Source organism: Ceratotherium simum, chromosome 4 (assembly GCF_057802395.1).
Source record: "Ceratotherium simum simum isolate JZ-2026a chromosome 4, ASM5780239v1, whole genome shotgun sequence".
Taxonomy (NCBI): domain Eukaryota; kingdom Metazoa; phylum Chordata; class Mammalia; order Perissodactyla; family Rhinocerotidae; genus Ceratotherium; species Ceratotherium simum.
The window spans coordinates 27,904,323-28,048,501 of NC_141903.1; the positions used below are offsets into that span (position 1 = coordinate 27,904,323).

The window sequence follows — 144,179 nt, forward strand, 5'->3', positions numbered from 1 at the left end:
TACCCCTTTAGCTCTCCCCTCACCCACTTCCCCTCTGGTAACCACCAGTCTGTTCTCTGTATCTGCATGTTTATCTTCCACATATGAGTGAAATCAAATGGTAATTGTCTCTCTCTGTCTGACTTACTTCGTTTTGCATAATACCCTCAAGGGCCATCCGTGTTGTCACAAATGGCAAGATTTCATCTATTTTTATGGCTGAGTAGTTAGTTCCATGGTGTATATATACCACATCTTCTTTATCCATTCATCCATTGATGGCCACTTAGGTTGTTTCCAAGTCTTGGCTATTGTGAATAATGCTTCAGTGAACATAGAGGTACATATATCTTTTTGAATTAGCGTTTTTGTGTTCTTTGGAATAAATACCCAGAAGTGGAATAGCTGGATCATATGGTATTTCTATTTTTAAATTTTTGAGGAATCTCCATCCTGTTTTCCATAGTGGCTGCACCAATTTACATTTCCACCAGCAGTATACGAGGGTTCCCTTTTCTCTACATCCTCTCCAACACTTGTTATTTCTTGCCTTTTTAGTAATAGCCATTCTGACGGGTGTGAGGTGATATCTCATTGTAGTCTTGGTTTACATTTCCCTAACAAGGTCACCGTGGCTTCTTCAATGAGGCTCACAGACCGAAGTGCCCACACGGCCAGGTAGATGAGGTGTGTGTGTGTCAGCTGACTGCGGGAGCAGTGGGACCCAAGGCAAAGCAGGTTGCTTGTGTCTCATCTAAAAGGCCCGTAGCCAGCAACTCAGACCAGTGTGGCCAGTGGGAACATAGTCCTGGAGTGGCCAGATCTTTAGAATTTTCAGGAAACCCCGGGAATCCAGATTTTAGTGAAAATCTCTTGATTTAAAAATGTTGGTAATAAATTCCAGTTGTTTTAAAACATTGCAAGAGCCAACTAAAACACCCCTGTGGGCTTAATCTGGCCCATAGGCTCCCTGTGTGGGAGCTGGAGGGAAGTTATGAACCCATGAAGACTTCTGCAGAGTCTGTCCAGCTGGGTGCTTCCACCCCGAGGGCCCGAGGAGAAGCCTGATCCCTAACGCTGCAGGGTGTACTCACTGTCTTCTGATAGGTTGTGCCGCACGCCTACCTTCACCTGTAGGCTGCAGGCTGACACCAGGCTGCAGAGACCCAAAGTGAATTTCTTAAGCCTGGAGCTAGAAAAACCTTATTGCTGAGAGGAGCCTGAGAGATTAGCCAGTCTGGTCCCTTGGTTTGTCAGATGAGGAAACTGAGGCCAAGAGAGGGGAAGAAATCTTGCCTGAAATCACCCCAGACCTTAGTGGCAGAACCAGGGTGGCATCCAGGGCTCCAGCCTTGATGTCACCTGAGTTCAAGTTCTGGCTCTGCCACACACGGTTGTGAAACCTTGAATGAATTACCCATCATGGGCTCGATTTCCTCATCTGTAAAATGAAGATAAAAGTAGTGCGCAGAGGATTAAATGAGACGTATCAAGTCCAGCCCAGGGCCTGACCCAGGGTCAGAAGTGTGAGTTATGATTGTAATCCATGTGAGCTTCCTCTGGAGAAGTTGTCAGATGCTTATGGAAACTTTGAGAGAGACTGAACTCAGCGACACAGCCAGGCTGCCCCCTGCAGGGCATTTTATGTAAATCAAACCATTGGACGTGTGATACATTCTGCCAGGTTCCTTCCTCCCGGCAGGAACACCTGACACTCTCGGATATGAGGACCATCCAGCTTCCAGCTCCTCTTACCCACAGCGTCTGTTAAGAGGTGGCGTTTTGTTTGTACATTTAAAAAATTAAATAGTGCTGTTATTTTGTCAGAAGGACAAATTGCTTGGGATAATTTCTTCTGATTCAGGTGGACAAGACCCTGTGTGTTACCAAGGCAGTCACATTTCTTTTGTAGAACAATAAATTCTTTATCCACAAGAGGGCTGTGGAAACAAGAAGGCCCTTGGTCCAGGCCCTACAAGCACTTTTCTGTGACTGCCCGAGGCAAGCTTTGACCCTTTCATGTGTGTTCACTCTGCTTCCCTAGTGAGTCCCACGTCCCATTGCATGCTCCTTCGGGAGCAGACGCTTGCACTATTAAACTGTGATCACTCTCCCTCACACAGACAGCAAAGGTACACATTCGAGACTCCACCGTCAATATCAATTCACTCTGGGAGCCAGTGTCTTTGTCACAACTCTTTTGGTGGCAAGTGACAGAAAAACAACTCAAACCAGCTTAAACCAAAAAGAGAATTTCTTCACTCAGAGGGTAACCGGGGAGCTGAAGAGGTGAAGCTGTCTTCAAGGCAAGCTCAGATCCAGGAATGCAAACAGAGCAGTCGCTACATTCTCTCCACCTCCCGACTCTGCCTTCCTCTGTTTAGTCTTCATCGTCACATGGTCTCTTCCAGTCTGCAGCAAAGACCGCTCAGCTCCAGGCCTGCACGCCGTGACAGGTGGAGATTCCAGGTGAAAAAGTCATGCCTCCCTCCCTGCAGTTCCAGCCCGGCCCAGCGGGGGCACTCACAGTCTGGGTAAACCACCTGATCTAAGAACCAGGGAGATGCTGAGCCGTCACATGCACACTTGCCCTGCAGCCGGGACTGTCGCTGGAGCACATCATTCAGTCCTCACCACCCTATGAAGTAAGTGCTCTTAGTCCTATCTCGCAAGTGTAATTTCACGTGGTGTATTTATTTGTTAGGGCTGCCTGACAAAATACCACAGACTGGGTGGCTTCAACGACAGATATTTATTTTCTTAGGTCAGGAGGCTGGAAGTCCAAGATCAAGGTGCCAGCAGGGCTGGTTTCCTCTGAGGCTCCTCCTCTTGGCTTGCAGATGGCCACTCTCTTGCTACCCCTTCACATGATTTGTCCTCTGTGCACCTGCATCTCTGGGGTCTCTCTGTATGTCCTCATCTCCTCTTATAAGGACACCAGTCAGATTGGATAAGGATCCATCCTAATGGTCTCATTTTAACTTAATCACCGCTTTCAAGGCCCTGTCTCTACATACAGCCACATTCCGAGGTACTGGGGTTAAGGCTTCAACACGTTAAGTCTTGGGGGACACAATTCAGCTCATAACCCACGCCGGGTAAATGGTGAGGCTGAGATTTGTACTGAGGCTGGGAGGCTGAGTTGGCCATGGTGCTATAAGGTCCCTGCTGCAGCTCATGGCGGTGCCCATGAAGGCAAAGTCTTCAAAACCAGAGCAGCTGGGGAAGACACTATCCAATGAAAACCTTGGCGAGGACTCCCCGCTGGCACCATGCTCTGGGAACCAGTGGCGGGAGATGAGAGTCTTGGCTCTGAGGAGGGTGGGGCTTAATCAGGTCCTGCTTGATTGTCAAAGTAGCTTGTGTTCTCTTCTCTCTGCAGCATATTCAGATCATTTTCCCTTTGGCTCCCCAAAGACCAGTCATCGTGAAGAAACCAAGGGAATACACGTCGCTTTCTCTCCTCCCACTTCCGTCAAAGAGAACAGTGTTTCTCAAAGTGTGGAACTCAGAGTATTGGTGAAAATGTGAGATACGTTTAGATGTTACACAGACCAACATATTTGCAGAGTGATGAATTTATTTGAATTTGTATTAACAGCATATAATCGGTCCTTATGAACTCATAATTTCACTAATATTGCTTAAGATAGAAATGTCGGGTATGAGTCAATTGAAAGAAAAATATCATGTAAATAGCATTAAGTAAATAATCATCTGAGGAAAATTGTGAGGGTGGTGTTGGAGTGACTGAAATTTGGGAAACACTGGGATAGTTCCCCTCCCCAGAAGGTCACGGGCATAGATGTCACCTCACTACTTGACCTGATTCATCTGCACACTTGGATCTAATTTGCCCTGAGGATTAAGCCTGGGGATGACTGCAGGCCTCTGGTTTCTCCTGCCTGGGCCCCTGTGCCGACTGGACCCCGCCAGGTGAAGAGCCAAGTGGGCTCTTGGGTGGTAACGAGAGGCTGGCCCTGTCATCATGGTTCTGGATTTTATTTATTCACAGTCTCGCTGCAGGGCTTCCGAATGACTTGGCAGCAGCTTGTGGCTGTGTATGTAAGCAGGTGTTTATCACTCTGTGGTCGAGATTTTTAGCAACTCGAAGTCTGATGTGGAATGAAGCATTTAAAACTTAATTCCACGTGGGGCATTAACGGAGTTGGCATAATTCTGCGATGTTAATTGCTATGAATTTCAGCAGTGCTTTTGTTTCCCTTGAATTTAAGCCCTTCTACTCCACACTGGGCTCTGTTCAGTGGCCAGCTGTAGCCACTGACACCATCCACAGCCAGTCCCCATGCTTCCACACCAGCCTGGTGAGCACGAGTGGCTCCCGGGGAGCTGGCTGCTTGTCCTGATCTTCTCAAACCCTCCGTGGGCCTCTTTCCGTGGCTGTGAAATATGGTCATTGTATTGGCTTTAAGCTCTAACCTTTTGTGATTTCTGTTGCCCCCAAGTTGTGTTCTGCCTTATTAATGTAAGGTTGCCCTCCAGTGTCCAAAGAGGTTACATGCATGAGGAAAAGGCTCCCTTCTAGAACTTCAGAAAGTCTGACACAAATGTTGTTGTGTCTCTCCGTAAAAGGAAGACGGTTTAGAGCAGTGCTTCTCAAACTTCACTGTGTGTGAATCACATGGGGGTCTTATTAAAATACAGATGCGAATTGAGTAGGTTGGGAGTTGGGCCTGAGATTTTGCATTCCTCACAAGCTCGCTGGTGACTCCAATGCTGCTGGTTAGGGACCACATTTCGAGCAGCAAGCCTTGGAACAATTCTCCCTGCTTCCAGTAGGTTAACAAGCAAGTGCAAGCCAATCTCCGCAAAGCCTGAATGAATGAGAGGTGTCCTTCTAGACGCTCTGCATGTTCTGGCCCCTGACTGCCTCCCCACCTCTTATAATCTCATTCTCCCCTTCATTTGCTCCACTCTGTCCCCACAGGCACTTTTAGTTCCTCAAATATACCAAGCTCTTACCCATCCCAGTGCCTTTGCATATGCTGTTCTCTGTGCCCAGAATGCTCCCACCCCCCCCCCCCACTTTTCCTGTGGGGGCTTTGTTTTCATCTTTCAGTAAATGTATGAAGTAACTTCCTTTCTGCTCCTCTCTCTGGTACCTGTTTGTTGTCTCTGAGCAGTTATCTTCGTGTGCCATCTCTTTTCCTGTTTACTTATTTACAATCTGTTTCCTCCTCTAGACCAGAGCTACATGAGAGCTCATACCTGCCTTGCACACTCTTGTATCCTCAGTGCTCCTGCCTGGCAGCAGATGCTCAATAAGTAAATATTTGTTGGGTGCTTGTGGAGGGAGGGAGCAAAGGAACATCTGGAGTATCCTTTTGCACACTTGAGCCACCTGTCTGGAGGGGCTGTGGTGGGGATGATAGAATTGGTTATTTTTAAAGAATCATAGAATGAGAGGTCAGGAAAGGAGCTACTTTTAAGCCACATCTCATCTTTAGAGATGTCAAAATGTGAAAAAAAGTGTCTAAGAATAGATGAAATACAGTAAGTCTAACATTTCTCAAACAGAGTTATGTCAAGTTAGTTTATGAGACATTGGATTAAATGCAGGTCCTGTAGGACTCTGCAGGACTTTTGGCGAGGTGCCTTGAGTCTCTAAGGGGAGGGACATAATATGCTTTTTATTGGCACAGTGGCTGTAGCAGAGACGCTGTGATTCACTCACCCAGAGGCCATTCCTTATCTGCCCCATCTCTCTTTTTTGTCACCAGAGTGCCAGCCTCTCACTAGCGAGGCTGAAAGTGCCAAATACTCGATTTCCCAGCATTCTTTGCAGCCTGGGCCTATTCCCTACTTTTGCCAGTAGAACCTGAGAAGTCTACTGAGGGCTTCTGGGAAAGTTTCTCTGATTAAAAGAGACACACAGAAGGAAATTTCTTTCCTGTTTTTTCCACGTGGTTGTGTGAAGACATGATGCCTGGAGCCACAGCAGCTTCTTGTAAACATGAGGGGACGCGTCTGAGGACAAAAGCCAACGTGCTGAGGGTGGCAGAGTGAAGAGATGCAGAACCTGGGCTCCTGATGGCATCCCTGAGCTACTGAATTGACTACACTGCACTTGGACTTCTGATTGTGCAAGACAATCTGTGCTCTCATTGCTGAAGCCTCTTTTAAGAAGGTGCTCTATACTTGCAGCTGAAAGTCAGACAGGCTGGAATTGGCTCCTGGCTCCACCGTGGTAATTATGTGTCTTCTTCAAAGCTGTCTCCTCCTCTGTGAGAAGGAGATAAGAATAATGGCTACCTCTCGGGTTGTTACAGAGGCTTCAATAAGATGGTGGGTGTAAAGCCCTCAGCATAGAACTTGACACACTATTGGTACTTAATAACGAGAAACTATTATCATTATTGTTGTTATTTTTTGATCACAGAATCTTATTTGTTGCTGGAACACCCTCTGCCATCTTGCAGGCCCCTGCATTCTGCAGGAAACAATCTGGGTAATGCTTACCTCATCAAACTTTCTTATTTTACAGAATGAGAAACTGAGGCCAAGAGAGAGCTGCTCTCTAGTCTCTTTTATTTTGAAAAATGTGCATGGTTCAGCCTCCTCCCATGTCACTCATTTCCACTCACACTAGACACAACAGAAGAACACAGGTCTGGGTTGAAATTATGTGCTTTTATGGGAAACAAAAATATCCAACAACAATAACAAAAGCCCTTCAATCTCGCCAAGTTCTCAACCAGTGATAATGAGGCAGTTTCTATGATTGCATCTGGCTGGGGACACTTCTAAAGGGTTAGGACAGTTGAAAGACATTGGCCAAAAAGAGAAGTGGCAGAGAGGTTTGACATTTTAAATGAGAGCATCCTAGACCTCCCTTCCGGCCCCTCATCCTATTACCCTTTCAAGTTACAGTCTTCTCCCAGTTTACAAAGATCTGTCCTGAATTTTGCTCAAATGCAATCTCTTCCAGAAAGCTTTCCTTGGTCTGCACCGACTGCATATGCCTTTTCAGTAATGTCACAAACACTTTCTCACGCCATCTCCTATCACTTTCTGCCTTACATCCATCCTGTTTGGGGACATGCCTTCTGATACCCATTATTAGCAGGCATGCCCCCTAGACCGGCTCATGTTGATCGTCCCTGTGTTCCCATCTCCCTCCCCCATTCAGTGCTCAGTATACAGCAGGTGCTCAGCGTCAGCAGGTGCTTAGTGAGGGTTCGTTGAAGTCAGTTCTACATTTGCCACGTCACATCCCCAGCCTCTTGAGAGACATAACTGTCATTTCCACTTCTTCGTCGTTCCTCCATGACCTCAAAATGGTCTGACTCAAGGCATCTCCAAGAAGAAACAGACCCCACCAGACAACAGCAACTCAGGGCCAAAGGTTAGAGAGGGGAGGAGAAAAGGTTGCGCTTTAACCTCTGTTCCAGAAGGCAAGGAGGCAGGACAGGCAGCCTCTGGGGAGATCCAGGATGATCATGAACAGTGTTGGCCAATGCTTCATTTTGGAATCTCATAAGCAGCCATTCTTCCGAAGTTTCCCCCATGAAACATGGCCAACTTTGCAGTGGGAGTCGGACTGGTGGGGGTCTGGTTGGAAGGCCCTGACAGCCCAGGGACCAGCAGGTATAGACTGAGAACCTTTCTCTGGGACGTGGTCGATATCAGCTTTAGAAGAGTGTTAGAGGTCACCTGTCCAGTTGTTCAGGTGAGCTGTGATGGGAACGCTAGCCCTGTGGTGTGTTGAGTTGTCAGGCACATAGATTGTAGTAAGGCTGAAGAATACCGGTGCAATCATGGGCCTCTCCTACAAAGGGGAAGGGTCAGGAGGTGCTGGGAGCAGTGAGGGTGAGTGGAGAGTCCTCAGAGGTCCCACAGCTCCAATTCTAACAGATGCCCTGCTCTGTCTCCTGCTCCCAGCTTCAACTCCTTCCCTCCGGTTCTCCAGTCAGGGCTAGGGGGCGGTTGAAGTGGTAGAGGGAAGGGAAGTGCCTTTTCTTTTCCTACCATGAGTCGCAGATTTGGACCAGAGAGAGGTTCGGATCAAGGGCAGAAGGAGGAGGGTTGAAGAGCTGAGGAGAGGCCAAGGTCCTATCCACTTCTGTTTACTGCTATAACCAGTAGATCTGAGGCCCACACTTCCAACCGCGTTGCCCGCAGAGAGCACCGAGCTCCTAAATGCGGGTGATGAGAAAACTCTTCAGGGTTCTCAAGGGTGCTCTGTGACTTTGGGGGACCACTGTGGATCCTCCCATGGGGGGCCCCTCTGGGGCCAGTAAGGTGTGAAAGCTGCATGGTCAGCTGGGGAAAAGAGCCAAGGAGCAGAGAGAAGAGAGACTTCTGCAGGCACCTCCTCTAGGAAGGAGAGTTGGAACTTGGGGGACTCAAGTTAGGACAGATGTTTCAGTATAAAAAGGGTCCACCAGTAAAAGGATGGGAGTCCCCTCAAATCCCTTCCCAAACCCCATTGCACTTAGAAAAGAGAAAGTAAGGAGCATAAAAATATCTCAATGACGTGGGCTTGCCTGACAGTACAGAAAAGGACGTTTCATGGCAGGCAGTGTGCCCCATTCCACAAGAGAGGATTATACGGAGCTTCAGTATAGAGATTTTACATATATCTTTATATAAATGCATATATATTTATAGAGCCTCTGCCTAGAACAGCCGGGCTTGCTTCTTCAGTTCATTCCTCTTCCAGAGGGCCAGCCGGTCAAACTCGGAGATGGTCATGCCGAAGACTTGGTAGAATTCTTCCTGGGACAGGTGGCGCTGAAAGGAGATGGGAGGGGACAGAGAGGGAACAGCTTGAGGACGTGAGGTGTAGGCTGGGGGCAGGTGGAGGCAGGAGCGGTCCCTGTATGTTTCCTCTGGGCACCCTGTGCCTGGAACAGAATCTGACCCACGGAAGGTGTGTGATGAATATTTGTTGAACGGATGAATGTGTGAATGAGTGTTTTCTCGGACGGGCCTCTGTAGCTGTTCTGGTTGGAGAGGCCGCCTCTGCCCAAGATTCAGGTGGGACTTCTGCTTCACCTAAGTGCCCCTTGATGCATCCTGGTTGACCGCACCCTTCTGCATCCCTGCTCCATGAATTCTCTGTCCAGGGGTGTCTATGGATTAAGCTAGCCCTCTATCCTTTGGAAGAAAAAGGAGGCATGTCCAAGATTTTAGGGTGTACTTTCTCTTATTAATATTCTTACAAATGATCTGGAAGGCTGTTCCTCAGGCCAGTCAATGAAAAAAAATTACTGTTTATATTTCTCCATCCACTGAAATGTCCTTTCATCTCTTTCTTATAGGAAAACAAATATGTTATAGAATAAAACATTGTTCTGAATTCCATGGCAGGTTTTTTAAACCCCCATCTGCCTGCCCTCCCTCCTGCCTCCCCTCCCTCCCTTCCAAGCAGCCTTGAAAGTTGATACATTGTCAAAAGCTTTTAGAGTTAGAAATATATGGGACTTAAAATGTGCCAAAATGTTAACAATTGGTGTGTTTAGGTGAAGGGTAGATGGATGTTCATTTTACTATTCTTGCAACTTTTCTGGAGGTCTGAAAAATTTTCAAAAGGAAATTTAAAATTATGTTTAAAGAGAGAAATATATGGCATATATCCTGCCTGAAAACTTACTGGAATCATTGAGATGACCTGTTGGTAGCAATTATATGAGCTAGCTGGGTATTGAAGGAGATTCAGTGAGAATTATGTATACAGCCACACAATAATTAACCAATTCTCTGGCCCACTATTACCAGGAACTAATATTTTAGCCACATTTCCTGAACTTCAAGCAAAGATAACTTTGATACTTTTGATAGATATCACTGGCTGCTGGTGACTTTGAGTTGATTTTTCAATACTGAACAGTATTTAATAACATCAACAGTTCCTTACATTGCATTTGTGTTATGCTCAATAGCATATAACTGTGCTATTCATCCTTATTTTTCTCATTTAATTCTTCCAGTCACCCTGAAAACTGGGAATTATTTCTATCCAATTGAAAGAGGAGAAAACCTCAAGTCAGAGAATTAAAATGACTTACTTGACCAAGAGGGAGGACAGGAGGGAGGGAAGGAGGTGGGGTAAGTAGCAGAGCTGAGGCCAAAGTCCAGGCCTTCTGATTCCAAACGCAGTGCACTCCCACTGCCCCTCTTGGTCAACTCCATTAGAAATTCATAAATAAATCTTACTAATATGAAAAATTTCAAAAACACACAAAAGAGAGAAAATAGTACAATGCACACCCATGCCCATTACCCAGGTTCAATAATTATCAAGAGTTTGCCACATTTGCTTCACCTATTTCCTTTGCTGAAGTGTTTTAAGGCAAACCTAGACATTGTGTCAATTCATTCCTATGTCCTTCAGTATGCATCTCAAAATACACTGGATATTTTCTCACATAACCACCACGCCAGGAGAAAACCTAAGAAAAAATGACAGTAATTCCTCAGAATTACCTAATATCCATCCACAATAAAATTCCTCCGTCTCAAAAATGTCTTTTTACAGGTGGGTTGTTTCAATAAGGATTCACACAGCATCCACACATCACATTTGATTGCCAGACCCTGTAAGTCTCCGCCAGTCCAGACAGATCATGCTATTGACTCATCCATATTTGTTTTATTTTAAGTGAATGCTGAAAAATAATTTGGATAATTTTTTTTTGTTGTTGGAGGGTGGTAGTTACTATGGATTCTCTAGGTGGTTTTCTCTATTGTGTTTAAAAATCTTTTTTACGAGGCTCAATGTAAAGGAATGGCAGACTCGACTCAGTAAAGTGTCCACAGTAGACCACTAAAGGAGACTGAAGCTTTTCTTCTCTCCCTCCGTGAAGGGCCAGCTGGAGCTCCCCTTCTTCTGCGAGTTCTCAGAGCATCTAATGCCAGCCCTGTCCACTTGACATTCACCACAGACTTGAAAGCATAAAAGTTAAGTGCACAGGCTTTAGAGCCAGGCAGATATGGTTGTGTGACCTTGAGCAAGTTACTTCACCTCACTGAGCCTCAATTTCCTCTTCTGGAAAGAGGGAGCATCCCAGTACCTACCTCGTGGATACTGTGAGGGTGAATGAGATGATACAGGTCATGTGCTCGTACAGCGGCTGGCACATGAGAAGCCCTCAGTCGTGGGTCGCTCTCACTATTGCAATGATTTCTTCGTGTATCTATCACATAGCGTGACATAGTGTCTGTGATTGGTCTCTGTTTCCTTTGACTTCCTCTCCTCCTCATCTTCTCCTGTGCTCGTCTGACCCCAGCCACACTCACCCTGCCATCCTCAAGCATACCAGGCTCATTCCTGCGTCCTTGGCAGTGGCTGTTCCCTCTTCCCGGTGCTCTTCCTCCTTCTATAAGTACGGCTAACTCCTCACCTACTTCAAGTCTTTGCTCACATGTCACGTTTTCAATGAGGTCTACTCTGACCACCCCATTTAAAACTGCAACTCACCCCCCACTCCCACTTCCTCTCACTCTGCTCTCCTTTCAGTTTTTCCCTTAGCCCTCTTACCTTCCAGTGTACTGTATCATTTATTTATCATGTGTGTTGTTTACTGTCTCGTTCCTCACACAAGAATGCCAGCTCCAAGAGGGTGGGGGTCCTTGTTTTGTTCGCTGATATACTGAAAGCCCCTAGAACAGTACCTGGTATATATAACAGGCTTTCAATACATATTTATTGGATGAATGCATATCTACACTATGAGCTCCTTGAGGACAGAGTCAGGGTCTTCCTTCTTCAGTCCCTCCTTGAACTGGTGCAGGGGGCTAGGGCAGTGTCTCTAGCCCTGTGGTCTCAGCTCAGGCTGCACGTCAGACATCCTAGGAGCCTCTGAAAAATACTGATGCCTGAGCTCCTTCCCCAGATTGTGATTTAATTGGTCTAGGGTGAAACCCTGTATTGATATTTCTAAAAAGCTCCCTGGGTGATTCTGATGCTTAGGGAAGGTTGAGCTTCCCAGGTCTGAATGTCCTAGAGGATGTAGGGGAGCAATTTGTCCTCCAGGACGAACCACATTCCTGAACATTTCTGTCTCTCAATGCTGGCTCCACTGAGCTGCCGTGGGAGCTGTCCTTCAGCACCGGCAGACACTCACTGCCAGACAGTAAATGAGGCCCTTGTTATAAACGTGCGGAGAATCATCTGCTTGCTTGGCTGCTAACCCAGCATGCTAGAGCTGGAAAGACTTGCAGAGCTTCCCGGCCTGCTTGCATTTTCCTCCTAATGCCCCAACCTTTTACTCTGGGTGAATTCTTCAGCAGTCAGGTCAAGGGTGGGTGATATGCTCTTCCCAAAGAGTGCTGAGCCTCCTCTTTTAGAAGCCAAACATTTCCTGACACCTTTCCTAGTCTAGGCCCTGTGGCAGATGACAGACAGTCTTTGTCAGGCAGAGGTGATGGATAGCTCAATGATCTGATACAAAGGAGAGGGAGAGGTGCTTGATCTGCACTCTGGACACAGGGCTGGGGGAGGTTGGAAGAAGAGGTGAGCAACACCTTCCTGGGAGGGGTTAGGGGGCTTTGGGGTACAGCCATCACTAGAATGGGGCTCTGAGGAGTAGGTGGCTGGAGAGATGGGAAGGGAGAGGTAGGGAGATGCACTGGGGTGGAAAGGGCAGAGGGTTCTCCTAGATCAGAGGTGACCAGGGACTGGGACTCTACACCCAGTGGACTGGACTGCTCGAGAGCCCAGTGCCATACTCAGGCCACCTCTGTGCCTTTGTTGATGCTGTTCCCACTGCTCAGGATGCTTTCCTCCCTCTCTCCATCCATCCAGACCTGCCCACCTTCAAAGTCCATCCCAATCCTTCCTCTTGCTGGAAGCCTATGTCAACCAACCCAGCCTTAGTGGTCTTCTCTGAATAACAGCAATCGAACATCTGTGGAGTACTTACTACTCAGTTCACTGCCAGAATTCGTGCCACAGGCTCTTTGTGTATTGTCTCATTTATGTCACTTGGCAACTTGAGGGAAGCACAACAATCACCCCCAGTTTACCAAGGAGAAAACTAAGATTTAGAGAGGTTGTCATGTGGCCAAGCTGCCCACCTAGGCCTGGCGGGATCAGGGCTGGAGGCTGGGGAGTCTGACTCGAGACTTCCTTATGTGTTTACCCTCTGCACAGTGCTGTCCCCCAACCTCCCGTCACAAGCACTGGTTTTCTATATAGTCCTGCGTAAAACCAGTGCTGCATTTCTTCTTATCAACCAGACTGCACACCCCTTGAGGGCAGGGACCAAGTCTAGCTTTCCTGCAGAAGCACCAGCCCCCGGTGGGGCCATGCTGTGTGGCTGTGCACCACAGATGCTAACTGAATTGAGGAGGCAGCACAGACCATCATGGAACAGTCTTGGGCTAAGGAAACTGGGTTGGAGTCTCTGCTTTTTCAAAAGCTGTGTGACCTTAAAGCCATTCATTCCGCCCACCCCTCCTGAGCTGGACTAGAGCAGCAACTTCTGGAATCCCTTCAAACGTGAAGGCTGATGCTCAGTTTTCTATACTTACCTCTAAACGCGTCCGGTCCACATCCTTGGGCAGTCGGTTTCTTCCTCTTGTGGTCACCAGCAGCAGTTCATAAGGGTAGATCTAAGGAGAAAGGATGAGGGGGTTTCCATGTTGGGTGAGGTGGTAGCCCTGTCTCTTTAGCCACATTTTGTGTCTGGGCCCCTTTCTCTACCCAGAAAGGGCCAGAGATTAAAGTCTGGAGGAAGGACTGAGTCTGCTCTCCCTGGGGTTTCCCGGCACCCTCAAGCCACCGTCTTCCAAAAGGCAAGACCTCAGAGTTCCCTAATACTGCTAGGGATAAACTTGGTGGCACCTGGCATTAATGAGGGCACGATGCCTCCTGAAGGAAAATGTCTAACATCTTGTGATTGGCAAGCCTCCAGAAAGTCTCTGAGGCCCCTGGGGCACTGTCTGATTTCAGGAGGCAAGAGAGGTAGGGCAGGATTCAGAAAAAGTGGGCCATGAAGGGACTGGAAATGCTTGTCTTGAGAGCACCCTTGGGGTTATTTATCAGTGTTCCCTTCCCTGTACAGACAGTGCTGTCATCCTCCTGCTGGTCCCCATTGTAGCAGCTCCCAGGGTCCTGGAGACCCACAAGGTCTACAGATCTTCTTTACCTTGTACTCTGTAGAAAGAAAAGAGACATACACAAATGGAAACCCATTGGTCTTTGCTTTGCATCACTACACTGGCCTCTGTCTTAGACACCTGTCCTTGTTGAATTCACCCCAAATTAAGGCTGGTATGAGCACAAAGGATGGCTGGAGATAGGGGTCAGGCTGATCCAGAGATATGGTTTTAGGGGAAAAAATGACCTTGGAGATATTTAGAATAGAAATAAGAAGAATCTGAGATCGTGAAGCACATGGGTGAGACCCTCCATCTTCTGGGGGAGTCCTCCGGGTTTCTGATGTGGGCTGCCCTCCTGCCTGCGCCTGCTTGTAGGAGTTGGAGGAGGCTGGCGGGAGAGCATCATTTGGCAGAGAGTTCGAAGCTCATGGAATTTTTGCTGGGAACAATGTGCATTTGGCTCTGAGTGTTTCCCTCCACTCAGGGCTGGCAGGCAGTTCTAACTCAGCAGTACCGGGACAACAGCACTCTGTGATGGCTCTGGGAACCCAGATGGGACAGATGGCCTGGAGATCACCCAAGGCCAGGGATTTGAGAGGATGAGAGAAGAGGAGGGGAAAAGGGAGGGAATGGGAAGTGAAAGGGAGTGGGAACTCGGGGCTTGGACAGAGCCCAGCGCTGGGCCAAGTGGAAGGTCAGGCCGCAGTTATGAGCAGTGCATCCGAAGTCCCTGTGAGTCCCAAGAGAGGCCAGCACTCACCTCGCATGCCCCAGTTGACGGCGTTCATGCTGTCATAGTGGAAGAGGTCCGCGCTGGGTGTCTGCAGAGGAGACAGAGCCAGGGTTGGCCGGAGCAAGCTCACCGCTGCCTCCCTGAAGCACTCACCCATCTCCAGAACATGGACTGGGGCCGGTGGGACATGAGGCCCCCTCAGAAGCCGCTGTCTCAAGTTGGGGTGACTTAACTCACTGCCATATCCCTCGTGCCCAGGCCCGGCACACAGTAGGCCCTCAGTAAGCGTTCATGTCTTTGTGAATTACATCTCATGCTTTCTTTCATTGCTCAAATGCACTTTTTCTATGAGATCTGCCCTGGCAACTGTATTTAAAATTGCAAGTCTCCCCCTCTCCAAACTCTCAATCCCCCTTATCCTGCTCAATTTTTCCCTTTCTTTCCATAGCACTTATTTCCTTCTACATTCTATATAAGTTGACTCGTTTATTCTTTAATACCTGCTTTCTCCCTGCAAGAATAGAAGCTCCAAGGGGCAGGGGTCTTTGTCTCGTGTGGTCCCTGATGTATTCCAAGCACCCGGAGTAGTGCCCAGCATATGCAAAAGGCCTTCAATGAACATCTGTCCATGAACGAATGTCGAGGCTCTGAGAGTCCACAGCACAGGGTCTGTGTGTTCCTCAGCAGGAGGGGGCTTATTAACACCAGCGGTAGCGCTCCAGTGGACCATGATCCCTTCTGTGTGCTCGACCCTAAAATAGTTTCCTAACGGGTCTATAGCTTCCACTTCTGTCTCTCTGCAGCTTCTTCTCTACACGACAGCCAGAGGGATCCCATTAAAAATCCAAGTGGGATCACGCAGCACACCTACCAGAAACCCTCCAAAGTCCTGCAGGGCCCTACTGACATCCCTGTCTGGTTTCATCTCCATGCTTCACCTCCTCCCTGCCCAGGGCCATTGACACTGGCCTTCCCTCCGTCTGGTTGGCTCTTGCTGGTCCCAGAGCTGTGAGGTCCCTCCATGCACTCAGGCCTTTATTTAAGTCCACCCTCTCTGACCTCCTCTCTCTATTCCCTTGCTTTGTCTTCCATCCCAGCACTCAGAACTACCTGACTTCAGATCACATATTCACCTGTTGGCTGTCCGTCTCCCCAGCTAGAGGCCGAGCTCCGTGGGGGCAGCGACTCTGTCCTCTGCGGGAGCCCAGCACCCAGAACACGGCCTGGCCCTTAGAGGTGCTCCATGAACAAACATCTGTCTCTATGTCCCTGCTTCCCCCATCACTTGTCCAGTCGCACAGCCTCTCCTCTTGCTAACAAGGCACGTTTTTCCTTCCCTTTCACTCTGTAAAGCACCACCCTGCTTCTGTGAAGGTTTCACGTCACATTCAGTAAAGAGCAGCAGGCGACAAACCATGTCAGGGGAGTGGAACATGGCACTCGGGTGTGGGCCGTGGGGCAGTGGCCTGGGCTCGAATCCAGGCTCTACACTCACGAGCTATGAGAGCTTGAGTGAGTCACCACACCTCCCAGGGCCTCCAGTTCTTCATCCACAAAATGGGGTGAGTAATAGTAACTATGTCACAGGGTTGTGAAGGGTAAATGGCGCGGTGCTTGTAAAGTGCTCAGCACAGCGCTCTGCACGGAGCAATTGCCACCGGTGTCCCCAGCCCCTCCCGTGGGGCCCTTTTCACACAGGGCTCATGGGGGAAGAGACCAATCATTGCCTTGGGGTCCTTCAGTTAACCTCCCTCTGGCCCCAAGGCATTTGTCCAGGATTCACCCCTAAGGAACCACTATAATCACCACAACAGTGAGCTGATGTTGGCATTGTTACCATCTTGGGGACAATGTCCCCAGCACTGCCTCTCTTACCCTGTGCAGCCCGTTTCTTCTGTAGGCAGGCAGGGAGGCAGATTTGGAGATGAGGGGATCTGAGAAGAAAGAGCCAAAACAATTACCAGGAGCCACAGGCCAGGGGTTCCTCTCCCTGAGGTCATCTGGCTGCAAATGGCCAATATTACTCCCCAACCCTGGGGGAAGGGGTGGCAGCCAGAGGCCACCAGCTCCCCCCACTGCTCTCCAGACATGCAACTGTCCATCTTAGGGGTGCCTCGCCCTGGCCCACTTAGAATTCTATGCCCACCTGAAGCACCCACTCACACAGTCTTCTGGCCTTACTCTGCACACGTCTATCCTCCTATGATGACCCCTGTGTCCTGGCCACAGGGTGGCTCTGGACAAAGGCCCTGGAATTGGAGTCGAGCTCAGAACCCAGATAGGCAGTTTCCCTCGTGGGTGGGAGAGGTGCGTGCTCTTTCTTTCTCTCTGGGAGCTACTGGGCATGGCAACCCTAGCTCCAGAACCAAAAATTGAGGCCTACTATCTAACAAACACAATGGGGTGGACTATTTGAGATCAGGACTGTGCTGGGACATCCACATTGTATGGTCATCACAGCTACGGGGGACCTGCAGCTGACTCAGCTTGGGCCCTCACAGGACATGATAGGTTGAAGGTAGGGTGAGCAGAACATACCGCTGTCAGCCAGGTAGTGGGACCGAGGGGCTGCACGAGAGAAAAGCCAGAGATCAGTTCACGGGGACAGAAAGACATGGTGGACAGTTCATGGGGACAAAGACATGGCTCCCATACCCGGGCTACCCTGGCTGGCTGGAGGAGGGGTCTCCTTCACCACCTCCTTTCCCACTAGTCAGTTTCCAGTTGTTGTACCTGTGCCCCATCTTCCCTCCCCCGCCCAGCTCCTAGCCCAGTCCCTGGTGCATAGCTGGTGCTCTATGATATTTGCTGCCCAGATGCCACTGGATGAAGCTGTTTTGAGCAGCTGTGGTGCACTCAGAGAGCTCAGAGCCGGGGCAGAAGACAGCACCTCTCAGTGGTCAAACAGGGGAACAGGCTCAGCAGTCACCTAACTCTGGAAATTACTTAATCATGCTTTGGTTTTCTCATCTGTAAAATGGGGAGGGACCGTGTCTCCATTATAGGCTTATTGTGCAGAATACATGACAGAACACAGTAAGATGTTAGCACAGGGCCTGACACCTACAAAACACTGAGTAAAACTGGCTTCATCATTCTCACCACCATCACTTTCAATCTCACCCAGGGTCAAGGTGCAGTATGGTAAAGATGGAACAGCTATTGGCCTTGGAGTCACTCTGACTTGGGTCTGATCCTGGCTCTGTCACTTACTGGCTTTCTGACCTTGGGCAAGTGGCTTAAGCTTGGGTCTCTAATCTACAAAGTGGGTGATAATAATCCCTCTACATTGCAGCTCTTTGTGAGGACCAAGAGTGATAATATCTCTACAAATGCCTGGCACATGGGGTTATAATAAATGGTACTTTTTATTATCTGTCAAGTTTTGACTTGAGATAGGATCTCCTGGCAGGACTAACTTCCACAGGGGTAAGAAAGAGAGGAGGCAGACAGAGCATGTATGTGTCCAGGAACAGAGAGGAGCTTCCAATGAGAGATTCTCAGGGCAAAGCGCTTGAACCAAGCCTCTGCTTGTATACCTCCAGTGATGGGAGGCTCACTACCTCAGAGGCAGCCCCTTATATCTCTGAACCATTTAGACTACGAGAAGATGTTTTTCTTTACAGTGAACCTGACTGGAAGTCACAGCTTCAGATGCCCCAAAGAAGCAGAAGTGACGGCTCAGGGCAGAGCATAGTCTTTAGTGCACCATACAGCCTCTTGCCAAGTCTGTATTCTAAACCCAGGTGAGGCCGTAGGAATTCAGATCCATAGGAGTGGGGAGGAAAGTGCCCCCAAGCCAGTAGGCCTCCAGGGCAGTGCTTACAGCCATTGAGGGACATCTCATAGCCAGCTGTGTGCAGGGCCTCCCGGCTGCTGGTGGAGCTCCGGGGTGGGGTCCAGGGATCGGCATAGGAGCTGGACCGGGCCTTCATCTCCTCCTTTAGAATCAGCCGGCCAATTCCGCTCTGGAGCTGGGGGTAGGGAAGAGCAAGACGAAGTTAGAAGGAAGCAAAGAACCCTGAGATGGAACAGGCTGGGGAAAGACTCTCCACAGTGATCCTCTGTCATTTTTGTCTTCCGTGTCCCTCCCTCCTTACGGCACCCATATTTTCCTTTGGGACTTCATGTCTCTGTCACAAGTAGTCCTGTGGTCTGGGTGGGGCTCTGGTGGTGGGCACAAAAAGCAGGCCTGGCCAACGGCAGAATCGCATTGTCCTGGCCACAGTGATGGGCTCAACAAAGGGCAGATGGCTCCAGCCTGGACAGTGAGAGCCTTCCCAGGACTCTTGTTGGAGTCGCTGGCACCCATCTTAAATTTTATTTTTTACTGAGGTGAAATTCACATAACATAAAATTAACCATTTTAAAGTGAACAATTTAGTGGCATTTAGTACAACCACTGTCTTTACCTAGTTCCAAAACATTTTTTTCCACCCCCCAAAAAGACCGTGTATGCATTAAGCAGTCACTCCCTATTTCCCTCCCCTCCCAGCCCCTGGTCATCACCAATCTGTGTTCTGTCTCTACAGATTTACCTATTCTGGATATTTCATATAAGTGGAATTATACAATATGCGGGCTTTTGTGTCTGGCTTCTTTCACTGAGCATAATGTTTCTGAGGTTCAGTCACACTGTAGCATATATCAGCTACATGGAGTTACATTTTATGACTGAATAGTATTCCATTGTATGATATACCATATTTTGCTTATCCATTTGTGAGCTGATGGACATTTGGGCTGCTTCCACTATTAGGAATAGTGCTGGTATGACCATGCATGTACATGTATTTGTTTGAGTACCAGTTTTCAATTCTTTCCATTTCAATTCTGGAATTTCTGAGTCATATGGTAATTTTACATTTAACTTTTTGAGGAACAGCCAAACTGTCTTCCCCAGCGGCTGTACCACTTTTCATTCCCACCAGCAATGCATGGGAGTTTCTAGCTCCCACTTGCCACTACATGAGAAGAAACTGCCTGCACATGAGGCCAGTGCAGAGACAAGCCAGCACAAGAGGAGAGAAAGACAATTTCCCTATGGCAATTTTTTGAGCAGCTGGATCAAGTCATACCTGAAGCTAATCCTATCATTTGACTTTTCAGTTATGCCAAGCTATACATTTATTTTTTCTATCATAAATGGGTTTGAATTTGGTCACTTGCAAATTAAAAAATCCTCAGTCCATACCATCTAAGCAGCTCATTCAGTGTGTGGCCTGCTCACCTTGTGCATACTGCGGTCAAAATCATCCTCCTCTCCTCCAGATGAGAACCTTCTGGCTCGGGGCACTGCCAAAAGACAGCTAGGATCAGCTCCCAGATATGCTCCCCACTCGGCCTGCCCTGGGGAGAGGGCACAGAGGGGCAGTAGAGCCCAGACAGGCGAAGGTTTCCTCTTAGCTCCACCATTTTCTAGCTGAGTGACCCTGCCCAAGAGCACTTTGGTAAACTGCCTCCACCATGGGCCTCCCTGGATGGAGACGCCCAGCATCCCTTTCCATTCTGGGGCCGTGAGGGGCAGGGGAAGCTGACTGGCCAAACAGAGTTAAGAGCCTCAGTGTTGGGACTTTTTCTGCTGCAGGAGGGAGAGAGAAGTCTTCTTTCTGCCAAGGGGAGTATGTAAGCCTGGACCTGCTGCAGCTCATCCTGCCGTGATGAGGGCAGAGCCAGCCTGAGACTAGCTGAGCCACCCCAGGGGATAGGACAAGTCCCAATGACGTTCATTCACCTCTAGATCCAGCTATATCTCAAACACTTTCAGTCACATCACCCAGAAAATCTGTTTTGGCTTAACCATTTGGAGTTGGTTTTTTTGGTTTGTTATTTTGTGATTGGCACGAGCTTCTCTAAGATCCCCCTCTCCCCCATGCCTACTGGGTGTGGTCTCTCCTGCTTGTGCCACCTCTGAACACTTCTCTCTTGTGGGCACTGAGCACTGTCCACTTTGGGTTAGAGCTGTGCTTGTGTCTCAGCTCCTTTACTAAACGGAGAATTCTGTGAGGGAAAAGAAGGGGTCATCTTTGAGATCCCGTGAAGCTTTGCTCAGAGTGGACATTCAGTTAGTAAAGGTGTGTGTGAATCAAAGTGGCACTTGATGAAAATTCCTCCCCATAGTTGAAAGAAACAGCTTGGGATGTCTGACTGGGTGGGATGGTGCCTTGAGGAGCACCCAGACCCCTTATCAGGGTGCCTACGAGAGCCTTCCATCTCCCCACATCCTCTTTTTTCCATCCTCCAAAACCATTTTCTACCCTACAGCTGAAGTGGTCTCTTAAAAACACAAATCTGATCATGTCACCACCTTGAATGGCTTCCTAGTGTTTAGGATAAAGACCCAAATCCTCACCTCAACCCAAGGCGCTGTGGGATCTGGCCCCTCACCCCACCTGCTTCTCTCCCTCTGTGAGCTCAAGGCTAAGCTGACAGACTTTCCTTCTCTCCAGCGGAACCCGCGCTCCCATCTTGGGTCTTTGCATGTGCATTTCTACACTCTGGTGGCTTAACTCCTCCTCACCCTTCCTATGGTGGCTGAGTCTCTGTGTCTGAGAAGATTCTGTCATCTTTCAGGCTGGATAGCATGCCCCCACCATTGGCTCTCCTACCTCCTGTGTGCCACCTCCTGTATATCACCTCCCTCTCCAGTTGGGACTTATGTCTCTTCCATAAGGCAAGGACCTGGCCTCTTTTGCTCCCTAGGGTCCACGGCTGGCCCTCAGTACATGTTTGTTGAATGAACAAATGAATGATCATGTGAAGGAGGGGGTGACTGTCTGTTCCTGGCACAGGTGACAGGGATCTGGTCCTGGCTCCTGTGTGGGGTGTGCTACCTTTGGGGGACCCATGATAGGTCCAGTAGTCAGACTCTGCAGCGTAGTAGGGGTCTGGCGAGTAGACTGGACTGTACTTGGAGGCCTGGCTGATGTCTTCACTTGTTTTGCTCTTGGTTGCTGTTGACAAATCACCTGTAAAGGACCCAAGGAGAGAGCTTCAGGGGGGCAGGGTGTCCTTGAAGAGTGTCCTGTACACTCTTTCCCCTGTCTCAGCCGGGCTCCAGCCCTGGGGAGTGAGATCACTTCGAGGCCAGGTCTGGGACATGGAGCATCGAAGCTGGAAAGGCACTGGGGTCAAGCCCCTCATTTGACAAATGGGAATATGAACGCCAGAGAGGGAAAGGAGCTTGCTCAAGACCACACAGCAAGTCAGGCGAGAACTGGACCAGTACCCAGCTCAGGGCTCCTTCCACCACATTCCATGGACTCTCAGGTGGGCTCCTAAGTGAACACAAAGGCCACAGCTCCTCCAAGTAGATCAGACGGGTCCCAGGTGAGCTCCTGTCCTTATCCTCACCCTCTAGAAGCTGGCCTTGCTGTGGATTCAAGCCACATCTAGGGTGGGAATTGCCAAGCAAGGCTGTGATGCATGTTGAGTCAGGTCAACCTTCTGCTCACACTGAAATGACAAATTCTGCTTGGGGAGACTGTATGGCCCAAAGGAAGGAGCACTGGACAGGGAGTCAGCAATGCTGGGTTCCAGCTCTGCCACTTAACTCAGTTGTAACACTGGGCAAATCCTGCCCCTCTCTGCCTCAGTTTCCTCATCTGTGAGTACTAGAATTGGTCTGCTGGCTCGGGTGCCATCCAGCTACAACCTTCCACCTGAAGTCCACAACACGGACCATCAAACCCATCGCAGGCACACAAACTTCCCAGGCAGTGACTTTAGCATGGCCCAGAGACTGACAAGAGGCTGACTAGGGCAGAGGAGGGCTGAGGAAATGAGCAGGGCCTTGCCATCACTTCTCAGGAGAGAAGCTATAGGGACAACCCCTCTGCTCCACACAGCGGGAGCAGCAGAGGGTCCTGGGATGGGCCCCAGCCAGCCCACGCCTGTGCACCCTCCCCCAGCAGCACTTACTTCCAAAGCTTGCGAATCCTCTTTGACGTGGGTCCTGGGCAGCCATTCCCACCCCAGCCAAGGTCATTCAGCCCTTTCATCGGCCCTCTTATCCATGCAATCCACCTCCACCCCACACTCGCCCCGAGCCTGGTGCTGCCCCTCAGAGCCGACCTGGAAAATCTCACGCAGTCCTGAGGCACTTGGGACTTTGGGGCCTTTTCTGGACAAACTACCTTTGTCAGGGTTGGTGTCTTTCTGTGGCCACTCGGGGCACATGGCCTGTCCTCCACAGCCACACACAGATGTGTACGTGCTCAGAGACTCACCTGGACCCCAGCCCAGCCCCCTTCAAAATCGAAGACTTTTGTCTAAATTGTCAGGTCTTAAGCAGCCAGAGCCACTATTTATACTTGTACTGCCCCTTCCATCAGCTCAGCAAGTTCAGATCCCGGGACAGGGCTGCTTCCGCCATCTCCATGCTCATCCAGTCTGTGCTCCCCTGTTATCCAACTAGACCCGTAGGCACGTGCGGGTGATACGGGGTGGCAGCTGGGCCCCTGCAGCCCCAATAGAAGGGATGTGCTTGGTCAACTGAGACTCAGTAAGTGCTTTTGTGAGAACGAACTGGAGGTCTCAGTGATGGATGAATGAATGGTGGTTCTTGTACAGAGTGCAGGCAGGAATCATGAATGAAGCCGGTTACAGCGCAGATTTGTGGGCCACACTCTCCATATTTCTAATTAAGGAAGTCTAGGGCAAGGGAAGGGCCAGGGCCTCTGTTTTTTTAATAAGTCTTTCAGGTGCAGGCGGTCCATAGACCATTCTTTAATGAATGAATAAATAAATGAATGAATGAAGGCACTCTCATTGACGTCCTCCTCCTTTCTCATCCACACTCCCTCTCCAGGCCTCCATCTACTCTCAGGACCCTATGACTGAGAATAGCTTAGAGCAGTGGTTCCCAAGCTGGGCTGGGCATTGGAATCATCTGGAGAAACTGTTGCAAATACAAATTTTTGATATAGTAAGTCTGGGATGGGGCCCAGGAATCCGTATGCATCCCAGGTGACTCTAATGAATGTCAATGTTTGAGTATCAATGCCAGGAGTGCGACTCTCCCAGGGGTACGTGCATTTGACCAGGGTTGCTCTGACCATGGGATTTAGGACACCAGACAGCAGGGAAGGGGGGCTGGGGAGGAGGTGGGAAAGCATTTAGAGGACACGAGGTCTTCCTTGCTCTTTTGAAATGACACCAAACTCCTTCCCAATGTCACCTTGAGTGATTGGGGGGCAGCCAAGAAGAAGGACCAAGTTGCAGCCTTGTGCGTGTCCCTCCTGGTGGCCCGTGCAGAGCCATCTGCACAGACTGTTAACTGCCCCCTCCCCTTGCCTGGCCAAGCCCTCTCTGCCCCCGACCGTACCATGCCGTTTGTAGATCGGGGGTTTCCGGTAGATGTTACTTTCTCCAGCTGCCAGACAGACCAGGGAGGGACAGTGGGGAGGAGAGAGAGAGAGAGACCAGAGAAAACGAGACAGCAGTCGGTCACTTGATCTCAGAAGAGAAGACAGTCAGCAACGTTTCCCAAGGGTCCCCCTCTTTCCCCCGGTGGACTTCCTCTTCCAAAACTGAACTTCCAACCTCATCCCATCAGGTTCCAAGAAAGGTGAGGGGAGAGGAATGGATTCAAATGGCGCTGAGGAAGGGACCTGGGGCTTGAATGGCGGGCGTGCAGGCACAAGGCGGGCGCGTGCTCAGCAGGATCCCATGCGGGAAGGTGTCCCCTGCCTCCACCCAGCGGCCACGCCTCATTCCACGTGCAAGTCCCCAGAATGCTGTGGCCACAGTTCAGCATTATTGCCCTCCCCTTCCCTCAAAAACAGACAGGATGGGACCTTTCTGGGTGGGTGAGAAAGGTACAGATGCAACAGCAGCAGGAGCTCCGGGGACGCGTGAGTGAAGGTTGACACCCTGAGCTCAGAGCGGGGAGACTGGGTTCTGGGCCTGGCCCTGCTGGAACTCAGGGGGAGACCTTGTCCAATCCCCACCTACAAGGCCACCTAGTCCCTGCCTTCCTCTCATCTCCTATCACTCTCCCTCATGCTCACCTCCTCCAGCCATGCTGGCCTGCCTGGCTAGTTTAGTGTTTCAGGGCCTTTGCACTTGCTGTTCTCTCTGCCCAGGATGTTTTTCCCTGGGATCTTCCCATGGTGGGCTCCTTCTCATCTTTTGGCTTCAGTGTCACCTCCTCCAAGAAGCCCTTCCTGACCACTCCACCTAGCCCAGCCTCCCCCACCCCAGTCACTCTACCATGAGACTCTGTTTTATTATGTTTAAAGCCCCTATCATTACCTGAATTATCCCTTTACTTATTTGTGTACTCATTTATTCTCTCTCTCCTCACATTAAAACATAAACACCATGAAGGCAGGATTTGGGCTGGTCTGAGCACATCTGCAACCTCGGGGCCCAGAACAGTGCCTGGCTGTACAGAGGGAACAACAGAGGCTCAGGGAAGCAAAATAACTGGCCCGAGGTCACGAGCTTATAAGCGGTGGAATCGAGATTCAATCCCGAGAGTTTTGATGAAAAGCCCGTGGCCCTCAGCATGGTTACTGCCGCGTCCCATCATGGCCCTCAGACATTTGAGGCACTTTCCTGGGCTGCTTCCTGGTGGTCGTGATCAGCACTGGGTCTGTAAATGGGTGGACTATAGCCCACGGGCGTGTCGGGACTGGAGGGTAGGTTAGTGTGGGTGACTGGTTAGGGAGGGTCCCCAGGAACTGGCTTCTCCTTGATGCCGGTGCAGGGTGCCCGGTGACCCCACGGAGCATGCACCCACGCTGGGAATTCCAGGCTGGCAGCCTACCTGGGATGTGAAAGTGCTTGGGAGCCTGGTAAGAGGTCGGAGTGGAGGACCTCACATCTAACTGGCTATGGTATGGAGAGCTCCGGCCACTCTCGGGCCCTGGAGCACGCAGGCAGTGGTCCCCAGAGAGAACAGAGGCACAGAGAAAACAGGCATTAACGCGGTGGCGGTCAAGGCAGCAGTGAGGTGATGACAGCAGGGATGGTGGGGAGGGGCTGTGCTCGCATGCGCCGCATCTGCAGAAACAGGCTTGACCCTGTTTTCTTGCTCCACCCCAAAGTCAGATGTTGTGGGTTGTAAGAATCAACTCCACCAAGCCTCAGAAAGGCGTCTTGCCCTTCTTAGCTCCCCGCCCCTTCCCACTGGGGCCCCTCCCTTAATTGCTCTGCCTGCTTCACCCCAACCTCAGCTCAGCTGTGGACAACCCGACTGGACTGGGTCGGGCTGGGCCCTAGGGTGAAGGCCAGGCCACAGCCCCGTTCCTGGTCCTCTGGATGGGGCAGGCCAAAGGATGCGGACAGAGGGGTCTTCCAGCCAGGGCCACAGGGCTGCCTGCCACTCCCCTCTCCTGTGCTCACCACCCACCTTCCTGATGCTTCTCAGGACCACATACCCTCCTCTTCCCCTGCCAGGGGCATCTTCAGGGACTCAGTGAGGCACAGCTGGTCACCTGGGTGGCCATAGGCTTCCACAGGGCCATACTGTGACGGAGATCCCGGGGAAGCCCTGTGCTGCCTCTGCAGCCAGGGACATCAAGCCACTGCCTTGTCCCCTGGTTTTTCCTGTCCCTTTGGGGGCTTCCCCTTTCCTTACCAGAGCGGTAGTAGTGGTGAGGCGAGCGGGAGAAGGTGGGGGACATGCCCTGCCGGCTGTAGGTGGGGGAGTCGATGTATCCCGGGCTGGAGGCCCGTCTCTGCCGGAGGTCCAGGTTTTCGTAGATGTCCTGGGGGAGGAAGCGGGGCTGTGAACAAGGCCAGCAACTGGGCGGGCCTGTGGCCCAAGGGTCTAGCAGGCATGAGGGGGAGTGACAGGGGATCCAGGATTCTAGGGGCTGAGGCATGGTGCTGCCCTTCTGAATACAGAGACCCTTCCTGGGTTACAGGCACAGCCTGAGGAAGGCTTCAGAGAATTTTCAGGGACTTAGCCATCACTCACAGGCCCTTGAATGGAACCAGTGGATCAGGTCCCTGGAATCCTGGCCAAGGATCACAGAGGCATTAGGGAGGCCATTTCTGGGTAGAAAGGTACACCAGCTTCTCCCCCAACCATTTCTAGCCTTTATGCCACCGCCACGTCCTCCAGGTCATGCTCCTAAGTTTCCCCGTCTCTCCCTGGTTGGGCAAGGGCTTGGCCCCTTGGTGGGTGAGGGAGGGTAAAATCAGGGGTCTGTTTGGTCAACATAAAGGGCCGCAATTATATAAAAGGTCTCCCCAAACCAGCTTCATTACCTGGGAGTAAGGAGATAATGTTCCCAGCGACTTAAAGGTGAAGAGTTTGAAGACAGTCGTGGAAGGAGCAGAAGGAGAGAGAGGAGGGCGAGAGGGAGGGGTGGAGAGTGGTTAAATGATTCAGAAAGAGAGCCCTGCAGGTGCCCCTTGGCCTCCCTCTCCAGGTAACAGCTTCGCTCAGAGTTCCAGAATATCAGCAGTGCTGATAGGCAGCTGGAAACCTGAGATTATGTCCTCCTTTTACAGATGGGAAAACCAGGACCCAGAGAGGGAACAGGATGGCTCGGGGCCTCTCCGGGAGGAGGTGGTGGGGTCCTCACTTGGACCCAGGCTTCTCCACCGCAAGCTCAGGGCTTTCACGACCTTTCCCTGTCCCTCTCCCTGTTGATGACCTCTGCGGTTCATGAGGACAGTGCCCAGAACAGGGGACCAAAGGTAGGGCCAACCAAGGGCCAGGCCGCTGCCATCCCCGAGGGAGTTGGGCCGGTGGGTGGTGCAGCGGAGATGGAATGTGCCGTCTACAGAGGGCAGTGGCTGCTCGGCCCCAGCAGGTCAAGGCCAGGCTGGAACGGCCCAACGTTAACACAGCTTCTTGAGTGTCCAAGACAAGTCAGAAATGCAGATTCTTATGTGAAATCTCCCAATGTTTAAATGTTGACAACTCATTTACATTTTTACAAGATACTCTGTGAGTGAAACAAAACACATCTGGGGGCTGGCTGTGGTCTGTGGGCCCCTAATGGACCCTGCTGGTCCATTTCAGAGGCCAGAACCCAGAGAATCTCCACATTGGGCTCTCAAAGCAAATGGAACCCCATTAGAGAGGAGGGGGACAGTGATGGGGCAGGGACAAGAACCTGGGTCCCTGCCCCCCAGGCCAGGGCTCCTTTTGCTCCAAATGATCTCAGTTCAAGGGGCCTGGGATGGAGTGAGAAATCTTCTGGGATACAGACTGCCAGGACCTCCAGTGTAGTGGCCACCCTGCCCTCACTGGAGAACACTTTCTTTTGTGCAGCAACCTCTTACTGATTTCAAATGGCATCTGATGCTGCAATTTTATAAAAGTATCTCTTGCTCTGAGCAGAGGAGCTTAAGGCCAGGTGCAGAAACCAGAGACCCTACCTAACCAGGGATTATAAACCACATGGTCATCGAGCCCGGCAGGGGAGGAGGGCCGTGGGCTATGTACAAAATTTCTCCACTTGCAGAAAAACAGCAGCTCCAGGGATAAGTGGTCACAGGTTCTTGGCTTCGATGTTGGGGTCCTCATGGAGTGGTGGGGACTGGGAGAAGTGGAGAGCCCATGTCCTGCCTGTAGGAGGCCCTGCTCCCCATCTCCAGATGGTGGAAATACCGGTATAGGGTCGCCAGCTCTGATTTTTCAAGAAAAGTCAGATTTTCAGAGGGAGTCTCTTGATCTTTAAAAGTTGACTATAAATTCCAGTTTAAAAGAGTGTTGAGGCCAACACTGTGGAGGCTAAAGTGTCTGAGATGGAGAGGGCTGGAGACCCCACGGGCCCCCCTCTCCTCCAGCAGCCCCAGAGAGAGGCGAGATGCCATACCTCTCCGTAGCCACATCTCTCCAGCAGCTCGTCGGACGTGTATCTGGAATGAGGCTCGTAGGAAATGAGGTCGGGGCGTTGTACCTCGTAGATGGATTTGACCTTGGGGAGAGCTGCCAGGTCTTTGTAATTAAGGATCTCATTATCCACTTTAGCCTGGGGAAGAGGGCAATGGACAGGAAAGAAGCAGAAAGATAAGAGGGAAGGAGAGAGGAAACAAAAAGCAGGCAAAGGGGGAACGAGTTTCTCCAGTTTCCACTAAAAACAAACTCTCAGGACAGAAGACTCACAAGTGTTAGAATAAGACAGGTCTTAGAGGCCATCCGTTCCAACAGGGCTAACGTTGACTGAGCACCTATCAGGTGTGAGGCCCTGTGCTTACAGGAACTATCCCCTGTAAATGTCATGAGGCCTCTGTGAAGTGTCAGTGTTATTCCTAGTTTTCAGACGAGGAAAATGAGGCTCAAAAGGTTCTGCAACTTGCATCACTTAGCTAGCAGGTTTGAATCCAGTCTGTACTACACAGCCTGGGTGCTGACTGCCTTCCAACCCCACAGAATGAGGACACCCCATTCACAGCATCATTGAAGAAGATGATGAACATGGGAAAGACAGAATTAATCGTGATAGTAAAACACTAGCTAACATCTGGTGGGCACTTAGTATGAGCCAGACTCCATCCTAAGTCCCTTATATGGATTAACTCCATTAACCTATACAACTCACGACTCTAACAGTAGGTACTAATATTATCCTCATTTTTGAATAAGGAAACAGGCACAGAGAAATCAATTAAATCACTCAAAGTCACACAGCTAATAAGTAGCAAAACTAGAATTCAAACCCAGCCAGTCTAACCTGGGAGCCTGCCCTCACCAGTGGCCTCTCCTGGCATCCCAAGACGGGGAGTTCACTGTCTGACATTGTCAGAGGGCTGAACGCAGAAAGCTGCTCCTTATATCAAACTGAAACAAGCCTCTTACTACTACCTGACTTTGCCTGAGTTCAGCCCTCTAGAACTGCAAGGATGAGAAGACAGCTTCCCCTTGCACGGGACAGCCCACGTCTCGTGGCTCCTGAAGCCATGTCCTCTCCGTGTCTGCATCCTCCAGCTGATCCCTCTGTTTCTGTTCACCTGGTGTCTGCTATGGTCAGCCAGGATCTGCGGCCCCTGTAACTACTGTGGCTTACAAGGTCCTGAGGTGAGGTAAATTAAGAGAGAGGCCACTGGATAGAGAATCCAGGGAGACTGTATTTTCCTCCTAATATTGTCCCAGTGCCTCAGGGGCCAGGTAAGTCTCAGGGCCAAGACTACTGTAGAGAGAGCAACTTTCATAAAGACCTCATAAGTGTTGATATTTGAAACACTTCCCAAGGTCTTTCCACTCTTCCATCCCTGTCCCATCCCACTGCTGTTTGGGCACCGTGCTGTTCATTCTCCATTGCCCCTCGACCCACTGTCCACTCTTCTTTGCCCTGATCTGGGCTCTGAGGCCCCATGGACTGTGTCACAGGCTCCCTGGCTTACAGATGGGTTTGGCCAATGGGGGCACCTGCAGACTGGGGGTGAGTGAAGAGAGAGGCTGTGTACTTGTGCCCCCTGCACCTGCCCTGCCCGGCCGTCGTGGGCACGGCACCCATCCATCTGGGGCTGCTCTTTCACAGCTCCAGCTCTTGCCAGCTGTTCCCTTTAGGCCTAGGGTGGTGACAACTTCCTGCTGTTGTAGTCCCTGGATGCCACATTATGTCTTGTGGGCCCCCTAACCCTGCCCACACCTCTATAAATGGTCCCTTCCCCAAACCCTCCTCAGTTAAACCCTTTGAGGTGTGCCATCTCATTTCTGCCAGAGCCTGTCCAGGTCAGATGCCCACATCTGTATCAATTTTGGGGTGTGTGGGTAAAGCAGACCTTATTAGGACAGTCCACCTGCTGAAGTCACTGCTGACTTTTGTCCTGGGTTGTTAGATCTTGACCTTGAGAGCTCTTGGGATCTTTAGAACTTGTCTCGACCCATCAGTATTCATCTTGGCACTTGATTCTAAACCTCAAAAATACTAAATTTATATTTCTTCCCATAGCTGCCTTGTTTACAGGGTTATAAACAAACCTTAGGTCTGGAGGCGCAGTGATTGAACAGAGGCATCCTACCATAATCAGCCAGGAAGGAAGGAAGAGAACATGTGGGGCTGGTCGAAGTCAAGATGATTCAGTAGGGGATGGAGCCAAGTTTGAAAGAACCTGCCCCTTCCAGGTTCACTGATAATTCTATTTTCATACCAAACCTCAGTATTTATGAAAATTAAACCAATACTGTATGTTTCTGTCTGTTATTGCGTGTCCCAAAAGTGGTTGGGTGGATTCTTTCCTGAATTTGGAAGCCACATTTGGAATGGTGTGACTTAAAATATGGCTCACGTGACAGGTGCAGTCATACGCCAGAGCAGCCGGAGGTGGGGCGCCACTGAGGGGAGAGCAGGGCGGAAGAGAAGAGGAGACACAAGCCTATGCTGGGTTGCGAGGGGTAACTGATCTCAGGGGATAAGCCCCAGCTGGAGGGAACGATGGCAGGTGTCCCCGACTGCTCTTGTTCATCTGTATTCGAGCTGCTCCTTCATTTTTCTCCAGCACTCCAGGGTGAACATCAGGGCCTCACTTATTTCACAAAGGTTAGCGAGGCTCCTCAGTAGCAGGGGAGACCAGCTAGGCATTAAAGGCATACAGGGCAGCTGTATATATCCTGAGCTTGCATATCCTGGTAACTCCCTTCTGGAGACATGCTCACGGTTGTCAATAACCTTCTCACGGTGTAGGCCTTGAAACTAAGCTCATTAATCCTGCTGTGGTCTGGCTCTGTTCGTAGCATCAGGGGGACTATCTATCTTGTTCTGGAATGGAATCTTCAATGAGTACAGCCTGTGATCAAAGTTGCTTGTCTTTTGTGGGAGCCACATGGCAGTATTGACCCATATTGAAGTTGCAGTCAACAGTAACTCTTATGTCTTTTTTTCATTTGAACAGAGGAAGAAAGGAAAGGAAACTGTTCCATCAATGGGCATTACCCAGGGATTAAGGAGGAAACTGGATGCGGATTTGGAGTAAAATAATTATCTAGCAATGGTGGTCAGGGCCACCCAGGGCTGGCTGGTTTGGAGACTACATCTAGAGCTTTTTATTAGGAATGGATTTCCTGCTCTAGACCATTTCCCCCACATTTCTGGTCTTCTTGGCTCCTTTGACTTGAGGAAGGCTGGAACAGTCCAGAGTCAGTCAGATTGAGGTTTGCTTACTGTCAGTTCCTCCTCTGCTCATCTCAGTCCTCCCTGGCTCTGCCTCCCCCACCTTCTTCAGCTTACTTCTGTTTATGTCTCAGGTTTGAGCTTAAATGTTTCTTCCTCAGGATTCTTCTCCCAACTGGTCCTAGACTGTCAAGTCCCTCTGTTCATCCGTAGCATCATCAGAGCACCCTGCACTTTTTCTTCTTAGCACTTATCAGAACTGCAGCTGATTTTCCATGGAGTTATGTATTCAATGTTAGGAGGACAAGCAGCAGGTCGGTGCAGTTTACCTCCTGTTCCCCAGCACAGAGCCCAGCACTTAGCACAGAGTAGACACACAGCATGCATTTGTTGAATGAATGAATGAATGAATCACATATCCAAGGGACCTCTGAGGTCATCTAACTTAACTCTTGTCCCTTCTGCCACATCCCTGCAAATGATGAGTGTCTCTGTGTTTGAATGCCCTGGGGATGGGAGCTCAGACACATGCACATGGTCTACTCCATCCCCGGACTTCTCACCTGATTAGGAAGCTCTTCTTTATGCTTGCAAATCCTTTATGGCCATGTTTCCACAGTCATATGGCTTCCTCCTCATTTCTGCCTCTTTATCACACACCACTATCTCCACAGCGACGTCCTACCCAATACCCACTCTGAATACCACTCTGATCCCAAATTTTTATCCTGCCCTTGTCTCAGTTAAATAATGGGGAAGGAGGCACACTGCATGGTTTCAGAGCTTGTCAAGGACTCTTGCTGTCACTGCACTTTTCTTCTCCTGCTCCCATTGAATGATATTATCCCTGTGACTCTGTTTACTAGGCTGTGTGCTCCATAAGGGCAGGGTCCACGTCCTCCCTGTACCCTACTGCATCCTCAGGACCTAGCACAGACCTAGCACATGACAGGCACACACCAGACACCATTTGGATGAAAACTTGACAGATCTCTTTGACTGTCCTTAGAAACTCTTTAGATACCAGGCTAGGGGATAAGAAAGGCCTTTTGGTGACTAAAAGTAATACATACGCAGATGACTCGGTTGGGTGACCCAATGCTGGATCCAGGGGGTGAGATGGAAGTTTCGGACGTCCGCCTATGCTGTGGGAGAGATGGAGACGGAGGGGTGAGAAGCTGCACTCCAACTTCGTGGGGAGGAGGAGATGGGAGTATAAGAACCAGCTCTTCAGGGAACATTAGCAATACTGTTAAAAGCACTCTCTGGTTATTTCTGTACTTTCTCTTTATTTTCTGCCTTTTTAATTAATATCTAGTGTGAATGAAATCCAAAATGCACAGGACTTTGGGTTGTTGGATAGAACATGGATTTGTGTTTTACATATTTGTAATTGGCCTTTTAGATACGAAGTTACTCATAAAACTCTTCATTTTGGGTTATCTCAGTTAATGATGTATTTACTTTAAATGAATAAAATTGGTTAATACTCATTCCTTAGCAGTTTGTTTACAAAAAATGTAAAAGTAGGTTAAACTTCATGTAATTGCATTCTTTAGAGTGTATCCATTGCAAATTGACTTCAACCTAAGTGACAAACTTAAAAAATCTTTTTCTGAACAATGGCAATGATGGAAATGGCTCCCTTAGCAGACACTACGTCAATCTTCGAGCATCTAAGAGAGTGGCAGGATGTCGTGGTTAAAAAGTAAACAGATTGGGAACCAAGGACCACTAGTGAACTACGATTTTAGGGATCTTGGCTTCCTGATCTGTAAAATGAAGGGACTGGTCTTAAAGACTGCTAAATTCCCTTCCAGACCTCTCATCCTATAATTTAAGGCATTCTAAGTGGGGCTGTATAGCAGTATTTTCCAAACTGTGGATCGTGATCTAGTGTGGCTCTGGGAAGATGAATTTAGGTGGAACGTTTGATAATACTGAGCGGGAGAATGAGAGAGTAAAATGTAAAATTCTATTTCAATCCTCTTGGTTAGATCAAGGAGGAAGTCTTAATTTGGTGCTAATACATTTCAGCAACTTTCTCACCATTTGCTAATTTCCCTTTTTTTAACAGAGTGCAGGCAACATGATCTAGCTAGAATTTCTAAGATTTATTCTTAAGAATTATTCTATTTTCATTGAATATATTTTATGGTTACTTTCTATTTATAGCAAGTAATACTGATTTTCCACTTGGTGATATAAAGTTTTATTTTAAAATTAGTTTAGTTAAGTAAAAAGTCATGAGTTCATTTAAAGAAAAATAGTAAGTATGTAACGATACAGGTGGCACACAGAAATAGCCAAAACAATCAGGGTTGTAGAAGGATAACTGAAACTTGAGAAATGCCACCAAAAAGGAGAAAATTGAGGAAGAAAAGGACAATAGGTCTCCTTACACCTTAAATAGGAGAGGCCTTGGAAGAAACAGAAAAAAACTCACAGCTCAAAAAAATTATACATTAATAAACCAGCTCTTTGGCAAAACTTCCATTAGGTGGATGAGATGGCAAAGGAGACAACGTTTAACCAGCTGGTCAGAAATGGCACAGGTGTGTTTTTAGTTGAGACTCTGGCAGGTAACTTTTAATACAGTCCTAAGGGGCCAAGTTGATATCCCGGGCCAGAGTATAGAGGCACTTTGGAAATCAGCGAGTGGCCCCCAGCGCACACCCCAGGTCTCCCCTCCACAGCATCAAGGACCTAGGAGCTGTGCCCCTCCCTGCCATCCTTGGATTGAGAACCCAGCTTCACAGGGCTTCCTGGTACTTGTCAGAGTATAGTAATTCAGAGGGACGAAGGACCGCAGCTGGTCCAGTGCTTCCGCCCGCTTCATGACCGTGGGCAAATCACCACCCTCTTTAGACCTTGGTTTTCTCACAAGCAAAGAGAAGATAAAATTCCTTGCCCTATCTGCCCCGTGGGGTTAAAGAAATCAAATCAGACAGTGGCTGTGAAGTTGCTTTGCAAACTGTCAATTCCTGTGACAATGTTAACTATTATTATTAATAAACAACCTTAGGCTGGGGAAAAACCATGGCATGAACACCTCAGAGAGGCCGCCATCTGGGTAAGCAATGGTGAGAGCATAGCCTCACCCCAGAAACACTAAAAACTCACATGAATATAGTGCTTTACAGTTTTCAAAGTGCTCTCACATCCAATGTCTTTATCCCCTCAAAAGCCCCAGGAGGCAAGTGTTCCCTTCAAGGAAATTGAAGGATACAGGCTCACATTTGGAAGTGCGCACACTAAGGAATGACTCTCCACTAAAGCACAGTGCCCCTGATCTGTGGCAAAAAGTAGCTGGTCTGGTACCGCTACCAGCTTGCTTACCTTTAACTTCTTCTCTGCCCGGGCTGCCTGTTTGCAGATGGGGTGCCAAACCTCAGAACCTAAGGGGCCAGGAAAATAGCAAAGGCTCAGACCTTTCACACCTACCAGCTTTCGGAGTCTCTCCCTATCCTCCACCTCCACTTACTCCCTCTGCAGCATACGTGCCGACACAGCAGCCAGGAGGACCCACTGGTTTTCCCGGCTCTCTGCTGCTACATCAATTCAACTACCCAAGCACTCTTTCTGCCTGTCCAAATCCTACCCATTCCTGAAGGTCCAGGTCTCACACGGCATCATCTTGCAAACTTTCTTACCTGCCAGCTGGGAGTGACTTCTCTCTCCTCTGCGATCCATAGTTTTTTGCATCTCTCTCAACACATATGATCGTAAATCACAGTAGCTTGTGGATTTATCATCACGACTAAAGTAGGAGTTCCTCTGGGCAGGGGTTGAGTTTTATTCATTCCTGGATCTCCCACAGCATCCAGTATGGGCCCTTGCTCTCAGCAGAGGCCTCGTACATGTTTGTGGGGTGAATAGATGAGTGGACGATTGGCAGTGAGTGACACATGGCAGGTGGTCAATAAATATTTGTTGAATGAATGAATGGCAGTGGAGGTGAAATAAAGTGACAGACCATGCTGACCTCCAGCCTTCTTTCTCTTCAAAGACTCATGACAGTCTACCAGAGCTATCACATTTAAGGGGAGGCAGTGTCATGGTGTATATTCTGCTTGAGAGCACTGTCTTGACCTGCTAATTCCTAAGAGACTCCAGACTCTTCAAATTTAGGATATTGCAAATGCCCACATTTACTGTGGCAGGGGGGTGGGGGTGGGGGTCCAGTTGGCTGGCCCCAAACCCGAGAGGCCAATTTGGAAAGGCATGAGCATGAGCAACAGGTGGCTGGTCACATGTTGAGAAGAAGCCCCAAATATTACACATTCCCCAAAGAAGGGACAGGTGTCCTGGATTAGAAGGAAAAATAGGAACATATTATCCCTCTGGTGCCATTTCTCTTGTAACCAGCCCTAAAAGGAAAGGAGCCAGCAAATGGCTAGATTCCTGAGCACCCCAGATGGCATTTGTTTGTCTGACTTTGTTTTTGGGATATATTTTCCATTATGGTTTGTTGCCTGGAACCCCTAGGACTGGAATACTGGCTAAGCGACAGGGGGAGTGGTATAAGGTTGAACAATTAGAGCAAAAGCATGGTGGGGAGAGGGTGGGTCCGAAGTAAGGAGCGCTGGGTTCTTCTCCCTGCTTGGCCCCTAACATATCCTCTGTATGGGTCCCAGTTTCTTCATCTGAATAACAACGAGGTGTGATTTGGATGGTCTTGGAGATTATTCTTGTCTCCAAAATTCTAATTCTTGGCCAGTTTTGTCATTTGTGAGATAGGGATCTTTGAATCTTGTTTGCTGACATTCTTGGGTGTTCCTAATAATTCAACACGAGTGTAATTCCTTCTAATGTAAAGTGCAGTGGCTCTCAGAGCCCAGTAGAGGGACTCCAGGTCTGCGGCTTGATCCCAGCAATGTAGGGTGTGTCCACCATCAAGTGGTGGGTGGGGATCCTTGCTTTGGGGAGTTATTAGAGAGGGCATTTCCGGCTCCTCTCTGAGTTGCTGACTGAATCGACCAGGAGTTGTTTACCACTGCGGCTCTGGCAGGAAGCACATGTTACAGGTCACTGGAGGAAATGGACGAGGTGGACACAGATGTCTAAGAAGGTCATGAGACTAAGTTCAAGAGGCATAAGAAAGGTAAAGGGTCAGGCAGAAGTTCTCATGGAAGGAAATGATGTGTAAAGCGAAGGGTCAGATGAGATGGTCTCTCCAAGCCATTGACAGATCTGTTCTGAAATAAAGCTGAGCTACAAATAGCTTCAGCACTCTGCATACAGGAAAGCAGGTTTATATAAGTGAGGGGGGAGAATCAAATATGAGAAAGAAAATATAATTAGAAATGAAAAAAATTCAGAAGTTTGGGAGTTGGCAGTATATCATTTAAATTAAAGAAGAAAGGAATTCATTGGTAGTTAGCAATAAACTTAGGTAAATGAAGGTAAGAAAAGGTGATTTGTTCATGAAGACCCCTATGAAATATGGTCTGCTGAGCTTCTGCCATCAGTCAGTAACTCAACACGGTGACATTGACAGAAAGGCAACATCCAGAGTGAAGAAGGTTATTCTCTTCTGTGGGCTTTATCCTCAGAGCCTAGAACAGTACCTGGCTCACATGTGTTTAATAAAGAAATGAATGATTGACTGATTGGATCCCACCTTTGTATTTGAAAAAAAAGGACTCAGGCTGATATGCACCTGGAGGATGATGGTAACCAGGATGGAGAGGAGACCCCAAACTAGGCCATAAGGCAGGGTCTTCACCATGGAGAAGGGACAACTTAACAGAATGATGAAAACGGTTTTTGAATATTTGCATGCCTCTCTGTGGGAAGAGGGGTTAACGTGTTCTGCATATCTTGTAAAGTAGAACAAGGATTAAAGGGCAGAAGTTTCAGGAAAGGAAAATTAATGTTTGAGGATTGGATGGGTTTATTCTGAGAGTGAGCTCCCTGTCCCTGGAAGTATTTAAGTACACATTGGGTGGATAAATGCTGAGCAGGGATATTGTAGAGGAGATGTATCATATGGTAGTTACACTAAAGGACATTTGCTATCCCCCCCAACCCTTAGAGAGTCTATGTTTCTATCCTAACAGACTTCTCTGTACAGAAAAAATAATTATTTGCTCCATCCAATGATCTTGACTGGAATGTAAGTTCTTTTTTTTTTTTTTTTTTAATAATTTTATTTATTTATTTTTCCCCCAAAGCTCCAGTAGATAGTTGTATGTCATAGTTGCACATCCTTCCAGTTGCTGTATGTGGGCCTCAGCATGGCCGGAGAAGCGGTGCATTGGTGCGCTCCCGGGCCGCCAGCAGCGGAGTGCGCGCACCTAACCACTAAGCCACGGGGCCGACCCTGGAATGTAAGTTCTATAAGGAGTGGGATTCAAATCTGTCTTATCTACAGATATAGCTGTAGGGACTGCAGAGTCTTAATAAATGCTCATTGAGTGAATGAATAAACAAAAGAAACACGATATTCTCTTTTAGGCCAGTTGAATTCTCTAAGCTGGGCTCAGAGATTTGGATAAGTGATATAATTCAGACTCTGATTTGACAGCTACAATTCTAGATTGAGTGTCTATAACAATATCCACTAGACTAGAGTTTATCAAAGTGTGACCTGTGGACCACCTGTCCAGTAGCCTGGTAAATGCAGATTACTGGGCCCCCCACAGAGCCCTTGAAGTCAACTTCCTGGGGGTGGGGCCCGGGATTCTGTGGTTTTAACAAGCTCTCCTGGTGATTTATGACTCAATTGGAGAACCACATGGCTAAATACCAGTTAACAGGCCCAATGTGTTCCCTTGGAACGTCATGGGATAAAGAATCCAACTTTACAAGACAGAACTCTATAATTCCCAGCAAGAATTCAACATTTTTTGCTTGTTAGACTCCTGGTTCCATGAGTCACGCTCTCATCGTCTGAGAGTGTCACCACAATTCCAGGTTCTCCTGTAAAGCTATGGAAGCGAAGGATTAGCTATTTCTGTATCGGCTGACTCAGAGACAGAGATCTAAATCTCCAAAACTGTCCCCCAGCCTGGTATTAAGGCTGTTTTTAATCCTTAGCTGAGTCAGCATTCAGTCTTATCTCTCTGACTGGTCACAGCACACCCCACACCTGTAACATTTGGGGCTTATTGAATGTTTTGGAACCCACTCACCTCTCTGCTGGACCTTGAAATTCAACTTGCCAACACTCTTTTTTTTTTTTTGCATGAGTAGAGACTTTAATGCCAAAGCTGGAGTTGGTGCCATAGTCTTCCAGAATGCCCAGCCAGGGTTACAAACACAATAGTGACTGAAACTGGCCCACCCGAATATATTCTATTTGGCCAGCACAGTGTTTTTCAAGTATTTTTGAATATGAATGCTTTTAGACCCTACAGGTGGCCAGTGACCCTCGCTGTTGTCTGCCTCTGGTCCTTCTCCCTCATTTAAGCAGGCATTTGAGTTTCAACCCCTGATCCGGGCCAGGGTGTTCTCTTATAGCAGGTTTCTTCTCTGGATTTCTGTTGACCATAGCAGGTAAGGTTTTTCAGAGTTCTGCCTTTAGGTCAGCAGCACTACTTTTGTGACACAGACTTGCTAGGACCTTGGAATGGCTCCTTTAAAATCCCTGCCTGAAGAACTCATACATCTCAACAATAAAAAAACTAACAACCCAATTAAAAAATGGGCAAAAGACCTGAACAGACATTTCTCTAAAGAAGATATACAGATGGCCAACAGGCATATGAAAAGATGATCAACATCATTAACTATCAGGGAAATGCAAATCAAAACTACAGTGAGATATCACCTCATGCCCGTCAGAATAGCTATAATTAACAACACAGGAAACAACAAGTTTTGGAGAGGATGTGGAGAGAAGGGAACTCTCATACACTGCTGATGGGAGTGCAAACTGGTGCAGCCACTATGGAAAACAGTGTGGAGATTCCTCAAAAAGTTAAGAATAGAACTACCGTATGATCCGGCTATTCCACTGCTGGATATTTATCCAAAAAACATGAAAACACCAAGGCATAAAGATACATGCACCCTTGTGTTCACTGCAGCATTATTCACAATAGCCAAGGCTTGGAAGCAACCTAAATGCCCATCAAGGGACGAATGGATAAAGAAGATGTGGTATATATACACAATGGAATACTACTCAGCCATAAGAAATGACAAAATCCAGCTATTTGTGACAACATGGATGAACCCTGAGGGTATTATATTAAGTGAAGTAAGTCAGAGGGAGAAAGTCAAATACCGTATGATCTCACTCATAAGTAGAAGATGAAAACAACAATAAACAAACACAGAGACAGAGATTGTATTGGTGGTTACCAGAGGGGAAAAGGGGAGGGAGGAGGGCAAAAGGGATGATTAGGCACATTAGTGTGGTGATGGACTGTAATTCGTCTTTGGGTGGGGAACGTGATGTAATGCATGCATAAATAGAAGTATAATGATGTACATCTGAAATTTATATAATGTTATAAACCAATGTAACCACAATAAAAAAAAAAAGAAAAAAAAATTCCCTGCCTGGATAAACAAATCTGGTATATCCATACAATGGAATATTATTCAGCCATAAAAAGGAATGAAACACTGATACATGTTACAACACAGATGAATCTAGAAAACATTACATTAAGTGAAAGAAACCAGATACAAAAGCCCACATATTGTATGATTCCATCTATACGAAATACCCAAAATAGGTAAATTTATAGAGATAGCAGATTGGTGGTGGCCAGGAGCTGGGGGAGGGAGAATGGGGAACAACCACTTAATGGGTATGGGTTTTCTTTTGGGGTGATGAAAATGTTTTGGAACTAGATAGAGGTGATGGTTGCCCAGCATTGTGAATGTACTAAAAGCTACTGAATTGTACACTTTAAAATGGTTAATTTTATGTTATGTGAATTTTATCTCAATTAAAACTAGCCCCCTCCCCCTCAGCGGGTGGACTGCTTCTGTAGACCCCAGGATACTCTGCTCTTCGCTTGTTACTAAGGGTTCCAAACTCAGCAGGAGGGGGCAGAAGGAGATCTTCTGTTGCATCTGACGGGTTATAACAACAATATCATCATCATTATAATCTCGGGCATTAGTAAATCTTCACCACTTATCAGACACTCTGTGCATTATTATTATTATTATTTTTGTGTGTGTGAGGATGATTGACTCTGAGCTAACCTCTGTCCTCAGCAAAAAGAGGAAGATGAGCAGTGAGCTAACATCTGTGCCCATCTTCCTCTATTTTGTCTATGGGATGCCATCACAGCAGGGCTTGATGAGTGGTGTGTTGGTCCGTGCCCAGGATTCGGACCTGAGAACCCGGTGCCACCAAGGTGGAGCACATGAACTTAACCACTACGCCACTGGGCCGGCCCCTCTATGCATTATTTAATGTAATATTCTTAAGGGGTTCGGATCCTGGTTACATCAGTTACTAGCTGCATGGTCTAGAGCAAATCAGTTACTTCTCTGTGCCTTAGTTTCCCCTCCTATAAAATGGGGATGATAATAGTACCTGCCTTATGTGTTTGTGGTGAGGATTAATGAGTTAATATGTGTAGAGCACTTAGAACAGTGTCTGCCTAGAGTAGGCACTATGGAACTGTTTATCATCGTTGTTGTTATTATTATCTCCCCTCCTTCTCCAAACCCCCTGTTTTCCAGGATCTATTTTGGGGAAGGGGAAAGGAGGAACAGAGAGACTTGAAGTGGGAGGTAGTGTTTACTCTCTTCCTCCAGAGCCGGGGTCTGGGTGAGCCGGGGCACACAGCAGGCAGGCGGCTGGCTGTGCAGGTGGAGTCACTAAACAGAAGCCTGGTTTGGCTGCCAGTACACCCCTCTGGGAGGCTGTGCCTGTGCCCAGGGATGAGGGCACATGGGAGAAATGGAAAAGACCAGTTTGTCTGGAGCTGACATGATCAAGTGGGCTTGAAACTTAATAAAGAGGTTGAGGGAGTAAAGTGCTTAGTTACCACGAAGCTGGTTACCATGGAGGCTATCAGGCAGGACGAGGAGAGGAGGTCGGCAGCACCGAGGTGCCTGGTAATTCACAGGAAATAATAACTGCTGATGATAACCGTTAGGACAGTAATTAAAATGCATGGAGTGCTTAGTATATGTCAGGCACTAAGTATTCTTATTATCTTATTGTATTATTATCACTAATATTTACAGAGTGCCAGGCCTTACGCTACATACTTTATAACAATAGTACTTAAATAAAAAATAATAATGATAACTAACATATGCCAAGTCCTGTGCTAAGTGTTATTAATAATGATGATGATATTGACAGTAGCCAGCATGTATTAGTGTGTGGCATCACAGGGAATGGCCACTTCTACATTGCTGGGTGTTTATCCCAAGCTCATACTGGCAGAGCTGCTGGTGCCAGGCTCTGTGCTAAGCCTTACCCGTGTTTTCACTCATTTAATCCTCATAACAGCCAGGTGAGGTGGGGCCTATCGTTATCCCTGTTTTCAAATGGGGAAATTGGGGTTTAGGGAGCTTAGATGTCTTGCCCGCCTGTCCATTTCTATCTCCCAGCCCTGGCCTGGGTGTGGGCACGCTCCTCTGAGTCTCTCCTAGACTTCTCTGCTGAACTATGCAGGGAATGCTGCCCCTCTGTGCCTATGTGGGCAGGAGCTGGCTGTGCCCTCCTTCCCTCAACACAGAGGCAGACAGTTTGGGGCAGGGAGAGTGTGAGGTCACACACAGAGAGCAGCAGGGAGAGGAACCACCTGCTGACCCCGTGGGCCCCTCAACCCAGTTGTGCTGCTCCTCGAAACTTCTAAGTTCTGTGAGCTGATCAACTCCTTTTGCCTAATGTCATCTGCGTTGGGTTTCTGCCACCTAAAAAGTCCAGACTAATAGAACATCTCACTGAGCTAAAACCCAAGTATCTGACAAGTTCTTGACTTGCCCGGCAGGCAATTTTGTTTCCCAGAAAACAGAGGAAGCAACCAGGGAAATTGCTGCTTTGGACCTAATTCTGACCAACATGGACAAATTGGCTGGTGAAGTAGATGTGACATGTAACTGGCGAGAAAATGACCTCATCGTCTTGAGTTTGTGGCAACCTGAGTGGAGCAAGTTGGAAACAGACTTTAAAATACAAACTTCAAACTACTACGTTGTAATATTTTCTATAGGATTCAAGATGTTTGATAACCCTAAAAATCTAAAAAAACCCTGCAGCTCATCAAAAATTAAAATGTACTCTATTTAAAATGAAATATGCTTAGAAGAGTCAGACTTTAGGCAGTATCAATTTAGCACAGTAGCAGGATATGTTTGAAGAGTCTAAAATTACGTAGCAGGATTGGGGAAACACAGGATTTAAAGTTTTTAAGCATGACTCCTACAACCTAAGCTGTCAGTAGAGAGATCCAATTTAAAATAACAATGCTAAACTGCTAAATTATAGCAACCAATATTACGTTAGTGCCTTTTAAAATGTGGTTTGATGAGATGCGTAGATTACGACATCCATAACTAAGGGAGGCACCTCCTTGAACATCTATTAGCTCAGTGCACCTCTGATAAGGGACTTTTCAGAGGAAAGTGAGGCCTCAGCTAAATACGAATGGCATCCCCAGCTGTGCCAGGAAGACACACCTCCTGGTACCAGGACCTTGTATCATCTGAACCAAAAAAAATGCAATCTGTAATAGACTCATTATACAAGAGAGGAGTTTGGTGTAACTATCAAAGCGAGCTTTCAGGGTTCCGTTTTGGATTTGCATTAACAGAGAACTAAGGCTTTTTCACTTCGTTTTGGGCCATGGACACCTCTGAAAATTTGGTAAAAGCTACAGACCCTCTCCTTAGAGAAACACACCTACATGCAAAATTCGGCAAGCAATTTCAGGGGATTCATCGAATGCAGCAGGCCAACTATGAACCACTGGTTAAGAATTCCTATAATAAATGGAAGAAAACTGCCTTAAACAAAGCCTAGAAAAACAGGCTGGCTAACTTTGGCCCAGGGACATAACCTTTCTAAACTTTCTTCTTCTCTAAAATGGGGATATTATTAATGGCTTTTAGCTCACAGGGTTGTTGAGAGGATAAAATGGAACACTGCATTTAAAATTCTTAGGACAGTGCTCAGCACATAGTAAGTGCTCAAGAAATATCAGCTGATGGCATTTTATTATTATTATTATTAATATTATTATTAATATTGGAATGACCTACAATTTGTTATAATACTTTCCTTAGCCGAGCAAGACTTGTCCTAGGATTTCATAAATGATTTCCTGCCTGGTGGGTTTTAATTAAATGTGCAAATGATAACAGAGACCTGTTTAAAAATGTGCAGCTGAGCTCCTGGACTTCCAGTGTTATTCTCTGTCTCAGGTCCTTAGAACAGGGTTGTATTTAGTGGAGACAGAAGGAGAGAAAAAAAGTTGATCTTTTCTTTTTCCTGGGTACAGGCATATTTAGAACAAGCGCAAAATCTCTCATGAACCACATTTTGGGTTTAGAAAAACTCCCACCAATCCAGCAACCGTAACCTTTGCGATTCCAGGATAAGTTTTGCCCCAAACCTGCTGCATTTTGGCTATTATTTTGCTGCACGAAATCAGTGACCTAATTTCCTGGTGAAGCCCAAATGAAGGGTTTGGACAACAAACAGATTAGAAATCTGGCATCTTTACAAAAACAGTTAGAAGACTGAGTGCACAACAGAACTTACAACAAATAAAACTTGCTCTTGTCTCCTGGGACCCCTCGGAAGTTCTCATCCAGACAGACGTCAGACTTCTCCCAATTAGCGCCCATTGGAAAGCCATCACACAGTCATTAAAACACACACAAACTGACCAAAAGAACCTCCTGAGGCCGGTTGCCAGTAGCTTGCTGTGTGCTGCTACAGAACTGACAAGACTGGGTCTATAGACTTTGCAGGCCTCCTAATACTCTCTCTCTTGTGTGTATTGCTTTATGGGGCGCTGAGCGTCTCCATGTGCATTCTCCCCTCTAATATTCGCAAGGACCTTGTGGAGTATGCTTGTTCTCTGTGCACTAGGTACATGGACCTGTCTCAGTTTCTCCACCATGTAATGCTTCCTCCCACGGTGGGCCTTTGCACCTGCTGTTTTCTCTGCCTCCACAATCTTCCCTCCCTCCTTCGCCCTCCCACCTCCTACTCAATTTCAAGGTCTTGGTTTGAAACTTCCCTCCTTCAGCAGAGCCTCTCCTGGCCTCTCAGACTAGATCAGGAGCCTTAGAACACACTCCTATTGTTCCCAAATTTCCCCTTCACAGCATTTATCACAGCTTGTCATTGAATGTTTGCAATTCTATTTTATTAAAGTCAATCTTCTCCTCCTGATAGTAAACTCCGCTACAGAGGCTAGCACTCCTGCCTCGCTCATCTCTGAGCACCCCAGCACATAACAGAGAGCCTGGCACATAGCACGACCTCAGTTTGAACGGATGAATGAAAGACACTGTAATTATCCTCATTTTACAGGTAAAGGAAGAGACTCAGAAGGAAGTCACTTCTCAAGGTCACAGCCCATTAGTGGAAGTGCTGACACTTGAACCCAGGAGTCTAGGCTCTCAGCTGGTTCTCACTCCTGTGTTGACCGGGAGGAGAGTTTTCTTGCCATTTCTGGAGAATATCATTCTGAGTCCTGGTACCCCCACCCAGGGAGGGTGTCCAAGGCAATCACAGGCCCAGCTCTCAGTGGTAGCAGAACCCCCCGGTGGCTGCCATCCCCGAGATGACAACAGCTGAAGTCTAGCATTGGATGGCCCGGTCCCCCTCATTCCAGGATCACTCAGCATCCCTCGAGGCAGGTCCTTGAATGCCCTGCAATTACTCCCACTCTCCCAGGAGCCAGGAGCGTAGGGATGGAGATAATTAAGGAGGAGGGTGACAGGCTCTTCTTCATCACCAAGAATATCTTCCACCTCCCGGAGGCATTTCTGCCATAGGTTTGATCACGCATTCTCTCTCATGATCACAAAGCTGCTCACTTCATCGCTTAACTCTTTCAGCATTCTGTGAAGTTCTGGTCAGAAGCAGGGCTTAGAAGGTACTGATACATGAGGACGTGAGCTCCATGAGGGCTGGGAACTTGTCAGCCTTGCTCACCACTACATCTCCAGTTGTCATGAGAGCACCAGGCACATAGGCAGTGCTCAATAGATATTCGTTAAATCAATGAACTAAGAGCTTACCATGTGTCAGGAACTTACTGTACTTCTATATTATAGGGACTGTTACAAGCCTATTTTACAGACTAAGCAACTGAGGTTCAGCGAGTTAAGAGACTTGCTCAGGGTCAAAACTTAGTAAGCAGTGGAGCCAGGATTCAAAGCACCAAATGGGGAAAGATTAGGATTGGGAATTCAGGAAGGTAAGGTAAAGGTAGGTAAAGATGTTGATTATTCTAGTGATGTGAACGTGAGTGCAGTTTCAACACTAGGAAATGTCTCCACCAGGGAAGGAGGAGAGGAATATCATGCAACAAATTTTCAAACCAAGTGCAAAGTCCAGATTACCACGGTGGTCAGGGTCCATGAAGACATCATGCAGTTTGCTGAGACTCAGGTGGGCTTCACAGGACATAACACAGGGTCCTGCAGCAGGAACCACTTGGGGACCCAGGCACAGAGAGATTGGTGCTCATGGGAAGGGGAGGTCTAATCCTTGCAGGGACCTGAGTAGGGACCTGAGTAGCAGGACCTGGGTCCCGGGGGGCGAAGTGGAGAGAGCCCTGAAATGGCAGTCAGAAGGCCAGGTCCTGCTCTGCCGCTGCATGCTCTGGTTCTCATGCAAGTCTCTTCCTCAGTCTGGGCCTCACTTTTCCCATCTGTACAACGAGGGTTGTTACTTTCCAGTCTAGAGTGACCTCTAGGATCCTTCCACCTCTAACACCTGTAAGACTGTACATACAAGTAAATAGTTGTAGAGTCACAGCATCTTAGAAACGGTCACCCAGCCTAACCCAACATAGGAATCCCTGCTCCAGCATTTCTAGCAGATGGGATGAGATTCTGTTGAATAGCTCTAGGCCAATAGTTCTCAACCGAGGACGATTTTGTCCCCCAGGGGACATTCTGCAATGTCTGAGATATTTTTAATTGTCATAACGGGAAGGGGTACGTTATTGGCATCTTGTAGGCCAGGGATGCTACTAAGCACCCTGCAATGCAAAAGAAAGTCCCACACCAGAGAATTATCGGGAGAAATTGACAGAGAAAAATGTCAATAGTGCTGAGCTTGGAAGCCCTGCTCTAGGCAAAGGGGACTCATTATATCTTGAGGGAATTCCTGGCTGTGGGCATTTGTGGCCAGGACAAGCTTGATAGGAAGACACACGCCCTGTAACTGCTTCCCTGGCCTTAGATCTGCCTTGTGAGGAAACCAGGAGGAAGGTTTCTCCCTAAGATGGCTATTCAAACATCTGGGGATGGCTAAGCGTAGCCATTCAGCCAACAGTGATCACCTGTAGACTGAGTACTTGTGGGGTCAATGTCAGGGCTGATGGGTCAATGTCAGGGGCAAGGGGTCTCAGGGAAAAGGCCAATGACTCTCAAGGAAGCTGGAGGGGACCAGACGCAAACAAAGGGCAGTGGGGATTCAGGGAGGAAGGGGTGCATTAAGTCGTTGGTGGGGTTGAGGGCATCTGTGGGATTTATGAAGTGGGTAGTGCCTGAACTGGACCCAGAAGGATAGGATTTCCAAAGGAGGGCATGGAAGACAAGAGTGTTCCAGGAGGTATGTAAGTGAAGATCAACAACCTGGAGGCACCAGGGCCATGAATTCATAGGAGGGGTTGAACACCATCCTCACAAGGCCGGCCTGGTCCATCCCTGCCCACCTTCTAGCCTCACCTATCACCTCTGTCTGTACCCTGGTTTCTCTCGATGTCCCATACTTGCCATTTCTTCACCCGCCTCAGATCCTGGCAGATTCTGTCCCCTCAGGTTGGCACATCTCATCCCTCCTCTCTTTGCCCAGTTAATGCCCACTCATCCTTCGGATCCCAGCTCCCAGCCCTTCCTCAGGGAACCTTCCCTGATGCCCCTCCCCACCCTATTATGTGCTCTCACAATCCCATACCTCTCTCCTTCATAAAGCTTATCATAGTGGACAGTTATTGTGTGATTATAGTCTACAGTCCACCTCCCCTAATGGACTGTAGGGCAGTGGGGGTCGGACTACAGACCCTGGTGCAAAGCCTGTACATGGCTGGGGCTCAAGAAATAGACGTTGAATGGATGAAGAAATTATTGAAAGCTAGCTTTGGCAGCTGAAGTGTTGGATTTGTTCAAGGCTAGAAAGGCAGTTTGAGACCTCAGTGAGAGGGTCTTAAATGCTAGGCTGAAGTGTTGGTACCCAAACCTCTCCACAGGGCTGTGCTAAGAACACCGTGACGCCCGGGGATGATGGACTGGGCAGAGGATGGAAGATTGAGCAGAGCCTGGAGACTAATTAGAAGACTGTGTTGCAAGAATCCTGGGAACAGAGGGCTAGACCCCAGAAAGTGGTGGAGGGAAAACAGCCCCAGTTTGCTTCTTGGAGACTGTTGGTTACCTCCAATTCCTTTTTGTGCATCCTGAGAGTCCATGGGAAGAATGGTGTGATGTTCTGAGATGCGGGGGGAAGGGATGGGAGAGGGAGGTGGGGTAGAGGCTGTGATGCTGCAGACACTGTGCAACCCAGGCATCCCCCTGAGGTTCTCTGAACCTGTGGCCTCATTAAGCTCAACTTCCCACCCCCAGGAGAGCCAGGGGAGTCTGCTCAGAGCATTGCCAGGGAAGCAGGCCAGCGGAGCAGCGGGTGGAGGCACTCAGGGACAGAAGGCAGATTACATGTCACTTCATATTAGCCACACCGGCAACTTTCCCGAACCACCCAGAGAGGGGTGAATTAATTGCAATTTTGAGGACAAGCCAAAAGCAAAGATAACACTGAAATGAAAGGGGATTGTATCTCCTTTCCCGTCATGGGTGGACAGGAATGCCTTACAGAGGCTCAGATTCGCTTACCTGTGAGGTACATCTCCTCCCCTTCAGTGAACATCTGGTGGCAGCGTACACATCTGGCACAGGTTGGGTGGTAGTGCTTCCCTCCTGCCTGTGGAAATAAAAAAATAAAATAGGAGGTCAGAGCTGGGGCTGCTGTCCAGTGGGGCAGGTTGGGTTTGAACATTTCCTGGACACATGAGTGTTGTTGGCATCTTCACGGCCCTAAGGTTGGTTTGGAGTCTACCTGGGGAGTCCAGAACCATCTAAAAGTCACCCAGGAAGCTTGGTGATTCTACACCATGGGTCCCTGAGGGCAGTTCAGGGGACTTCCTGGACACTTGTACTTCTATTCTGGCAGTGGAGGGGCCCTTTGGAGGCCACTGGTCCTACCCCCTCATTTCCAGATGAGGAAACAATCCTGCTTTGAGGACATCCCAGCATTTCCCCAAGAATGGGATCCTTACCACTAATGGTACATAAGATGATTTTAAGTAGTACATGGACCAAGGATTTAATAACATTGGGTCAATGAAAAAAATGATCTCCTTTCAATCCTCTATCAATACTTCTGAATTTTTTCAAGAAGAAAGCACCAGTTTGGTGCGATGTGTCTTTAACATCTATCCAAATCTTACTAATATACCTTTTTAGGAATGATAACAGGTGTGAGGCTCCATAAGCAGTAGAATTTAGCTAGAACTATATTCATTTTTTAGTTATCAGCAATATGGAAAGTGATTCTGGTTTTGCTGTTACGTTATATAAGTTTTCTTATATGTAAGTGAGCCAACTTAAAGACAAATTAAAATATTAGTTAAGAGTAAGTACACAAGGTTCACAGACACGGCGAAAATTGTGAGTGGCACATGAAGGCCCGACTTTAGGACTCAGTGGACAAATAAAGGGACCTGCAAAGCCAGGATCTGTTGGGGAGCCTCTGACCTCCAGGCCAGTCCCAGGATTGTTGCACCTGGGTGCCTCTGCCTCTATCCCCAGCTCACCCCAGTCTGGCTTTGGTGAGGCCCCTTCACTATTCCCACTTTCCTTCCCTACAATTATTTCAAGTAAAAACGGAAAGGATTTGCAGCTGCCAAGTCTCCTATAGGGGGAAGAAATAGCCTCAGAGAAGGTTGTGACTCAAGGTCTCACTGGAAGCCAGTAGCAGTGTTGGAGCTGGAGCCGTGAGGGCCAGTCACCAGGCCAGCACTTACTTCCATGCTGACAATTCTGACACAAGTCCAGCCAAGAGGACTGGATGTGTAAGGGCCTTTCAGTGGCAGCTCCAGAATTTCTATATGGGAGGAGCTTGGTGTAGCGGTTGGGTTGGAAGAAGGGGCTTGTTTTGCATGTTAGGGCAGGGTTTTTAGGGGGCTATGCCTGGGGGAAATTGATAGATACTGGGGGATTGTTAAAGGGCCCACCGCAAGCCATCACTTGGTCTGATGCTAATGGGTTCCTTCCAATTCAAAAATTGTAATTGTGTAAGGTGAAGCCTTATTTCTAAATCTTTTTCTCTGGGGATGGGGTTGGGCATGGGCTTGCCTATTCTAGAGATACACGATTTATTCTAAAACCTTAGCAAAAATGTGGAAAGGGCAGATTTTTAAAAAAGGAAAAAAAATCTCCACTATCCCTTTTTTTCAGTCTTGGTTGTTTGCGTGGCTCCCCCCATGATAAAATGTCCTTGTTGTCATCAAAGCAAACTGTGTTCGAACTTTGGAAGGAGCCTGCTATTTTCCCAAGCTGAGATGCCTTGGGACCGATTCTCTCGTACCATGACAAGTATAATCGGCTTAATTAGTAGCCTCTTCCTACTTTGTGTCTCTTTATCATTTCAATTATAGACCTGTTTTCCAGGGTGGCAACAGCGCCTTGGCAAAACTGAAGCTTGGCATCTTCCTAAATGTCACATCGCCCCCCACCGCCCCCCGCCCTCCCACAAGCCGAAAGAGGCTTCATGCCCATCTCAGCAACCCTGGCCACAGGTGGCGCTGAAAACAACTTGAGGGAGGGGAGGCTTCCAGAGCAGCTGGTTCCAGCGTAGGGAAAACCAAATCAGCGAGGTGTCTGTTAACAACCGAAGTCAGGAAAATAGTGAAGAAAAGCGGCAAAGAATCAGTACCTGAAAGATGGGGCCGTATTGGAGAGGACTGAGAACCTCAAACTTACTAAAGTTTTGGTTAGAAAACGCAGCACAAGAACACCAGGTGTGTGGTTCTCCTCGGCGAGGACACAGATTAGGAAGGAAGGAGTGAGAGTAGCGCTCAGCATGGGGAGCTTTACAACTGAGGAAGGGATTGCAGTACGGCCTGGGGAGGGAATGGGAAAGGGAAATGGTATTTAATTAAGTGCCTATTGTGTACCCCAGAAATGCACTGGGCCCTGTAGTGGGCAACTGTGGTTTTTGCCTGGCCAACATCGTTCCCTCTTCTTCTAGAAACAGCATCAGGCCTTTCCTGGGTGGGACCACCCTTTTCCACGTCAGTCCATGTGTTAAGTAGGGCTGACCCCACCAGTAAGTTATTCCAGCTCTATGGTCATAGCTATTGGTTTGGAGACGGGCCTGAGATTGTCCAGTGAAAGCCGGTCTCAGGACGTTTGCTGAGCTATTAGAAAAGAGCAGCTCTCCTTCCACTGGGGATGCCGGCTGATAGGATGTAAGCCTGGAGCAACTGGTGTCCAACTTCCCCATCACAAAGGAGAGCCTTCCTGAGAATAAAGCCAACACAGAAGAAAGTGGAGCCAACATGGTGAGATAGTCCAAATGCATTTGTCTGAACACTGTATTCAGCTGTGCCTGAAGCGAGAACTACTCCTGGGCTTTTTATTTTGGGAGCTGAGAAATTTCCTTTTTGGTCTGAGCCATTTGAGTATAGGTTCTGCACTTGCAACCAAAAATGTCCTGACTAACTGTAAAGGAAAAACACACTCTTGTGTGTGTCCTTTACTCTCACCCTACTACTACACTCATTGCACTTCTGACACCAGATGTGTGGGGTTTTTTTTCCCCACGCTGAGAAATTCTCTCTGACACCAGCTGGGTGTCCTACAGTTTAACTCAATTCTGACACTATCTACCTGGAGAGAATGTCAGATCCCACAGGTTAAGGGCTCAGTCCCACAAGACTGTCCCCCTAGCCACCACATACACACTTTAGATACCAATCCTAAGTCCCAGATTGTCACCTGTACTGACTGACTGGCTATAAATCGAGGTTCCCATGACCCCCAACTGGGGTTTGGTAATTTGCTAGAATGGCTCATAGAACTCAGGGAAACATGTTTACTGGTTTATTAAAAAAGGATATGATAAAGGATATAGATGAACGTCCAGATGGAAGAGATACAGAAGGGCAAGGTATGTGGAAGGGGCACGGAGCTTCCATGCCTTCTCCACGTGTGCCACTCTCCCAGAACCCCCAAATCTTCCCCAACCTGGAAGCTCTCCAAATCCTGTACTTTCGGGATATATATGGAGGCTTCATTACACAGACATGATCCATCATTAACACAATTTCGAGCCCCTCTCCCTTTCCTGGAGGATGTGGCATTGGGCTGAAAGGTCTAAGCTTCTAATCATGGCTTGGTATCTCTGGTGACCAGCCCCCATCTAGGAGCCTATCAAGAGTCACCTCATTAGAAGAAAAGATATCCTATCACCCAGGAAATTCCAAGGGATTTAGGAGCTCTGTGTCAGGAACTGGGGGTAGAAACCAATACATATTTTTTCTATTATTTCACACTAACATATCCATTAGGAGTTAAATAACAGTAGTATTCTCCACTAAGGGATAAAGACTCTAAGACTCAGAGAAAGCGACTTGCTTACGGTTTCATGGCTAGAAGCGGTAAAATTGGAATCCAAGTTTGTTTCACTCCAACCATGTATTTCCTATGACGTCACACTACCTCAAAGAACCTTGAGTGGCCAAGAGCTGTGGGCATCGGCATGGGATATAGGAGCCTGGAGTCCTAGATTTCAGCTCGGTCTCTACCGGAAACATGCGTGTGACCTTGGAAAAGCATCACACATCTTGTTGCTCACTATTCTCATCTGTAAAATGAGGAGGGTGAACTAGTGGATTGCTAAAAGTCTCTGCCAGCTCTAAGAAAAAAAAAATCAATACGTCCAAGATGCTAATGGAGCCTCACTCAAAGGGAATCAATTGAAACCCAGTCACAACAGGAGGCTCCCACAATGCTGAACGACAGTAACACGCGGGAAAAGACGGCCACTGACGACACAATTTCAGAGCAGCCGAGACAAATTCCTGTCTGTGGCCCTGTGCGTCATTGAGTTTTTTCCTTCTCAAAAGAAGAGTCTGCTTTTATGATCTCTCATCTCACTGACCCTTTACTCCACTACAATGCAGATGCCTCTCCCCCACAATCCTGCAGACCCCACAAACTGTAGTCCTGAAGGTGACACTTCCCCGCATCCCACAGCTTTTTCTCTACCCACGTAGTCCTTAACCGCTCTGCGGAATCTGACCAACACTCTGACTGACGTTGCCATCTTTTCTGAAGTTCTGTTCTCTTACTGCCCCTCTCCCTTTCTCCCCCACCTCCCTGACTGTTTTTCCTCTTCCTCCCATTTCTCAGTCTCCTTCTGCCACCTGAAAGCAGCCACTCCCCAAGGCTGCCTTCAGCCCACTTTCTCTCTCTCTCTCTCTCCCCCTCCCCCCCCCCCCCCCCCCCCCCGGAAATTCTGATAACTCCCATGGTGCTGACTATTTTTCAAATCCTAGCATTTTGGAGATTGGTCCCTCCAGGCCTGAGCTTTGTTCCTGAGCTCTGCTCCACATTTCTGACTGCCTTCTTGAAACCTTCCCAGAATTTCAATCACAACCCATCCCAAACGGAACTCACTGTGTTTCTTCAGATCAGCTTCTTTCTCTGCCACCTCCAGCTCTGAAGACGGCAACACCAGTTACCTCTTACCGAGGCCTGACTCTTTGCTACAACTTTTGGCCTCTCTTCCTTCACTCCTCACATCTACAAGTTGCCGCACAGTTGCAAAGCTATTGGAATTCTACTTCCATAATCTTGGAGACAGGGTGGTTGTCCTTTCCACTGCTACTGTATCTCTTGACTCCTTCCTCTGGTGTCATGGCCTCCTCGCTGGTCTCCCACTTCCAGTTTCTTTCCTCCAAATTTAGCCTGTGTGCATCACTTTATTCTCCCAAAGGTGCAGCTCTAAGCAGGTCACTTCTGATTGATCTTTCCACAACCCCTGTTGCCCAGTGAATTACATACAAACTCCTCCCGCTGGTATCAGGCCCTGGGAAACCTGGGCCCAACACCCTGCCGTGCTCCTGTTTCATGCCTTATCCTCCATGTTGTACTCTTCCTGCTCCTGGAAATGCTTAATAGTTTATCAACTCTGTGCATTTGTTTATCTTATTCTCTCTGACTCCCTACGATCTTTTAAAAACATAATCTCATCATGTTGTTCCTTGGCTTAAAACTTTCCATTGGCTTTCCATTGCACTTACTATAAAATCCAAACTCCTAAACAGGTCCTCAAAGCCCTATACGGCATGCCCTATGTGATATACTCCACTCTCCCCTAGCCCTGATTTACATAATTCAGCCATACAGGCCTTTTTCTCTGTTCCCTGAATGGGTCCAGCTCATTCTTCCTCTAGCTCTTCACATGACAGCCTCCTTCTCCTCCTCAGGGCTCAGCTTCAATGCATCTCTTCAGAGAGTTCTTTCCTGGTTTCTACACTCTCTCCTGCTGAGCCCAGATGTGGCTGCAGTATCCTTCTGGACACAGTGCTGATTCCAGGTAACCACAACCAACTGGTCAGATTTGTCAGAATTAATGATTCCGCTTGCAAGAGCTGACCCAGTCTGCCGTCCCCCAGCCACTGTCAGATGGGAAAACTGCGGCCTAGAGAGGCAAAGATACTCACGCAAAATCTGAGCATGTGTCAGCAGTCGAGGCAATATTAGAACCTAATTGTTCCTACTCTTAGGCTATTGTTTTTCCTTTGCACTAAACTCTTTCTTGTTTCTAATTCCTCAAGGTGGGTGGTCCCAAAGCCTAGGAAGGCAGTTTCCTGGGCCCACAGGGTATGGGAAGGAAGGCCAAGAAGGCCAGCGGACAGGGGTTTCAGGCAGGGGCTCAGCAAGGGTGCTGCAGGTTGTCTGTCACTGGCAGAGCAAGCTGTGCATCGGAGGTGGTGGAAAGCTGTTGCCATGGCAATGGACCAGCCAAAGAAGGGCTTAGGGAGCAAGCTGCCAGACAAGCTGGTTCTTAAATCAGCACATTACCAAATGCTTAAAAAATAAAAAAAGCCTTCCATCCTCCAGCAGAGTTGGGAAGAAAATCATAATTGTCACTCCCCAGTAATCTCTCAGAGTCTGAATCCAGAGAAGCAACTCATATTCTCAGCACAGCACTTTTTGAATCGGGAATAATTTTGTCCAGCTTCTCATTTTGGGGGTGCCCAGAGAGGCAAGGTTATCTGCTCAAGGTCATGTAGCTAAGCTGGGGTAGAGGAGGCCAGGGGAAGGTGGAGGCTATGGAAGAAGGGATGTGGGGGGACTTTTTCCTTCCTCAGTGACGACTTTTTGGAGTCACAGGCCTTCCTGCTCAAACATCTTCACAGTTACTTGAACCCACTCACCTCCAAGACCCTGCCGCTGATGTATCGGTCACAAGTCTCGCATTTAATGCCAAACTGGGAGTGGTAGTCAGACTCGCAGTACGGAACGCCATCCCTGCAAGAGGAAATCCACACAGGAAGAGGAAGTTGGGGGAGGTCTGTGGGGGTGTCACGTGGAGGTTCTAGGACCTGCAGCCAACAGGGACTAGGCCAAGATGAGAGGCACTGGGAGAGCTTGTTAAAAACGCAAACTCCCCAGACACTGCTCACATCAATGGAATCGGAGACTTCTTGGGAGGGGCCCCCAGGAATCTGCATCTTGACAAACTCCCTGGGTGTGCCTGGGACCCACTGGTCTGCTGCTGGTCATGGGTGTCCCTTCTCCACTCTCCTTCTCCCCCCTCCCCATAAATTCTCCAGAGCCACTCGCTTCTCTTTATCGCAAAGGGTTCTTTAAAAAAATGATTTAAAAAATTTGTTTGATTTTATTTAGAATAGGTAATATTTGCATACAGCACATTACAAAAGCATAAAAGGAAAAATCTTCACCTTCCTTCCGGCCCCTCCCAGTTTCCTCTCCAGGAAAACCAGGAGGTAATCAATGTGATCAATTTTTGCATATCCTGAAGGGCTCCTCCTCTAATAAGCAATTTCACCTGCACTGAAAGAAGCATCTGAGCACGCTCCCATATGAGCAGACACAGGAGCATCCCCCAACCCCCTCCCCTGTGCTCCAGCGTACTTTTTGCCCTGGGCTTATAACTTATCGGGTAGTAATAAGACCATTACCTATTCTTACACTACCCCCACTACTAACGGCCACTGACAGTCATTGCTTGGTGTGTCCAGGCCCTCTGATGGCATTTTACAAAAATCATTTCATTTAATCCTTACGACAGCCCTATGAGGTTGGAACTATCAGTTTCCCCATTGTGCGGATGAGAAAACCCAACTCGAATGAACTAGAACTGGATTCAAACCCAGGTGGTCTGGTTTCTCACTTAGGTTGTCATGAGGATTAAAGGACACGGCTCCAGGCTGTCCCAGGGCTCAGCACAGTGCTGGCCTGTGGGAGCACTTGGCACACGGCAGCCAGAGGAATCCCCACGATTGCTGAGAGCGGTCTTCAAAGAGGACGTTTGGGGCTCAGCTTTCTAGGGCCAATGTGGAGATAGTTGGGGGCATCAGGGAGCTCAGCCCAGCTTCTGGGCCCTGCCTAGCTCTAAGGAATAGATCTGATGACATCTTTCTGAAGTGCTGATGACACCAAGTGCAATGAGGAGAGAGGGACATCTCCCCCACTTTTGGGTGTAAAAGAACGTGGCTCAGACCAGCGAGCCTACAGGACAAGCATGTCACTTTCCCATCTCCAAGTTGTTGCCATGTTGTGACTGCTGTGAGCCCAGCCCAGGCAGTGAATTCCTGAAGGAGAAGCAGCAGTGAGGACTGACACCCGGCAAAGGCCCAGAGGTGAGACTGTGCCCACAAAGCAAGGACTTGTTTGTGAGCCCATGAGACAAGACTCCCCAACCCCTTCCAATCCTTCCACACTCTGTAGGGGTGGGAGGGTGACTCTGTAGGGGGATAAAGTCATTTTTCAGGAGATGGATACAATAAGCCAGCAAAATTTGAGTATAAATGCAAATACCACCTCATTTGGTCCCATGGGTTGGTGAGGCCTTGGGGAATTTGAAATACACATGATTCTAAAATGCAGCAGATGATAAAAATCAATATTTACTGAGCACTTACTAGGTACAAAGTACAGACCTCTGAGCCTTTACACAACCCTATGAGGTAGGTCTTCTTCTGATCCCCATTTATAAATGAGGAAACTGAGACTCAGAGAAATTGAGTCTCTTGCCAAAGTCATGCAGGCTGGTCTTATAACCCATTGATGCCAGAGCCAGTGCCTCTAAGCACCTGCCACTCTGCCAGCAGATGGATGAAAAGGCCAGAGCCGGGCTGTAGAGGCCCGAGGTGTGGTGGGCATTCTGGGCTGGGCCTCCTTGAGAGGATCTCTGAGCAAACTCTTACTCCCCAGAGAATTCTGATTTAGGCTCACAGACTCAAGGACTCCTGGCTAGCAACTCACTAAGGGCACTCCTTACGTTGCAGACACAGAGGGGAATGCCCAATTCCTACTAACATGGCATTCAAAGCTCTCAGTGATGTGACCTCGCCTCACCTCTGCAGCCTCGGACCCTGCTTCACCTGTGCACTTGCCTGAGCTCCAGCAAACAGGATGGATGTGTCCAGCACCTCCCTGCCCTTGCCCAGGCTGGGCATTCTGCCTAGAAGATTTCCTTGGCATCTTCAAATCTTACCCCCCTTTTCAAGGTCCAGCTCAAATACCACTATCTTCCATGAAGCACTCACAGATTCCAGATTCACTTCCTGCTAGTTGGAAAGTGATTCCTCCTTTCTCTGAATATTCACAGCCCTTCTCTCGGACCTCTGACACAGACCAGTGCTGTCTGGCCAGCATCCGTCTCCCCTTCTGCTGGTGGTAGAAACCCTAGCCTGGGTTTTCCTTTGGGAGCCACTCCTTCCCACCGACAGTTACTGTGGGTCACAGGCGGCTGCCCTCTGGCTCTAGGGTTTGGATCCTCCTGGCCAGTGATTGGTCAGGAACGGGTCACCAAGGGTGGCCAAGTCAGGGGCAGCTGTGGGACTTTTGCTGGATTTCTGGGGAAATTCTGCTGGGCTGGCTAAGCTGACAGAATGAAAGCCTGGAGTTGCTGGTGGTCATCTTTGCTACCACTTGGGGTGGGCCTGCCTGAGATTGAATCCAACACAGAGGAAATCAGAGCTGAGAGAGAGAGAGAGGCAGAGAGAGACAGAGAGAGACACTTCTAAAGTGCTGATGACATCTTTAAACCCCTGGATTCCGCAGTGCCAGAAGCCAGTATGCCTCTGGCCTTCCTATTTCTATGAGTCAATAAACTCCCATTTTGCTTTTAAGTGAGTTTGAGTTGGGTTTTCTGTCACTTATGATCAAAAAGGTCTTAAAGAATAAAACTTCTCTTGAGCGGCCCTATCACATATCCCCCGGTGTCATAATTCTTTATGGATATAGCTTATCTCCCTTATAAGACTAGAACTTCCTTGACAGCAGAAACCATGTAGGCTGCAACTTGACATGCTCACTACGTCCTAGCATCGAGCACAGAGTGGTACCTAGGAAATGTCTGGGGTCATAAAGCCTCAAAACCGTGAGGGTCTGTGGCCGTAATTTCTTTTAGGTACTTGAGTGTATAAACGTGGTCACCAGGCCTAGCATCGAGGGGGGTTGTCTAGCGCTGCCGTGTGTAGGTCACAGGCTGGGCCCTCTCTCCTGATAACTTGTGTGTCCATCATCTCCTCTCATCTCAGTTAAATTCATTCAACCACTATATTATTGACTATGGGTGGGGCATTGTGCTAAAGGCAGCAATGAATAAAACAAAGTCCCTGCCCTGGCGAGGACAGACATTAAACACTATCACTGGAGCAGGTTACCTACTCCCCCAAGCCTCAGTTTCCACAAGTTTTAAAATGGAGATAAATACCTCATGGGGGTAGTTATGGGATTTAATGTGGTAATCCACACACAGCAGTTAGTACGTTCCTTGTACCTAATAGAAACTCAACAAATGGTAGCTAGTATTATTATCATTATTAAAAAGTTAACATGGATAAATATATAATTGCAAATGGTGATAGCCTGTATGAAGGAAATGAATAGGGGAGAATGAGGGCCACTGTGAAGGCCAGTATTGGGGACTGGAGGTGGGAAGAGATGGTATAGGGAGACCTTGGAGGAGAGGGCATGGGACCCGAGACCAGAAGGAAGGGAAGGAGTAAGCGCGGGAGGAACAGAGAGCATCTCAGGCAGACGAAACACTGTGGGAGGGCCCGGGGGGGTTGGTGAGATGCTGCTTGTGCCCGAAGTGTGGGAGCTGGATGGAAATGAAGGGAGATGCTGCTGGAGGTTCAGGCAAGGGCCAGAGCGGGCAGGCCTGGCAGAATGCAGAGGCCCAGGAAGCTGGGGCGGGGAGGGGGGAGACCCACTTGCTGATGTACTCCCCGGTGAGGATGACGCTGCAGGTCTGGCATTTGAAGCAGCTGACGTGCCACTGCTTGTCCAGCGCCAGGAGCGACTGGCCGTGTTTGATCTCCTCCTTGCACCCAGCACAGTCTGCAAAGACAAGAGGATGCCGCTGATCAAAACATCCTGGGCCCCTTTGACCACTGCCACCTTCTCACGCCCAAGTCAAGGAAAACCCTCTGTGAACACTAGCTTTCCCACAGCGGCTCCCACCCTGGCACTGGCACCTGTCCAGAGACTCTACCAGGGGACAGAAAAGGCCAACGGAGCCCTGGCCTCTTGACAAGGGGTCTTGGTGTGAGGAAGAAAGAAAGACCTCCCAGCATTCCTCCAGAAAGTTCACTGCTTGTCATGCTGACCACTGTTCATCCAGAGGGGGCCCTGCACTGCTTGTGGCCTGCCCTCAAGTTGCTAACTAAGCTCATGACCTGGGGACCTGTAGCACCAGCATCACTGGGAGCTTGCAGATGTGCAGCACTGCAGGCTCCGCCCAGACCTACAGAATTTTCGAGATTCCCCGGGCAGTACAGTTTGAAAAGCACTGCTGCAAGGGATAGGCTTAGTATCTATTTTTTCTCACCCTTAAGCTGTACGCTCAATGGCAAGGGCAGTGTCTGTTTTGTGTGTTTTGTGGTTAAATCTACTCTCTTGCTCAGCCCTGTGCTTGGCACATAGTAGGAACTCAAAGGATATTTGCTGAATGAGTATGAATGAGCAGGCCTTATAGTACCCAAGCAAACAACAGGATTTACCATCTCACCCCTCCTCAACGTGCTTATATACCAAAGCTTTGCCTCCCGGAGTAGCAAGGTTTAAAGAGGCTGATAAGACTGTTCCAAAGCAGCAAGGTGCCCTCACTCTCCGTCCCCGTCACTGTGGAACGTGCACTGGGGCCAAAAGAATGTGGGGGGACCAGCGTCTGCCTGTTGCTCAATCAGTGCCTGGGGAGGGGCAGGAAATGCAGCCAGCTTCCAAGGTACTTGGAGATGCTGGGAATTCAGGCCTAGCCGACCGGATGACCCAATCTGGAGGAGGAAAGGGCCATGGGGCAAAGTTTACCAGAGGACAAGACTTCCTCTTGGCGCCACGAGACAAATGCACACTTCAGAGCAGTGTGGAGAAAAGAAACTGCATTTCAAGTTGGGGGAGGCTGGCTGGAATCCCTCACACCCAGCTGGGAGCCAGTCCTGGGAGAGAAGATGATGTGTCTGGGTGTCCAGGAAGCGGGGTGTGCCCAGCAGGCTGTGCGGAGGGTCTGGGCTCTGATGCAGTGTTTGTACGAGGCAGCTCCCACAGTACCCAGCTCTTGGCTGCTCAACGCCTTTCTAACATCCCTTAGCACAGGCTTGGGGCAGGAAGATCTCCGACTGCAAAAGGCTTCAGGCCCCAGGCCTTCAGATGGGGCCTGGGAGATTAGTTTTGGGATTTATTTCTTTTTCTTTCTTTTCTCTTGGGATAAGTCTCCCTCCTCCCCTCCCCCGCCCCATCCCAATAATCATGGGCTTCAGAATGTAATAGTTAGAGAGGTCAGGCACTGTGCCCTCTTTCACAGACGGGCATCTGAAGTGACCTGCCCATGCTCACTATAGAAGAACCCAAGGGCTCAGGCATCTGGTCTAGCTTTCTAGGCCACAAATACTGAACTTGTGTCTCTGTGGGCCTCCCTGATAGGGTGAAACCAATAGGGGCTCAGAGTTCACAGAGCATTTGGTCAAATATCTCACCCAATGCAGGAATCTACAGCATTCTTGACAGGTGGGCACTGTCCTTTGCTTAATCACCTCCAGGGTGGGCAGTTCCCCTGTCTCGAGCAAGTCCACTTTGCCTTTGGACTGGGAAGATTGTCATGACCACCTTCTTTATAGGGAGCCGAGACCTGACTCCTTGTGACTCCTATTTTATGCAACCAAGAATAATCTACCTCTTTTCCCACATGACAGTTCCTTCAGATATTTAAAGACAACTATAGTTTTTCTCTTCTCCTTCATTCCTCGCACTTCACTTTTCCTTGCTTGATATGGTCATCCACTGATCAAATTCACTCGTGGATTCCATGGAGATAGACATATTACTGGACAACAACACAGTTCTCTACTTCCCCAATCAAACTTATTTGAATAGGTACATTGTTTCGTAGCCACATTCTAGTAATGAGTCCTGTCTCTCTAAGTTACCGTCACACATCTGAAAGGAATTTAGCACCTTGAGTTAAAATTTACGAGATAGCACAGTGTAGTGGTTAGAGGTGGGGCTGAGAGGCTAGAGTGAGTTGGTGAGCGGCTGGCTGAGGGGAGAATTCCAGCTCCCTCGCTTACCATTCATATGACTGCTAAGGCCCAGCTTCCTCATCTGAATACCTTCTTATAACACTGGTGTGAAGAGGAGCTAAAATCAGGCCTGTGAGGACTTAGCACAGTGTTTGGCATATATGTGCCCAATAAGTGGTTGCTGTTATTATTTCACATTCTCATGTGTTTAACCCATATTCTGTGCATTATCCAATCTCTGATCTGACGCCAGAAGCAATATTCCTGATGTAGGGAAGGCCTGCTGATTCTTCCTGAGAATTCTGGGATGCCTTCTCCCTGTGGTTTTTTCATGTTACACTGCTGGTCTTCCACTGTACTGGCTTCATATTCATCAGGATCTGTTTCTCCTCCTTCTTCCAACTTTGGCTCTTGGCCATTGGTGGAGCCTCAGGCACCCCATCCCAGAGCCTGTGGGTCTGGTGTAATAAGCAGGGTCGGGAAAATCACATTCTATCCCAAGTTGGCTTCTGCAGAGCCAGCTGTCCACTCCATTCCTCACATGTTCCTCTCTATTCCAAAATTACAACCTTCAGCTGGTAGAAAGTATGATGCCACCACCTGTTCCTCCCAAATATCTCAGTTGATTGAGGTCGTTAAAGACCCTAGACAACAATTTTTAGTTTTCTTGACTGCGTCATTCATTCCACTTAGATCAGCAAAAATGAGTGGATTTTGTGAGTTATAGCAAGCTCCCCATTTTGTTTTAGGCAACTAACCAGGAAGACAGGACCCTTCCCAACTGGCAAGTCATGTCTCTGGTATAGGGAGTTAAGGGAATAGGCTCCAGACTGCCTGGGCTCACATCCCAGTTCCATTATTTATTATCTGTGTGACTTTGGGCAAGTCATTTATGCTCTTTGAGTCTTAGTTTTCTCATCTATAAAACAATTACTCTTGTCTCCCTCATAGACTTGTAAAGATTAAATGGGATATTATGTATAACAAACTTAGTGCAGTGCCTGACAATAGTAAGGGTCAATCAACGTTAACAGTGGTGATAGTGGTGGCATTGGCGGTGATGGTGGTGCTGCTACTGCTGCCGATTCTTCTCAGTGAGGTCTGCGCAGTGCCTGGCAAAAGTAGGTCAATGTTAGCAGTGGTGGTGATGATGGTGGTGTTGGTGATGGTGTTGGTGTTGGTGTTGGTGATGGTAGCGATAGTGGTGATGGTGGTGTTGGTGATGCTGATGGTGATGGTGGTGGTGACAGAGATGATCAAGGTGATGTTGCTACTACTGCTGATTCTTCTCAGTGAGGTCTTTGAGGAAATGTTTCTTCTTCCTGTGGTAAGTAATACGATTCTTTTCTCTTGACAGTACCTAAGTATTCTTCTTGATCTCTTTTGAGTAGATACTGCTCCTGCTTTCCCGGAATGTCTTGATTCACTCTACAGGGATGAAACTTCACAATCCTGTAGCTCAAAAATACACCAAATTTTTCCTCCTTCTTTTTCCTTTTCCATGAGATGTTCTTCATCTTAGCACTCTCTCAGATCTGGTTTCGGTTCCCCTGTCAGGGGAACTCAGCAGACCTTCAAACATCCCCTCTGGGCAGGAGGCTACCTCGCATTTGTAGCATGGACAGTGCCCATCTTTGGGGGAGAAAACATTTCTATGAAACCCATGCACCAAAGATCCACAGATTGATGTCTTTACTTCATGAGTAACAAGATGAACCACAATCCTCAGTACTCCCCCAGGCACTGCCCACGTGCTCACTTGCTCCTCTTTACTCACTCTTCCTCACCTTCCTCTGCCTCCTCATCTGCAGAATTATGGTGGAGACATTGAGTAGACTCTCCTCAAGGACATGCTCACATGTGAGACTCCCACACTCAGCTGAGGAAATCTCCTACCTGTCTGAGATCCCCGATGTATGCAGTAACACGCAACACAGGCTCAGAGAAATAACAACAGATTCAGGAATCTTATTCTCAGTCCTCCTTTGGTGTGCTTTCTAGATTAAACCTCCAAGCCAACAACATCCCTCACTTTATATTTAGAGAGCATATTACACACCATGACATATGTTAGTTTGATTCCCATATACTAATACATTTGCTTTCCACAAAGCTAGGTAAACTGACCCTCAGGGAGGCTACATGACTGCTTTGCATCATGCAGAATATTGGCAGGCTCCTGATTCCCAGCTTGCCTCTCTCTCCAGCCTCACACATGGTCCCACTGGTCTCCAGGCGCTTCAGTAGCATCAGCCACAGGGCCATGGTCCCGCATCCTATCATCCCAGCCTTGCTGTCATTCTGGACGATGCTTTCAAGGAGTTATGAAGGATAACTGTGTGTGCACTCAGTCACCTCAAGATGGAAACCTGCTCAGAGCAGCAAACTGTTCTTGAGCATCACCAAAGATGCCGAAGGAAGGGCTCTGCACATTCCACAAGCAGATCCAATTCGACTGAAAGGAAGGAAAGAGGGAGGGAGCCTTCCCACTGTCTTTCTCCCCAGCTGACCACACTGGGTGGACTCTAACGGAGCCCCTGGGAGCCCAGCCCTGCTGACTCAGGGTGCCCCATGCTCACCCTCCTTGGTCGGATGCAGCCCCAGCATGCTGACTCTGCTGGCGCTGTGGCCAACAACCTCTGCACTTGCACAGTGATGCAGCACAGGAAGCTAATGGGTTTTCATTGATTCCGCAGAAGAGGCCCGCAAGAGTGTCATGTAACACGAAAGAACACTGGAGCCTAGCGTGGTTTACCGAGGCCCAGGGGGCCGGGTCCATGTGTGTGTGGGCACACGCAGTCAGCAGCCTGATAACGGTGTCTGCGAACGGTGATTTAGACATCTTACTACTAGAAGCACTGGAGTGGAACGGACATTCCACAAATTAGAATGACTATTTCAAGGTATACTCTTGATCCTCAGTTTCCCCCCACATCTATGGTTTGGTGATAAAACAACATTTACTAGGCGCAGCAGATGTTCCCCTCATCCCTAGATGGTGGTTCTCAATCGTAGGAACAGCAAATGAATCACCTAGGAAGCTCATTAAGAGTGTAGATTTCCATTCCTAGAAGTCCAAAGTGGGCCTAGAAATCTGTGTTTTTACCAGTTCTGCACGAAGCTGATGCACTGGTCCATAGAACACATTCTAACAGACACTAGCACGGCCCTTGTGGTTTGCTCCCATATTTCCCTTTTTTAAGACACATCTGCATATTCATTCTTAGTGGAGTTTATGAAAATTGAGAACCACTGGTGGTAAAACACTTGTTCAGCTCTGTTGGGGTGCCCTTGGGAACGCAGATCCAGAGGGAAGATAAGATCAGGAGCCCAACTCATCCCAGAAGAGCCCCACCCAAGTGGCCAATACTGGGTGGGGCTCAATACTGAGCCAAGTGGCTCAGGTCATCACTGGTTATAGTCGGGCAGCCTGTTTGCCCTGCTTTTGTGCTTAGGGAAGCTTGTGAGTCTGGGCTGCATGCCAACTGGGTCATGCTTCAGGAGTCTTCCAGGATGAGAACCTCCCGCACTTCCCTCCAGGCCTGTTGGAGTGATTAAGGGAGCCAGGACACGGGAGCCTGGGGAGACAGTGCCTGCAGACAAGGAGGTGCCCAGCGGGGAGGACTCACGGCTTGGTCCGCGGATCTTGATGGGTTTGCTGCTGGTCATGGATTGGGAGCACGTCTGACACACGCATTCTTTCCCGCTGAAGGTCACCTTGTCTCCAATGGGGAAAGGCTTCCTGCAAGGGGGACGAGGGAGAAATTCAACACTCTTCTCTGGAGGGATTCTGTGTCTACTGGTGACCTGACAACACACGTGCTCCAAGCTCTTTGGTAACACACACAGCTTGCCCTCTAGAGCACCAGCTAAATTCAAGAGCCGTTCACAGGGCTGGGCTGACTAAACCACTCGATTAGGGCTAGGACCAGAACTTGGAGGCCCGCTGGGGCCATTAACATGATTTTAACACTGGGAAAATCATAACACTTAATTGAGCTTACATTTCTCATCTGTAGAACAAAGAGGTTAATAACTCCTCCTAGAGTTGTTCCTTCTTCCTTGAAAGAACTTTTTCCACCCCAACTTCATATATGCCCATGTGAGAGGAAGAACTCATTCAACTCCCAAACTTACCAAAATTTCTTCCTTTCCCTATCCAGAGGTCCACAGAGAGGTCCAGAAATAACCTCTTCCTCTTCTCCTCTGCATTCGTGCAGTTTGAGTTCCACAGCTCAGAGGTCTCAACTCCTACACATCCTGCCTCCCCAACTAAATATAAACTGCATACAGAATCCCCGGCACCGTCAATCTCATTGTTCAGCTGCTCTTGTGCATCCATTTGGGACACTTGTTATACAGACTCTGAACATAAGCCCTGAAACAGGCTTCCAGTGGCTCCACTGCCCTTGTATCAGCAACGTGAGATAATGGAGGGAGTACTGGGGCGAGAGTCAGGGGAGCCGTGTTCTCATCACAGCCCAGGCACGGACTCATGGTAATAGGACATGGCATGACCTTGGGGAGGCATCTCATCTCTACGGGGCTTGACAGAAACTTCACTTTATACCATACAGGCCCTACTATACCAACCTCCTGTGGGTCTGAGATTCCAGGACCCAGGGTCCAGGTTTTAAGAGATGGATGAATGAATGAATTCCACTGGGAGATTATATTTTCTTACACACTGTGTTGTTGGTCTCAATCAGAAACTCTAATTGGTTAGTTACTCTAACTGGTAACTAAAAGTTTATTTTATGGGGAGAACAATTAATCTATAATTCCTTTCCCAATTAAAAAAATGCATATACATACACTCTAATCATGCTTTACTTATGACTTAATCAGAGCAGTCCATTAAATTGTAATGTATTTGTGGGCAGGGTTGAGGTTTTTCTTTATTTTTTCATCTCCTTAATGTGGTGCTTGGCATACAGTGGACCCTTAATGTACATTTGCTAAGTTAACAAGTGATTGGGATGCTGGGGGTGGGGAAGAGGGAAAGGGTGAGCTTTCCATCACCTATCAGACATCCTGAGAGGCTGGATGATTATCATTATGATAATGAAAGGAAGAATAAAAGCAGACACAATCATGTACCAGTCCCTGAGCTAAGGTCTTTGCATGCATCATCTCATTTATCTTCATGAAAACTCAGTGAGGTTGCAATGGTTTTGATGCCCATTTTACTGATGAAGAAAGCTGAGGCTTACAGAGGTGGGGTCACCTGCCAGAATCATGGAGGAAGGCTATAAACAGATACCCCTGTACCACGTGTGGTACCACGTGGCCGAGGGTGTGGGAGCCTGGGCCAGATCCATGGTTTCCAGGCTGAGTTCTGAGAGGCCAGGGTCTTCAGTGGTTCCTTTCTGGCTTTTGATGGGAAAAGTGGGGCTGAGCATGGAGGCTCGGATCCTCACTCTGCCTTCATCGCAGGACAAACTAGCATTTTACATTAGAACACATTTGACAAATGGATTCAGCTGCTAAAAGGCTTGAAAACCACTGGCCTGTGAGATCTTTCCACCTCTGAGATTCTAGAAATCTAAGTGTCCAGAATAAAGCCCTGTAAGCCTCAGAACTGCCTGGGAAAGAACATTTCTCTCCTTCCCCAGGGCTCAGGCAGAGGGTCCCAGCCTCCACTGGCCACTGCTCACCTGCACAAGCTGCACACGAAGCACTTGGGGTGGTAGGTGCGGCCCAAGGCCGAGATGACCTCGCCCGTGATGAAGTCCCGGCAGCTGTCGCAGCGGGTGCCGTAGAGTTGCTGGTAGTCCTGGGTGCAGATGTACTCCTGGTTCTTGAAAAAGAAGCCCGACTGGGCCAGGCCGCAGCCACACACTTGGGGAAACAAGGAGGGGAAAAGGGCAGGTTGAGTCCTGGAGGATCTGCAAGCATGAGGTTCTCGCTGGGGACACGTCTGGTGCCCGACTTGGTGATGAATGGCCAGAGAATGGTGGCACATGAGACCTCATGGGCCTTTGGGGCCAGTGTTCCTTAAAGTATAACCCAAAGACCACTCGCGTCAGAATCACCTGGCGGGCTTCTTAAGATGCAGATGCCTGGGCCTGCATCAGACTCCTTGGGGTTGAGGCCAGGCGTCTGCATGTTAACCCACTCCCCAGCTGATTCTGATGCACAATGACTGAGACCACTGATGTTGTACAATCCTCTCAATTTGCGGATGAGACGTTGAAGGCCATGTGGCCCACGCACGCTACACAGCTGGTGGTATCATGAATTTGATAGAAGAATCATTCAGTTAAAAATTTCCTGGGCACTTTCTACGTGCATGACACACTTAGGATGGCAAGAGGATGGATGATTTGAAGTTTATAATCTGTCCTCACCATAGCCATAAAGAGTGGGTCTCTTCCCAGGCAAGAATGACAAAACACAGTCCCTGAACTATGAAGAGCTAATGATGTATGCAAAGAGAGGACCGGATAGAACATACATCAGGGGTGACAGGCCATGGGCTGGTGCAGGCAGTAAGTGCTGTGAGTGGGGAGGAAAAGGGAGCACTGTCAGTGGGGGAGGGATCATAGGAGGCTTCTTGGAGGAGGCGGTACTTGAGTTGAAACTTTGAAGGAACAGAATCAACTAAAATATAGAGGTAAGAAGTTGCAAGTGTGGAGGTGGGGCTGGGGTAGGGGTGGTGTTTTTAGGGAGTGGAAGGCAGTAATACAGGAAAATATGGACAGGACAGTTAGAGGAGGGCCTGAGTCCAGTTTAGGAAGTTTAGGTTTTGTGAGATACTGAGAAGCCATGGATGGTTTTTAAAAACTTCAGAAAAAATTATTTGGAAAAAATCTCAGACATATGCAAAGGCAGAGAGATTATAATGATTCCCCATCAATCAGTTGCAAAAATGATCAATAGCATTGATAGCTTTCCAGTAGAGAGGCAACATGATTTTATAAGGAATTTCATAAGGTCTTTTGGGATGTCCCTGTGGACAATATGAAGATGTGCAGGACAGATAACAGAAGAGCAGGTGGATATAATTATAGGTGTCTGAACAACTGAATCATGTGGGACTTCCCTCCCCCAAAGGGCTTAGAAATGTGGGTAGTGAGATTTCCCTCTGAGAGTTAAGTTATGAAATCAACACATAATGGGCAGAGCAGAAGGAGGCAAAGTTTCTTCCAAGAGGATTGAATGGCTCTCAGGGCCACCAGAACTGCTGAGTGTATTGATCCAGCTCAAGCCAGGCTGGGCCAGCCAGGAAGAGCTGGTCAGCCATCAAAGGAAGGCCACTGGAGAGCCCATTTGAACACTATGACCGGCTCCCCTTGTCTTGAGTCTGCATTCAACAAACGACTGTCTGATAGTTTGACTTTCTACATAGATTGCCTTTGGGAGAGAGCAGCTGGTCAGGTGAACTAGCACAATGGAGAGTTACAGCTCTTGTTTACATTAATAAACAGGCACCCTGATTTTACACATCTGTTTCCTGAGGGCTTGGTGAGCACGAGTCAGCTCTCTCAAGCTCAGTCAGTGTGGGGAAACCAATGAAATGGAGTTTCCAAGCCTGTAAGTGTGAGGACCTAACTGGACCAGGTGACCTCACCCCAGTAAATACTACCTCATCTCTCACAGGGAAAGTTGTTCTGCAAAAGCAGCCAGGTTAGAAATAGGAGGGACTTCCAGGTGAAGGTCAGAAGTATTTCGCAAGTGTTTCTTCACCTCACAGGCCAGAGGCAGGCTTAAAGGGCCCAGGTGAGTGAGGAGGAGGGCAGCCCCAGAGGTCACAGCATTAGTGGGAACAGTGCAGCACAGTGGGTGGTCTGGGAGTCAGACCACCTGGGCTCTGGTCTCACCACTGCCACTAACTCTCTGGGTGATATGAACTTGGCTCTCTCTTGTCTGGGGCCTCTGTTCACTTATACATAAAATGAAGAGACTGGACAAGAAATGACCTGAGCTTTTCTTCTGACACTGACATCCTGTGAGTCTAGGAGGAGAGCTTCCTTCAGGGCTTACCATGTGCCTAAACATTTAAAACTCAGCGTGAGGGAGAGCTGGAGGGCCCCGGAGACCACCCCTGTGGAGAGGCATGGCGTGAGTGGAGGTGGTGGCGGTGGTGGTGGTTGGTGGGGAAGGGTACATCAAACAATGCCCAGTCTGGAGGGCAGGCAAGTTCAGAGTACAGGCTGTTCTGGGTGTACAGGTGGCGGATCAATTGACTTCATGGCTGTGGAATTAGTTAGGTCATGGCCTACGACCTCATTGGAAGCAGCTCCTGTTTTTTCCCTTCTTTTCTCTCCTTTGTTTCCACTGCCAACTCCGCCCCCAGAGCCACCTCTCCCAGTAGAGAAAACCAGGAGGCCATAAGAAAACTTGGAACAATCAGTTCCTCCACTTCCCCCAAGGAGCTGAAGGAGGAAGTTTTTGGTAGAAAGGATGTAAAGGTTGATAAGAATCTCAGGGGCTCCTGGAAATCCACTGGGGAACACAGGGATGGAAGGCAAGCTGGACCAGCACGACAGATGTATTTGAGGCTGAGCAGAGCCTGACATTCAAATAACAGGAAAGGCCATGGAGAGGGTCTGTAGTATGGAACCGATGTGGAATAAATACACCTGGGACAGTCGTCATTCTGTGAATCAAAAAAATAAAGTCTATTAACTAAAAAAAAATCTGATCATATGGTTTGACAGTGGGACAGAATATTAAAAGTTAGAACTGCTTTGAGATAATCCAGAATGAATGCTTACTGTAAATATAATGCCTAGAAGGAGGCCTTGCACACAGCCCTAGCATGTTTCAGTGGAAAATGTACTGTTTTGGGGGTCACTGGACCTTTGTCCATGTTTCTATTCTACCACTCGGGTGCTGTGTGACTTTGAAAAAGTTGCCTCATGTCTCTGGAGCTTAGTTGCTTCATTTGTAAAATGAGGGTAACGGAGGACACCTCTAGATCTGAGAGTCCAGGATAATTATATAACAAAATTCTGCTGATTTTCAACTTTTCAAATGAGACTGTGTTATGAAATTTCAAAATCAAAGAGTTAGAAGGACGCCTGAGGGTGATCTAGTTCATTATTTTAAATATTTAAATTGTGAAATACATTATGCAGACAGAAAATGTATAAAATATACAGTCAGTCATGTCTTGCTTAATGACAGAGATGCGTTCTGAGAAATGCGTTGTTAGGTGATTTCGTCGTTGTGTGAACATCATAGTGTGTACTTATACAAACCCAGATGGTATAGCCTACTACACACATAGGCTATATGGTACTAATTTTATGGGACCACTGTCATAAATGTAGCCTGTCATTGACTGAAACATTGTTATGTGGTGCATGACTGTATGTACAGTTTAAAGATGACTAATAAAATAAATACTCCCAGGTACCCATTACCAAGTTTATGAAATAGATCATTACCGGCATCTTGGAAGCCTGTTTGCTCCTCCCCCGCTGCCCACATCGTCCTGAATTGTGTGTTTATCATTCCCTTGCTTTTCTTTATAGTTTTACCACCTGTGATGTATCCACAAACAATATACTGTTTAGTTTTGCCTGATTTTGAACTTTATATTGATGGAATCACACTGCATTTATTCTTCTGTGACTTATGCTCCCAGCATGATGTTTCCGAGACTCATCCTCGTGGATGCATGTGACTGCACTTCATTCATTTTCACCACCGTGCTGTATTCCGTTGCCTGACAACATCTCAGTCGATCTATTCCACTGGTGAAGGACATTTGAGCTGCTTGCATTCTTTCTCTTTTATGGAAATGCTGTTTTGAACATTCTTGTATTTGTGAGGTGATGCCTCACTGTTTTCAAAGAGTTTTCCCCGTTTACCTTCCTTCCAGCAGTTCCCACTGATCCACGTCCTCACCAACACCTGGTAATGCCTGACTTCTTACTTTTAGTCAACATAGATGTGTAATGATATCTTATCATGATTTTAAATTTAATTTCCCTGATTATTAATAAAATTGAGCATCTTATATGTTTACGGGCAATTTATGTTTTCAAGGTTCATCCATGTGGAACATGTATCAGTATTTCATTCCTTTCTATTGATGAATAATATTGTACTGTATGGATATACCACATTTTATTTATCCATTCGTTGGTTGATGGATACTTGAATTGTTTCCATTTTTTTACTATTATGAATAACACTGCTATTAACATTTGTGTGCAAGTTTTTGTGTGGACATAACGTTTTCATTTTTCTTGAACATATATGTAGGAATGGAATTGGAACTCTTGGGTCATATGGTAACTCTACTGTTTTACAAAGTAGCTACACCATATTACATTTCCATCAGCAACAATGTATGAGAGTTCCAATTTTTATGCATTCTCACCAACACCTGTATTATCTATCTTTTTTAGTATAGCCATCCTCGTGGGTGTGAAGTGCATCTCATTGTGGTTTGATTTGCATTTCTTTGATGGCTAATGATGTTGAGAATTTTTTCATGTGCTTATTGGACATTTGTATAACTTTGGAGAAATGTCTATTTAGATTCTTTGTACATTTTGAAATTGGGTTATTTGTCTTTTTGTTATTAAGTTGTAAGAATTCTTCATACAGTCTAGATACAAGTCCTTTATGAGATGTATGATTTGCAAATTTTATCTCCCATTCTGTGGGTTGACTTTTCACATTCTTGATGGCATATTTTGCTGTACAAAAGTTTTTAACTTTGATGATGTCCAATTTATCTACTTTTCCTTTGTTGTTTGTCCTTTTGGTGTTATATCCAAGAAAGCTTTGCCTAACTCAAGGTCACAAAGATTTACTCCTATATTTTCTCCTAAGAGTTTTATAGTTTTAGTTCTTACATTTAGGTTTTTGACTTATTTTGAGTTAATTTTTGTGTATGGTGTGAGGAAAGAGTCCAACTTTGTTTTTTTTGCATATGTATGTTCAGTTCTCCTAGCACCATTTGTTGAAGACTATTCTTTCTCTATTGAATTGTCTTGGTAGCCTTGTTGAAAATCAACTGACCATAAATGTAAGAGTTTATTTCTGCACTCTCAATTCTATTCCATTTATCTATATGTCTAGCCTTATGTGAGTCCCACATTGTCTTGTTTATTGTAGCTTTGTAGTAAGTTTGGGAAGTTTGAGTCCTCCAACTTTGTTCTTCTTTTTCAGGGTTGCTTTGGCTATTCTATGTCCGTTGTTATTCCATGTGAATTTTAGAATCAGCGTGTCAATTTCTATAAAGAAGCCAGCTGGGATTTTCATACATTTGCTGTGGACTGAATTGCGTCCTCCCCCAAATTCATATGTTGAAGCCTTATCCCCTAAAGTGGTGGTATTTGGATATGAGGCCTTTAGGAGATAATTAGGTTTAGATGAAGTCATGAGGGTGGGGCCCTCATTATGGGCTTAGTGCTCTTACTAGACGAGACACCATCGAGCTTGCCATTTCTCTCTCTAACATGTGAGGACACAGTGAGAAGGTGGCTGTCTGCAAGCCAGAAAGGGAGCTTTCACAAGAATACGACCATGCTGGCCTTGTTCTTGTGAAACATGACCTTGATCTTGGACTTCTAGCCTCTGGAACTATGAGAAAATAAATTTCTGTTGTTTAAGCCACTCAATCTATGGTATTTTGCTATGGCAGCCTGAGATGACTAAGAAAGCATGAAATTTGTAGATCAATCTGAAGAATATTGCCATCTTAACAATATTAAGACTTCATATCCATGAACATGGGATGTCATTCCATTTATTTAGATCTTCTTTAATATTTTGTAGTTTTCAGAGTATAAATTTTACACTTTTGTTAAATTTATTCCTATGTATTTTATTTTTGATGCTATTGTAAATGGAATTGTTTTCTCAATTTTCTGATTGTTCATTGCAAGTGTATAGAAACACAATTGATTTTGTCATATAGATCTTGTACTCTAAAACACTGATAAACTTATTTGTTAATTCGAATAGTTTTTTAGTGCATTCCTTAGGATTTACTATATACAAGATCACATCATGTGCAAATAGAAATAGTCTTACTTCTTCTTTTTCAATCTGCATATCTTTTATTTCATTTTCTTGTCTAATTAACCCAGCATGAACCTGCAACACGAAGTTGAATAGAAGTGTTGAAAGCAGACACCGTTTCCTTATTCTTGATCTTACAGGGAAGCAGGCAGTCTTTCACCATTAAGTACGATGTTAGCCATGGGGTTGCCTTTGTTCTTAAAAGGTAGTTTGCAGAATACATAATCCTAAATTTACAGGTATGTCTTTCAGTACATTAAAGGCATTATTCCACTGTTTTCAGGTTTCTTTGTTGCTATTAAAACATCAGTTGCCAGTCTATTTACCATTCACATGTAGATGATTTGTCTTCTCTCTGGCTACTTTTAAGATAGTCTTTTTGTCTTTGGTGGTCTGCAATTTCACTCTGATATGTGTAGGTGGATTTCTTTTACATTTTTCTGCTGGGATTTATTAGTTTTCTTGGATACAAGGATTTGTGTCTTTCAACAATTCTAGAAAATTCATAGCTGTTATCTCTTCAAATATTGTCCTCCCACTCATGTTCTCTATTATATATCTCTGCAAGAACTATGACAAACCTTAGATTTGATGTATGCCAAGCCTTCTCACTATATTCTCCATGTATCAACTTCTTTTTTACTTTTACCACCGTCTTATATTTCTGGGCTACATGTACATATCCATTTCTTGGCTAAAGCTTACAGTTTATTAATTCTATCTTCAGCAATGTCTAATCTGCTATTTAATCTATACACAGAGTTTTTCATTTCAAAGATTATATATTTTTATCTCTAGAAGTTTTATTTGTTTCTTTTTCAAATCTGCTCTGCTATTCCTTATAAGGTGTTGTTTCTTGTTCAATTTTTTTCTGGCTTCTCTTACTTGTTTAAATGTATTGAATGTATTATTATATAATGTCAGAAAATTTCAATACATGAAGTCTTTGAGGTTCTGATTCTGTTCTCCATTGTTTCTGTTGGCTCTCCCTCCATTATGATTTGTGTTTTTTTTGTTTTTGTTTTTTTTGTGAGGAAGATTGGCCCTGAGCTAACACCTGTTGCCAATCTTCCTCTTTTTGCTTGAGGAAAAGTGACCCTGAATAACATCTGTGTCCCTCTTCCTCCATTTTGTATGTGGGACGCCGCCACAGCATGGCTTGATGAACAGCGTAGGTCTGCGCCTGGGATCCGAACCTGTGAACCCAGGCCAATGAAGCAGAGTGAGCTAACTTAACCACTATGCCACTGGGCCGGCCCCATGATTTGTGTGTTTTTGACTGTGAGTTACTCCTTTTGCTAATAACGTTATCTGTGGGAATTCTTTGAGGTCTGGAGTAAAGCTGAGTTCCTCCAAAGAGGATTATCTTTCACTTCTGCCATTTGCCAGGTACAGAACTACTTTCTTTTAAATTCTCTGTTTCACTTTTTTTTAATTTACACCAAATATATAGCATGAATATAGAACATGAATCCACGTAAAGGGTGGATTATGGATAGACACTTTGATACAAGTTTTATTCTTTCCTACCCAGTGCCAAAGTTGGTACAGGCAAGTTTCAGTGCTGTCTCCTTCTCCAGAGCCATCTATGCATCTATCCATTGAGAGTAAGATTGTTTTTTTCATTTTTTTTGGTGAGGAAGATTGGCTCTGAGCTAACAACTGTGCCAATCTTCCTCCATTTTCTATGTGGGATGCCACCACAGCATGGCTTGATGAGTGGTGTGTAGGTCCACGCCCGGGATCCAAACCTGTGAGCCCCAGGCCACTGAAGCAGAGCACATGCACTTAACCACTACATCACCAGGCCAGCCCCAAGAGTAAGGTTTTTGCCGGAAAAATCTCAGCTTTATTCAGAGGTCTTCTATTAGATTCATACTTTGACCATACTCTAGGCTTTGCCTCCTGTTCTCCACAATCCATACAGATATGAAGGTAAAAACTCAAGGTCTTCAAGGTTTACCATAAACCATCAGGATTAAATCAGGCATTGGCAGTCACACCAGGATTTCTGCTTTTATTTTTGTTTTTCACCTCTGCAGATTCCTTCCTTTCACGTCAGCAGAGTAGTGCATGTGAAAAGAGTTGTTAAAAGAAATTCATAGAGATTTTAGATTTTCAAATGAGAAGGCTATTTAGGGTAACTAACCCCTATACTGGTTACTATTGGAAACAAAAATCTTCTCATTTGTTTTACCCTTAAGAAAACTAACATTGAAAATGGCCAGAAAAATAACAGTCTACTTTTTTTTCTTAAAATCTCCGTTGAAAGAGATTCTACAACTTCCCAGTGGTAGATTGTCACAATGGCCAAATTCTTACCTTCTCTGTATTCACACCCTTGAAATTTGATTCTGCAGATCTTTCCACAAAAGGCAAAATTTATTTCTCTATGATCTTGAATCTGGGTTGGCCATTTGACTTGTTTTGGCCAATAGAATATTAACAAGTATGACACAAGTTAAGGCTTGAAAAAATCTTGCTTATTGAAGCTTGCTCTCTTGTTGCACTTGGAACTCTGTGACCACCGTGCAAATGAACCCAAGCCAGCCTGCTGGAGGATGAGAAGCCATATGGAGGCACTCAGGTCAACAGCCTGCCAACCACTGCCAGCTGAGCCACCATATCATTGTGATGAGGCCAGTAGAGATAAGCAGAGCCAGGTCAGACTGGAAGAACTGCCCACCCAACCCAGGGAATCATGAGCTAACTAAACGGTTGTTTTAAGCTATTAAATTTTGGCTTAAGCGAAAGGTAACAAATATACTCTCTTATAATATAATTGCAGAGTCATAGCTCAAAACTCCTTATAATGATTTATTGTCTTTATCTTTCATCCTGCCTCAATTTCTGGGGATGTAAAAATGGTCTCTACCAAGATACTCTTGCAGGTCAACAGGCACTAAAGGGGTTTGCCAATTTCAATATAAAATTTAAATCACATCCATTTAAAGACATCCCATATATGCTTCCATAAATAAATCAGGGAATATGAATATGTAATTTATTTGCTCAGTGCAGAGTCCAGTTAAATCCTGAGGAAAGAAATCCAGGATTTTTCTCAATGGCAGTGCAAGTCAATCTCAGAGACTGAGGTTGGAACCAGTTACTGAAATGAAAAGATCTAGGGGTTTCAATTGACCTTAAACTCAGCATACATCAATAGTGTGAAGTGGCTCCTCAGGAAGTCAATTCCATATCAGTCACATGAACAGAAAAGTAGTCCTTGCTGTATTTGGCAGGCTTGAGAACTGTGGTCTCTTCTGGGCATTATGCTTCAAGAATGATAGTGACAAACCAGAATGGATCAAGGAGGAAGACTCCAGGATGATGATACAAGTTGGAATCATTTCAGATGAGGCCCAATTTAAGGATCTGCAACATAATTGGGCGTGGGGAAGACGTGGCTACAAGTATGTGAAGGGTAGCCATAGGAAAAAGCAAACACAAAGTGCTCATCAACCTTCATCAGGACAAATCTAGAACCAACAGGTGGAAGTTACAGGATTTGGGTCAAACATTTTCTAAACCCACAGGTAATCCAACATCAGAATGGCTGCTCTATGGAACAGGAAGCCTGGGAGAAGAGTTCGAGAAGTCAAGGCTGGAGAGGCACTTGTCAGGGACAGAGGGGAAGGGAGCGTTGCCTTGTTTGGGTCAGAGGGCTCTTTGGCTCTTTCAGCTGAGTCCCTCTGCCTTCCTGCTGCTAGTTATCTTTCTTCTTGAGGAACTCTTAGCTTGGCTGAGTCTAGGATGCTATGAATTAGCCACGGGTAAGCCGTAACAATTAGAGGTAACGCAAAATCCATCTGCTCCCAAATTACAAACTTACTGAAGTCAAGACGTACCATCTCCCTCGTTAAACTTAAACTTCGAGGACTGTCACATTGTCACAGAATAGGTGCTCATCTCAGAGCCATGCTGAATTTTAGCCAAGACAGCTTAATCTTTCATTAGCTCTCAAATTGACTTATAGGCACAAGCGAGGAGTCTTTTCAGACGTGTAAGTTAAGCTTGCAGGATTGCCTTTTTCCTTCTGGGTCAGCGCTACCACTCAGGGGTCACCAGGATCCCTCTCTTCCCCGTATCTCAACACTTCCCTCACTCTTACCTCCCTCTTCTCTCCACACTGCTTAAGGAAGACTTCTCATAACAGGCTCGAGGAAAGACTCATTAGGCCTTGATAGGTATTTCAACTGCCTGTGTTTGTTTTGCCTGCCTCTGGGGAAGGTCCTGGGGGTGAGAGCATGGCCAGGAATCTGAGAAGGGAGTTGGGAAATTGGGCCTCCTACCTTGACAGGTGAAGCATCTGATGTGGAAGTGGTTATTGTGGACACGAACCACTTCCCCTTTGCAGGTGTCTCCACATCGGTAGCACTGGATGACACTGGAGCCGCCCCGGGGATTGTAAGGATTCTGCTGATAAGGAACTGTAGAAAGAAACAAAGAGTCACCATCCAGAAGGCCCTTATTCTTTAAAAAGTCTGCTGCAAGATATTATCATAATCTTAAATGGAAAAAAAAAAAAAAAAGCAGAAAGGGTGGAAACGATTAGCAAAGCACTTTCAATACACCATCAGGGGCCGGCCCCGTGGCTTAGTGGTTAAGTGTGTGCGATCCGCTGCGGGCAGCCCGGGTTTGGATCCCCGGCACACACCGACGCACCGCTTCTCCGGCCATGCTGAGGCCGCGTCCCACATACAGCAACTAGAAGGATGTGCAGCTATGACACACAACTATCTACTGGGGCTTTGGGGGGAAAAAAATAAAAAAATAAATAAAATTAAAAAAAAATACACCATCAGGCTGATATGCCAAGCTAAGGCATCATTAGAAGGTGAGTGGCATTAAGACATGAGTCCATAAATCTCCTTAAGCAGGCAGAGACTTATGAGTCTATTTCCTTGCAAAAATAGAGGCCAAATTCACAAGTGAGAAAAAATAACTGAGGAAGTAGAGTAGTTCAAGGTAAACAATCCAGAAATACCATTTCTTGGATGATTTCTGGATCCATATCAGGCCCCAAATGTCTCAAAGGGAATTTGGGTCTTGCAGTGATTCACGGGTCTCAAAGAAACGGGTCCTGCCTCCAACTGGCCTTTTTGTTATGCAAGTTACATCTCCTCTCTGGGCTTCAGTTTTCACATCTATAAAATGAAGGTCGTCAATGGCAGCACAGCCTTTCTACAAAAGAGGCATGAAGGGAGGCACTCTGGTTGGAAGGAGGTTGATGAGGGGACTCACCTTAAAGCTGCCTTTGAACCAACACTTTCCATAACATTGAGAAAATGTCAAATGTGTATAATTAAGAGCTGGTGGAGATGATGGAGGGGCTGAAGTCACCAGGAGTAGGAGTGCAGTGGTCAGCATTTGATGACATCTAAGAGCTCCACCAGCCTATTGAGTCTATGATCTCTTGGTTAGACTTTCTCATGGCTACTCTTCTAGATTTCCTTTCCCTGAGAGATACCTTGCTTGACCATTTTAAAATCTGGTCATCTGGTATTTAATAATAGTAGGCATCTAACTAGAACACAAAATTTTAGGGTTGGAAAGGATATTAGCACTTGTCTGGTCCAAGCTCATTATGTGTAAGCTGTTGAAATAACTTTGCCAGTGAGGAACCAAATCTTCTCTCTTGTAGGAAGCCCCTAGTGGCACCAGGGAAAGAATAACTCAATTCCTCAATTCTCACTCAAAGTTGAAGGAATAGTCCAAAAACTCATGCTCACACCCTATTACAAGAAGGCTCAGTCTTGTCCTGGCTATATAGACGATCAACTGAAGAGAAATTGGTGTCTGTCATTTACACATATAGACTTACTGGCTAAACTCTGAATAAGCATATTATAAATTAATCTGGACTCACAGAAACCTTGAACTGCAAAGGAACTTAGAGATCACCTAGTTCAGGGGTTCTTGACCTAGTATGGTAGTTGCTATGTCTGTTCACTGAAATTTGAATCTTTTATTCCAGGCACATGAAGGACTGCACATGGTGATTTGCTTGGAAATGAAATGTGAATGGAAACTGTGTGTCACTTCCAATTGGAAGCCCTAGGAGCCAGTATGTCATCTGCCATATTGCCTTTCCCATAGCCCAGCAACCAGTGATAACCCAGATGGTGTGCATGATGCATCAGCTTGGATCCCTGATTGAGGAGTTATGGAGCAGAGCTCCAAGCTTACCCACAATGAACATCTATCATGAGCAAGGAAGAATTTTTGTTGTCATAGCCTTTAAGATTTTTTGTTACTGCAGCATATCCTCACTGATGCACCTGGGATCTAATACTTCTCTCTAACTAAATACAAAAATTGGCACTATGTACATTATCCTGTAGTTTTCTTCATATTCTCAAAGATGATCTCCATAACTGATCTCATCCACCCTCCTCCTTTTAGGGAACAGGAGGAGGGAACAGGGAACAGGAAAGCAGGACTTGCGATTATCTTCCACTTATAGGGATCTTGAGTCATAAATGTGTTGTAGAGCAAAGATCCCTGAAACTGTTGCTTCTGACGACTTTTATATCTGAGGTGGGGGAATACATCCTTCTTACAATCTTTCTCTCATGGAGTTCATGCCATTTGTTCAACTCTTTTCTTTTGTCTTAAATTTAAGACAAAAGTTAAATGAGTTAGCTAGTTAACTAAATCATTAATTAACTCATTAAATGGGTTAATACAGGTAAAGCGTTTCAAAAAGTGCATTAAATGCCCCACAAATATTCACTGGTACCATGACCATCACATCTTCCCCTCAGCTCAGAGCAATCCTTCCCCATCCCCCAGAATGTTCATAAACATTGTCTTTAATCCTATTTCCTTTTCTTCTTTTTCTGATTCCTCCTCAATGTCCCCTGGAAAATATTTCATTCTCTCCTCTTCTCCTGATTTGTGGGAAGAATACAGATCTGTTTACATGAGCAGCGTGGTGATCCACCATTGCCTAGGGAAACAAAGCTGTGAGTCTGAAAATAAAATAAGAAAGAACGGTAAAGTCATCATCATCAATGATGAGAACTCCCAAAAGTGCCTCCAGAATCACTGCACAAATTTTTATCCACCTCTTCTAATTCAACCTGCCTTATTGTTCAAGAACCAATGTCCAAGATCAATTAGATTCTTCATGATTTGATTTTCTGGGGGAATGGATTTATGACCATGGTCTTCAGCTACAACTCAGTCTTTGAACCACCTAGGTAAAAAGACATGAAATCAGACTGAGTAGACGGATTGGGAAAATGGGCTTTGTGGGGCAGAGTTGCTGATGGGGCCCCCAGCCCTAACTCTGCTGCCTCCTTCAGGATGAGCATGCTGCTGTGGTGATGCTGAGTGTGGTCAGAGATCCACAAATGTCTCATGTTTGTAAATAGTCCCATAAGCACAAATGCATGCATCGTTGGTGTGAGTTCTTCCAGATTGCTGATATAAACTGTGATTATAAAAGGGCAGTGGTGTAGCAGGATTTGAGCTTACAAATGTGTGAAGACATTTCCTTATCCAGACAGTGCCAGTAGGAACTCTGGGGGTCAAGGGAAGCTATGCTGAGATATGCCACATCTGCTCCTGCCATGGAAGCTACTCGGTTTCCAGTAAGATCTTGTATCCTTGGCTAAGTAACTCAGCAACTTAGTCTAACCTTATTCTCTGTGTGTGTAGGTGTGTATGGAGATGGTGTTATTTCTTCCCACCAATCTATAACCCCCCTGAAATACTAAAATTTTATTGTTGATTTTTTGCTGGTTATTATTTCTAGTAATTTTTATTTCAGAAAGTACTAAGGTTCAGTCACATAATTTATAACATTTGTCTTAGGGACAAACGTCTTTTGAATTCCAAATTAACTTACACATGAATTTTTGAACTGCCTCATATGTTAGGAACCGCCTATCCTGGACAGCAACATTTGAGAGCAGCCATGAACCTCAAAAGGACATTAGCTCTGCTCACTTGTGCAATAATCCATGAACTTACCAAGTTTAGACATATGGACTGTGTGATATATTTCTAAAATGCACGCAGGGAATCTCTGGCTTCTGTTTAATGTTATCTGGCCAATAAAGGGCACCCAGGAGAGAGATTCCCAGTTACTAGTCCTTAAGCAGTGCTGTCCAATGGAACTTTCTGAGATATGCAAATATTCTATTATCTGTGCTGTCCAATATAATAATCACTAGTCATATGTGGTTACTGGGCACTTGAATTGTGGCTGGTGTGACTGAGGTACTGAATTTTTAACTTTATTTAATTTTAATTAATATAAATTTACAATTAATAGCCACATGTGGCTAGTGGCTGCCATATTGGACTTTGCAGCCTTATAGTTCCACAAATGGAAGACCAAGCACTGAGACTGGGGAAAAAGAAATTAAATCTGGTTGAATTCTATTTATATAAAAATGAGGTGTACAAATTAATTTAGGAATACCACCTCAGACTTAAACTATTCCTTTTGATCCCTGAACAGTTTTAAAATTGTATTTAAAAAACAATTTGCAAAAGGAACCAATTACTCACACAGTCACCCATCCTTAATTTGATCTGGAAACAAAAGACTCTGGACAATGAAATAAATACTGATTTAAAAAAAAAAAATCACAGTTTTTCAGGGACTGCAAGACTGAACAATCTTAATCTTTCCAAGAATAAAAGCAAGAAAATCAGTGGCTGACAGTAAAATTTTTTAAGACAGAAAATTGGCTGGTCAATACCTTTGAGATGAAAAATTAAGGGTTTGAAACATTAAGCCCTCTTTTATACGCACACCAAATCTTGAGAGTTTTACGAGAAAATACATCTTAATTCCACAACTAAATTTGCAAGTAAAGTTCTTCCCAAGTGCTACAAAGATAATTTAAAACTGTTGGAGCACAACAACATATTGGAAGGGGCGAGGTGACTGGCTTCCTGGTAAGTTAAAACGGACACGTGAGTTGAACATAGCAGGGACTAAGTTCAGCACCTAGTTCCTCCACCTGCTTTTCCTCCCTCCCTCTTTCTGTCAGTCTTCACCTTGTGTGTTTCTCTCTGATAGGCAGTGCTGAGGGTGACCTGGGTCCCAATTCCCTCTCTGCTGTCACCCAGGTGTTATAATCTTGGGCAAATCATCTAACTCCTCTGGCCTCAATTCCCTCCTTAGTCACTAAGGAGACTGGACAAAATGATTTATACAATTCCCTCCAACTAAAACCTGATTCTGGCTCTGTGTGTCCTTTCCTGTGCTTCTTTCTCTCCCTCCACACTCTCTCCTCTCCACTAACTAGCCTCAATTTTAAACTAGACTGTGCTGCATGTTAGCAGATGTATTAGTCTCTTTTAAAAGAACATAATGGCACGATTCCCCTCTCACAAACACCACGACCTAAGTTAACGTTCTTTTTGCTAATGTGGTGCCTGCACAATTGTTTTTTCCTCCCCTGAGGGTCACTTGACCTTGTAGATAAAAATATTCCCACATTCCAATTGAGTCGTCTTTAAAATGGTCTAAAAGGTAGAAGCACCTATGCTATGTTGGAGCATAATTAAAAGTGTGACAAAAATGACTTGGAGACAGTATAACAACTGTGAATAACTGGCTGGAAGTGTAATAAAAACAGCAGAGTTTCTGGCTGAACGGTGAAACATCAAGCAGAGAATCAACCAGTTCAGCGGTGAGCTTGCAACAGCCCGGGGCCCAGGAAAACAACTGGGCACAGCAGCTGCCACACCGCGGCTTCATTAGAGCCCAAAGCACCCTGAGTATGTTCACAGGGATTCGCTAAATACCGAGGAGGAGACCCAAGTGTGGATGCAGGCATTTCACAGGTAGAACACCGTCCCACCGTCCGCCTGAAAGGTTGGGGTGGAGTCTGTACAGAGGAGTATCTGGTGTTCACAACACGGCCCTTGGGTTTGACTTTGGAGTTGAATCAGGGCCCGTGGCACTGATCTATTTCCTGTGGTAAGACCACAGAGACATGAGATCCCTGCATCGGAAGGGGTGAGAAGCACCCAGCACAGAGGTTAAGGGGATGGATGCTGGAGTCGGGAGGGCTGGGTTCGGATCTCAGCCCTGACACTGGCTGGCTGTGTGGCCTTGAGCAAGTTACATGACACTCGTCTCAGTTTGCTCATCTCTAGAGTGGGAATACCTCCAGTCATTTGTGAGTATTCAATTACTTACATTATATATAAGTGCTTAGCACACCGCCTGGCATGTCATTGGGGCTCAATAAGTAGAAGCAATAATTAATATTAAAGGATCTCTGAAGCCATGTATCCCTACCTCCAAGTCAATGCAGGAATGCTTTCTGAATTACCCCTGCCAGCATGCCACTGAGTTTTGCTTGAGCACTGTCAAATCCATTTTTGGACCAGTTCAGCTTGGGCAAAGGTTTTCTGGTTTTCCCTCCCTGCTGACTGTCAAGAAAAAAGCCCTTGGCTGCAGCCCATTCTCCACCTTAAGCAACCTCTTCTCTCTCCCCCTGTCTCCGAGCTCCCTCTGTTTATGGGTTTCTGCTGGCTGCAGAGGTGAGTGGCTGACATGCTTTTGATCTATCCTGCAGAGGAATGTGTGAATTGGGTGTTTCCTGTTGTGGGACGAGAGGCTATGATCTATGTTATCCTGGGGCGATGTATTTTTGGCACATCTGCTCTTTCCAGGGGGATGTGTTAGCGTGTTTGTTGTGTGTGCTTACTTATAATAAGTGAGTAATTTGTTTTCTGAAAACTCTGATAGGAAGACTGTGAGAGCTGTTACGGGAAATCCCTAAGGGTCACGCATGTGCCACCTCATTGTGTCATCACATCTACGTTCATCGTGTGAATACCTGGAACCAGACTTTTAGAGCAGAAAGGGACTGGGAGGTTATCCACACACTAGACGGGCATCATGTGGGTAGGGACTGTGTCTGTCTTGTTTGTCATTGGACCCTCAGGGCCAGGCATATAATAAGTACTTGATGAATAAATAAAAGAATGAATAAAATGAGTCCACTGGTTTTCCTTAACAAATGAGACAGCTGGGGCCCAGAAGGGAGAAGGGACTTGCGCAAGCTTACACAGCAACTTCTGCTTGCACCAGTGCATGAGGGCGTCTGTTCTAGGATAACAGGACAAAAGGCAGGGCAAACCTGGAGGGTGGGGTAGGCTGGGACAGAGCCCCAGGGTCATGGAAGGTGGGGAGAGTGGACAATAGACTGTTACCATAAACCTGGAGTCACGCTGAGGTTTAGAATTAGAGTAGGTGAGCTGGGGTGGGGGTGGGGTCAGTGTTCCAAGATGCAGAAGCATAGGAGAGAGTCTGGAAGGAAGCCATGCATGAAGAAACAGGAGGGGTAAATGCAAAAGGAACGGTCTGGAAGGATAATAGATAGTATTCAGAGAGTGGTTACTCCGTTAGGAACTGTGCTCAGCAATTTACATACGTCATCTCATTGAGTTTTTGTAACTTGGGAGGGGATATGATTATTATCCTTATTTTGCAGATTAGGAAACTGAGGCTCAGAGAGCTGAGGTCACTTGTCCAAGGTCACACAGTTAGTAAATGGCAGAGGTAAGATCTGAACCCAAGCAGTCTGACTCTAGAATCTGTGTCCTCACTGCTAAGCCTACTGCCTGCCGCGCAAAGGTGCCAACACTGGTTATCTACCTCTGGGGAGGAAGTGGGCTTGAGAGGCTAAAAGGAGTATCTAATTTTTCCCCGAAAGTAATCATCCAAACAATATCCAGCTGATTTAAAATGTGTGTATATATATATATATGTGTATGTGTGTATATATATGTGTATATATATACACATATATATAAATTTTGCAGAGATTTAAGAATAATGATGGAGGGTACTAGGGTACAGACTAGGAGACAGGGAGCAGTAATTCAGCATCTGTGGCAGGTGATGCAGCAGCCGTGATTGCTGCCCAGGGCCAGAGCATGTCAGCCTTGAGCAGATTCCCTGATGTGGGCAGGTACAGCCTGACAGGTGTGCCTGCCAGTCCCCGAGAGGCAGGCTCTGCAGGGGCTGGCAGCTGTGGCAGAGCAGAGGCAGGAGTGCTCTCGGAATCCCTGGGTCCCAGCACAGATGGCCCTGGCCTGGCTACAGTTTCCTGTGTCAGCAGGTCAGGAACACAGTCTGTCACCCCAAGACGATATTGTAAAAGCTTTGCTGCAACAGAAACTCCTCCACAGCCTCTCTCTGCCAGGTTCGGCAGCGTGTTCCACGGTCATGGCGCGTAGCCGGCTACATGGCTCGTGCTGCCTTCTTCAGAAATATGTTGTCAGGACATGTGTCAGAACTGCACGCTCCTGGCCAGACAGACTGCTCTTGCCTGATAGCCAGCTGTCGCGCTACCGCTACAGCAGAAAGGAGTTGAGCTCCCCCCAAACGGGCCTTCACCACAGGCGAGGAGGCCCAGGGTACAGTCCACGAAAGGAAGGACGCAGTCTTCGCTTGTTAGTGAAGTCACTCAATAAAATGAGAACTGCATACTTCTTATGCATTTTGCAAATCAGAAAGCTGGTCCAGATACAATGTCATAGAATTAACTTTCCACTTATTTCTGTTAATCTTATGACTGTAAAAAAATAAAACTATACTTCTGATTGAATTCAATAAAAGACTTTAACATTAAAAAAAATCTCATTTCTTTCATATAACTCAGCTTGGTCCCTATTTCAAGACAAGCAGAAACTAAGTTTCAGTCAGTTTGCCCCTCCCCCACCCTTCTGCTGTTCATGGGATGTGTCCCTGGCTCAGCTCAGGGGGCCGTAGGGGCCTCTTTCTAAGGACTCAAATAGATGTGCGTTCTCGTTTCTTTCCCTGAGATTCTCCTCCCCACCTCTGGGCCAGGGAACCACTTTTGTTGGCTGAGGGTAAAGGAACCCCTTCTGCCCTCTCTAATTTACGCTTTCTCTAGAATATTTAGCTTTGTAATAAATCCTTCCTGTTCTAGGGCACAGACTTTTGAAATTCAAAAGCCAGGAAGTCACCCCTTTTGTCTCTGCCTTCTGCTGCCCATCCCGGCCCTGAGGCCTCACTCACTGAATAGAGGGAAGGCGCAAAGAGGGGTGGGTGAAGGAAATACCAGTTAATATTTCAAAAATATCATCTTGCTACCCTTGGTCATGGGGTTTTAAGGATATGATATACAGAGCAGTGTAAGAATGGCTGAGGAATAGACTGGACTTGATGGAGAAGGGGGAAAATCCCTAGGGAGCCTGCCAGCCCTGGCATCTTTCCCACTTTGAAGTGGCTCCTGTCAATCAACACCAATTCTCTTGTCACTGCTGACCATCCCTAACTACCTTTACAAAGCCCCCAGTCAGGAACACTGAGGAGCTGTAAAAAGAGCTGAAAACAGCTAACATTAATTGGGGAATTACTATGTGTCAGGCCCTGTGCTAAGTGCTTCATGCCTATCATCTCATTTAATTCTCACAACAACTCCATGAGACAGATACTGTAAGATCCGTATTTTATCTATGGGAAATCTGAGGCACAGAGAGGTGGATTAATTTGTCTGAAGTCACACATGTAAATGATAGAACCAGGGTTCAGACAGGTATCAGCAGATCTAGGAGAGGTTCAATTTTCTCTTCCCTCCTCCTGCTCCCTGCTCCTCAGGGGGCCTCCCCAGCAGGGCCTCCTTCTGTCCGGCGGCGTATCCGGAGGGAAAGAAGGGGACCTGCCCACGTGTCCCCAGCAGGGAGAATGGGGCTGCCTTGCACTGGACCGTGAGGCACCCTTTCCAGCATCTCGACAGCTTATCTGAGAAATACTATTTGGGTTTCGTCTGGGCCCCTGGAAACCATGTTGGAAATAGAGGAACTTCAGGAAGCCAGCAATTGTCTTCATGCTCTGAGTGACTCAGTCCCTTGGCCTCTGAGCCAGAGGTTTTAATACTTATACAATGTTTGCTTCCTGAGACTCTGGCAGGCCATCAAGCTCTGAAATATTGTGGGGAAATCCAAGAAACATCAGCTGTCACCATGGCTCCCCTTGACTTACAGGTTTTCAGTATCAGAGCAGAGGACGTATAGAAAACATTTAGTCTAGAGGTTTCCAATTTTTTTTTAAGCTATGAGCCCTTTCTTGAAATAATGAAATGGCCTCTAGGTTATACTGATTCCGTTGCAAACCACGCATGGAATGCAAACACACGGTGACCTGGTGGTCATTCAGGGAAACCCCCTAGACCAGGGGTTGCTTGCATTGGATGCGGCTCCCAGACATGCTTTATTTGGGCGGCCTAGTGTTTGTTTTTAAATCCTTCCAGCTCGCCATGGTTCCCACCTCTTCTTTTGCCTCACCCTGGCCAGCTTCTCTCCTGCACTGCCAGGTGCTTGGAGGCACCGGAGCTGTGATCCCCGCCTGGAGCCCACAGAGCTGTTGTGACTGAAGTGGGGTAGTGCCCGGGCCACCTACTTGGCACCCCTCCTCTCTCCAAGTAGCCCCTAGGGCACCTTCTGTCCCATCTCATCCACATTCCCACCTCTACAGATGCAGCCCTGAGGCTCAGAGAGGGGAGGGACTTGCTCAGGGTCCCCATCATGCTGGCCACAGCAGGACCAGCAAGAAAACACCTCTGTTTCAAATCAGGCACAGTTTGCCTGAGGGCAGGCCAACATGAGATGTAGGCGACACCAGTCAGGGACTCCTCAAAGCCATCCCAAGCAGCCTCCATTCTCAGAGGGCAGAGGTCTCCCAGATGCCCCCTCTTTGTTGTCTAAAGTGCTTGTCCCATTGCTCAAAGTTCTGCAGGGCTCTCCTTGATGGCCTCTGCAGTCACGCTCACTAGACGCTCCTCCAGTGTGACTATACCCCCCAACAGGGGCTCCCCTCACAGAAATCTGACCTGCCAGTCAGGCCCTCTCTTCCCCAGGGCTGGGAGGATGGCTTACCACTACCTCACTATGTCCCACCTCCTTCCCCTCCTCCCTCCCTGTTTCTCCGCTAACTTCCCCTCCTCCTCCCCATTCCCCTCTCCCATCCCCTGCTCACTTACCTCTTCCTTCCTTCCTTCTTTCTTTATCTCTCCCTCTCCCTCTCCCTCCATCTCTCCCTCTCCCTCTCCCTCCATCTCTCCCTCTCTCTTTCTCTTCTGTTCTATCAAGATTTCTGTTACTATCTGGTTCTTCCCTGTGAGAGGGAACGAGCTCCTTCCAGTCTTTTCTCTGCCATGAAGTTTTTGTGAGATTTCAGGCAGGGCACTCCCCATTTCTGGGCCACTGTTTTCCCACCTATAAAGTAAAAGGGCTGTGTTTTGTGATCTCTCAGTTTCCTTTCAGATCCGATATTTTATGTATATTAACCACGATTGCAACATAAAATGCCCTCAGGGGCCAGGCAGGTAACGTCAATGGAAAATCTACCCAAGGGGGTCAAGCTGGAGAGACTGGCCCACCTAAAGGCGAAGAAGCTACTGGGTCCCAGTGGATTATTGTCTTGCAAAAACGTGTCCAGGTCCCAAAGAAACCTGTCTGTCAGGGCTGGATTCTGGCTGTGGGTCACCAGTTTGGGATCTCTGCATCTAGACAGATAGATGACAACAAAGTCACTTCCAATTACCATCTGAGAGAAATCATAAGCTCACCACATGCCTGTGGGATCTGGAAGAACAGAATATTCCTGAAATGAGGTCTTGGAGAGCCCTAGGCTGGATGAGGGAGCACCATATAAGCATGTAATTTTCAAGGTCTCGGTGACATTACTCAGGGACAGACAGAGGTTTCCAAACTTTTTTTTTCGCTAAGGAAGATTCACCCTGAGCTAACATCCATTGCCAATCTTCCTCTATATTTGCTTGAGGAAGATTAGCCCTGAGCTAACATCTGTGCCAATCTTCCTCCATTTTTTTGTATGTGGGACACCACCACAGCATGGCTGATGAGTGGTGTAGGTCCGCGCCCAGGATCTGAACCCATGAACTCAGGCTGCCCAAGTGGAGCGCATGAAACTTTAACCATTCGGCCACAGGGCCGGCCCCTCCAAACTTTTTTTGACTATGACCCCCTGGAAGAAATTAATTTTGCAAAATGACCCAGTACACAAATATGTGAAACAGAAGTTTCACAAACAAAACTTATTCTTAGTATACATGATATGTACTATTTTCTTTTCTTTTTCTATTCCATTCCATTTCAATACTTTATGCCATTTCATTAAAAAATGTTTGCAATCCAATAGTACGTATAAGATCAGAGGTGAAAAGAATGATCAAGATTATTCTAGGTTTGCACTGTCCAGTTTGGTAGCCATTAGTTGTATGTGGAATTAGGATGAAGAGTGGGCCCTTGCAGATTTATCTTCACTACAAGATTCACAACTCAAAGTCCATGTCTTGCATTCCACATGCAAGGTGGTGGATCAGAACCTTAACCTTCACAGAAAAACAGAAGCCAATTTTCATTGCTCTATGGGCTATTTATGGAGTAGTTTCTGTGAGCCGGAGAGAGAATAGGCTACGGAACCTGTCAGATCTGGGTTCAGATCCAGGCTCCTCCTCTCACAGACTGTATGAGACTGAGCAAGGTGCCATGTCACTGAGCCTTAGTTTCTCCATCTGTAAAATGGAGACAATAGTACTTATCTTTCAGAATTTTTGAAAGGAGCAGAAGTAATGTACATAAAGCAGTTAGCACATTGTTTGGTGTATTGTAAGTGCTAAGCCAAAGCTTGCTCTAATAATAATGATAATGATAACAACAACAACAATAATAATAAAATGAAGCAAAATATAGTGGCGACATGAAGATAATGGAAACATCTCCTACTCCAAAGAAAATTCCACGATGGACTAGGGGAGACTGCTTTTTTCTTATATTTCTAATGCTAATGCCAGTCCCTGGTGCTAGTAAGCACTCAGTTTATACTTGCCAAGTGAATGAAAGATGGAAATATATCCTTAAATGCCACAGTCTAAGGTAGAGTTTGGTAAAGGAATCAGAGAGGTCCAAACAAGGAGTGCTAAGATTCCTATGAATTATTTCTGATTGAGAAGGGGAAGAGAGAGAAAGAAAAAAGCTGGGGAAAGCACCAAGGAGAGATGGCATTTTTACATTTTTTAGTAGGTTATTGGTACACATGTGGGATGAAGAAATTAAGACACGATAAATAAAAAAGACAGAATAAAAGATCAAAAGATAATGGGAGGAAAGATGAAGAATACTTCCTTTTGAGAGAAAAGATTTTATAAAAACAAAGATCCTCCCAAAAAATCAATGGACAAAAGTTGCTTTTGCATCTTTAGGAAATAAAGCATCATTCAAAGTTTCAAGTGAATTTGTATAGTTTGGGGGAGTAGGGAAATGTTTACTTTCTGTGTATATCAGCAAGTAGTTCTCAATTATCATTTGGCCCATGTATAATGCCCTGCAAACAGCCTTTTTCATCCGTAAATGTAGTGGACATCTGTTGTTTTGCCTGTTCAGCATCTGCTCTCTCCTTCTTCTGGCAATAGAACCTCTTTCCTGTGGGGAATCCATTCCGTGGGATTTGGGTGGGCTGACCCTGTTCCAACACAGGATCAGAAAGTAGCCCAGGCCTGGCCAATCAGAGAACTCCAATCTTCTTTCCATGTGATTGGCAGGCATGTGACTTAGTCCTTTCTGGGGTTTTTCTACTGGAGCTCCTGGAGAAGCCATCTGGGTTGCTAAGCCAGGAGGCAGTAGTCTGGGGCACCTGGTGCCATCTTGCCCCCCACATCGAGAAAGCGTACTAGAGACGGAAAGAGAGAGGTCCCTGAGTGCATCACTTGAATCTGTGGAGCCAGATGGGCCTGAAGCCACTGCACTTCTGAACTTCCCAATTACACGGACCAATATAGTACGGTTCCCTTCTTAAAAAATGAGTTAGTTTGAGTCGGGATTTTGTCACTTGCAAACAACTACTTTATGTGTTAATTAATCACAGTTTTCCATCTAAATCATAATCTGCTATCAATTTAAATTAAACAAACATTCAAGGACCACTTCATGCTGGACCTTATGTATCTAACATGACCCATAGCATCAAGCTGAGGACACCATGATGCTCGAGGGGCACATGGCCCCTGCCCTCATGTGACTCATACTCCAGCAGAGGAAATGGTGGGAAAAGTGCTATGAGAGAGGAAGAGGAGGACTGTAGCAGAGACTACTGTTGCCTTCCCAGGAGCCATTCATCTCTTCATCTGCTCACAGAATCTCTCTCTCTCGGGGGGGAACCCATTTTTGTTTATCCTCCCCTGAGCAGCCATGTCTTTCAGGAAAGGTTGTGAACTTCCCCAGACTTGGAGAGAGAATCTTGATGGGTGAAACTGATTCTAATCATCTCAGTCCTTTGTCAACTGATTGACTTAGGCAAAGGCACACGATACACTCCTGGCCAATGAGACATGAGGGGAGGTTGGATGGGGGTGGAAGGCTTTCTTTGTTCTTCTCAGCCTCTGGAGGTTGTTGTCCACCTGGAATGCTGGACCTGCAGCCCGACTGTTCCTGATGACCTCCAAGGGGAGCCGCCTACATTGGAAAGCATCTGGGTGCTTGAGGATGACGCTGAGCCTCTGAATTAACCTGCCTTGGATCTGCCCCTCTTTGGGCATTCTGTTCTGTAAAATAGACATGTGTAGATGGTTTAAGCCTCTTTTAGTTGGGGGCCGTCACTTGCTGCTGCAGACACTCTATGGAAACAACGGTGGTATGTTATGGGAGCATCCAAGCAGTCAGGGAAAGCTTCCTGGAGCCACTCTGGAGATGAACAAAGTTAGCCAAGCAGAGGTAGGGTGAGACGAAGTGGTTTTATAGCAGAAGTCACTGCTGAAAGAGGAATTGGAACAAATTCTTTCATGGCAGGGCTTTTTGCTACATGAGTGTTTCTCAAAGTGATCAGCTAACCACCTGCTTCAGAATCATCTGGAAAGCGGGGTGTGGATTGTCTAAATGCAGATTCCTGAGCCCTACCCCAGACCTACTGAATCAGACTTTAAATTTTATTTATTTATTTATTTATTTATTTGTGAGGAAGATCAGCCCTGAGCTAACATCCACGCCAATCCTCCTCTTTTTGCTGAGGAAGACCGGCTCTGAGCTAACATCTATTGCCAATCCTCCTCCTTTTTCTCCCCAAAGCCCCAGTAGATAGTTGTATGTCACAGTTGCACATCCTTCTAGTTGCTGTATGTGGGACGCCGCCTCAGCATGGCCGGAGAAGCGGTGCGTTGGTGCTCGCCCGGGATCCGAACCCGGGCCGCCAGTAGCGGAGCGCGCGCACTGAACCACTAAGCCACGGGGCCGGCCCCCAGACTTTAAATTTTAAACAAGCTCCTCGGGAAAGTCTTCTGTTCACTAAAGGCTGAGAACCCTTGGGTTAGTGACTGGAAGACTCACAATCTTTGGCAGTGAGATGAGGATTTTAGAAATCTTGTATCTGATACTAATGAGTATCAAAAGTGCGGTCATAGATAACGTGCCAATATCCTCCAGAGTATTACAAAGTACGTTTTCTCCAATGTGTTTGCCAACCTTCACAGTTGTTTAAAAACGTCAACTGGCAATGAAATAATGTCCTAATACAGGTAGATTAAACACACATTTAACTCACTCAGCCCTGGCAGATGGTTTTTCTTTTCTAAGGTTGTCATTTCTTTTAGGAAGAGCTGTTTCTGGTCTGTTATTAGAGATATCCCCCACCGCAGAGATGAATAACACAGGTGGCTGTGCGGGCAGAGAGATGAGGGAAAGTGTCTTCTCTCTCTCTCTAGTGTATTCTGAGGAAGGCACCATGAGGTCTCAAAGCCAGCTTGTGATGGTGTCACTTGTCCAAACCAAAGTCAGTGCTTCAACACGATGAACCCTGAAATTCATCGTTGGCCCTCTCATACCCACTCTCATGGTCTATCCATTACCGAGCCATATAGATGGATCCCTTCCATAGCTCTCCAGTTCAGCCTTTTTTCTCCATCTCCACCAGTCCTGTCTCAGCCACAAACATCTCTCACCTGGACCACCACAGTGGCCTTCCTATAACATGTCTTTTCTAGATCAGTGGTTTTCAACTAGGGGCAATTCTCTGATCCTCCCTGACCCCATCCACCAAGGGTCATTTGACAATGCCTAGAGACACTTTTGGTTGTCACAACTGAGGGGTGCGTGTGTGTGTGTGTGTGGGTGTGTAGAGGCCAGGAATGCTGCTAAACATCTCACAACGCACAAAACAGCTCCTCTCCACTCCCAACAAAGAATTATCTGGTCCAAGATGTCAATAGTGCCAACGTTGAGAAATTCCGCTTCAAACGGATCCCCTAGATCCCACAGATCTCAGGTCAAAGGTCCTTCACTGACACCCTTCAACACTACAAACCCTACTGTTACTGGCCCTCACAGTGCTGGGTACTCTCCCTTGATTGCATCTTTCAGTATGTACTGATATAATTAGTTGTGATTATTTGTTTAATCTCTGTTTCCTCCATTAGACTCTAAGCTTCATGACGGCAGGAATAGTATCTACTGAGTACATTTCTCTAGTCTTAATGCCAAGCACAATATCTGCCCATAGCAGGTTCACAATAAGCATTTTTAAAATAAATGAAACTACTTCGTGCAAATTCATGTGTGATCATGAAACAAAATGGTTAGCACATAGCTCATGTCTACAAGAAAATTACATTCTTGTAGGGACTATCTGAAAAATCCATACCACAAGATGAGGAGTGTTTTGTAGTATAAGAAAAGCACAATGACAGCAGTTCTGAAACTTTCTGGTCTCAGGACTCCTCTGCACACTTAAAATTCATTGTGAACCTCAAAGAGCTTTTGTTTAGGTGAGTTACATCTACTGACATTTATCATATTAGAAATAATATCTGAGAATTCTTTTTTTTTTTGTTGCTGAAGAAGATTTGCCCTGAGCTAACATCTGCTGCCAATCTTCCTTTTTCTGCTTGAAGAAGATCTGCCCTGAGCTCACATCCACGCCAATCTTCCTCTATTTTGTATACGGGCTGCCGCCACAGTGTGTCTGTTGACGAGTGGTGTAGGTCCACACTCAGGAACCGAACCCGGGCTGCCAAAGTGGAGTGTGCCGAACTTAACCACTAGGCCATGGGGCCGTCCCCAAGAATTTTTAAAAAACAAAAAAACAGAAGCACACATTCCATTAAGCTGTCAGAGTGATAACTTCATGGTATATCACCTCTGGAAAACCCCACTGTACCCTTGTGAGACAAATAGAGTGAAAAAGGCAAAAAACTTCTGAGGATTGTTACAAAATTAGTGCTGATCCTGTGGATGGCTCAGAGAGTTTCAGGGATTCTCAGGGGTCCCTGGAACAACTTTAAAACTGTTGTACTACAGGAATCCTGATGCTATAGAGATAACTTCCTGCAGAGGAATCAGGGCAAGTTACTTGGAAATGCCACATTTGAGTTGGCCCTTGCAAGATGGGTGGCATCGGGACACCCAGCATAGACACGCATCTCTTCTGTTCGCCTACTGCATGGTTCTATAGCAAGAGTGGGCAAACTATGGCTTGAGAATCAATTCTGGCCCACTGCCTGTCCTTGTAAATAAAGTTTTATTGGAAAACAGCCATGCCCATTCATTTATGCATTGTCTATGGCTACTTTTGTGCTAAAATAGCAGAGTTGAGTAGTTATAACAGAGCCCCACATGACGTACAAAGCTGTTCACTATCTGGCACTTCCCAGAAAAGTTTGCCAACTCCTTTTCTTTAGAATACTCATAAAGGAAAATATTTTAGTCAAAAATAAACTTGATGTTGAATGACTTTTTTTAAAATGCACCTCCTGACCCCTAAACTGGACTGGGGGTTAGTGAGTGGGTAAGGAGGGTGGGAGAGAACACACCTCCATCAGGTGGGGGAAGAAGACCAGTAGCTTGCTGAGCCATACTGAGACCTTTGATTTCTGATGCTCCAACACACTGGGAGACTTGGGGCAAATCACTTATGCATTTTAGGATGCTGAGGAGGATGGACCATACAGGGAAATCTTTCCCAACAGACAGAGCTGCCCAGAGATGACAGATAGGCATCAGATCTTTGGGAATCAGATGGATAATTGTATTAAATTAGGGAGCACAAACTCAGTGCTGAAGGGGGTAGGTGGGTCACGCAAATGAGTGGGGTAAGATGAAGGGAGTGGGAGACTCTAGCCAAACTACGTGGTTTTAACTGATTCCTGCCGTGTGGGGACATGGGCTCAGTGAAACCAGAAATCTAGATTTTAGAGCAAAATCTAGTTTTTATAGCTTGGCTCAAATATTAGAAAAATAAGAAAGAACACTATGTGAGTCAAATAAAACACATTTATGGACCATTGTGTCACCCAGGCCACCACAATAAGATGACCTTTAGTGCCTTTGCTAGCCTAATATGCTTTGACTCTAAGAGAATAAAAGCAGCCCCTTGTATTTATTGAGGGCCTTTTGATTTTCAGGGTCTTGACATTTTATCAATTGGTTTTGTATTCAATAGCACAGTCAGGACTAGAACCCAGGATTACTGATGCCCAGTCTAGTGTTCATGCTATGGCTTCAGGATCCACTGCACCAGAAAAAAGATCTGAACTTAGCAGAGTAGACTGGGTGGAATGAAATGGAAATGGGCAGTGAAGGCAGAAGAGCTAACTGGACTGAGTGAGCAGGGAGAGAGCTCAGAAGCAGGAGGTGTGGTAGGCATGACCAGGGCAGCACATCTAGAGAAGACAGTCCACTTGGATCTCAAGAGTAGCTACTCCACCCAGACCTTCCTTTGACTTCAAAGGTCCAGGAGCCAATAGATTCCTGTTTAACCTGACTTAGTTTGAACTGGGTTTTGGTCACCCGCCATCTAAGAATTCTTACAAATACAAAGTCTTAAGGAGGGGATTAAAATTTTGCACTGCTGTAGTGCAAAAGCAGCCATAGACAATATGTAAATGAATGGGCATGGCTGTGTTCCAATAAGACTTTATTTACAAAGATAGGCAGTGGGCCAGAATTGATCTTCGAGCCGTAGTTTGCCCACTTCTGCTTTAGAATCATACAGTGGGCTAGCAGGAAAAGTTTGTGTTTATGCTAAGTGTCCTGAGGCAAGCCATCTTTCAAGACCAGCTCAGAGGTTATTTGGCTGGGTTATTAGACTAGATTATTTTACAGATCCCTACCCGCCAGGAGATTCAAGGATGCTTTGGCCTGATTTTGTCTCAAGGATATAGAGATAAGAGTCTCCACCTCCAATTCAAGCTATGTTTGGAATGGAAAGTATCCTCCAACTGTAATTACCAATTCTATAACTGAGGATATGTTGGTGGAAGCCTCAATTCATAGTGAGCCAGTTAAAATGCAAGAAAGGACAGCTAGCAGATCTTTCCAGTTAGCGTCCAGGCTGTTAATTACTTTTGTAAAAGAAATACATAAACATGCAGATGGCAATTGTAGTAAACATGACCATCTACATATAAATATCAAAATCCAACCCAGTCCTCAAGGCCTATCTCATATGAAACATTCTTCTAGAAATATTTCCAGATTCTCCCCTCACCCCCCTCCGAATACGAGCTCTCTTTCTTTAAAATCTCATGGCATGTACTTCTTATGACTAAGCGGTGGTTCTCAAACTAGAGCACGCATCAGAATCCCTGAATGTCTCGTCAAAACACAGATTGCTTGGCTCCACTCCCAGGGTGTCTGATTCACTAGGTCTGAGGTGGGGGCTGAGAATTTGCATTTCTAGCAAGCTCCCAGGTGATGCTAATACTGGTGGTCTGGGGACCACATTTTGAGAGCCACCGACCTAGAGTATAGTCTACCCTATAATATCGTTACTTTTGCCCTTGCTTTATTTCCCTAGCAGGTTGTAAATTACTTGAGGAGGGATGGTACTCATGTCTATAGATCCTAGAGTATTCTTGTGGGCACTCAGCAAACATTTAGACCTAACACACAGGGGATGAGATGAGGAGTTAAGTTTTTGGTCAGGATGAATTTGAAAGCTGTTTCCTACAACAGGTATTTTTTGAACCCACAAGGAAGGCAAATGCAACAGACTTGTTCCCAAGAAGTAACCAGTACAGGAAATTTCTGTGGCTAAACCACGCTGTAATAGAAATCACAACATGGTCAAGTTCAACATTCTGGTGGAAGACCGAAACCCAAACGAAATCCATCAAATGGTTATGCAACTTTTCCTATACTTAATGTGGTGACTGGGTGTGTGAGGGGGAGTCAGGGTGGACAATGACAAATAATAGAAACACTCAAGGTTATCCAAATACGCTCTATAGGGAATCCAAGAAAAAAGTATGCTGGGAATCAGACAGTACACACCCCTAGTCTCAGCCTCTTATCTCCCGCCTGGAGGATGCCAACAGGTCCTAATTGGCCTCCTTTCTCCACTCCTTCTCCACACAGTAGGTGGACTGACGGTTTCAAATTGCAAATCCGATGATGCTTAACCCCGATCCCACCACCTCCAGCAGCATGTAACACCATTCACTGGCTTCACTTTGCTCTTGGGATAAAGCCAGACTCCTTGCCATGGGCCACAAGGCCCTGCATGGCCTGGTCCCTGCCAGCCTCCCCCATCTCACCTCAGACCCTCCTCCCCTCTGGCAGTAGATGACAGCCACATTGGCTTTTCCCTCGAACCCATCCTGCTCCATCCCAACACCGAGAGATACCCACTCCGAAACAGACATGCCGGAGGTGCTTCCAGATTCAGATGTTACACATCCTGGAACATGCATTCCCAGGCAGATGGCTTTCAGCAGGAAGAAGTCCTGACTGCTCATGCCCCACTGCCTTTATCAGGTCAGGCACTGGAAGAAACTGTCTAAGGAGCAGCCGAAAGGTGTCAGAGCATCGAGCGAGGGGAGTAGCAAAAAGTGGGGTCTACTGAGATGTACGCAGGATGTTCTTCCCCAACTAGGCCCGGGCAAATCCTGGGCACCACTCATCTGAGAATTGTAAAAGGAGCTGAAGGGTGAAATTCTGGGCCTGTCAGCCAGCACGAGTGACCTGCTCTGATGGGCATGACGAAAGGGCTCTTTTTGGTCTGGGTTGCTCACTGCCCTTCCAGACACAAAGAGAAGAGCAAAGCCTCTAAGCTATGGTCACTGCCCTGTGTCTCTTTTTATCATCATTTAATTATAGAGACCACGCTTTCGGAATGAGATACTGAAACACGTGGTTGGACACATGGCCTAACAATGGGATGAAATATTTGAATTTTGGACAATTGCACATAAAGACACTAGACCCTTTAGTCTAGTGTCCTTTACCTTCTTGACTCCTTACCTTCCCATTTACTATAACCCCAATAAAGCTGGATTTGCCTTGTGCTCAATTTCTGTGCATAACTGTATCAAATTTTAATGATTCAAAGAAACACAGCCAGCAACCAAAAGTAATAAAAAAAACCAATTCAAATATATGCTGGCTTCTCTTTCAAAGAACAACCAAGGGAAGAAGGCATCTACTTAATAACTAGCACGACAGGGGCTAACTCAAAGCTTCCTCATTCATGGCTTTATCTGATCATCACCAAACATACGAGTCAGGCAAGGCGAGGATCAGTTAGCCTGTTTTATAGATAAGAAAACCGAGGCTTAGGGAACTGAAGAGATGTGCCCAGACTCCAACACACACCTTTGGATCCCCAGTTCACCGAGCTTTCTTTTCTACACTTGCGCACATGTACACACATACACACACCACTAGACTCCCTTTCCACCATTCTGCATTCTAAAATATCGTTTTTTATTTCCTGGCACTAAGGTCAGCAGAAAATAATTACTGCCAGTATAAGTTCAAGAAATCCCAAGAGATTCATTAACATTTGATTCCCAAAGCCCAGTTAAGTGTGGAGCTTAGACAAGAGGGAGCAAACATCAGTGAAGCCTACAAGCATTTTCACTCTCTTAGCCTCTCTAAGCTAGATTAATGTCTCAAAAAAAAAAAAAAAAATCCTACCAGAACACCTCTCTTCTAGCCAAAGAGGCATTCTGTCCTCAGTCGACTCCAGGATTCCTGGTACAATAATTAACATGTGGGCCAGAGGCCCAAACTCATTGGCGCAGGACAGATTCTCAGATGAGAAGCAGAGAAGCCCCAAATCCCACTCACATAAAGGGCTTATTGACATTATCTGTTGAAAAGAGTACAGATTTCAAGGGAGACAGTAAGGCAGAGAGAAAGCAGAATTTTGGCTGTGGAGGAAGTAGTGGGGGAGGGGGTAGACTTCTCTCTTATTTCAAAGCCCCTTAGACTTTCACCAGAGCATTCTCTAAGTTCATACCCTCGAGTGGACTTTGCTACTGGCTAAGGAGCATTTCCCCACAGCACTGATGTCACAGAAGCCAAAATAATCCGGGTCAGCAAACACATTGCTGCTGTAAAACAGAAGGTTTCCGAGCGCTCCTGCGGGTAGATTAGCTGTGGGTGATGCCCAGGTGCCCTGGGCTCGAGGGCAGCCACTCGACTGGGGCTACCTCCAAGGAGAGAAACGGCCTCAGTGAGCGCAATGGCATTCAGATCCAGAAAACCCGAAAAAGATGGTGGTTTGATTATTAGAGGGAGAGAAATGGAGAAGATTAGAGCTAAAAGGCCCCATGACAGGCCAGAGGTCTGAAAAGCGTCAAATAAGAAGATGGACGTGGCCACATTTGCTCTTGGGCCTTGTGCTGGGCGGGGGACGTGGAGGGCCCCAGAGATGGAGGACAATTCCTGCAGGTTAGATAGTTGGCCCGTTTGTGCTTCAGATTCTTCTCAGCCTGGAGACACATGCAGAACCCCAGGTCATAGCCCAACAGAGGGATCACAAAGCAGAGCTGTGAATAGAAAGTGTCCCTAAGATGGCCTAAGGTTTCCCTTGGTACAGAAAGCTTTTCTCAAGTGAGCACACTACAGTGACACTAGCGTGATCCTGGTGTCACTTCTCTGGCACGCACCAAGCACCAGGGAAGACATGGCTCCAAGCAGAAAGTCCTGAGTCAGCACAAACAGATTTTAAATTCCATGCGCTAAAGCTCACATTTATTGGCGTACTTATTTATTCAGCAATATTTACTGGGTAATTTCTGTGTGCTAAGGACTGAGCATAGATACACTGGTGAATAAACCAGCATGTTTCCTATCCTTTGGGAGTTTACAATTCCATGGGAAAGATACACAGTAAGTAAATAAATAAATAAGTAGATAATTACGAAGTGTGACAAGTAGAGCGAAGGAAATGAACCAAGAGATGGGGACAGGTAATTTGAAGATAAAACATTTCAGCTGAGACTGCAAGGAAGCGAGGAAGCCAGCCACGGAAGACCAGGGAGAAGAACAACGCAGGGGGAGAAACAGCATGTGCAAGAGCCCTGAGGCTGGAAAGCAGATGGGGAGTTCAAGGCCATTGTAGCTGGAATATCAGGGCCAGGGAGAGACCTGCACAAAACAAGTTGGAGAGGAGGCTCTTGAAAGTACAATGCTTAAAAGTTTACCAAGCACTGTCCCCGGTGTTATTATAGTTGAAACAGCCTTTTGAGGTAAGCAAGGCTGATGGGATGTACCCATTGAACTCAGGAGGGTACTAGCAGATGTCACAGAGTTAGTAGGAGAGCTGAGATTTGGAGTCAGTTCTTCTGTTTCTAAGCCTAGGAATCTTTTAAAGGGTTTTATATATATATATATACACATATGATTTATATGTGTATATATATATATGATTTTGGCATAATTTACAAATGGCAAAATATATAGATCTTAAATACGAGTTTTGACAAATATATAAACCCATGTAAACAAAATCTCAATCAAGATAGGGTACATTTCCATCACCCCAGATAATTTGCCTCAACATTTTGCAATCACTCACTCCTTCCCCCAACCAGAGGCAAATCTGCTATGATTTCCATCCACAGAGATTAGTTTTGCCTGTTCTTGAACTTCATATAACGGACTCATACAGCATATGCTCTTTTATGTCTGGCCTCTTTTTTTTTTTTTTTTTTGTGAGGAAGATAGGCCCTGAGCTAACATGTGCGAATCCTCCTCTTTTTGCTGAGGAAGACTGGTCGTGGGCTAACATCCGTGCCCATCTTCCTCCACTTTATATGGGATGCCGCCACAGCATGGCTTGCCAAGCGGTGCATCGGTGCGCGCCTGGGATCCAAACCGGCGAACCCGGGGCCGCCACAGCAGAGCGCACGCACTTAACTGCTTCCGCCACCTGGCCAGCCCCAATGTCTGGCTTCTTTTACTCAGTATGTTTTTGAGATTCATTCATGCCATGGCATGTATCAATAGTTTGCTGGTTTTTTTTGCTGAGTAGTATTCATTGCGTAAATGTAACACAATTTGCTTATCCATTTGTCCATAGATGAACATTCAGGTTGTTTCCAGCTTTGGGATATTATGAATTAAGCTGCCAGGAACATCTTGTACAAATCTTTTTGCAGATGTATGTGTTCACCTCTCATGGGTAAATACCTAGGAGTGGAGTTGCTGGGTCATAGGTAGGTGTATGCTGAGTTTTTATGAAACTGCCTGTTTTCCAAAGTTATTGTAGCATTTAAATTCCCATCAACACTGTCTGAGAAATTTTAGCCATTTTGGTGGGTGTAAAGAGGTGGTTTTAATTTGTATTTCCCTGATGGCTAATGATGCTCAGCACTTTTTGTGTGCTAATTGACTATTTGTCTATATTCTCTTGCGAAGTATCTGTTAGAATTTCTTGCCCATTTTTGCTGCTTTTAGTGTTCTAAGAAGTCATTGCTACCTGAAGCTCATAAAATATTCTCCTAGAGTTTCTTCTAAAAGCTGTACAGTTTTAGCTTTTAGTTTATTTAGGTCTATGATCTACCTCAAATTCATTTTTGTGTATTGACTATGATGGACAGGCTTGTCAAATATGAGGACGCCTTTATTTTTATTTTACTTTTTGCTGTGGCATAACCTGCATAGAGTCAAGTGCACAAATCTTAAGTGTAAAGCTCAAAATTTTTTACATATGTATACATCCATCACCACATTTGGATCATTTGAGGACTTCTTCCTCTCTATATTAGCATTACATTTAAGCAATAGTTATGGTAGCTTTTTGCTATATTGAATTTTCTCAACCATGTGCATTTGACAGAATGTTACACATTTGACGGTTGGTGCACCCATGGATTTGTAAGCTCTGGCAATAATTCTCTGGCTCCCAGTGGTCTGTGGCTTGCAGTTGGGGAGCAAATACCCTATACCCTACTGACGCATGGCTCCTGTCGTCAAGGAGTTTATAATCTAAGAGGAGGGCTAATCTAAGAGGAGGGCTAGGAAATGCACATGAATAAACCATGTTGACTTACAGCAAATGACCCATAGCCATAAGAATGTTTTAAACCAAGGACCAGGGACTTCAGAAAAGGGAATAAAATCACGTCAGGAGTGGATGACAGGAAGCTGGAACGGAGGAGTCTTTTAGCCTAAAGATGGCTAAGATTTTGATAAATGGTGGTAATTGTAGGAGGTAATTGCCAACAGGAAGAATGGTAAAAAAACAAACAATGTGCTTTAGTTAGGGTCCTTTTCATTGTAATTTACAGAAACCCAACTGAAACTAGTTTAAGCACAAAGGGAATTTGTTGGTTCTTGCAACTGGGAGATCTGGGGGATGGGGTGTGGTAGGCGGCCTCTGGCTTCAGCTCTGGCTGGATTCAGGGGCTTTACTATATGGTCAGAGATATGACTTTCTCTATTTTTCAGACAGCTTCTTCTCACATATTGGACAAGAATGGCCACTGGTATCCCCAGACCCTCATCTCCTCAGCTTAGCAACCTCAATGGAATGAATAGTCCTCCTCCCCAATATCAACCTATCCAATTTCAGGGAAACTCTGGTTGGCCTCTCTTGAGTCTAATGTCCACTAATGAACAGATCCTTGGGCCAAGGTAGATGGGATACTCTGATTGGCTAGTCTAGGTCATGTGCCATCCCCTGGGGGAGGCGCAGAACACCACAACTGACAGCCCATTAGTACTACATGGAGCTGGTGGAAAGTTCTCGCAGAGTCAGAAGAAGAGATGATAAAACATACTGGACAATCTTGCTACTGTATTTCATTACAAAAGAATGCGGGCTTTGAGTAGGAAATGTGAATGGGGATCAAAGAAGGAGAAGACTTTGTTGCGGACATTGAAGCACCAGCATGGAATACTGCCCTGGGTGTCTTTTTCCAAGTGGGAGAGTCTGTGGCCTGAGCATCATTCTCTGCAGCCCAAGAGCTGTCTACTGAAAAGCCTGGCATTTAGAGGACACTTGAGAAGAGTCATATAATACCAGAGTATGAATTTTGGGGTGTGCCGAATATGAAGGCAACACAAGGAACGGAGATAGCTTCGTATAGTCCTTTCTGTGTCTATCTTTGCGGTGCATCATCTCTAACATATCTGAAGCAAACTCCTCTTGTAGTTACAAAGATGAACTAAATAAGAAAGATTAGGCATTTCTGTGTTATCATTTTGCATTGGAATATCAAAGTTGGAAAAGGTCTTAGAGGTAATCTAGTATAGGGGTCAGCAAACTCTGGCCCAGGGGCCAAATCCCTCTCCACCTTTATTTTTGTAAATAAATTTTGATTGGACTGCAGGCTCGTCTTTTGATTACACATTGTCTAGGGCTGCTTCCGTGTCACAGAGACTATATGGCTTACAAAGCCCCAAATATTTACTACCTGGCCCTTTACAGAAAAAGTTTGCCAACCCGTGGTCTAGTATGACATGCTCCCAACTCAGATAGGGTTGTCCTCTACAACATTAATTTCACCTCTGACTCATGCCTAGGATCAAAAGAGACAAATTCATGGAAAGTTTAGAATATAGTCTAATACATAATAAAGCACTTCTTAAATGTTAGCTAAATAGAAGTCCTGGGTAATCAATACATACCTCTGTTCTCCTTTCCCAGTGGAATGATCAAGAGGTAATTGTATTGTAACAATATCATGCACAACACATTCACATGTATTTCATTACTTAACCACTATTAATCATTATTGAGTGTTTTCCATGTGTCAAGCATCTTACATCCATTCCCTCACTCAGTGCTCTCCTAATATTCCCATCTTGAGAGGAAACTGAAGCTTTAGTGGTAAAGCAAGTCACTGAAGCCTTCATAGCTAGAACGTGGCTAAGCTGGAATTTGAATCCAGGCAGTCTGTTTCCACAGCTCAAGTGCTTATCAAATACACTCTCTAGGCGCCTCGATTTGGTCAGTAACCTAGTTTTCAAAGTATCAGTTCGCACAGTCCCAGAAATCAGAATCAGATAACAGGTCCAACCGTGGGCAAAAGAGCGGTAACGCACAGCTGGCTACAGAACCACTGTCGTCCTCTCTGCACCCTATGCCTTCCCCGCTCATCCACTCACACCTGCACCACTGTGCTCGGCCTGCCTCTCACTGCCTCTGGGCTCTCTGATCCATCAGGTACGTGTTGCCAGGGAGATCGTCCTAAATAATGCACAGCTCTGGTCGGGTCGCTGCTCAGCTCAGAACCTCTCAGGGCTCCTCATTGGTCATAGGCTGTAACAAATACTCTAGTCTGGCACTGAAAACTCTCAAAGACCTGATCCTCACCAACTCGCCAGCTTTATCTCCTCACTGTCCACCTACTCATACGCTACAGAGTACAGACAAACTGGACTTCCTGACATTTCCCGAAACACTCTGTATCTGTTTATTTCGCCCTCCACCAGAGCCAAGGGCCCAGGATGCAGAAGTTGCGCAACAAGCGTTTGTGGAGTGCTTGCCTGGGAGAATGACTGAATGAGCCCATCTGGAATGCCCCTTCCTTCCCTTCTCCTCTGCCTCACAAAAGTTTATTCACCTCTCCAGGGCTTCTCCACAAACGATCCCCCAGGTCTTCCAAGGGAATCTGGCCTGTCTTCCTCTGTACTCTTTCCTTCCCTCTCAACACCCATGACGGTCTCCCCCGTGTTACAGCCACACATGCTTGTGTCCACCTTGCGTGATGCTAGAAGGAGGCAATCTGAGGTCACCTCTCTGTCCTGTGCATCTCCGATCCCACAGCGCCTGGCATGTGGCCACACACAGCGCAGGCATTTGTGTCACTGCCCCAGTGAATGGGCCAGCAGTGCTGGGACATCCAACAGGAGACTATATGACCAGCCACCCCAACCCACACTTTCCCCCGTGACTCTCATCACAGTGAAGTGGGGGAAGACGGTGAAAAAGAGGAAGCAGGAAGGAGTGACAGGAGGCCTCAGAGTCAGATCGACATGATTTCAAACACCTGCCCCACCACCTCCTGGCTCCTGTGACCGCGGCCAGGTGACTTACCTTTGAACCTCATTTCCCTTCTGCAAAATGGGGGTGTAAATATTCCTCATTCAGTTCATCCATTCATATATTCATTCAAGGCTTCATTACTTATTAAATGTGAGATTTGGGGCCAACGACCTCTTCTCTGAGCCTCAGTTTCCTCCTCTGTAAGGTGAGGATAACATTAGTTTCTACCTCCCAGGACTTTCATGAGGGTTAAGTGCGTTATGTCTGAAGAGCTTAGCACTGTGCCTGGCACACAGCAAACACTCTACCAATGTGAACTGTTACTAGCGGTCATTACTCTGAGTTTGGAGGACTCAGCAGTGAACAAAACAGACAGGCCTGTCACAGAGCCATCATGTGGCTGACAGTCAAAAGGGGATAAGAGGCAGAAATGAAGAAAACAAGCTAATGGATAAAATAATTACTGACTGTGGTAAGTTCAGTGAAGGATGGTGAGAGCCAATATAACATGGGAACCTTCCCTAGATGCAGAATGCAGGGAAGGCCCAGGCAGAATGGTTGCAAGGACTAAATAAGTAATACATGTAAACATTTGCACTCAAATAGGCTATAATTGGAAAAGAATGTCTCTTGATTAGGAGGAGAAGAAAAAATTGGTCTGAGGCTAAGGCATCTCTGATGGGGGTTGGGCTTCCCTTTGTTCCCGAAATGCTCCCTCCCAGGTCCCTTCTCCCTGTGTGTAATGGGCCCGGCCTCTGTATCTGCCCTTTAAAGGAAAGATTTATGGTCACTTGAGGTCCCCGCATCATATAATCCTGGCATCAGAGGCAATTCTCCTTCCAGAACAACTCATGCTGACTGTGAAAATATCTAATTTTACGGTTGCCTTAGATCGTCCTTGGACGGGCAGGGTCCAGACCCCTGGGCGGTTTCCCCAGATTTCAAAAAGCAGGAACAGACCTCGGGCTGCACCTGCCCCTGCCCCTGCCCCTGCATGCTGAGAGCGGCTTGCTGCGGGAAGATTGGCACTTGGTGGAGTGTGCTTCAGGTGCTTAAAATAGATCAACTGTGTCATTAGACTATTGCAAAGCAGTCGTCTCATTGGCCCTGCTGGTGCTGGCGAGGGCAAGAGATAACAGCCCATGGAGAAAGACCTGTGCTTTGCACAAAATTAAGCAGATGCGAGGAAAAAGCTTCGGAAATGATACAGGCGGTAGGTAGAGGGTGGAATTGTGCCAGGAGAGGGGGTAGGGCTGTTGCATGAGCACAGAGCAGTAATCACCGCGCCAGGAGCAACAGGGCAGCAAAGCGGAGCCTGTCTGGACTCGTTGTCTGGCCGGTGATATACTTACAAAAGAGGCTGGAGTCTTCTGGGTTGCAGGACACAACCCAGTAGCGTTGCGTGAAATCGTCAGGGGATCATCCATACTCTCCGGGGGACACAAAACCAACCTGTGGGGCTGACTCTGGTGCCTCCCTACTGCTCCTTCAATGCCCTCCCTCTAGCATGTTTCAAGGCCTTCCACCACTCTGGCCACTCTTTCCCGGGCATGCTTCAGTTGATCACTGCCCACCCTGACACGATGCTTCAGACACAGCCTAATCAGGGCTCTGCGGAGCCGTGCTACAACCTCCTCCTGCCCATGCTGCCTGGAACCACGTTCTCCAGCAGACCACATGGCTCCATTGCCTCCTACTGAACTTGGGATCAACCCAACCCTCCCCCAACTTTTTACTCCAATGGCTGCCACGCCTGGTGTTGCAGTCAATGGGAAATGATGGCAGTTGAGGAAGAGAAACGTTCAAGTCACATTTAGGAGGTAGGAACAACCAGATATGTACACAGATTGAACATGGGATAGTGAAGGAAGGAGAAATGTAGATTAGGACCGCTTTCTAATCACTAACTTAGGTGACTGGGTAGATGGAGGTTCTAGCAATCAATTAGGACCACAGAATTGAAGCAGTTGTTTTTTTCAAAGAGAATACATTTATTAAATTTAGGTTGAATTTGAAGTGCCTTGGGAATACCCAGGTAGGCATCTTAGCAGACAGTCAGAAAGATGAACTTAGCGCTTAGCAGAGAGATCTTTATCATAAAGAAAAAGAGAGCGGGCTTTTCATTAATGAATTAATTCATCAAATATCTTTTGAGCACCTACTATGTATCAGGCACTGGGCTTTGCTTTCTGTGAATTCTTTACTACTCTGATTTATTCCAGAGAAATGAAAAAAGTCTGCCCTCAACTGAAGAAATTATGTTGGCACTATCCACTTTACTACCTTTCTTTCTCAAGCAGAAGAACCCCATAATGACAGAGGAGAGGTCTTGAGTAGCCATACGGGTCAATGTGTGGCCTTTCAGTAATCACTCCTTAGCTGGGGGGATACGAACCGACCTTACTGTCACAGAGCTCATGCTGTGGACTAGATGTCCTCAACTGGATCAGGCGTGTCCCTTGTGTCAGAACAATCCTTGGAACAGTTCAGCCTCCCAGGGTACCTTCCTTTGGGCTGGAAAAGTTACCCAGAGCTGGGACCAGTTATCCAGATTGCCTTGTTTGGTCTGTGCCTCACCCGCTATTACTAAGCTCCCCTGGAAACAAAGCTGACCTCTGGGGGTGGGGGGGACACTGTTTACCCAACTGTCTCCAACAGGATATGATATCACCCTTCTGGGAATGGGTCAGCTGGGGAAAAAAGGACATGCGGCAGGGTTTTGCTCACTTCGAGGACTTGAATAGCATGGCAGTGTTAATCAATTGCTACCACCAGACAGGACTTTCTCCCATAATAATTAACAGATAGGCTGCAGTTTCTGCTTCTCTGTGTGAAGATACCCTTCTCCATGTGTGATGTTATATGGATCACCTACTAGACAGGGGTTTAAAAATTCAAATCTCTGCAGTGGCAAGGTAACATAAAAGTATTAAGCTGTCCTCGTGCAATTTGACGGGACGTGGTGGCCACTGTGGCGCACTAGAGACCAGGCCCTGCCCCACTGACGGCAGCAATCCTGCCGACTGTTGTTGTGTAGGAGAATAGGGGCAGGGGTGCAACAACTGCCAGTTTTTTTCTTAAAAGAGAAGCTAGGAATCCCAATTTTGATTTACCAACTTCCCAATGTTGGCAGATAATTCAAATTCATTGAAAACCTGGTGGGTGCCCCATCATGCTGCCCACCAGCTGGCCCATTTTGCTGGGCCTGTATGATCCACAAAGGCAAGGACCATGTCTGTTATCTCTGTGTCTCCAGGATGAGACACACGCTGATGTGCAGAGTTGGTGGTTGGTAAATATTTGTTGAGTGAACAGATGAACAATCCAATTGCCAGTCCCCAGGTTGGACATTCCCAGGAACCAGGCCAACTGAAAACCAATATGACTGTCAATTCCCGTTACATTACTGAAAAGCTACAGTTGTGTGTAATGACCTGAATGGGGGTCGGGAGGGGACGGTGTTTTCTGCAGACAGAATGTGGAATACTAAGTCCCTGCAGTCCTCCCTTCTAGGGATCTCCTACGTGTGAACTCTTCCCTTCAGGTGCTCACGGAGAGGCTCCGTCTCCGCTGGTCAGATGTGGTAAAATTAGGGTTTAAACATCAAGACTAGGCAGATAACCTTTGTGACTCTTGTGTTTAATAATCAACTATCAGCACCCTCTACTAGCCCTGGGGAGTGGCTGATATTCAGGGGGAAACCAATCCGCAGGGAAGTCTTCTCCTTGAGAAGTCATCCACTTAACAAACACTATGTCAGGGAGTGAATTGTGTCCCCCCAAACTCATATGCTGGAGTCCTAACCCCCAGTACCCCAGAATGTGATCTTGTTTGGAGATAGGGTCTTTCAGAGGTAATCAAGTTAAAATAAGGTCACTAGGGTGGGCCCTAATCCAGTATGACTGGTGTCCTTACCAAAAGGGGAAATTTGGACACAGAGACACAGATAGAGGGAAGATGATGTGAAGACACAGGGGGAAGACGGCCACCCACAACCAAAGAGAGAGGCCTTGATCAGGTCCTGCCCTCATGGCGCTCAGAAGGAACCTACCCTGCCAACACCTTGATTTTGGACTTTTAGTGTCCAGAACTGTGAAACAATCCATTTCTATTGTTTAAACCACCCAATTTGTGGTACTTTGTTATTGGTAGCTCTAGCAAATGAATATATACTATTTTTACTCATTTCATAAACACTTGCTGTATGCCAGCCACTGTTCTAAGCAATTCACAACTATTAACTTATTTATTCTTTATAACTACTCTAGGAGAAAGGCACTATTATTATACCCCCTGTTATTACCATTCAAGATGAGGAACTGAGGTACAGAGAAGGTAAGTGATTTGCCCAAGGCCACACAGCAAGTAAAGGCCAGGGCTGGAATTTGAATCCAGCTACCTAGATCCAGTCTGTGCCTTTATGAATTACAGAAGAACAATTTAACTGTTGAAATACCCCCCAAGTAAAAGGTGCTTACACGCTTCTGGTCGTTTTCTGTTCTTTGGCAGTGGTATCTGGCTCATGCTGGGTATCAGCCAGCTGTTGACCATGCACCACAGCAGATGTTATCTCGGCAAGATAAAGCTTTACCAGAGAAGAATGTTGGAGTTCAGAATTGATATCACTTTCTTTACGCAATACAAGTACTCTTGAAAAAACATGGTGATTTTCAGAGATGTGTTATATTCATTTTGGATGGTTTTAAAATTGTTCCTTACATTATTTCTCTAACCGCCCCCCCCCCTTAGCCTCAGGTAATCATTTGTTAACAACTGCTTCCTTCATTTGGCTGTTTAAAAAAAAAAGTCTCTATCCTTATAAAGTATACAATCATCTCTACTTTTTATCTATTTTGCAAATTTAGAATTTCTTTGGAGGGCATCCTACTGGGTTTGTGTTTGCAATGGATCCTTTCCTCAAGGAATTCTTAGAGTTCCCGATCTGGGCAATGACATCAGCAGAGGAAGGTCATCATGCTCCTTGTGGTGGAGGTCTTCCATTCTGAACCCCTCGCCTCTCCAGATCCACTCTGCCTCCTACTGTACCCTGGGCGGCTGACGGTGCTGGGTCCATCAACTGCCTTCCTTGCCCTCTGGCTCCTGGTTGGACTGGGTCAATGCGGAGCACCATAGGAGATCCGAGGGAGGGAGGAGAGAGAGGTCAGGGTATTAATTCTCTTGGTTCCTTCCTTGGGGTGTTGCCATGGGCCGGCTGCCTTCCTGGAGCCAGAGGACACAGCTCCTACTAGGCAGTCCTTACCCCACAGCTCGCTGGGTCTCTGGGTTCCCTTTCTTTGCCCCTTCAGGCCTGGGTAAGAGTGGTAATGGCTGCTGTTACTAGCCTCCTAGTACTGGGCCATCCTTGCTTCTCCCTGTTTGTTTCTCCACACCCTTCTCACACATCTGTTAAGACTCCTTCTATTTAACTCGCCTCAAGTTGCCCATCGGTTCCCTACCAAGACCCTAACTGATAGACTCCTCTTCTCCTTCACCCTATAACTCAGTCGAGTGCCAGGTCATGCAGACTTCGTTTTCTAAAGGATCTTTCCCCTTATTTCTATTCTTACAACCACCGAGGCCCTCAGACCTTTTCTGAACCAGGCTCATCGTCTCTCCCTGGAACCTAGGATCCTAACTTCCTGCCTTCAACCCATGCCATACACAATACTAGGTTAATAATCTTCCAGAAGGTCGTCCTGAAAGCTTGGGCTTTCCTATGTACAGAACCCAGTGCTGGCTACCATACCACTAAAACAAGCTAATTTTCAACCAGAGGGTTGGGCTCTTACGATACCATCATTCCAGAACTTTGCTCTACTCAATGGCCAACTCAACTTCAGATTCAACTCCATTCCCTAAGACCCAATGCCCGTGAGTTTCTCACACTATTTCACTTAATCCTCACAACAACCCAGCACACTGGCATTATTGCTCACATTCTATTCATGATAAAATTCAGGCTCAGAGACGTGCTCTATCTTGTTCAAGATCACAGAGAGAGTACATGATAGACCTTGCATTTGAACTCAGGAATCCAGACCCCAAAGCTCAGGTTCTTCCTGCCCCAGTATGGCGTCTGCTTATCCCATGACACCTTTGTGCAGGTTATATGACCCCTCAGTGCTCTCTTCAACAAAACAAAGTCTACTCCAAAAAAGTAACTTGTTGGCATGCCAATCCATGATAGAGACCAAAGAAGGGACCAGAGGGCAGGAAGAAGCTGATGAAATGAGGAAGGATGGCTCTTGGCACCACTGTATGTAGTATGCATGATGCTCCCCAGCCTCGAGTATGAGCCAGTACGGGTTTTGTGCCTAGGAAAGCCATAGCTTTCAGGAGCTCTGGGAGTTCCGACCCAAGTGAGGAGCACAGCATTTTATGGCACACAGAATTGACTGGTGCTCAGGGTCTCTGGCACTCTGGGGTCAACTCAGTCTCCCCTGGCTTTGGACCCAGGGACTTGGGAGCTCCTGGGGCCAACATGGGAATGGGAGACACTGACATGGAATAACCAAAGGTATATTGTTGTCTAAGAATATGTACATTAGGTGGTGACACCCTCACAGCTCTGGGGACTGTGTGAGAGAGCGAGGGGTCTGGAGTACCTCCTTCCTTGCTCTCTAAGTTCAGGAAAATGGCCTGCAATCACATGGTGAATGTGTGATGACAGACACAAGGCTCTGAAGGAACAGGGCCAAGGTGCATGGAGAGCATACATCACGGGGATGCCAGCTGGACTGGGGGGCTGGGAGGGCTTCTGCAACTCTGGAGGGTGAGGAGGCCAGCCTAGGTGAAGTGCGGGGGGTGGGCAGAGGGGCTGGTGCTGGAGGGAGCGGGCTTTCCAGGAGGAAGGAACAGCACATGCAAAGTTGGCAGGCACAGGCCTTTAGAGAGAAAGGAAGGAGGCGAACGTGATGGGAACGCGGAGAATGGTTCAGTGTGGATGAGACGGGGCTGTAAGGCTGGGACAAGGCCACATGGGAGCCTGCAGGCCTTGCTGAGGGGTTTCCTTTTGCATTTTAAGAGCAATGGGATCTGCGTTCTAAGCAGAGGGTGATGCAGAGGGTGGAGGGGGGAGAATGGGGGAGGCTGGAGTGGATAAAGGGGGCTGCCTCAGCAGATCAGGAGACAAATGACAGACAAATTCCTTGGAATTAGGTTGGGAGCATGCGGGGGGCGGGGAGGGGGCAGGAAAGGGTGAGTAGTAGACCCATCCCGCAGAGACCAAGGTGGGAAAGATTGCTGCGCTTCTCTTCCCTTCACCCAGGGGCGTGCACTGTCTCACGACCAGCCCAGCTTTCCCGAGCCCTGGGAGTCTTGCTTGTGCCTCTAGTGTTCTGTTCTGTCCTTAAAGAGCCCTCCTTCCCCTCCCTTATTGGCTCTGAAGGCCGGACCCAACCTGTTGCATTCTGCCAGGTCCGTAACACCACCCAACTCCATCATCTCCAAAATTACCCCTTCTCTCAAATTCTTGCTTTGTGGTATACTAACGCTCAGCTAGATTTCAGCAGAAAGGATTCTGATGAAACTAAAATGCACACCGAGGAGCTGCTGACGGAGCACTTGCCCATTTTTGCCATCTGAGACAAGTGTTTCTTATTAATAAAAACAATTTACATATGTTTACAAAGCATTTTCATACAATCCTGTTTAATCCTCAAAGTCACGCTTCTGATATTCCTCGCAATTTATGACGAAGGTGTGCCAAGAGGCTGAGTGACCTGCTTGCTAATGTCATAAAGTCAACAATGACAATAGCCACAATGACCACTGCTGATGACGACAGCCTGGCCACCACTGTGACATGATGCCAGCTGGGTCCCAGGTACCACACTCTGTATTGCACACAGCACACTAACATTTGTCTCCGTTCCACGCTGAGGGAGGTCCCATTGTTGCCATTTTGCAGATGAGACAACCGTACTGAAGACCATCCAGCTAATACATGAGAAAAGGACGACTAGAACCAGGACCCCCTGATCCCAGGGCCCGACTCTATCAGCTCTTACACACTGTCCCACGACAGTGCTCCTCTTCTCCGGATGACGTGATTAGGAACTTAATAATGAGCTTAGCTTTGCCCCCACCTCAGTGGTGACAGTTGAACCACAGATTAGGACTGGTACGCACTGTCAGAAGTGTTATGCATCCAGAACCTTTCATAATCCAACAATTAACTGCATGACTTCAAGAGATGAGTGAACATTAGCTACAGGGTTTCACCTATAAAATTGGAGTAATGACATCCATCTCACAGGTCGGGTGTGAGAGTTTGGGGAGATCATGCAGGTGAAATGCTTAGCAGAGTGGCTAGTGGAGAGGGGGCACCCGGCAAAGGCAGGTGAAAGAAACACCGAGTAAGAGTTTCTCCCAGGTTCAATTTCAGGCAGGAAGATTAAGTTAAGAATTTCACATCCCAAAGGGGAGAACATTTTTGCTTAGATCAAGTCACCCCAGGGACCTCCTGCCAATGCCCTGTCCCTATGATCTTATGACCCCGTCACTCCTTCACTGCACTGAAGTCTGATTTCTACTGTTTCCCTTTGCAGACTCTCAGGGTTGGGAGGAGCCTCGAGGATGATCAGCTCAGCCCCTGAGCCTGAGCTTCTGTCTCTCCAGCGTGCCCCCAGGCAGCCCTCTAGAAAAGCGCTTCCTCTAATGGGAACTCAGGGGCCCCCAAGCCTGCCCAAGTCATTCCACTCTGTTTACTTTCCACCTCTCCTGGAAAATAAACACACTCTCCCCATTCAGGAAAAGTATATGAGGCTGGAATGGCATTTTTGTTAGTCTGCATCTTTTGCAGTATTCAACTCTATTGGTCATCATTTCTTAAATAACAACAACAAAAAAGTAAAATCTCTGTTTCCTTCTTTCAGGAATACTCAGTGTTGCTAACAGCACAAGAGTTCCTTAGGATTCCAGAGAGAGAAAAGGGCAGAGTCAATTGCTTGTTACCTTACTTCTTAGTTTTTTGAAAAATAGATGAGCCATCTTTCTCTTCTGCCATTTAGTGAGAAAGGACTCCCATAAAGACATTTTTTTCCTAGAGATAGTGAGATGTGACAGGCAGTTCACATCTTTACTTGTCTGAAAGCACACAGATACAAACATGTGGCCCGCTAGGTGACCAGGTCTACAGAATTTTGCTCTTTCCTTGAGCCTGGTGCGAAGCCAGAGCACTGTTCCAGACTGTCAAAATCAAGAGGCAAAAATCTTTGGCTGTAAGAGGCAGAGGAGTCTAGCCACATTCGCTTGCTTAGCATTGCTATGTAATACACAAAGGAAGACAGCAGAGAGATGAGTCATACAAATACATAGTAAATAAATATACTTCATTTCCATCTCGGTGGCTTTTGCTTTGTTTTCCTCCCCTCCATGCTAATAGCCTTGCAATGGAGGGACAGTGAGGAAATAGTGGGTTTGGTCTGGACATAGCCTCAGAAGGGACTGATGTTTCTCGCCTTGCTGCTCAGCTCTGGCTTTTTCAGAAGAAACTTGTAGATTCTTAGATTAGAAGAGTCTCAATGCAATCCCTCTCATTTTACAGATGAGCAATCTAGGATCCAGACAGAGACTGATGACAAAGTCATAGACCTGGAGAAGTGAATGTTCCTAGGGGTCCTCCAGTTCCACAACCCTACCTGCTACTGGAATGATCCAGACAAGCCATGGTGACCAGGGAGTGGGAGGGGGCTCCCCTCCAGTGTGGCACCCAGGCCACGTGCCCCAGCAGGTGCCAATGGTCAAAGCGACTATACTGAAGAGAAATGGACTGGACCTCCTTGTACTTTTGCCTGCATTTCTCAGTCAGAGGCTGAGCCTGGCAGCAAAATGTCTGGTCCTGGCTCTGTAAAAGCAGTGTTGCCTCTGGCAGGTTAGAGACCTTGGACGAAGGGCTTGCCCTTTTCTCTCTCAGTCTTGAGATGGCTAAACAGCCTGTAGGTGTGGAGAAATCAGCCCCAGGCCCATGGGGCTGCAGGAGCACATGAGCAGGATATTTCACAATCTCCAGATCCAAAGGTGGCTTCTGACGATTTGTTTATCAAACTGCTTGTTCCCATCCGACTGCCTGCCCACACCCACCCACCAAGCAGTTAGGGGCCAGCCTCCCTGCTCCTCCCAGCTTCGGGACAAGCAGGACCTTCCATGGCTTTCCAGCTGTGGGTGGGGAAGGTCTCCTCTGAGCCCCCACAGTCAGACAATGGCCACACTACTGCTTCCTAGGCCTTCCCAGACATTGCTAGAAGGAGACAAGCAGGCTTCCCTGCAGAGGCAAGTGGCGCTGCCAAGAAAACATTAGCAAAATTAGGAAAAGGCAGACCCGTATCCCTCAGCCAGGAAGCACAGAAAGGACCAAGAAGGAGTCGGGGGGCCATGTGTCCACCCAGATGCCGGCTTCCTTCCTTCTTCCAGGCAGCCCCAGCGCAGGCTCCTGCACCTCCCGCCCCCACCCTGTTCCCATGGCAAAGGAGAGAAGGACCCACTTACTGCTCGTGTTCATGATGATGCCTTTGCACTGGGTCTTTCATTCAAAACGGAGGCCCCGGTGGCTTTGTAAATCTTCCGATCTTCCGACCTCACTCATCACCTGGAGGTGAAAAAGCAGTCTAGTGCCAGCTCTGTATCCTCAGGTGCTCTCTCCCTCTGCTGTCCCCTCTCAGCCTGGGCTGAAGCCGTTGGCCTTGAAGGCGACTGGACTAACAGGCGCAGGTGAGAGCAGGAAGGAGGCGGCGGCAGAGAGGACACGGGCGCCCCGGTCCTCTTACCCCTCGGACCCGAATCCCGGGCAGAAGCGGGGCTGGCAGCGCCTGCTCGCGCGCACCCCCGACTATTCCAGCCCGGCGGCCCGGGCGCCCAGAGGGGGTGTGGACCACAGGGAGGCAGGGCGGGGGCAGCGCGCGGGGCGCCGGGCTCCGCTGGGCAGCGCGGCCCCGCCCGGCCTCCGCCAGCAGCGACCCGCCCCGGGACCCACCTCTCGGCCAGCGTCGGGAGCCAGAGGCCCCTGCCCGGGCCCCTGAGGCCGGTTCATGAATCCTGCTCCTCGTCTGGGGTCTCGGATTCCAAGGCGAGCAAAGCGAAACAGGAGAGCTCGCCATCCATGATGCGGGCTCGCGGGCGGCAGCGCGGGGGGCGCGGCCGCTCGCTGCTGCCACCTGCTGGACGCGCCGGCGCGTGTCCGGGCCCCGCCCCGCCCAGGCTTCTCCCTGGATACTGGGGTGTGATGGGGCCCTTGGAGGGGACTCTTATGTCCTGGGGCCGACAAGGGGGTGCTTGATGGCCTATTTCCCCTCCCTCAATACTGGAGTCTAAGGGCTAGACAGCGACAGGGAAATCAAATAATGTTGGAGGGGCTGTGAAGAAAGGATTGGCTTTGCTGGAAGACGGTGTTCACTTCGAACTCTGCTCCTAACAAGCTCCATGTCGTCTAGTCTTGAGCAGGTTGCTGCTGTCTCTGCCCCGTGTGTAGGAGGTGGCGGCTGGACAAGTGGATGAGACGTTGGGGGATTCTCCCAGCCTCCTAACTTATGTCCCTACCTCCCTCCTTATGCCCCTTATCACTGATTCGTTTGTTACATTTTTTTCCTCATCTCTCTTCCCACTAGAATGTTCGCTCCGTGAAAGCATGGGTGTTGTCAGTACGGGCCCCCAGTACCTAGAACAGTGCCTGGCGATTCTATACACGTAGTAGGTATCAAGAAATATTTGTTTCAGGTCTTACATTCAAGTCTTTAATCCATTTGGAGTTAATTTTTGTGTATGGTGTAAGGTAAGAGTCTACTTTCATTTTTTTGCATATGGCTATCCAGTTTTCCCAACACCATTTGTTGAAGAGACTTTCTTTTCCCCATTGTATGTTCTTGGCTCCTTTGTCAAAGATTAGCTGTCCATAGATGTGTGGGTTTATTTCTGGGCTTTCGATTCTATTCCATTGATCTGTGTGTCTGTTTTTGTGCCAGTACCATGCTGTTTTGGTTACTATAGCTTTGTAGTATATTTTGAAATCAGGGAGTGTCATACCTCCAGCTTTGTTCTTTTTTCTCAGGATTTCTTTAGCTATTCGGGGTCTTTTGTTGTTCCATATAAATTTTAGGATTCTTTGTTCTATTTCTGTGAAAAATGTTGTTGGAACTTTGATAGGGATTGCAGTGAATCTATAGATGGCTTTAGGAAGTATGGACATCTTAACTATGTTAATTCTTCCAATCCAAGAGCACGGAATATCTTTCCATTTCTTTGTGTCTTCTTCAATTTCTTTCAGAAATGTTTTATAGTTTTCGGTGTACAGATCTTTCACCTCTTTGGTTAAGTTTATTCCTAGGTATTTTATTCTCTTTGTTGCAATTGTAAATGGGATGGTATTCTTAATTTCTCTTTCTGCTACTTCCTTGTTAGTGTACAGAAATGCAACTGATTTTTGTATGTTGATTTTGTATCCTGCAACTTTACCATATTCGTTTATTACTTCTAAAAGTTTTCTGGTGGATTCTTTAGGGTTTTCTATATATAAAATCATGTCATCTGCAAATAGTGACAGTTTCACTTCTTCCTTTCCAATTTGGATCCCTTTTATTTCTTTCTCTTGCCTGATTGCTCTGGCTAGGACTTCCAATACTATGTTAAATAGGAGTGGTGACAGTGGGCATCCTTGTCTGGTTCCTGTTCTTAGAGGGATAGCTTTCAGTTTTTCACCATTGAGGATGATATTAGCTGTGGGTTTCTCATATATGGTCTTTATTATGTTGAGGTACTTTCCTTCTATACCCATTTTATTCAGAGTTTTTATCATAAATGGATGCTGGAGCTTGTCAAATGCTTTCTCTGCATCTATTGAGATGATCATGTGATTTTTGTTCTTCATTTTATTAATGTGGTGTATTACGTTGATTGATTTGCGAATGTTAAACCATCCCTGCATACCTGGAATAAATCCCACTTGATCATGGTGTATAATCTTTTTAACGTATTGTTGTATGCGATTTGCTAGTATTTTGTTGAGGATTTTCGCATCGATGTTCATCAGTGATATTGGCCTGTAATTTTCTTTTTTTGTGTTGTCCTTGTCTGGTTTTGGTATCAGGGTAATGTCAGCTTCGTAGAATGAGTTAGAGAGCTTCCCCCCCTCCTCAATTTTTTGGAAGAGTTTGAGAAGGATAGGTATTAAGACTTCTTTGAATGTTTGGTAGAATTCACCAGGGAAGCCGTCTGGTCCTGGACTTTTATTTTTGGGGAGGTTTTTGATTACTGTTTCGATCTCCTTACTGGTGATTGGTCTATTCAAATTCTCTACTTCTTCTTGATCCAGTTTTGGAAGGTTGTATGATTCTAAGAATTTATCCATTTCTTCCAGATTGTCGAATTGGTTGGCATATAGTTTTTCATAGTATTCTCTTATAATCTTTTGTATTTCTGAGGTGTCTGTTGTAACCTCTCCTCTTTCATTTCTGATTTTACTTATTTGTGCCTTCTCTCTTTTCTTCTTGGTGAGTCTAGCTAAAGGTTTGTCTATTTTGTTGATCTTTACAAAGAACCAGCTCTTGGTTTTATTAATTTTTCTATTGTTTTTTTGGTCTCTATTTCATTTATTTCTGCTCTGATTTTTATTATTTCCCTTCTTCTACTGATTTTGGGCTTTGTTTGTTCTTCTTTTTCCAGTTCCTTTAGGTGCATTGTTAGATTGTTTATTTGAGATTTTTCTTGTTTGTTGAGATAGGCCTGTATTGCTATAAACTTCCCTCTTAGAACCGCTTTTGCTGTATCCCATAAATTCTGGCATGTCGTATTTTCATTTTCATTTGTCTCCAGGTATTTTTTGATTTCTTCTTTGATTTCTTCATTAACCCAGTCGTTGTTCAGTAGCATTTTGTTTAATCTCCACGTATTTGTGGCTTTTCTGATTTTCTTCCTATAGTTGATTTCTAGTTTCATACCTTTGTGGTCAGAAAAGATGCTTGGTATTATTTCAATCTTCTTAAATTTATGGAGACTTGTTTTGTGGCCTAATATGTGATCAATCCTGGAGAACGTTCCATGTGCATTTGAAAAGAACGTGTATTCTTCGGTTTTTGGATGGAATGCTCTGTATATATCTACTAGGTCCATCTGTTCTAGTGTGTCGTTTAAGGCCAATGTTTCCTTATTGATCTTCTGTTTGGATGATCTATCCGTTGGTGTAAGTGGAGTGTTAAAGTCCCCTACTATTATTGTGTTACTGTCTATTTCTGTTTTTATGTCTGTTAATAATTGCTTTATATATTTAGGTGCACCTACATTGGGTGCGTAGATATTTACAAGTGTTATATCCTCTTGTTGGATTGTTCCCTTGATCATTATGTAATGCCCTTCTTTGTCTCGTTTTACAGTTTTTGTTAGAAAACATAGGCAGTACGCTCTTCGACATCAGTCTTAGCAACATCTTTTCAAACACCACATCTGACCGGGCAAGAGAAACAATAGAAAAAATAAACAAATGGGACTACATCAAACTAAAAAGCTTCTGCACAGCAAAGGAAACCATCAACAAAATGAAAAGACAACCTAACAATTGGAAGAAGATATTTGCAAACCATACATCTGATAAGGGCTTAATCTCCAAAATATATAAAGAACTCATGCATCTCAACAACAAAAAAACTACCAACCCAATTAAAAAATGGGCAAAAGACCTGAACAGACATTTCTCCAAAGAAGATATACAGATGGCCAACAGACACATGAAAAGATGTTCAAAATCACTAACTATCAGGGAAATGCAAATCAAAACTACAATGAGATATCACCTCACGCCCGTCAGAATGGCTATAATTAACAAGACAGGAAACAACATGTGTTGGAGAGGTTGTGGAGAGAAGGGAACTCTTATACACTGCTGGTGGGAGTGCAAACTGGTGCAGCCACTATGGAAAACAGTATGGAGATTCCTCAAAAAATCAACGATAGAACTACCATATGATCCAGCTATTCCACTGTTGGGTATATATCCAAAGAACTTGAAAACACCAATTTGCAAAGGTACATGCACCCCTGTGTTCATTGCAGCCTTATTCACGATAGCCAAGACTTGGAAGCAACCTAAGTGCCCATCAAGGGATGAATGGATAAAAAAGCTGTAGTATATATACACAATGGAATACTACTCAGCCATAAGAAACGATGAAATCCAGCCATTTGTGACAACATGGATGGACATTGAGGGCATGATGCAAAGTGAAATAAGTCAGAGGGAGAAGGTCAAATACCGTATGATTTCCTTCATTAAGTAGTAGATAATAACAACAATAAACAAACACATAGGGACAGAGATTGGATTGGTGGTTACCAGAGGGGAAGGGGGGAGGGAGGAGGGTGAAAGGGATAATTGGGTACATGTGTGTGGTGATGGGTTGTAATTAGTATTTTGGTGGTGAACATGATGTAATCTATGCAGAAATAGAAGTACAATGATGTACACCTGAAATTTTTACAATGTTATAAACCAATGTTACTGCAATAAACAAAAAATTAAAAAAAAAAGAAAAAAAAAAGAAATATTTGTTGACAGAATGCCCCAGGTGTTTTCTGGATCTAATACTGTGCGGCCCTCAGAGTGGAAGATCTAGGAACCCCCACCTGGAAACACTTCCCTGTCTGAGGCAAACAGCAGGTATGCAGCCTCACAACTCAACCCCACTGGTCCACCCAGTTTCTGTGTGGCCAACTAACTCTTGGCCAAAAGTATTTTTTGTGGTTGCTGTAATTAGTTCCTGTAGGTGTGTATTATAGAAACCTATATTCTGATGTTTTTTTGTCGTGAAATTCAGTGGGGTGGGGTTCTTCACATTCCTCTGACTACTCACTCTGTCACCTTCTGAACCTAATTCATGATCACAGAAGCATGAGTTTTGAGTGTAGAAGAACAAGACCGAGAGGACACACGATCCCTGTCTATAGAAGGACTCTGGTTAGAGCATGTGTAGAATCAAAAAGCTGTGAACACTCAAACAAGGAAACAGTGGGTCAGAGAGGCTGAGTTACCTGCCCTAGGCCACACAGCATCTCCTGTCAGAACTGGACCAGGTCTTCTCCCTTCTAGCTTCTCCCTTCACATGGGAGAAGTCAGTCTCCCATGTGAGAGTGGCTCAGTGCACTGCAGTCTGGGATGGCAGGGTAAGGATGTAGCCACTTTCTTAAAACTGGAGAAAGAACACCTTTTAGGTAAATACAGTGTTTCTGCCTTACACAGGGTGAAAAAAAAATGGGTATGGCTCATGACCTCAAGATGTGATGGTGGTTAAAGAGTCTTTAGATAAATTGAAGGGTCAAGGGATTTGAAACACATTTTGATAGCTTATTGGGATTTGTTTCCAATGGAGAGGGAATGACTCTGACCTCCTCAGAGTGGTTCTCAAAGTTTTGTTGGTAGAACAATCACCTGAGATAGTTGCAAAAATGCAGATTCCCAGGCTTCTGATTCCTTGCTCTGCATTTTAAACAAGCATCCCAGGTGATTCACAGACCACTCTTTGCTACTGAAAAGGGCAGAGGCCTAGAATAGCTTTGAAAACATAGTAAGTGATTAAGAAATATTTAAATTATTCCAAAAGATCTCTTTAGAGACCTCCTACATTTTCAGATTGGTATTCCTTATTGAAGTCCCAAGTTGCATGTAACTTGCTAGCCTCTAATGCTCGGAAAAAGATAATTTTTTTCTGGGAGAAAGTCTGGTAAATTAAATATGTAAAATTAACAGAACTGTTCAGCGAACATATTTAGTTATCACCCAAAGCCTCGGTGTTCAGAAATTTTCAGATTACTGGACATAGTCAAATAAAAGCATGGTATTCACCTATTAATTCATTCACTCGGCAATCATTCATTGAATATCTACTTTGTGCTAGGCCCCATGCTGGCTGCTAGGGATACAGTGGTGAACAGGACAGACAAGGACCATGCCCTCCTGGAGCATAAATCCTACTGGAGGGGAGAGTAGACAATAATTAACCAAGCAAAGCATGAATGAGGTAATCCCAGTGGTGGCTTGGTTAAGAGCCCAGGAGCTATTCCCAGCCTGGGTGATTTTCAATCCCAGCTCCATCACTTACTAGCTGCGTGGCCCTGGGCAAGCTACTCAGCCTCTATGAGCCTCAAATTCTTCATCTGTAAAATGGGTGGATTATGATACCTACCACATGGATGGGTGTGTGTGTTAAAACACTCAGTGTAAAGCATGGTGAATGAAGACTTGATGTATGCTAATTATTAGCATCATCCCTCGCTTATACCTCCCCTCAGAGACAGCCCTGGCATTTTCTACTTATGTGACCTGTTGGGCTTTTCTGTAGAGTGGTAGCCATGAAAAATGCCTCAGAATTTTGCAACTATGGAGAGCTTAATTGGCTAGTTCCTCTTGTCTAGGGTTCTTTTTAATAATCCCTCTAGCTGGATGCTGATGAATTCAGCTCTTTGGAGAGACCATGGAGATTTGGACCACTCTAAAAGCCCCAAATAGCTTCTGTTGGGGAAAAATCTTATTTTCCCTGCATAGTTATAAGGATAGGAAGAAAGGGTTAAAAGAAGCTAAAAAAGCTATACCGGTGAGGATGTCCACAACAATCGGAGGCAGACGGGAAAGACGCAGGAGGAAGCTGGGGGTGGGATTCTTGAAGGAATCGTCTGTGAAAGTCATCAGGAAAGCAGAAAACTTGGCTCTGTCCTTGCAAGAGAATGGAGCTGAGAGCCTCGGAGCAGAGGGTCCCTTTGTTTGGAAGTTTGTTTTGAACTTTAAGGCTCCAGAATGGAGATAAACAGGTCTCACTCGGAAACAGGCACATGCTCCTGGGTGTTGGAAAACCAGATGGCAAAACCATTGGGAGGGAAATTTTCCACCTTCTTCAAGGGGAAAGAGGAGACCTTTGGGAGCCAGCTTCACCCAGGCTGTTGCCCCGGGCTGCCCCCATTATGCTTCTCTTCTCCTCAAAAAGCTCCCATATTTCCTGACTTCCTGTCTCTAGCTGGGGTTGTCTCTTTCTGTCCCCCCGCTCCATCCTACTCTTCTATCCTTCGCATCAGCCTACCCCCCTCCTCACCCCACTCCTGTGCTGCTCTCATCCATTCGTGAATACACTCTCATTCATCCTCATCTTGAATACAAAATCCTTCTGGCCTGTGAGGCTTGGGAAAGGTGGGAAGAGGTGCTGTGTGATCCAATAGTTTCTACTGGCCATCCCTAGACTATTTCAATATCCCACCAAGAGTGAGCACTTTTATTTTTATTTTTGAAAAATAATATGTAGTTGTTGACAACATGAGACAGATCTACACGTGGTGTGAGGGAAGGTTTTCATGCCATGTGATTAAATAAGAAAAGAAAATTGCAGAAAAGTATATGCCAGTATGTTCTTCTTTAGGATAATGTATATTTGTGGGCATAATTATTTATGCAACATAATACTTATATATAATATATAGAACATATAGAATACACATAATATAGCATATAAAATAGTTGAATCATTTTTCTGCGAATGGGATCCCATGTAGGTACTATATATACATATATCTACAAGGCATAGAAAATGATCTGGAAGGACACACTCCTAATTACTTTGGATCACAGTAAACTTTTGGGTTATGTAGGTTTAATAAAATCACTTGAACAAGTACAAGACATGAGAGATTTTAGCTGACATTTATTTGAAGATGAAATATGGTTTTTCAGTTCATTCTTACATTCATTCATTTATTCAACACCTTCTAATTGAGTGCTTATTCCATGCCCAGCACTGTGCCTGGCAGAAACAAGGGAGAGAAGACGATACATAAATACACACACAGACTTATGATTACAATCTATAAAGCTAGTGATGAGAGGGCAGTAATAGCATTAAAAGAGGGATGTCTCCCTCAACGTGTGACATCTGAACTGAGGCTGAAGAAGGAGGAACAGCCATTCTGAATCGATGTAGGGTCGAGGGGAAGGAGAGGACACAGAGTTAAGCAGCAAAAGAGAGATTCACAGGTCGGAGGGGAGGCAAGACTGGACGCCGGTGATGGGTCTAATGGCTTCTTTGTAGGAGAGCTGAGTGGGTGCAGATGGTGAAGACCATGTCCAGGATTAACGGGCCTGGGATGAAAGTGGCTCTGCTGGGCTGGAGGTCAGAGATCCTGCTTACAGTCCTGATGCAGCGGGATGTGAAGAAGCCCAGGGCAGTGGGATAAAATGGTCTGGATTAGAGTCCTGGCTCTACTCTTCACACCTGTGTGACCTTAGGCAAGTGACTTAAGCTCTCTAGGCCATAGGTTCCTCCTGTGTAAGGCAGGGATCATAGCAACCCCTGCGTCTGGAAGTGTCAACAGCAGGGACAGATGTACCGGCTTAGCACAGCATCAGGCATCTGGTCGGTACTCAGTTCACTTTGGCTATAGTTCAGCTTGGGACAACCTGGCTGACTCGTAAGGTGACCCTCCCTGGGCCTGAGTTTCCACATTATAAATGGAGGATTGGACCAGATGAGTCTTGAGGTTCCTTTCACTCTAATGTCCGTGTGTCTACGTGTCCTGTGGTTGGAGTTTGGCAGAAGGTTTGACCACCGTGTAGGCTCATGCAGGGACATTTGATCCCCCAGGGGCACCACTAGTCTGTACTGAGACCTGGGCCCTGATCAGAGTGGACTTCCCACCAGGAGATGGTGCTTTGTGTGGTGCTCCCGAACTCCACGTCTGCGCCTCTCTCCTCCCTGGAAAGCCCTGAAACCTAGATGGAATTGGCTGGACACAGGCCTGTTTTTCTGGCTGTAACAGCTTTGTAATGGGGCCATGCTTTTCCTCTTGTTCCTCACATTGTTTTGTGGAGAAATGTTTAAAAAAATCAAAGGGGTTCCCGAAGTCTTTGGGAAGCTTCTGGGGGGAACAAAGGAACTGGCTTTGAAATCAGAGTATTGGGGGCTGCAGTGCTGGCTGCGGGGAGCTCCGGGCAGACAGTCCCACCCTGGGGTTCTGCTGGGGCCTTGCACTCACATTGGACCACAGCCTGTGCCTCCTTCCTGAGGTCACTCTGCCAGCAGAAGCCGGGAGCGGGGGTGCAGCCAGCTCCTGATGGGAATCTGGGAGATCTGAGAGCTGGGCTCAGCCTTGCCATTCACCTGGCCAACCTTATCTAGGCTCAGTATTGGCATGCCCAATCTAAAAGTGACCTCAGTGAGCCTTCTATCCTGCTCTCCCATTTTACAGATGAAGAGACTGAGTCTTACTCGTTATTCACCAATAATTTCTCTTCTGCCTGCAGTTCTGGTGGTAGTGCCCTCCTCTCCTGTACGTCCCTTAAATAAAGCCGATCACTTCCTCAAGATTCTCTCAGGTCCCATCTTCTCCTGGAAGCCATCCTCTGAGCTTGTCTAGCACTGACTGCCCAGGTCAGTCATTAGGGGGCCCACCTTATCTCATGTCCCCTCTCCCGTTGGCTCCCTGCACAGAGGGATCCTCTGGCCCTCCAGTGAGTTTGTCCATCTTGGGAACTTTGCACGTGCTGGTCCCTTATACTTGTTTGCTCTTCTCCTGTTTCTTTGCAAAGCTGAAATCTCCTCACCCTCCAGGTCTTAGCTTAATTGCCACGTCCCTAGAGAGGCCTTCCATGACCAGTGTAGCTGAAGTCTCCAGGGAGTATCACTGATTAATGGGTGGAGTAAACGCCTCTCAGGCAACACGGACTTCTTCTTCTCTTCTTAGAGTTCAGTTAAATTAACTCCCATGCCCTGTTCCCCCAAATTTGACTCTCTTTCCTCTCTATTCACGTGGCTCTTTAAAACCTAAATTCTATCTCTGAATATGGTCTTCCACTAAATCCTTTAGAATCTGCTGAGGATACATGTCTCTCCTGGTTATTAAGAATTACAAACGGGTCTTCATAGCCACACAGCTGGCAAGTCCAACATTGCCCTGTGCAAGAGAAAAGGATGGGGAATCAGAAGACCTCAATTCAGGGTTTGCTCTTACTTCCTAGCTGTGTGACCTTGGGCAACCTTGTCTTTCTTGTTGTCTCAATCTACTCAGCTGTAATAAAAAACAGTGTCCACTCAACATTATTATAATATACACTATAATGATCTCTTTCCTGTGGATATCTCCAGCTTGTTCCAAGAACGAAATGAGAAACTGGGTGATTCATAAACTAAAGTCGATGCAAAGTAGGTGGTAATAATTTTTCCCTTGTCTCATTATAAGTTAGCTATTCAAGCTCAGGCATTTACACAGCATTTGCAGAAGGTGACATCATATCCCCTGATACGCAGGAAGGGTGTGGAAAAGGACAAGCAGAGCGCGGCAGTGTGCTTGCGCCAGTCATTTCCCCAGGAACACCACCGAAGTGTGTTCCCTTGTTTGGAGTGACACATTGCAATCCACAGGCCTCCTGTAAGTGCCTTATAACCTCGGAAAGGGAATCAAACCTCTACTTGAGAGAGAACCCTACAGTTTCACTACCCAGAATCATAGAGTTTTAGATTGCCTTCACTGTGAGAATACTTAGAGTTCATCAAACATAAGTTCCTCCTTCTATGGAGTCCCAAAGGCATCAGGAATTGGCTAACATCATGCAGCGAGTTAACGGTGAGGGCTGTAGTGTTAGTAAAGAACGGTCTCTGGGGTCTAGACAACCACTAGAGGCTTAGAGATTCCCACGACTGATTCTGCCTCCATTTGGGAATTGCATCTAAGAGCAAAGTCCTCCTCTGCCATGGAGGAATACTCACAAAGTGGGCAGACAGGAAATTTCACTGCAACATTATTTTATTTGTAATACAAAGAGAATTGGAAATAGTTTAAATTACAATTCATGGCGAGATAAACTGTGGAATATTGTACCAAGGAATATTACACAGCAATTAGCAGAATGAGGTGGGTAGTTATGTAATAACCCGGATAGCTACTCAAGACCTGTTGTCTGGTGGGGGCAAAGATAAGTTGCAGAGCCATTACACACAGTATGCTACAAGTTAGTAAAACACACCCGTGAAAATCACACTCTCTTTTCTAGGAGTACACACATATGCATTTTAAAGAATAAGAAACATGTGGAAGGCTTTCCACTTGGCTGATAATAATAGTATTTAGCTCTAGGTGGGATAGAGGTGGGGGACTAGACAAGATGACCAGGATTGGAGGAGAGGAGTCTAAGGGACACTAGCCTTAGGGACCATGTTTTATTTCAATTCTTTCTTTTTTTTTTTAAGAATAAGGAAAATGTATTCATGAGTTCTTGTGTGATTAAAAATACATAATGATGATAAAAATATTAGGATCAGACTCTATTGAGCCGTTACTCTGGCTGGCAGGACTGATTCATGACTGACCAACCTTGTATGAGGCACGGTGACGAAAGGGAAGGGAGGGGTCCACTTTCCATCTCTGTGCTGTCAAGTCAGTCTGCTCCTGGGGGCTCCCTTGACCTTTGGAGGCCCGTCCCATGCCAGGTCCTGAGTGTGAGCACAGTATGGCCAGAGTCCAGTGCAGCAGGGTCCTCCTGTAACTGACCTGGTGACTCAACATGATGGAAAGGTCTGCACAGCACAGTTGGCACAGAACCATAGAAACTGGGACTGGAGACTCTAGTTCAAATCTCAGTCCGGCTTCCACCTTCCAGAGGACCTCGGGAGAATGCCCGCTGCCCCAGCCTGCTGCCTTGCCCGTGGCCCTGACTGCCTCTCCTAGCATCTCGCCTTTGCTCACTCTGTTCCAGCCACACACTCTTCCTTTCTGTTGACTCCTTCTCCCACACTTGTCTCGGGCATTTGTGATTGGTGTTCCTTCTGACCTGAACCCCCTTCCCTCTGACTTCCATGTGACTGGCACTTTCTCATGGCTCAGGTCTCATCTCTAGTGAATGCTGCCTCCTAGAGGGGCCTTCCAAGTGGTCCTTCTCCTGTCAGTCCCTTTCTGTCACAATGCACTGGTTTATTTCCCTCAGAGCACAGAACCCTGACTGAAGTTCTGTTGTACAAGTTATTTGTGGACTTTTATCAACTGTGTTGCCCACTGGAAGGTGGGTGCATTATGAATGGGCACCTGTCCTGTCCTCCTCTGTAGCCCAAGGACCAAGAATGGCGTCTGGCACATAGTAGGTGCTCAGTAAAGATGATTGAATGACTGTATGAACTTCACAAGCCCAATGAGAAGAGTGAACCTGGAGAAGAAGGACTCCAAGTTTCCTTCCAGCCCTTCAAGTCAGGAGTCAGATCTGAGTCGGGCAGGATTGGACCAAGGGACAAGCCCATGGCTCCTCTTCCCAAGTCAGCCACTGTGACGCTGAAGGTGTGGAGCCTGTTGCTTAATACCCAGATGCGTCAATTTGCTCACCTCAAAAATGAAGGGATTGGACTAGAAGCTTCTTTTCAGCTCCAAGCTTTTACTAGGCTATAAAATATAGATGATTTGGGTCCATGTGCTCAAATGAAGGTATATGCTTGAATACATTTTCTTGAATATGCTCCTAATATCAGTTTGGGTTTTTTTTTTTCGATTTTCCTCTTTCTCATAAAAAATGGAATGCAGATTGGGTGGCAGTATGGTCTCTGGTGTATTGTAATACTGAGCCCTTTATGCAAAATTCATTATTGAATCAAAGCCTGCAGTTTTCTCTCCTCGTTTGTTTCTCTGCTCTCCAAACAATTGTCGGCTTTGACATCTTTATTAGCATCCTTTGGCCTTTCAGCAGAATGAAAATATTGTGTATCTAGTGGTTAGGGGTGTACTCTGAATATGACTAAGTGGGCATGCAGAAGAACATGGAATATTTGTTCCAACCCCCTTGTTCAGGCACGTGGAGTGGAGAACGAGAGTGGTGAGCACCTGACCTTCCATCCAGGAGCCGGGTGAGCTCTGTCTCCAGGGCCAGGTTCTGATTTCAGTACTGTCAGAGTCTCTGCTTCTCTTTGGACAGGTAGCTGAGCAGGTGCCCTTGATTTGGAGGCTGGAGGCCAAAAGCGTAATAAAGCCTCCTTTTACTGAGAGCTTGCTATGTGCCAGGCACTGCACGAAGGGCTTTGCGTACATTATCTCACTTAACTTGAATTCTTCCAAGAGCCCTGTGAGATAGGAATTGTTATTACCCCCATTTTTCAAATGAAGAAACTGAGGGGTAGAGAGGGTAAACCAAATGCCTAAACTCATGTAGGGGTGATGCTAAGATTTGAACCCAGGCCCTCTGAGGCTGGAGCCTACAGTCTTGCCCACTACCAGCACCGGAGCGTCTGTAGTACAGGATCCTGTGCATATCCTGGAGGGCAAGTCTGGCTCGGCCAGGACGGTGTGCAGCTAACAATAGTAATCCCTAACGTTCAAGTGTCTAATCGAGATTTAAAAAATGGGGCCGGCCTGGTGGTGCAAGCTGTTAAGTGCGCACGCTCCGCTGTGGCGGCCTGGGGTTCACCGGTTCAGATCCTGGGCGCGCACCAATGCACCGCTTGTCAAGCCATGCTCTGATGGCGTCCCATATAAAGTGGAGGAAGATGGGCATGGATGTTAGCTCAGGGCCAGTCTTCCTCAGCAAAAAGAGGAAGATTGGCAGATGTTAGCTCAGGGCTGATCTTCCTCATAAATAAAAATAAATAAATAAATAAATAAATAAAATAAAAAGTGGCAACTGACATCAGATTAAAAAAATGATTATGTTGTATGCAAGTCAGGTACCATTTCTTCCTTTGATAAACATATAAACACTTACTATGTGCCAGGAGAATGTATGGGCTTTGCTGCCCCCAAATAAGATAGTCCCTGCCCTCATGGGGCTTATAGTCATTTGACGTCTGAGGAAATTAAAGTTGAGAGATTTTGAGTAATCTATCCAATTCCATCCAGCTTGTTTGGTGGCAGAACTGGCATTCAAGCCCAGCTACCAGACCCCTCAGCCACTAAAACTTCCTGCTCAATGGAAAGCAAAGTGTTCCAATTTGAATGGTGCCTATAATCTTTTCCTTTCCCCTGATCTGTGGAAATACTCAAATAATCACTCAATAAGTTGCCAAAGATATGGATCAATATGAGCGGATTGAGTAGGGCAGGATTTCTCTTCAGTGGCACCATTGACATTTTGCGCTGGATAATTCTTTGTTCTGAGAGCTGTCCTGTGCATTATAGGATATTTAGCAGCACCTCTGGCTTCCACCCGCTAGAAGGTAGTAGCCAGTTGTGAGAACCCAAAATGTCTCCAGACATTGTCAAATGTCCCCACAGAGGCAAAATTGTTCCTGGTTGAGAACCACTGGAATTGAGTGACAAAAACTAAAACAAAACACGCACAAAAATCTCTCCTTTGCTCCAAGCCAATGATAGTGTTGCATACACGGGACTCACGTCATATCGGAGGTTAGCACCTCAAAGTCTCATTTAGTTAGAGTAGTCCTCAGAATGACTTAGAAGCCTAGAGCTGTGGTATGATCGTAGTTTCTTCAGGTGAGTTTGAGGTTGATTGATGGGCTTGGTTTAGAGGCCAGGTATGAACAATATGCGTCTTTAAACACTAGAGTTACTCTCAGTGGGGAGAGATGCTCACACAGTGAAAGGCAAGGGACTAAGGGGTTGGCAGCTCCATTGCTCCCATCTCATGCTAACTCGGGGCCACCTTCCACTGGAAGGAACAGCAGTGGCTGACGCAGGCTATGGCCTTACAACTCAAAGTGTGGTCCACAGACCGGCAGCCATCTCATCACTCAGGAGCTTGCTAGAAAATGCAAAACTCAGCCCTGCCTCAGTCCTACAGAGTCAGAATCTGCAATTTCATTAGATTGCCAGGTGGCTTGTTTGCACTTTAATGTTTGAGATGGAGTTGTCTATGGTATTACAACACACTTTAAGAATTGAGAAGAACTAGCCCCTGTATTTAAATGGTTCTCTCTCACGCTCGTTTTTGCTGACCGGGCATGTAACTGTGTGGATGATAAGTTTGTTCCACTTGTTTGCTTAACTGCTATAGGAATGAGGTTCTGTGTAGACCAGAAGCATCTGGACTATATTATTAGGCAGAATTGCTGAAGGTGGAGGTGAGGTTTGGGAGTGAGGGTTGTGCTGTGGTGTGTGTGTGTGTGTGTTTCTGGTTCATGTTCTCTTACAAGTTTTAAATGATGAACCTACTGTATGTGATTCCTCCCCTGTCACCCCTCTCACCCCCCCAAATGTGTGGGAAAGCCTACCTCTGCCAGTTATTAGAAATAAGGCCTCAGAGAAGTCTCCTGACTTCTCTCAGACAACATGTTCCTCACTTACACAACGGCTTCTCACTTCACAGGCACGGGGCAAGGATTAAGGAGTCAGTGACTCTGGAGGAGCTTCATGAACAGGGACCCCCTGAACAATTACAGGTTCTTATTTGTGATCACTGTGCCTGTGAAGAGTCAGAAAGGTGACCGCAGATTATTTTCTTGGTAGCTCACATGGCCTGCCTGTGCTGCCCCCTGCTGGTTAAGGCTTTAAATTAATTTTGATGTGGATCAGAAGATTAAGAAAGGAGAGCTGGGCATTGAAGACCCCAGAAGTCCACACCCTGTCCCTCATCCCTGTGAAAGGAACCCCTGGGGCAGTATTTGCTAAAATTTCAGCTAATCAGAATCACCTAGGAAGTATATAAAGAACTTCCAAGGAACTCTCTCCAGAGATTTTGATTCTTAGGTAGGGCAAAGTCTAGGAATCTGCATTTTGATAAATCTGTCCAAATGAGTGAGAAGTGCAGCACTGGTCCATGGCATGTTTCTTGAAGTGTGATCCCAGGACCATCTGCTGAGCCAACGGCTGATGTGAGTTTGGCTACAATAGAAGGAGAGTGAGTGAAATGTGGAAGGGCCAGTGCCCCCAGGCTCTGTATGGGACAGGACACACGGGGACTCCTGGACACAGATCTGGGCCCGCCCCTTCCAGACAAACTCCACCAGAATCTTCAAAGGAGCAAGACTGGCATAGTGTGGGGACTCAAAGCTACGTCATGTAGGGAAGAGGGGATGGGACTGAAGGAGGAAATGTTTGGTTTGCTCAAGGTCACCCACTGGAATTTAGCAATAACAACACTCATGAAAAGAATGAGACAGAGATACCTGTATCTTCCTTATCACTAAAATAGATTCATCAGACTATGAAGCCAAATACCATAATGATGAACATAGCTGAGTAGATAACTTCATTTTTTGTTCCTAAGTAAATAGCTTTCAAAACTCAAATCTACTGAAGATGCCAGCCAGTTGAGGAGCGAGTGGAGAGAAATGCTGCCAGGATGCTATTGGGCTGAGGCAACCCACAGGAATCTTTCTGATTATCTCTGAGGACAGGTGGGTCTGGTGTTGCGTGGATGCATTTCCACGTAGGCTCTCTGGTTGGAACTGAGATTTTATCTCTGTCGTGACTGCCAGGCACATTCTGCTCGCTTGGGCTCCTCTTTTTCCAGCCCTGCACATTCCAGATGCGTGGACAGTGCCTAAAACTGCAGAACCAAGACTGCGACACATTCATGCACACACATGTGTGCAAACTTTGCACAAGAAAAACTCAGACACCCTAAACACCTTTAATCTGTACAGCTGTTCTGTGAGGTAAGCCTTTTTATTATTCCCATTGAATAATAATACTAATAGTATTTTTTGTTTGTTTGTTTGTTTACATAGAAGTAAATATGCCTAAGAGAATATAGCTTGAAACTGACAGAGCCAGGATTTGAACTAAGGGCTCCGACTCCAAATCTGATGATCCAAACTGGGAGTAAGATTTTTGCTACCTTATTGGCCGATACTTATCTTGTTGATTTTTCTGTGCAGACCAGAAGAAAAGTCCACGGACAGGGTGGGGTTCAGGTTGGAAGGGTGTCCCTCCGTGAATCTGCGGTACTCTCTTTTGATTGGTCTGTGTGGGGAGCAGAGTGCACCTTCAAGAAGTGAGAATGGGGAGGGAGATCTCAAAATGGCTGGCTCTTTACAGAGGACATGGGCCAGAAGGAGATGCGTGATCAAGGAGGGGACCGTGTAGAGACCGTGACTTTAGGTGACCACATTCACGGAAGATGATGCAGCCGTTTCATGAGATCAGTCCACAGAACCCCTCCCGGGGCTGTAAGAGGCTACAGGCTGTGCTCTGTGTGGGGCTGCAGGAAACCAGGGGGGTGTGGCACCTTCGGTTATTGGAATACGCCTGTTGCAGGAAATGTAACATTACTTCATTTACTTCCTCTCCCTTTCAAAACACTGTGGACATTGTGCTTGGGAACTGGTGTCGCCTATCGTGATGTAACAGCCTAAGGAGACACCCAGGCCTCCTTTCCATGAGCTCCTTGGACACGCCGCACTTAGCCATGAATCTCTGCTCCTCTTCTCTTCTCTCTCCACCTTCTTGTCTTTTTATTTACGTATTTATCTATTTATAATGACACATTCACAAATAAATTACTGTTGTTAAAAACTTCAGGTAACAGAGTACTTTAAAAAAAGAGATAGTGCCCTTCTCCCCCTCCCCTCCCCGGCTACAGGAGGGCAGGGATGTTGTCTGCGCTGCTCTCTGCTGCTGCCCTCACCCAGCACAGCGCTGGGGGCAGGAGAGGGCACGCGATGCACATCTGTGGAGAGAATCAACGAATCGCCATCGTCAGGCTGATGTGATCCTGTTTCTGTACATTCAAAGTCACGTATAGAGTTTACTTTTGTACATACTGTGTGTACTGCATGCAAGTTTTGTTAGTTTTTGCTTCATAATATGGCTTGGAGATCTTTCCTTGACTGTATGTCTAGGCCTGCTTCGTTCTTTTTCACTGCTGACTGAATACACCATCACTACTGGACCACCTCCGTATTCACGGGTGTCTAAGATCCTTCCATTTCTCACTATGTCCAGCCACGCTGCTGCACGGGCCCGGCGGTGCCCAGGTGCGAGTGTCTCCAGGAAAGACACCTGAGGGGACTCGCTGGATGGAGGGCTCCTCCTTCCTCTCCCATTCACTGCGTCGGATGAATTTCCTGCAAACCTGAATTTCCCTGAGAGACAAGCTGGGCTGAGGAGAAATTCCTTTCCCTGGGAGTGGTGGGGAGTGTCAGTCCTGGGCTTGTGTCCTGTGCTTGGCAAACACACACACACACAGACACACACACACAGACACACACACACACAGACATACAGACACACACACACAGACATACAGACACACACACATACAGACATACACACAGACACGCACACGCAGACACACAGACACACACACACACACACACACACACCCCATCCTCTCCCAGCGTGCTCACTAGGGAACTTAATTGTAAAACATGACCCAATTAGTGGTAGGATGTTGTGTGGAAGCACTGAACTGAGAGTCTGCGGTTTGAGTTTAGTGCAGGATTTGTCACGAACATCCCAAGAAAATGTAGAGCAAGTGGCACAGCCTCCAAGGTCTTCAGTTTCCTCACCCTAAGATGGGTTGGAGGAGAACAACACGTAGAGGAGTGGACACACTACCGTTTAAGCAGCTTTCGCTGCTGACCTTCCAGGGCGAGGCTTCGGTTCTCTGCCCTTGACCTCAGGTTGGCTGTGGGAGCCAAGAAACGAGGAGCTGACGTTTTGGAAAGAGCAGTCGGCTCTCCCAGGTGAGGACAGAGCCAGCAGTGACCTCAGCAGGTCAGCAGCAGCACCACCACCTCCGGCCCCCCACAGGAGCTGCCGGGCCGGTTCCTCGGCTGACCCTTGGCAAGGGCATGTTTCACATGGCTTGCAGAGAAAAGTCTGGAAACCCCCTCGCCCATGGCTTGGTCATCTGCCTTCTGGTGGCTGCCGGGCTGCACCACCGCAGCCGCTGGTTCAGTCTCCCTGACGGGGTGTCAGGCACCACGCAGAGCGGTGGGACCCAGGCCCTGCAGTCACACTGGCTGGCGCGCCCCTGACCTGCTGTGCCCCGTCGGCTGAGTGAGCTGGGCAAGTCACTCAGACGCTTAGTCTCCTTATCTTTCAACTGGGGATAGTGTTAGAATTGCCCTTATGGGGTGTCATAAAAATTAAAGTTTTTTTCTTTTTCCTTTTTTTTTACTTTGTTGACAAAAAATTTATTCCAGAGATACACATAATATAAAAAGAGGACTCTGGGGCCGGCCCGGTGGCGCAAGCGGTTAAGTGCGCGCGCTCCGCTGCGGCGGCCCCGGGGTTCGCTGGTTCGGATCCCGGGCGCGCACCGACGCACTGCTTGGCAAGCCATGCTGTGGCGGCGTCCCATACAAAGTGGAGGAGGATGGGCACAGATGTTAGCCCAGGGCCGTCTTCCTCAGCAAAAAAAGAGGAGGATTGGCGGATGTTAGCACAGGGCTGATCTCCTCACAAAAAAAAAAAAAAAAAAAAAAGAGGACTCATCATGAAAATACAAAATTTGCAATAAAGCATTAGTTATAAAAACCAAAGGAGTGGCATCTGGGAGTGTGATGTAGAGTGAAGAGCAGAAAATAAGTGAGAGATAAGAGGCCCGTGGACTAGGGCTGTAAGTGAGTCTCCGGAAAGGGACCTTACCTGCCAGGTGGCCCTTTGCTAAAGCTGACAAACTTCATTCTGAAAGCTCCACCAGAGTAGGAATCTCAGTCTGTTTCACTCATCGCTCTATCCTAGTGCCTAGAATGGTGTCTAGCGTGAAGTAGGTGGTCTATAAATATTGGTGGTTTTTTTTGTTTGTTGTTCTTACATTTTTAAAAAATTACTTTTGTTTTTAGTTTTAATGAGATATAATTGACATATAACATTGTATTAGTTTAAGGTGTACAACACAATGATTTTATATATGTATATATTGGAAATGATCACCACAATAAGTGCAGTTAACATTTGTCACCATACATAGTTGCAAAATTTTTTTCTTATATGAGAACTTGTAAGATCTCCTGTCTTAGCAACTTTCAAATATACATTACAGTATACAATGTAGATGCTGTACATTGCCCATATCTGTACATCGCTTGAACTTATTGAACTTATAACTGCAGGTTTGTATCTTGGACCATCTTCACCCATTTTCCCCATCCTCCATCTCCCAACTCTGGCAACCACCAATCTGTTTGCTGTTTCTATGAGTTTGGTTTTTTGAGATTCCACATATGGGTAAGATTGTATGGTATTTGTCCTTCTCTGTCTGACTTGTTTCACTCAGCAAAATGCCCTCAAGGTCCATTCATGTTGGTGCAAACAGCAGGATCTCCATTTTAATGGCTGAATAATACTCCGTTATGTATATATTCCACAACTCCTTTATCCATTCATCTGTCAGTGAACACTTAAGTTGTTTCCATGACTTGGCTATTGTAAATAATGCTGCAATGAACATGAGGGTGTAGATATCTCTTCAGGATAGTGACTTCATTTACTTTGAATATATACCCAGAAGTGGAATTTCTGGATCATATGGTAATTCTATTTTTAATTTTTTGAAGAACCTCAATACTGTTGCCCACAGTTGCTGGACCAATTTACATTCCCGCCAACAGTGCACAAGGGTTCCCTTTTCTCCACATCCTTGGCAACACTTGTTATCCCTTGTCTTTTTGCTGACAGCCATTCTCACAGGTGTGAGGTGATATCTCATTGTAGTTTTTATTTGCATTTCCCTGATTATTAGTGATGTTGAACTCCTTTTCACATACCTGTTGGCCCTTTGTATGTCTTCTTTGGAAAAATGTCTATTCAGTTCCTCTGCACATTTTTACATTTGTTTTTTTGCTATTGAGTAGTATGAGTTCTTTATATATTTTTTATATTAACCCCTTATCAGATATATGATTTGCAAATATTTTCTCCCATTCCATTGATGGTGATTTTTTTTCATTGAGTGCATAATTAGTGGTCAATAAGTTTTTTTATTATTAATGTTCAGAGCAGAGCATAGCTCCTACACCAAGTAGATGGTCAATAAATGTTCGATGAGTAAATGACAAATATATGAATGAATTGAGAGCGAGGAACCACTTTGTAGTTCCATTTCTGCCTCTGACTTTCCTTAACAGCAAGCCCACAGCCCCTCCCAACTCCGCTGGCCTTCCCCAAACTTGCCTCCACTTTCCTATCCTAGCATTTTTACTAGTGGCTTTTCCTCCATCTGGAATGCTCTGCTCACTTATTTCTGCTGTCAAAATTCCATCCTTCAAGATGCAAATGACATGCCACCTCCTCCATGAAGCTTTCTATGTTTTTCTATTTGGAAGTTCTTTTTTTTTTTTTTTAAAGAACAACGTACTTATTTTTTTTTTAAATTTTATTTATTTATTTTTCCCCAGTAGATAGTTGTATGTCATAGTTGCACATCCTTCTAGCTGCTGCATGTGGGACGCGGCCTCAGCATGACCGGACAAGCGGTGTGTTGGTGCGTGCCCGGGATCGGAACCCGGGCCGCCAGCAGTGGAGCGCGCGCACTTAACCGCTAAGCCATGGGGCCGGCCCTATTTGGAAGTTCTTTATTCTCATATTTCCAATATATTTCTCAGTTGATGATTCCCAAATTGACATTTTCAGTCCAAATCTTTCTTATGAACTCCAAACTAGTGCATCCAAATATCTACTCAATATCTCCATTTGGGCGTCTAATAGACTCAAACAATGTATCCACCACTCACCCGCTCAGCTAAGTTAGCTCTGCTTGTCGGCTCTCTCAACTCAGCTAAAGGCAACTCCATTTTTCCAGGGGCTCAGGGCAAAACATGAGTTGTCATCCTTGATGCTTCTCTTTCTCTTACATCCTACACTTGATCCACCCAGAAATCCTGTTGGGTCTCCTTGCATATATCCAGAATCAGAACGCTGCTCACACCTCTACTGTTACCACCATGGTCCAGGTCAGGGCCAATCACCTCCACCTCTGCCCTCCCCTCACCCACCGTCCGTGTCCACAGAGCAGCCAGAGGGACCCTTTGTAAAATATAGGTCAAATCATGTCAATCTTCTGTCCGAAGTCCTGCAGTGGCTCCACATTTCACTTTGAGTAAAAGCCAACAATCTTAAAACGGTCTACCAGGCTTTACAGAAGCACATCCTCTCTCACCTCATCTCCCACTACTCCGTCTGTCCTGGACATCCTCCTTTGGTCCCCCTGGACCTACGCTCCAGCCTTTTCCACCCTGCTCGCTTCCCCAGGAGACTGGCCAGAGGAATCTTCAGACACGCTCTACTGCCTTTTGGCCTGTGGCTGGAACAGTCGAAGGCAGACACCGTACTGGATGAGGAGATGGGAGCTGAGAGAGGTTGGGGTATTTAGTGCCCTGTTTTCTTCCCTGCTCAGCCTGGTTGTGGCCCATGACCGTGTGCCTTTCCCCAAGACCACATCTCCTGTCAGCAGCCCTCTCCCACAGCCAGCTCTCTCCGGGGTCCAGGACCCCTGCTCTCTGCTGGGCCCTTCTGGCCTAGGTGTGCTCAAGACGTCTAGCTATTGCCCACTCTCCAGTGCCTGACCTCGCTGGTTTACTTTAACTCTGTCCACAGCTTTGTAAACAGTCTCTCTATTGAACACTCTTCAGTTACTCCTTTTTAAGGTGCTCTCTGCTTCCTGCCCAATCTTGATCAGTCCCTCACTCTGACTCACTCTGTTCAAGCAACACTTTCCACTCTGCCTTCCTCTAGCATGCTAGGCACACTCCTGCCTCAGGGCCTTTGCACTGGCTCTTCCTCTTTTCCTGGCATGCTCTTCTGGGTGTCCATGAATCCCTCTCTTACGTCCTTATATCTTTGCTCACTTGTTACCTTCTCAGTGACCATATCGCTCTCTGCTCTAATAAAACTTGCAGCCCCTCTACCCTGGCAGTTCCAATCTTTTTTTTTTTGTAATAGTATTTATCATCTTATAACTCACTACATTATTTATTTATCTGGGATTTTCACTATGTTTAACCTCTCACCCGACTATGAGATCCTTGAGGGCAAGGATTCCATCTGTTTTCTCACTGATGAATCTCCACTGCCTAGAATAATGCCTGGCATCTGGTAGGTGATAAATGCGTGCTTGTTGAATGCCCTAAACATCTCTCAGGACTCTTCGCTTCGCTCTCTCTGGAGCACCACAGCTTAGTTTGAGCTGCCTTCATCCAGAAATGGAATGCTTATCTTAGCTGGTCCCACACATGGACTCCTGTCCCCGCAGTCTTTTCGCTACACTGAAGCCAAGCTAATCTCACAAAACAGAGAAATCTGTTCAAGACATCCCATTGCCTAAAACCCTACAAAATTTCTGTTGTTCATATCTCTTATGTACTCTACTGGCTTCATACATTAGCATTCATTCATTTACTATTTCTCAGTACCTGCTATGTGCCAGGCACGGTCATGGGCACTGGGGATGTAGCTATGAGCAAAATAATAAGGACTCTCTGCCCTCCTGGAGCTTACATTCTAGCAGGTGAGTGATCTCCTCATGGCTCCCTGCACCCTCTGCTCCTTGGCCTTTCATTCCCCCACTGCTCATATTCCCTCCTAGCCCAGGGCCTCTGAGGGCCATGCTGGTCCTCTGGAATTCTTTTCCCTCCTGTCCTTGTCTGTGTAACTCTCCCTTATCTCTCAGATAGTAGCTTAAGAGTCACTTCCGTCAGGAAGCCTTCCTTGATTTCCCTCCCTAGATGGAACGCCCCTTTTATAAGCTCTTAGAGTAGTTACCTTCCTCCCTGTCACAGCACTTCCTGCTCAGTGCTTTGTGGGTCAGTTTGATTGACTAGTGGATTGTGGGTTCTGTGAGGGCAGAGGCTCTGTTTCCACTCAACAGTGACACCAGTGCCTGGTGCAGGGTAGACGCTCCTTCAATGTTATTTAAAGGAGTGAATCTGTGCCTTCATCCAGGACTTTATTACATTTTGGCCTGCACTGGAGAAATTGGGGTATATAGTTCCCTGTTTCCTTCCCTGCTCAGCCTAGTTGTGGCCCATGACTGTGTGCCGTATGAGAGCAGAGACTAAGAACCCACTCAGAAAATAGCATCCGAGGATGCATTAAGTAATTTATTAGTGGTCTTTAAATCAGTCATCAATCTGTCTAACCTTATTTGCATTCGTCCCATATTTTTTCCATCTCATTTGCAAATTCTCATGGGAGGCTTTTCACAAGTTCAGCTCATATGTCAACTGTATTCACTTGCTTCACTGCCTATCCAAAATGGAAGAGGTTGGTCTGGTGTGACCAGTTTTTGTGCATGCTTGTAGCCTTAACATGCTTGGTCCTCTGTCCTTTCATCTATAATATGCTGCACTCCATCAGATAATTTCCTGGATTCCTTCTGACCAAGACTATGGGAGCCAGTGGCTGGGGGCTTGCACGTTCACCAGCGAGGGGTGGGCTCGTTGATGCTCCTGGGGTTGAGGTGAGATGCTGCGCCCACAGCTCCAGCTTCACCCAGTTAGCCGAGGGAGGTGTCTGCAGAGAGGCCGGGCGGGGATCCCTTCCCAGTGGCAGTGTGCGCCAGTCAGTCAGGAGGGAGTGAGAACAGCAGCCTTGATTCCTGGGATGCTCGCTGCCCTCCTCCCCCGCCCTGACCGCCCCCACAGGAACCAAACTGTGTATCTGAATCCTAGAATGTGAGGAACGTGCCGCAGCCTGATAGGCATGAAGCAATCCGCAGAGAGGCAGGGAGGAGCTCTGCTCCCCTGTCAGAGGCCTGACAGTGCACGGGCTACGGGTCCTGAGGGTTGGGCTGCCCCTCCCACCCTCCCTGGGCCTCCTGCTGCAGCCAGGATATCAAACGCTGCATTGTGCATTGAGCCGGGGCCTTGGTCCCTCATGTATCCGGTAGGAGGTTGGAGGAGGGACGTTCAGGCTGATGTCTCTTGGTCCCTCAGCCCTGGAAGGATGGTGCAGACAGACGTGGTTGTCTCTGCATCCCAGGGAGCAGTCTGTCTGAGGGCCCAGAGAAGTTTTATTGATTTTTCAAAGAAACAGCTCCTGGGTTTTATTGTTATTCTGTATTTTTTTCCAGTTTTATTGAGATATAATTGACCTACAGCATTGTGTAAGTTTAAGGTGTACAGCATAATGATTTGACGTACATATATCATGAAATGATTACTACAATAAGTTTAGTTAACATCTATTTATTTGTTCAGTTTTATTTGGTTTCTGCTCTTATCATTATTATTTTCTTTCTTCCTTCTCCTTACTTTTTGTTTAATTTGCTCTGCTTAGATAACTGATTTAAGACTTTCTTCTCTTCTAATATAAGCATGTAATGTTATAAAGTTTCCTTTAAGCACTGCTTTTGCTGTATCCCCCAAATTTTGATAAGTTGTATTTTGATTTCATTGCATTCAAACTATTTTCTAATCTCCTTTGTGATTTCTCTCTTATCCCCTGCGTTATTTAGGAGTATTTTGTTTTATTTGCACATATTTGGGGATTTGCCGAATATATCTCTTTTATTGATTTCTAATTTAAATCCTTTGTGCTCAGAGAACATACTTTGTACAATTTCAATCCTTTTAAATTTTTTGACATTTGTTTTTTGTCCCAGACTATGTTCTTTCTTGGTGACTGTTCCACTCGCACTTGAAAAGAATGTCTATTCTGATGTTTTCTGCTGCACTGTTATATAAATGTCAATTAGGTCAAATTGATTAAAAGTGTTGTTCAAGTCGATATCCTTACTGATTTTTGAGGGGTCTACGTGTTCTATTAATTACTGAGAGAGAAGAGTTGAAATATCCAACTATCCCGGGCACGCACCGCTTCTCCGGCCATGCTGAGGCCGCATCCCACATACAGCAACTAGAAGGATGTGCAGCTACGACATACAACTATCTACTGGGGCTTTGGGGGGAAAAAAATAAATAAATAAAATCTTTAAAAAAAAGAAATATCCAACTAAAATAGTAGATTTTTCTAGTTCTTGGTCCTTTACTTATTGCTTCATGTATTTTAAGCTGTGTCGTTAGGTGCATCACTTTTAAGATTGTTGTGTCCTTTTAAGGAATCAATCCTTTATTATTAGGAAATGTCTCTATTTATCCCTGGTCATATTCCTGTTCTAAAGTTCACTTTAACTGATAGTAACATAGGCATGCGGGCTTTCCTTTGATTGGTGCTTCAGGGCATTTCTTTTTTCATCCTCTTACTTTTAACCTAGTTATGTCCTTATATTTATGTTTATACATCTGAGTTTCCTTATCCAATCTGGCAGTCTCTGAATTTTAAAGGAGAGTGTAGTCCATTTTCGTTTAATGTAATTATTGTTTGGTTGGGTTTAAATCTACCATCTTGTTACTATTTTTTGTTGTTGTTGCATTTGTTCTTTGTTTCTCTTTTCCCACCTTCTTTTGGATTGAGTATTTTTTAATGATTGTATTTAATATTAGATATACTTTTTTGATTTACAGTTTTTAGTGGTTGCTCTAGGGTTTGAAATATACATCTTTAACTTATCAGAGGCTACCTTCCTATAATATCATACCACTTTATATATAGTATAGGCACCTTGCCCTTCAAAATTGAAGGAGAAATAAAGACTTTCTCAGACAAACAAAAATTGAGGGAATTTATTGCCAGTAGACCAACCTGGCAAGAAATATTAAAAGAAATTCTTTAGATATAGAAGGAGAAAGGAACAGAAAAGGACTACTAAAACACTGAGGAAAAAAAAGTTAAAAAATGGCAGTAAGTACATACTTATCAATAGCTACTTTAAACGTCAATGGACTAAATGCTCCAATTAAAAGGCATAGGGTGGCTGATTGGATAAAACAATAAGACCCATATATATGCTGCATACAAGAGACACACTTCAGAGCTAAAGACACTCACAAACTGACAGTGAAGGGATGGTAAAAGATACTCCACGCAAATGGCAATGAAAAGAAAGCTGGGGTAGAATACTCATATCAGACAAAATAGACTTTAAAACAAAAACTGTAAAAAGAGACAAAGAAGGGCACTACATAATGATCAAGGGAACAATCCAACAAGAGGATATAACACTTGTAAATATCTACACACCCAATGTAGGAGCACCTAAATATATAAAGCAATTATTAACAGACATAGAGAAATAGACAGTAACACAATAATAGTAGGGGACTTTAACACTCCACTTACACCAATGGGTAGATCATCCAAACAGAAGATCAATAAGGAAACATTGGCCTTAAACGACACACTAGAACAGATGGACCTGGTAGATATATACAGAGCATTCCATCCAAAAACCAAAGAATACACGTCCTTTTCAAATGCACAAGGAACATTCTCCAGGATTGATCACATATTAGGCCACAAAACAAGTCTCCATAAATTTA

General features: G+C 46.3%; 1 protein-coding gene across 1 annotated transcript; it reads right to left on the bottom strand.

The window, feature by feature from the left end:
• Window positions 1–6,519: 6,519 nt before the first annotated feature.
• ABLIM3 (actin binding LIM protein family member 3) lies at window positions 6,520–117,057 on the bottom strand. Its single transcript, XM_004428667.3, has 24 exons — window positions 116,942–117,057; window positions 116,458–116,557; window positions 78,029–78,166; window positions 67,406–67,589; window positions 65,378–65,490; window positions 59,445–59,571; window positions 55,413–55,506; window positions 48,799–48,886; window positions 35,137–35,195; window positions 32,871–32,942; window positions 28,561–28,716; window positions 26,999–27,028; window positions 26,364–26,493; window positions 25,551–25,649; window positions 24,105–24,152; window positions 21,613–21,747; window positions 20,010–20,074; window positions 18,606–18,753; window positions 17,318–17,347; window positions 16,655–16,713; window positions 14,807–14,867; window positions 14,094–14,101; window positions 13,477–13,557; window positions 6,520–8,733 (listed from the first exon to the last, which is right to left on the bottom strand). Exons 2-24 carry the CDS (start codon window positions 116,468–116,470, stop codon window positions 8,620–8,622), a joined length of 2,052 nt encoding a protein of 683 aa, XP_004428724.1. The 5' UTR covers window positions 116,471–116,557; window positions 116,942–117,057; the 3' UTR covers window positions 6,520–8,619.
• Window positions 117,058–144,179: the final 27,122 nt, after the last annotated feature.

What these genes read in the sequence shown, in the direction of transcription:
- ABLIM3 (XM_004428667.3), bottom strand. An exon ending in CACCCAACCGAGTCATCTGC is followed by an intron (nt 28,717 to 32,870) that starts GTATGTATTACT and finishes CCTCTTCCCCAG; the next exon opens with GCTAAAGTGGATAATGAGAT. An exon ending in TGAGATGTCCCTCAATGGCT is followed by an intron (nt 17,348 to 18,605) that starts GTAAGCACTGCC and finishes TCTCTCGTGCAG; the next exon opens with CCCCTCGGTCCCACTACCTG.